Consider the following 120878-nt stretch of genomic DNA (forward strand, 5'->3'; position numbering starts at 1 on the left):
CACATTTCATGATATTACATGTTTATATATTGCTTCTAAAATATAAAAAGAATCACAAATAATATTTTAAATTATTCATTTCAAACAAGGGCATTAGCATGATAAGAACTTTCCAGTCCAAAACGATGTCCTCTCCCGTTCAAAGAATATTCCTCCACAATCACTAAATTAATCGTCCTACAACAATCTCTGTCTCACTTTCCCAATCAATTTATTCTAAAAGTGTGTGTACATCTGTATATGTAGTCTTAGATTTAGCTTTCCCTGACTTAGTCGCCATAATGATTGATATATAAACAGCTGAATCTGTGAATTTACCAAACAATGCAGTGCGTAATGTGTTTCTCCTTCTGGTATGAAACTTCAATAGCGAATTACTCTCTTTACGCTGGAGCTTACTACATGGGTTGGTCTTGCAACACATAAACATGACCTATTGACGTTTACCGCAGCGCATTGGCTATCTACCCAGCTAGATTTCAAGAGGATCAGTGGTCATTGGGTTAAAATACAGTCAATCAACGAAACAGTGGGGAAATCATTGGTGCACAATAATGTCATGACTTGTTATCTTCAAATCGGTTTCTTTCAGTCAATATGTCCCGAGAAATGACCCATCAGGTTTGATTGTGTTACAAACAAACCAGTTGATTGCAGTGAATCCAAACATGACTGGAAAAGCCACGTTCTGTGTGGGTTATTAACCTGGAATGTGTCGTTGAAAATGGATGAGACAGAATTCACGACACAAGCGGTTCACAAAATGTTTTGTGTTAGGCTATAAAAACGGATTTTATCAAACAAAAGATCATTCATTGTGTAACAATGAGCATTGGAAACAGACGAAGATCGTCAAAGGTAAACAATTTATTTAAATGCAGTTTGTGATTATGTTACACCTGTGCTCGTTGAAATAGTTGGTTTTTATGGGGCTCTATGCTCAGATAATTGCATCGTATTCTTTCGCAGTGAATCTTTTTTTAAATCTGACAACACAGTTGGATTAGCAAGATTCTAGACACTTGTATCTTCATGAATGTTTAATATGACTATTTATATAGCGATCACTGTATGTTGTGGAATTTCAGCCCGCTACCGGGTTCCATGCTCAGAGAGGTTAACAACAATCACTGCCTTTTTGCAGTGGAGAGGATTACTCTCAATGGCAAGTTTTCTGGATTTTTTTTGGTCTTTACAAAGATCAAACCATTGTCTGTTATGGAATAAAAACAGCCGTTTTGGGTAGCGGTCAACCGATTATGATTTTTCAACCCCGATACTGATTATTGGAGAACCAAAAAAAGCTATTTTTGGTTCTCCTATATATATATATATATATATATATATATATATATATATATATATATATATATATAGTCATTATTAAAGATGTATATATATATATTTAATAATGACAATTACAACAATACTGAATGAACTTTTAACTTAATATAATACATAAAAATATATATATTTCTGTCTCAAATAAATTATGTTCAATTTGGTTTAAATAATGAAAAAATAACAGTCTCTCTAGCTCTCTCTATACCATTTGTATTTTATATACCTGTGACTATTGGATGTTCTTATAGGCACTTTAGTATTTCCAGCATAATCTTGGGAGTTGATAGGCTTGAAGTCATAAACAGCACTGTGCTTCAAGCATTGCTAAGAGCTGCTGGCAAACGCAGTAAAGTGCTGTTTGAATGAATGTTTACCAGCCTTGCTGTCTACCACCACTCAGTCAGACTGCTCTATCAAATATCAAATCATAGACTTAATTATAATATAATAAACACACAGAAATACGAGCCTTTGATCATTTATATGTTCAAATCCAGAAACTATCATTTCAAAAACAAAACGTTTATTCTTTCAGTGAAATATGGAACCTTTACGTATTTTGTCTAATGGTTGGCAACCCTAAGTCTAAATATTTCTGTTACATTGTACAACCTTCAATGTTATGTCATAATTATGTAAAATTCTGGCAAATGAATGACGGTCTTTGTTAGGAAGAAATGGTCTTCACACAGTTCGGAACGAGCCAGGCAGCCCAAACTTTTGCATATACCCTGACTCTGCTTGCACTGAACGCAGGAGAAGTGACAATTTCTCTAGTTAATATTTCCTGCTAACAAGCATTTCTTTTAACTACATATGCAGGTTTAAGAAATATATACCTCTGTGTATTAAGGCATTGATGTTTATGGTTAGGTACATTTGTGCAACAATTGTGCTTTTACCGCGAATGTGCTTTTGTTAAATCATCACCTGTTTGGCAAAGTTAAAGTAGGCTGTGATTTGATGATAAATTAACAGGCACCGCATTGATTATGGGGCGGCAGGGTAGCCTGGGGCGGCAGGGTAGCCTGGGGCGGCAGGGTAGCCTGGGGTGGCAGGGTAGCCTGGGGCGGCAGGGTAGCCTGGCGCTCCATTTTTATGGAATGGTCTGCCTACCCATGTGAGAGACGTAAACTCGGTCTCAACCTTTAAGTCTTTACTGAAGACTCATCTCTTCAGTGGGTCATATGATTGAGTGTAGTCTGGCCCAGGAGTGTGAAGGTGAACGGAAAGGCTCTGGAGCAACGAACCGTCCTTGGTGTCTCTGCCTGGCCGGTTCCACTCTTTCCACTGGGATTCTCTGCCTCTAACCCTATTACAGGGGCTGAGTCACTGGCTTACTAGGGCTCTTTCATACTGTCGCAAGGAGGGGTGCGTCACTTGAGTGGGTTGAGTCACTGATGTGATCTTCCTGTCTGGGTTGGCGCCCCCCCTTGGGTTGTGCCGTGGCGGAGATCTTTGTGGGCTATACTCGGCCTTGTCTCAGGATGGTAAGTTGGTGGTTGAAGCTATCCCTCTAGTGGTGTGGGGGCTGTGTTATGCAGGTGAATGAGGACCCAAAAGCGACTTAACGAAAACAGAGTCTTTATTCCAGTCTTAGACAAAAGCGATAATCCTGGATATTATCTAGGTGAAAGCAAAAACAGGAAAACTGAAATCTACTCGTCAGTAGAGAGGAATGACTGGAGACGCGACCACAGACTGCAGGTCGCTTCGGGAAGGCACCGGCCGTAGCTGACATTGACACCTGCTCACACGCAGCATCTGAAGAAGGCAAAAACTCGACGGAACAAGAACACAGCACAGCACACATCAAACAATGATCCGACAAGGACAGAAGCGGAAAACAGAGGGAGAAATAGGGACTCTAATCAGAGGGCAAAATAGGGGACAGGTGTGAAAGAGTAAATGAGGTAGTTAGGAGAATGAGGAACAGCTGGGAGCAGGAACGGAACGATAGAGAGAGAGAGAGAGAGAGGGAGAGAGGGAGGGGGAGAGAGAGGGATAGAAAGAGGGAAAGAACCTAATAAGACCAGCAGGGGGAAACGAACAGAAGGGGAAGCACAAGGACAAGACATGACAATATATGACAAAACATGACAGGCTGTGCTTTGGCAAAGTGGGTGGGGTTATATCCTTCCTGTTTGGTCCTGTCCGGGGGTGTCATCGGATGGGGCCACAGTGTCTCCTGACCCCTCCTTTCTCAGCCTCCAGTATTTATGCTGCAGTAGTTTATGTGTCGGGGGGCTAGGGTCAGTTTGTTATATCTGGAGTACCTCTCCTGTCCTATCCGGTGTCCTGTGTGAATTTAAGTATGCTCTCTCTAATTCTCTCTTTCTCTCTTTCTTTCTTTCTCTCTCGGAGGACCTGAGCCCTAGGATCATGCCTCAGGACTACCTGGCATGATGACTCCTTGCTGTCCCCAGTCCACCTGGCCGTGCTGCTGCTCCAGTTTCAACTGTTCTGCCTGTGATTATTATTATTTGACCATGCTGGTCATTTATGAACATTTGAACATTTTGGCCATGTTCTGTTATAATCTCCACCCGGCACAGCCAGAAGAGGACTGGCCACCCCACATAGCCTGGTTCCTCTCTAGGTTTCTTCCTAGGTTTTGGCCTTTCTAGGGAGTTTTTCCTAGCCACCGTGCTTCTACACCTGCATTGCTTGCTGTTTGGGGTTTTAGGCTGGGTTTCTGTACAGCACTTTGAGATATCAGCTGATGTACGAAGGGCTATATAAATATATCTTGATTTAAGATTGATTGTTTTTATAAGATAAGTTTAATGCTAGCTAGCAACTTACCTTGGCTCCTCCTTGCAGCCACATGTCCTTTTGATACTGCACTCACATAATAGGTGGTCAGCCTGCCACGCAGTCTCCTCGTGGATTTCAATGTAATCGGCCATAATCGGCGTCCAAAAAGGCCGATTACCGATTGTTATGAAAACTTGAAATCGGCCCAAATGAATTGGCCATGCCGATGAATCGGTCGACCTCTAGTTTTGGGAACATACTCGAACCAGTGTGCAGCCAAATGTATTCTGTTATTTACTTTAATACAGCACCTGCAGCTGCATGCCATTTATTCAAATGTAGTTGACAACTCTGATGAAAGTATTTGTGGTAATACAGGGCCGTTTGTTAATCCTGGCTGTCTCGTATTTAACTCAATTAAAAAGCTTCTAATCCCATCCCAGTCTGTCCTTGGAACTGTCCCATTATGTAGATTAGGTTTAGAGTGAGTCTGGAATGACACACCGTCCCATCGGCCTGCCCAAAAATCATTGATATTTGATTGTATATCAGTGATGTAAACGATGTATAATGCAGCCTGTGTCATGCACAAATCACTGATTAAATTATAATCATTTGACTACAATGTGGAAATCCCCTTACCAATGTTGTAATTTCTTATGTGCAAATACATTAATGAATATAAACCAATCATATGATGATATGTGGTACCGATAAGGTTGATTTGGAACCAAACGTTGTAGACCTACAGTGTGATATGAGACCCTTTCAATAGTGATTTCAGACAATGCATATGCATCACCATCGAAGACGTCACTGGGCAGTCTTTTTTGGGAGAGCTAAGCAAACAGTCACACTCAGTGTGCAACAGCTGGCCAGTGCAGAGCTCACATCCTACCTACTGTAAGATGTAATCGGAGGAAATGATGACCCACTGGCATGGGGGAGAGGGAATGAGGGTCGCTTTCTGCTCTTGTCAACGTCGCCCTCAAACACTACCTCTGCATCTGTGCAAAAAGAGTTCCGTCTGAACGTGTTTTCAATAGGCCTACAGAAGGCAATATTGTTACCACACTCCACAGTCTATTAAATATGGAAAAGGTGAACATGCTTGTGTTCCTTGCCAGAAACCATTAGGTAATCCCTGTGCCCAAGAAAGCGAAGGTAACCTGCCTAAATGACTACCGCCCTGTAGCACTCACGTCGGTAGCATTACTTTGAAATGCTGGTCATGGCTCACATTAACACCATCTTCCCAGAAACCCTAGATCCACTCCAGTAGAACTGCATAAGTGTTGCTCTTTACTTTCTGGAGGACCAAGTTTTACATCTTCAAACTAAGGGATACCATGGCATCCATGACAGAGAGAGAGAAGCCATCCATGTAACGTAAACTCACGTAAACTCATACATCGCCTTGGTCCGTACAATTGCCCTTATTTTAGCACCCCAAAAACGTAATACTTCCAGATCAACTGTAATGTCAATACCATTGTAAAGCACAATTTCTCCCTTTTCCAACAGAATCAATTACATGACCTAAACACTGCCCGTTTCTGCATATTTCAAGCAGGCAATGAGCCCCGTCGGGTCTTTTTTTAAATGTTGAGTGGGGAAGCGAAACGAATGCGTGATAGTGGGAAGGAGAGATGTCGTGTGGGAAAATGTCCTTTTTACACTCCATCTGTCCAACTTATCACCTTATCGCCTCTAAAATGTAAATAAAACACTATAAAGAGATTATATAATGTGTGACTACATACCTATTTGAAGGTTTGTCAAATTTGAATCGGGTTTTTAGGGCGGTGCTAAAGTGATCTTAGAAGTAAACAGTGGCTTTGAGAATGATGATCACATGCAATGATGACGCTGTCACTGTCCATTTCTTGGGTAGCCTAGTGGTTAGAGAGTTGGACTTGTAACCGGAAGGTTGCAAGTTCAAAACCCCGAGCTGACAAGGTACAAATCTGTCGTTCTGCCCCTGAACAGGCAGTTAACCCACTGTTCCTAGGCTGTCATTGAAAATAAGAATTTGTTCTTAATTGACTTGCCTAGTAAAATAAAGGTTAAATTAAAAAACTAATTTAAAGGATGAGAGAAGTGCTACACCTGGTGGAGAGAGATTGTAAGACAGAAATAGTTGCTTTATGCGTGCTGTAGGTTATGACATGACAAGTCAAGATGTAACGGAGGGTCAGTTTTTTCCACTTTTCTCCAATACTATAGAGCCATTACCATGTCGATCAACGCTTGAATAGAAACCTAGTTCACATCCCCGATTTTGTAGTCAACACAGTCTCTACAGTCCCATTAGTTTTCTTTGTAGCCTCGTTTGAATGTTGCGGTTGCACACATTTGTACGGAATGGGCTGAGGTTACGTTATACGGGTAAGATAATCGAGCTAGCTACATTTTCAGATATTGCACGCTTCTAATTTTGTCAAAGTAGTTTTCATTGCAAGTTAAAGTGTACTGTTAGCGAGCTAGCTAATGTTATGTGTATGATTGGAGTAGTAATATTATTTGTATCTCAGAGCCATTTGCATTGCTAGTTTAGCTAGTTAACATGAACACTGGTTGGTTAGCTACCTGCAGATTCATGCAGAGTAGTAACATTATGAGTTGGGATTATAGGTAATTGTTTAGCTAGCTAGTTAGCTACATGTCTAAACAAAATACTCCACTGTGTATGTAACTATTTCAATATAATGTTTATGATGCCACTGCGACAACTGTCGATAGACAATAGCTGGTAAATTCGCTCTCTGGTAAATTACTCTGATTTCAGAGCACTCTCATCGGAGTGTGCCAGAGCGCAGAATAACTGACAAATTTACTAACGCTCAACAACCGTTGAATATGGCCGGTGTCAGTAGTACAGTTGCAGTCCCCAACACTCTGGATAACATAAAAACAGCCTAACCAGCTCTGCTAGGGCGAGTTAATTGTCAGTGAGCTGTTCTCTCAATTGTGACTAGAAGTAGCTAGCAAGCTAGCCAACATTAGCCAGTTAGCTTGGGTGCTTGACTGCTGTTAGGTCAGAACACTCGGACCAACCCTACACCTCGACCAGAGTGTCCAGTGTGCGCTCTGAGAGCGGAACGCTCTGAGTTTACGAATGCCCAGAGCAAACTCCTACGAACAAACCTGTAGTATAAAACCAGCTTTTAGTCGTGAAATCTTTGGTTGTTTAGTACATAACCTCACATGTGAATCCTTAAAGCAATGGGTTGGGCTAAAGCTTAAGAGGGTGTGAACAATGCTGAATGGGTGTAAACAAAGAAGAGCTCACCAGTAGGTACCAAAACATTCAAGGGACATTTTCTCAAAAGTGATGTTACAAATTTAGCAACTTTTAAAGCAGAATTACTTTCCCATTGTTCCTCAACTGTAGTGTGTATGATATACAATTTTCTAGCTCTGAGTCACTACTTTTATCCAATTTGAAAAACACCATTTAAAATGTTGCTTCATAAGATATAATGAAAAGAAAAATAGTCCAAATGGATCCTCATTGCACTGTTTATGTTTCATTTTCAAAGCCTGTATACACAGCGTATTTTTCTAACGGTAGTGTATCTCATAATAAGCTGTAGACCACAGTATTTACCAAGAGAGTTTTCATCTACATTTTTCGTACCTGTCTATTTACCCCCACAAACCGATGCTGGCACTAAGACCACACTCAATGAGCTGTATAAGGCTGTAAGAAAACAGGAAAACACTCATCCAGAGGCGGCATACCTAGTGGCCGGGGAGTTTAATGCAGGAAAACTTAAATCCTTTTTTACCTAATTTCTACCAGCATGTTAAATGTGCATCCAGAGGGGGAAAAAAAACTCTAGACCACCTTTACTCCACACACAGAGACACGTACAAAGCTCTCCCTCTCCCAAATCTGACCATAATTTTATCCTCCTGATTCCTACTTACAAGCAAAAACTAAAGCAGGAAGCACCAGTGACTCGGTCAATAAAGAAGTGGTCAGATGACGCAGATGCTAAGCTACTTGACTGTTTTGCTAGCACAGACTGGAATATTGTTTTGGAAATTCTCACATAGGACACTTGAAGTCAATATTCAATTAATCACTCTTTATTGTCAGCAACCTGGAAAGGTCAAAGTCAAACTTAGATGCATAAGTACCGGTCTGATGTGAGCTCTAAAAGGACGTTCCTTACATAGAGCCATATATACTGCCATCTAAACCTACGTAAACATGATTAATTGGATCGGTTCACATGTGACTGGCTCTATCTATCTTATCTTAAAGAACATATTCTGGGCATTCTGCCAGATGTTTTTCCAGAGGGGGCCCTCCCACTCCTCTCTTGACCAGACACAGACAGAGAGGAACCAAGGTTTGTTCATGACACTAAAGATAAGATGCACAAAGTACATTTCATCCGTTACATTCCATACTTTAATACAATTTTAAAGTAAGCATTTAGTGTTTAGCTTCTAACAAAATGAGGTTCTGTAACATTATATAATTATAATAAATCATAATAAAGCTAAAAGTTATCATCAAAAAGTGATAACCAACGTGAGTGAGTATAAAAAAAATAATAATGCACACATGCATACACAAGGGATCTGTAGATTCAGAGGTGAATAACTCTGGACAATTACAAATACCCAGGTGTTTGATTAGACTGTAAACTGTCCTTCCAGACTCGCATTAAGCATCTCCAATCCAAAATTAAATCTAGAATTGGCTTCCTATTTCGCAACAAAGCATCCTTCACTCATACTGCCAAACATACTCACTTCATATTCGTCGCCAAACCCACTGGCTTCAGGTCATCTGTAGGTCTTTGCTAGGTAAAGCCCTGCCTTATCTCAGCTCACTGTAGCAGCACCCACCCATAGCACACACTCCAGCAGGTATATTTCACTGGCCACCCCCTAAGCCAATTCCTCATTTGGCCACCTTTCCTGTTCTCTGCTGCCAATGACTGGAACGAATTGCAAAAATCACTGAAGCTGGAGATCATATCTCCCTCACTAACTTTAAGCATCAGCTGTCAGAGCAGCTCACAGATCATTGCACCTGTACGTAGCCCGTCTGTAAATAGCCCATCCAACTACCTCATCCCCAAATTGTTATATTTTTATTTTGCTCCTTTGCACCAGAGTATCTCTACTCGCACATTCATCTTCTGCACATCTATCACTCCAGTGTTTAATTGCTAAATTGTAATTACTTCGCCACTGTGGCCTATTTATTGCCTTACTTCCCTAATCTTACCTCATATGCACACACTGTATATAGATTATTTTCTATTGTGTTATTGACTGTACATTTGTTTCTTCCATGTGTAACTCTGTGTTGTTGTTTGTGTCGCACTGCTTCACTTTATCTTGGTCAGGTCGCAGTTGTAAATGAGAAGATGTTCTCAACTAGCCTATCTGGTTAAACAAAGGTGAAATAAAAAATGTAAAAATTAAATACAGGAGAATGATCACCTTATTCAGACGCAATCGTTAGGCAAGGGTAATTTAAGTGTAGGAAAGGATGAAACAGTGTCTGTGCCACCAATAAGTACAGACAGTCGTATATATAAATCCCCTCGCATAGTCCCCGCAGCCGGGCAATTTTCTCATGGTTTCTGGAAGGAAATGCTGCTCAACGGTGTCGCTCATTCAGCTGACAGATACTTTCAAGCGGTTCTCCCCATTAAGCAACGAGTCAGAGTCTGAGTCTTCTCTGGTCTCTCCTCCACCCGTTACGGGGTCTGAGATGTCGAGGCCTCCCACCATTAGCTCTGAAAAATTTAACACCCTAGTCATTGGCGACTCCATTACCCATAGTATTATACTTAAAAATAATCATCCAGCGATCATACACTTTTTACCAGGGGGGCAGGGCTACCGACGTTAAGGCTAATCTGTAGATGGTGCTGGCTATGGCTAAATCTGGTGTGTGTAGAGAGTATAGAGATACTGTTAACCACGTCAGCACCAACGATGTTAGGTTGAAACAGTCAGAGGTCACCAAGCGCAACATATCTTCAACGTGTAATTCAGCTAGAAAGACGTGTCGGCATCGAGTAATTGTCTCTGACCCCTCCCAGTTAGGGGGAGTGATGAGCTCTCCCAAAATATATAATTTGTAGTTAATTGGCCTTCTTTCTGGGACTCACCCACAAACAGGACCAAGCCTGGCCTGCTGAGGAGGGGTGCGCTCATCTTATATATGAACATAGACAGGGCTCTAACTCTAGCTCCACAATGAGATAGGGTGCAGGCCAGGCAGCAGGCTGTTAGCCACCCTGCCAGCTAAGTGGAGTCTGCCACTAGCATAGTCAGTGTAGTCAGCTTAGCTTTTCCCATTGAGACCGTGTGTGCCTCAATCTAGGTTGAGCAAAACTAAACATGGCGGTGTTCGCTTTAGCAAACTCTCTGGAATAAAGACCTCCTCCATTCCTGCTATTGTTGAAAGAGATTGTGATATCTCACATCTCAAAATAGGGCTACTTAATGTTAGATCCCTCACTTCCATAGCAGTTATCGTCAATGAACTAATCACTGATCATAATCTTGATGTGATTGGCCTGACTGAAACATGACTTAAGCCTGATGAATTTACTGTGTAAATGAGGCCTCTCCTCCTGGTTACACTAGTGACCATATCCCCCCGCATCCCGCAAAGATGGAGGTGTTGCTAACATTTACAATAGCAAATTTCAGTTTACCCAACTGTTGGGGTTCGTTCCTTGTTCCTTGTCAATCATTGGCTCATTGGTGAAATTATCATTCAGACAATATCTTTAATTAAATCAATCAAAAACCTTTATTAATGCAATTGCAGACAGAAGTTGACAACAGGAACATAGCACGCATGTTTCCGAGTAAGTTCTGCAAAATAGAAAAGGGCCTGCAAATCGAATGCAGTTCTGGAACGCCTTGGCTGTGAACAGCATTGCTGAGGAGTGATATGGAAGAGCACTGGAGAAGTTTTACTTAAAAATGAAAATATTACTAAAAAATCAAATGTAACTATTGTTGGGTGTTGTCAACTGTAGCTAAATGTCATTTGGTCCTCCTTTGAAAATGTAAATATGTTTAAAATGAATTCTTAAAGTGTCACGACTTGTTCGGGCGGCGTTCGGCGTTCAACGTCACTGGCCTTCTAGCCCCCGCAGATCCACTTTTAATTTTTCATTTGTTCTGTCTTTGTCTTTCACACATGGCTTCACGCAACCAATGACTTTTTATTATTTAACCCTCTGTTCCCCATGTTTTGATTGTGAGTGATTGTTCTTTGTACATCGGTCTGTTTTTGTGGGCTCACTATGTTGCTTTGTATTTTTGTCATTTTGAGTAAAGTACGTTGATTACTCATATCTGCTGTCCTGCGCCTGACTCTCTACACCAGCTACACACAGGACCATTACATAAAGTTGTTATTTATTCAAAATGGTCTATGTAAGTGTCATTTGAAAAAATAATCATGTAAAAAAATATATATTTACAATCTCATGGTAATTTTTTATAATTAGCATTACCCTACATCATACTTTTATCATGTTCCAATACATCATTATATATTACAAGATAGGTAATAATTTAATGTAATTCAAACAATTGCAGTGCTGCTTTTCACATTTATTCTTATAACAAGACATGGGCTACTTGTATAACACAGTATGTAATGTGACTGACGCAGAACCTACAACTCCATGTAAATGCAACTGGTACGCAGTTTCAACTCTTGTTACACTGTAAGTAATTACTCTGCTCTTTTATTAATAGCATAAATGAGAAGTATAATAAACTAACAAATGAAAATGGCAGATACTGCTCTTTGCTTTGGTATTACCCTGCAATTTGTAACATATCATGACAGTTACTGTCTTCTTCCTTGCCATTTAAGGGTCAAAGGTCAGGTCAGAGGTCAGGGTCAACATGAATAAAACATTAGCTCATAGTAAGACATCAGATCACTACATCTCCAATGATCTCCCAATAATTAATTTGGCTGGACAATTAAAAAACTTTTAAGCTGTTTTCTCAGTTCCATGCTATGAGCAGTTACTGCATTTTTGCTTGGAAGGGCAGTATAGTATCCTTAACTAGCATTGAAAAAGATAATCCATGATTTTCTAATAAACAAATCTCTCCCTAATTTCTGAATCATGCTTGTAACGTCAGTAGGCTCTAGTGGTCTATGCTTCGGAGGGGGAGGGTCAGGTAGACACACTGGCAAAGATTTTCAGCTGGCAGGCAGACACTGGAATAAGGTTCTGAGTGACAGAGCAATGGCTCTGCATAGGCGCTTGGTTGCGTTTTTTGTGGGACTGAAAAAATGGCTGGAATGTAAAATAATGTTAAGAACCGGTTCCCATGATTGTTTTTTTGTTTTTTGACGCTCTTTTTTCGGTTTTCGGTTCTGTTCTCTGAACCAGTTCCAACCCCTGGTTACAATAGCGCGCAAGTTGTGTAGTTTAATCTTATTCAGTTATACAAAGTTTTATAGAGTTTAGGAATTTTCAAAGATTATGAACTGTCATTACTGATTGTAAGTAAGCTAGCTATCGTTAGCTTATTATAATGTCTGTCAATACTGAAGATAATTGGCTAAATAAAATGTGTGAGTTAAAATTAACAAGCAACCTATGATACTCTTCTATCTTAATAAATATAATGAACAAAAATATCAAAGCAACATGCAACAATTTTCTAAAATGTTACTGAGTTACAGATCATAAGAAAATCAGTCAATTTAAATAAATACATGCCCACTCCCCACCCACTGGGGAGCCAGGTCCACCAATCAGAATAGGTTTTTCCTCACAAAATAGCTTTATTACAGACAAAAATACTCCTTGTGGGGAAAACTAATTCTGATTGGCTGGATCTACTTATTTAAATTTTAGATGGAGACGATTTTCTACACATTGTCAAATTTTGACAGAAAGTGTACTGTTAGCTAGCTAGCTAACGTTAGCTGGCTGGCTCCCTTCCCTAGCTGGTGTTATTATTCGTTTCCCAGAGCCGTTTACTGTTCTAGTTAGAGCCTAATGTTAACTAGCTAACATTGAACATGATTGGTTAGCTCCCAACACTGTGGCATTGTTGTCACTGTTTATTGTTTAACTATCTAACGTTGGCTGACTGGCTGGCTCGTTAGCTAACATTACGTGACGTATATACGAAACCAGTTGAATTTAACTGGTGTCAGTAAACATCTGCAAAAAAAGCGTAATGAAATTGTTGGCAGCAGAGCTGGTTAGGCTGTTTTCATGTTATCCAGAGGTAAACAAATCATCGGCCAGAGCGTCAAGTGTGCGCTTCCAGAGCGAAACGAGATGGGTGGGGCTAAAGCTTAGGGTGAGGGTGTGAACAATGCTGAATGGGTGTAGACAAAGAAGAGATCTTCAGTTGACAGCAAAACATTCAAAGGTGATTTTCTGAAAAGTGAGTTTAAAGTTGACCAACTTTCAAAGCAGAATTACTTTCACATTGCTCCTTATTTTTATTATTATTATTATTAAATGCAGTGTTATATATATGATATACCATTTTGTAGCTCTGAGTCTCTACTTTATAAATGTAAAAAACACAATTTCAAATTTTGCTACATAAGACCGAATCCAGGTGGTGAGTAACATTTAATCAGCTTCTTGATATGCCACACCTGTCAGGTGGATAGATTATCTTGGCAAAAGATAAATGGTCACTAACACCAAATTTGTGCACAATATTTGAGAGAAATTATACTTTTGTGCATATAAAACATTTGTGATCTTTTATGTGAGCTCATGAAACATGGGACCAACAGGGTTTTAGCTTAATTTTTATTGTAGAATAATAGTGAAGACATCACAACTATGAAATAACACATTTGGAATCAAGTAGTAATAAAAAAAAGTAGCCACCCTTTGCCTTGATGACAGTTTTGCACTCTTTGCATTCTCTCAACCTGCTTCATGAGGTAGTCACCTGGAATGCATTTCAATTAACAGATGTGCCTTGTTAATTTGTGGAATTTCTTTCCTTCTTAATGAGTTTGAGCCAATCAGTTGTGTTATGACAAGGTAGGGGTGGTATACAGAAGATAGCCCTACAAGTCCATTTTATGGCAAGAACAGCTCAAATAAGCTAAGAGAAACAACAGTCCATCATTACTTTAAGACATGAAGGTTAGTCAATCCAGAAAATGTCAAGGACTTTGAAAGTTCCTTCAAGTGCATTCGCAAAAACCATCAAGCGCTATGATGAAACTGGCTCTCACGAGGACTGCCACAGGAAAGGCCCAGAGTTACCTCTGCTGCAGAGGATAAATTCATTAGAGTTAACTGCACCTCAGATTGCAGCCCAAATAAATGCTTCAAGTAACAGACACATGTCAACATCAACTGTTCAGAGGAGACTGCGTGAATCAGGCCTTCATGGTTGAATTGCTGCAAAGAAACCACTACTAAAGGACACCAATAATAAGAAGAGACTTGCTTGAGCCAAGAAACACCAGCAATGGACATTAGACCGGTGGAAATCTGTCCTTTGGTCTGATGAGTCCAAATTTTAGATTTTTGGTTCCAACCGCTGTGTCTTTCTAAGACGCAGAGTAAGTGAACGGATGATCTATGCATGTGTGGTTCCCACCGTGAAGCATGGAGGAGGAGGTGTGGGGGTTCTTTGCTGGAGACACTGTCAGTGATTTATTAGAATTTAAGGCATACTTAACCAGCATGGCTACCACATCATTCTACAGCAATATGCCATCCCATCTGGTTTGAGCTTAGTGGGACTATCATTTGTTTTTCAACAGAACAATGACCCAAAACACACTTCCAGGCTGTGTAAGGGCTATTTGACCAAGAAGGAGGGTGATGGAGTGCTGCATCAGATGACCTGGCCTCCACAATCACCCGACCTCAAACCAATTGGGATGGTTTGGGATGAGTTGGACCACAGAGTGAAGGAAAAGCAGCCAGCAAGTGCTCAGCATATGTGGGAACTTCTTCAAGACTGTTGGAAAAGCATTCTTCGTGAAGCTGGTTGAGAGAATGCCAAGAGTGTGCAAAGCTGTCAAGGCAAAGGGTGGCTACTTCGAAGAATATAAAATGTAACACTTTTTAGGTTACTGCATGATTCCATTTGTGTTATTTGTGTTATTTCATAGTTTTTATGTCTTCATCATCATGTCTTCATCATTCTACAATGTAGTAAAACCCTGGAATGAGTAGGTGTGTCCAAACTTTTGACTAGTACTGTATGTGATAAACTGAACATCTGACCCTAACACACAAATATAGAAAATACACTGTTCAGTCAGATGTTTTGACAGGCCTTTTTAGATAGGCATGTTAAAATTTCCAACATTTTGGTAGACTATTTGTTAGCCAACTTGTCTATAATTAAATGAATGCAGCTTCTCTTCCGTCATTACTTGTTGCCCTAGAAGATGACATATACCCTTACTCACCAAATTAATATCATAAATCGATAGAAAGAATGCATCAATCTAGTTGACATGGGTAAAGGTAGTCTTCTCTTTTCTTTCATCTCTCAAAGGGAGCTGATCGTGGACTACAGGAAAAGGCGGGCCGAACAGGCCCCCATTAACATGGACGAGGCTGTATTGGAGTGAGTCGAGAGTTTCAAGTTCCTTGGTGTCCACATCACCAATCAACTATGATGGTCCAAACACACCAAGACAGTTGTGAAGAGGGTACGACAACACATTTTCCCCCTCAGCAGACTGAAAATATTTGGCATATCCTCAAAAAGTTCTACATCTGCACCATCGAGAGCATACTGACCGGTTGCATCACCGCCTGGTATTGCTCATCACCGCCTATAACTGCTTGGCATCTGACCGTAGAGCTACAGAGGGTAGTGCTTACAGTCCGAGTACATCACTTGGGCCAAGCTTCCTGCTGTCCAGGACCTACAGTTGAAGTCGGAAGTTTACATACACCTTAGCCAAGTACATTTAAATTCAGTTTTTCATCATTCCTGATATTTAATCCTAGTAAAGATTCCCTGTCTTAGGTCAGTTAGGATCACCACTTTGTTTTAAGAATGTGAAATGTCAGAATAATAGTAGAGATAATGATTTATTTCAGCTTTTATTTCTTTCATCACATTCCCAGTGGGTCAGAAGTTTACATACACTCAATTAGTATTTGGTAACATTGTCTTTAAATAGTTTAACTTGGGTCAAATGTTTTGGGTAGCCTTCCACAAGCTTCCCACAATAAGTTGGGTGAATTTTGGCCCATTCCTCCTGACAGAGCTGGTGTAACTGAGTCAGGTTTGTAGGCCTCCTTGCTCGCACAAGCTTTTTCAGTTCTGCCCACACATTTTCTATAGGATTAAGGTTGGGGCTTTGTGTTGGCCACTCCAATACCTAGACTTTGTTGTCATTAAGACATTTTGCCACAACTTTGGAAGTATGCTTGGGGTCATTGTCCATTTGGAAGACCCATTTGCGACCAAGCTTTAACTCCCGGACTGATTTCTTGAGATGTTGCTTCAATATATTCACATAATTTTCCTCCCTCATGATGCCATCTATTTTGTGAAGTACACCAGTCCCTCCTGCAGCAAAGCACCCCCACAACATGATGCTGCCATCCTCATGCTTCATAGTTGGGATGGTATTCTTCGGCTTGCAAGCCTCCCCCTTTTCCTCCAAAGATAACAATAGTCTTTATGGCCAATTGTGTTTCATCAGACCAGAGAACATTTCTCCAAAAAGTACAATCTTTGTCCCCATGTGCAGTTGCAAAACGTAGTCTGTTTTTTTTATTGCAGTTTTGGAGCAGTGGCTTCTTCCTTGCTGAGCGGCCTTTCTCGGGCTGTAAGCACTCAGGTTTCAGGACATATTCAATCAATCCTTATCCCAGTCTGCTGTTCCCACATGCTTCAAGAGGGCCACCATTGTTCCTGTTCCCAAGAAAGCTAAGGTAACTGAGCTAAACGACTACCGCCCCGTAGCACTCACTTCCGTCATCATGAAGTGCTTTGAGAGACTAGTCAAGGACCATATCACCTCCACCCTACCTGACACCCTAGACCCACTCCAATTTGCTTACCGCCCAAATAGGTCCACAGACGATGCGATCTCAACCACACTGCACACTGCCCTAACCCATCTGGACAAGAGGAATACCTATGTGAGAATGCTGTTCATCGACTACAGCTCAGCATTTAACACCATAGTACCCTCCAAACTCGTCATCAAGCTCGAGACCCTGGGTCTCGACCCTGCCCTGTGCAACTGGGTATTGGACGGGCCGCCCCCGGGTGGTGAGGGTAGGTAACAACATCTCCACCCCGCTGAGCCTCAACACTGGGGCCCCACAAGGGTGCATTCTGAGCCCTCTCCTGTACTCACTGTTCACCCACGACTGCGTGGCCACGCACGCCGCCAACTCAATTATCAAGTTTGCGGACTACACTACAGTGGTAGGCTTTATTACCAACAGCCTACAGGGAGGAGGTGAGGGCCCTCGGAGTGTGGTGTCAGGAAAATAACCTCACACTCAACGTCAGCAAAACTAAGGAGATGATTGTGGACTTCAGGAAACAGCAGAGGGAGCACCCCCCTATCCACATCGATGGGACAGTAGTGGAGAAGGTAGTAAGTTTTAAGTTCCTCGGCGTACACATCACAGACAAACTGAATTGGTCCACCCACGCAGACAGCATCGTGAAGAAGGCGCAGTAGCGCCTCTTCAACCTCAGGAGGCTGAAGAAATTTGGCTTGTCACCAAAAACACTCACAAACTTCTACAGATGCACAATCGAGAGCATCCTGCCGGGCTGTATCACCGCCTGGTACGGCAACTGCTCCGCCCACAGCCGTAAGGCTCTCCAGAGGGTAGTGAGGTCTGCACAACGCATCACCGGGGGTAAACTACCTGCCCTCCAGGACACCTACACCACCTGATGTCACAGGGGGGCCATAAAGAGCATCAAGGACAACAACCACCCGAGCCACTGCCTGTTCACCCCGCTATCATCCAGAAGGCGTGGTCAGTACAGGTGCATCAAAGCTGGGACTGAGAGACTGAAAAACAGTTTCTATCTCAAGGCCATCAGACTGTTAAACAGCCACCACTAACATTGAGTGGCTGCTGCCAACACACTGAATCAATTCCAGCCATTTTAATAATGGGAATTGATGGAAAATATATCACTAGCCACTTTAAACAATGCTACTTAATATAATGTTTACAAACCCTACATGATTCATCTCATATGTATATGTATATACTGTACTCTATCATCTACTGCATCTTTATGTAATACATGTATCACTAGCCACTTTAAACTATGTCACTTTGTTTACATACCCTACATTACTCATCTCATATGTATATACTGTACTCGATAGCATCTACTGCATGTTGCCTATGCCGTTCTGGACCATCACTCATTCATATATATCTTTATGTACATATTCTTATCCCTTTACACTTGTGTGTATAAGGTAGTAGTTCTGGAATTGTTAGGTTAGATTACTCGTTGGTTATTACGGCATTGTCGGAACTAGAAGCACAAGCATTTCTCTACACTCGCATTAGCATCTGCTAACCATGTGTATGTGACAAATCAATTTGATTTGATTTATCAATATAGGACTCGTTTTACTGTAGATATAGATACCTTTTGCACCTGTTTCCTCCAGCATCCTCACAAGGTCCTTTGCTGTTGTTCTGGGATTGATTTGCACTTTTTGCAACAAAGTACGTTAATCTTTAGGAGACAGAACGCGTCTCATTCCTGAGTGGTTTGACGGCTGCATGGTCCCATGGTGTTTATACCTGCATACTATTGTTGTACAGATGAACGTGGTACCTTCAGGCATTTGTAAATTGCTCCCAAGGATGACCCAGACTTGTGGAGGTCTACAATTTTTGTCTGACTTCTTTTCATTTTCCTATGATGTCAAGCAAAGAGGCACTGAGTTTGAAGGTAGGCCTTGAAATACATCCACAGGCATACCTCCAATTGACTCAAATGATGTCAATTTGCCTATCAGAAGCTTCTATAGCCATGACATAATTTTATGGAATTTTCCAAGATTTTTTAAAGGCACAGTCAACTTAGTGTATGTAAACTTCTGACCCTCTGGAATGGTGATACAGTGAAATAATAAGTGAAATAATCTGTCGGTAAACAATTGTTGGAAAAAAACAACATACAGTGAATTTGGGTTCCATGTAAAACCCTTTCCACAGAGGGATCTACCTGGAACCAAAAATACTTCCGCTATGGGGACAGCCGAAGAATCCCTTTGGAACCTTTTCTTCTAAGAGTGTATGGAACAGTGGATTCTTACAATAACAGTCTACTTCTATGCTTACCACTTTCCACAGAATAAAGATATTAATACATTCAACTCTCCCTCCTGACTATTTGATGTTCTTTGATGTGAATATTGAGTTAAAATAAAAAAGGTCCATGATTCTTACCTTGAAGCCACCTATATCCATCCAGTCAACCCTTTCTGCCTATCACGACCTACGCTCCCAATTGAAATGGCTAAATAGCTTTGTTTGCTCAATTAAACAAATATCACCAAGCAATAATACTGTCATTTTTGTATTTTCTATTCATTAAAGGAAATCAAACTACCTGCTTCTGTGCACATATGTGCCCGTGACAACACAACATCATGACTGACTACACACTATTAATAAAAGGGAATAAAGCCATCTCTCCGTCTGTGTGCATACGTTTCCGTGGCAGCACAACATGATGACTACACACAAGCACACAGCAGCTACATTGTAACTGCAATTGTGATACAGTTAGTTATGGGGTCAGCAGTATCTGGTAAATATAACAGTTCATCTCTACCAAGCTAGCCAACTAGCAATGTAAATATGTCACATGTTTAAATACGTTGTTTAGTCTGTTGCCTCGCGTGAGAGTTGGATCGCAAGTTTGTAGTTCGACAAGACGTGAACCAATAACTGACTACCCGTAGAAACCCGTAGAAATAACCCGCCCACCTTTGGGTCTTGGTTCGGGCTACATGTTTAACCCCGCCCTGTTCTGCGGTCCGCAGCCGGGGGTACTTTTTATCTGCCCCGAAAGTAGCTCAGATGGTGATCCAGCAGCCAATAGGAGTCGGGGAGAAAGCAGTAGGACTTTAATCGTACCGGGGTTAAATAGCACTCCGAAATATCATTCCCCTCCAAGCAGTTGTGGTTTAAACTTTTTCATTTAAGATGGACGAGGATAGAGGGAAAGCAAACGATCAAATGAAGCTATGGAAAGAGGGCCACAGCGTTAAGGTTTGTCCATTTTTATTCTTAGTTTGTGTTGTGCAGATCTGTTTAGAAATGAGTGAGAGATCATCCAGGGTCGATTTCAGCCTCCTGGACTACTTAGCTATAATGCTAATGTTAGGTAGTTAGCTACACATTTATTGAACCATTATACTGTTCGATTCCACAACCAAAGAATGCATATTTTGTATTTGAATTGTCTTTTTTTGATCGTGCAAGAATTGTTGGCTGGCTGCTGCCTACAACTAACGTTAGCCTATTACTACTAGCTAGCTTGGACTAGCAGCTGGTCGTTAGTAGCTGCTATACCCACAATCACAAAGTCAAACCCTGCCCATTTCTAACAAACCCCTGCAGTTCGAGCTTTCTTGACATTTGTAGAATACAATTCCAAAATAATCCCAATGTTATCTAGGGTTTACTCCCGTACTCTTGTAATATGTTGAGGTAACATAACTGCAGAGTAGCTATTTGTTTCGATTAGCTAACTAACGTCAACTACCTACCTAAATGAAATGTCAAGAAGAAGTTGACTGCTTGTGTTTTAATTTGCTGGTTTAACGTGAAAACATTTGCAAGATGAGAATAGAATAATCAGCGACACTTTGCAATAACTGGATGATTATGGACCTTGATGTGTTGGGATAAGAAATGTAGCTAGACCATTGTCTTGCCTATAGTTTAGCTTGGACTTTAGCCATGTCAAATCATGGTTATCTAATCATTAGTGCGCAGGAAGGGCATATTTAATGGATCAACATTATGCAAGATTAACAGTAAACAAGGCCTATTTCACACATACCTAATGGGACCATTGCGTCCTTTGCCCAGGCTATTAAGTGTCAGGTGCACAAAGTATAGTAAGTACATTACTAGTCTTATAGTGTGTGTGTGTGTGTGTAGTTACGTCTCCTGAAAACAAGTACATTAAGAGTGTAAGTGTAGCTGATGTGGAATCAGGGAAAGGACCTACTCTGTTGCCAAAGGAAAATAGAGAAAGTAGGCCTAATGACTGTGTAAATAAAGTGTGTAGTGCAATGTCTTATGTATGATGTCTATGTCATTGCTTCCCCTTCAGAGGCCAGACAACCTGACCACTGGGGCTGGTCACCCGATAGGGGACAAGCTGAATATAATAACAGCGGGTCCCCGGGGGCCCCTCCTAGTGCAGGACACCCCGTTCATAGACGAGATGGCCCACTTCGACCGTGAGCGCATCCCAGAGAGGGTGGTACATGCCAAGGGAGGCGGTGGGTGTCCACCAATACATTTTAACAGACACTGATTAGCAGTGAGCTCCAAAAGCATTACATCCAACAAGTTTGTAAAGTCACAAGCTTGACGTAATCATTGTATGTGGGGGGGACCCACCATGTGCTGTCATTTCTAAACCCGATATGGATGAAAATACTCTCAAATTAAAGCTGATAGTTATTGTATCATTTCAAATCTAAAGTGCTATAGTGCAGAGCCAAAGCAACAACAAAAAATGGTCACTGTCTGAATTATTTTGGAGCTCACTGTATTTGTCAAACATTTTGAAGACAGGCTGGAGAGAGTCAGACGCTACTAGGTTTATTCTTAAAAGTGGACCCTCACAAAGTAATGGTATAGGGAAATACTTCCCTAGACATGCCGATCACATTTTAAATAAACATATTAAAGCGTTGGCCTACTTCTGGCTCTAGGCCAAAATACCAACTCTAACTCGTTAGTCTACTCAGGGCAGAATATTATAGGACCATACTTGATCATGTGATGTTCTGTGTTGGTGCACTTTACCCTTCTGTATAGTGGACCATGTGTATGGCATTATAAGTTGGTGTTTACTAACTAGCTAGATGTACAGTACCAGTCAAGAGTTTGGACACACCTACTTATTCAAGGGTTTTTCTTTAGTTGTACTATTTTACACATTGTAGAATAACAGTGAAGACATCACAACTATGAAATAACCAAGTGTTAAACAAATCAAAATGTATTCCTCAAAGTAACTACCCTTTGCCTTGACAGATTTGCACACTCTTGGTATTCTCTCAACCAGCTTCACCTGGAATGCTTTCCAACATTCTTTTGAGTTCCCACATATGCTGAGCACTTGTTGGCTGCTTTTCCTTCACTCCACTCCTTCAACTCATCCCAAACCATCTCAATTAGGTTGAGGTTGGGTGACTGTGGAGGCCAGGTCATCTGATGCAGCACTCAAGCACTCTCCTTTTTGGTCAAATAGCCCATACACAGCCTAGAGGTGTGATGGGTCATTGTTCTGTTCAAAAACAAATGGTAGTCCCACTAAGCTCAAACCAGATGGGATGGCGTATTGCTACAGAAAGTTGTGATAGCCATGCTGGTTAAGTGTGCCTTGAATTCTAAATAAATCACTGACAGTGTCACCAGCAAAGCACCATCTCACCACCTCCTCCGTGCTTCACGGTGGGAACCACACATGCAGACATCATTCGTTCATCTACTCTGCGTCTCACAAAGACACAGCGGGTCGAACCAAAAGTCTCATATTTGGACTCATCAGACCAAAGGACAGATTTCTACCGGTTTAATGTCCATTGCTTGTGTTTCTTGGCCCAAGCAAGCCTCCTCTTATTATTGGTGTCCTTTTAGTAGTGGTTTCTTTGCAGAAATTTGACCATGAAGGCCTGATTCACGCAGTCTCCTCTGAACAGTTGATGTTGACGGGTCTGTTACTTGAACTCTGAAGCATTTATTTGGGCTTCAGTTTCTGAGGCTGGTAACTCTAATGAACTTATCCTCTGCAGCAGAGGTAACTCTGGGTCTTCCTTTCCTGTGGCGGTCCTCATGAGAGCCAGTTTCATCATAGCGCTTGATGGCTTTTGCTGTTTTATTTGTTTTATTTATTTAAACTTTTTTTTTTTGCAACATGTTTATTTATTTAAATAGACAAGACCGTTGAAACTTTCAAAGTTTTTTTAATTTTCCGGATTGACTGAACTTTGTCTTCAAGTAATATTGGACTGTCGTTTTTCTTTGCTTATGATGGATTCTGGGTTCTGACTCAAACTTAGAATAGTGTTAATTATCAGGTAACCTATTGAGTGCTATAGTCTAAGGTCTACACCAGAAGTTAATGGTTATCTGTAGGATGAATGTATATGGTGGAGGCAATTAAACTTGGAATATACTGAGTGAAGGAAAGCTGATCACATGTTGGCAGGCACTGGATAAGGGTGGCGAGATGTGGATTAGTGAGGAAGGGGTGCTGAGGTTAGGTCACGTTAAGGGAGAAGGAACAGTTTATTGCCCGTGTCACTTAATTTCCGGCCTAGCAACAAATATGTAATGTTTAGAGGAGGAGAATCCACCTCAAATTGGGTTATATACATACTACCACTGGCGGAACCATGCCTTTTTCTTATGCAGTTGTATGACCCAATGGGTGAATAGACTTGGTTTAAGCTTTACTAATCGTACATGAGTTTTACTAGGCCCATTTAGAACTTAACACTTATTTGAGCTGTTCTTGTCATAATATGGACTTGGTATTTTACCAAATAGGGATATCTTCTGTGTACCACCCGTACCATGTCACCACACAAATGATTGTCTCAAACACATTAAGAAGGAAATAAATTCCACAAATTAACTTTTAAGGCACACCTGTTTAATTAAAATGCATTCCAGGTGAAGCTGGAAAAAAATGCATACCTCATGAAGCTGGTTGAGAGAGTGTCAAGAGTTTGCAAAGATGTCATCAAGGCAAAGGGTGGCTACTTTGAAGAATCTCAAATATAAAACTTGGGTTACTACATGAATCCATATGTGTTATTTAACAGTTTTGATGTCTTAACTGTTCTTCTACAATGTAAAAATAAAGAAAAACCCTTGAATGAGTAGGTGTGTCCAAACTTTTTACTGGTACTGTATACTCATTAACTGACCCTTTTTTTTGCCTCTTCCTACACAGGAGCTTTTGGGTACTTTGAGGTGACACATGACATCTCTCGCTACTGCAAGGCCAAGGTGTTTGAGCATGTGGGCAAGACCACACCTGTGGCCATTCGCTTCTCCACCGTGGGTAAGACATTAGCCTATATTACATTTTCTTTTAACATTTTTTTTCCCCTGGTATTTTGAGGCCGCTCTCTCCGGATTTTCTATAAAACTGCTACAAACGTACTTTTGTTTCCTTAAGGACATGCAAAAAGAAACACTTGGATTTGCTAGCTACCAATTTGACTACCGCCACTGTACAGGAAATGACTACGAGCACGCTTGTCTGCAAGAGCAGTGTTTGCCAATATCTGAAGAATTCTGGACAGTCAGGTAGCCTAGTGGTTAAGCGCGTTGGACCAATAACCAAAAGGTCGCCGTTTCAAATTCCGAGCCGTTTAGGTGAAAAAGCTGTTGACGTACCCTTATTGCTCCTGTAAGTATAAAATGCAATATATACACTAGATGGCGGACAGAGGGGTGCTTTCTGAAGCCAACGCGCCTCCATCTTGGCACTTCCCCACCATTGTAAAAAAATGTATAGAAATTAATAAATGGATGTCTAAATTTGTTTATGCCATATTGATCTTTGATGTTATGGGGCTATTTTGCTTCCACTGGTCCTGGGGCTCTTGTTAAGGTCAACGTTATCATGAATTTTACCCAGTACAAGAATGTATAATGTAAGTAGGTGACGTAATGACGCCACGAAAAATATAGCGCTACACAGAACAAAAGCAGAAAGCCCACACTTCCAACAAGCTCAAGTCGAGCAGTCATTTGAAAGAGTAAGAACATTGCAGTGATAACTCAAAGGCAAAACCCATTAATGCCAAGATAATGGAATTCATTGCCCTTGAAAATCAACCATGCTCTGTCGTGGATGTTGGCTTTTGCCGACTGGTCGAGCCCTGGTAATCAAATCAAATTTGATTTGTCACATACACATGGTTAGCAGATGTTAATGCGAGTTTAACGAAATGCTTGTGCTTCTAGTTCCGACAATGCAGTAATAACCAACAAGTAGTCTAACTAACAATTTAAAAAACACTGTGTATAAGACAGTAGAAGGGGTTAAAGAATATGTACATAAAGATATATGAATGAGTGATGGTACAGAGCAGCATAGGCAAGATACAGTAGATGGTATCGAGTACAGTATATACATATGAGATGAGTATGTAAACAAAGTGGCATAGTTAAAGTGGGTAGTGATACATGTATTACATAAGGATGCAGTAGATGATATAGAGTACAGTATATACGTATGCATATGAGATGAATAATGTAGGGTATGTAACATTATATTAGGTAGCATTGTTTAAAGTGGCTAGTGATATATTTTACATAATTTCCCATCAATTCCCATTATTAAAGTGGCTGGAGTTGAGTCAGTGTGTTGGCAGCAGCCACTCAATGTTAGTGGTGGCTGTTTAACAGTCTGATGGCCTTGAGATAGAAGCTGTTTTTCAGTCTCTCGGTCCCAGCGTTGATGCACCTGTATTGACCTCGCCTTCTGGATGATAGCGGGATGAAGAGGCAGTGGCTCGGGTGGTTGTTGTCCTTGATGATCTTTATGGCCTTCCTGTAACGCACTATTTTTCAGATGTTGCCCTACCGGAGTTACAATGTTGTTGAAACTTTCCTCCGTGAGAGTCACTGCTATTAGCTTCACAACTAACATTTGTGCAAGCAATGTCAGCCCCATGAACATCATGAGTCTGACAGCACAGTGGGTCAACGAGGATTTCATACTGAGGAAAGCCATATTGCGTGCTCAAGAATGTGCTGGTTCTCATACCGCTGCTGCCATTTCATTGGCATTTGAGAACATGTTTGAAACTTAGAAACATGAACACGCCTAGCTCCATTCGAAAAACTGACGTGAGAAAAAAGCTCAACTGCGTCTGCAGCAGACGCGATAACCTGTCACGGCATTGAAACTACTGCTCAACAAAACTGCCGACAGACCGCGGGGTTAACACGTACGAAAGTACTCGGCTGTGAACAAGCGATTTGGTGGCATTCTCTGAGCCTCTACTGTGTCGCCACCATGCTCAATGCTATGTACAAGGACCGCTACTTCGACGCAGGCAAGAAACAGGGTTTACGTGAAGTGTTACATACACAGATGGAAACGGACACCGTGACAGTACACACCGAGGAAGAGGCCACAGACTAGTTAGTGGTCGACGTTTAATCGAAATGGCTGATTTTAATTAGGGCCTATTTCAAGTTTTCATACCAATCGGAAATCAGTGTTTTTGGACACTTTATTTAAGTAGGCAAGTCCGTTAAGAACACCATTCTTATTTTCAATGACTGCCTCGGAACGGTGGGTTGACTGCCTTGGTCGAACGACAGATTTTTACTTTGTCAGCTCGGATTCAATCTTGCAAACTTATGGTTAACTAGTCCAACGCTCTAACCACCTGCCTTACATTGCACTCCACGAGGAGCCTGTCTGTTACGCGAATGCAGTAAGAAGCCAAGGTAGGTTGCTAGCTAGCATTATACTTTATAAAAAAACAATCATCACTAGTTAACTACACATGGTTGCTATTACTAGTTTATCTAGCGTGTCCTGCGTTGCATATAATCGATGCGGTGCGCATTCACGAAAAAGGACTGTCGTTGCTCCAACGTGTACCTAACCATAAACATCGATACCTTTCTGAAAATCAATACACAAGTATATATTTTTAAACCTGCATATTTAGTTAATTTTGCCTGCTAACATGAATTTCTTAACTAGGGAAATTGTCACTTCTCTTGCAACAGAGTCAGGGTATATGCAGCAGTTTGGGCCTCCTGGCTCGTTGCGAACTAATTTGCCAGAATTTTACATAATTATGACATAACATTGAAAGTTGTGCAATGTAACAGGAATATTTAGATTTATGGATGCCACCCATTAGATAAAATACAGAACGGTTCCGTATTTCACTGAAAGAATAAATGTTTTGTTTTCGAGATGATAGTTTCCAGATTCAACCATATTAATGACCTACGGCTCGTATTTCTGTGTTATGTTATAATTAAGTCTATGATTTGATAGAGCAGTCTGACTGAGCGATGGTAGGCACCAGCAGGCTCATAAGCATTCATTCAAACATAACTTTTTGTGCATTTTGCCAGCAGCTCTTCGCAATGCTTCAAGCATTGCCCTGTTTATGACTTCAAGCCTATCAACTCCCGAGATTAGGCTGGCGTAACCGATGTGAAATGGCTAGCTAGTTAGTGGGCTGAGAGAAATGGTCCTATAATTCCTATAGTAACTTTAACCTAAAACTTTTTACCTGGGAATATTGAAGACTCATGTTAAAAGGAACCACCAGCTTTCATATGTTCTCATGTTCTGAGCAAGGAACTTAAACGTTAGCTTTCTTACATGGCACATATTGCACTTTTACTTCTCCATCACTTTGTTTTTGCATTATTTAAACCAAATTGAACATGTTTAATTTTATTTGAGGCTAAAGTGATTTTATTGATGTATTATATTAAGTTAAAATAAGTGTTCATTCAGTATTGTTGTAATTGTCATTATTACAAATTTTAAAAATCGTCCGATTAATCAGTATTGGCTTTTTTTGGTCCCCCAATAATCATATCGCCGTTCAAAAATCATAATCGGTCGACCTCTACCACAGAAAGACTAAGCTGAAAAGCTTCATTGCTTGACACGCGTGATGAAATCCTGGTTGAGAATGAAATGACTGAACAAATGAACAATGAAACAGCACAGCAAGTAAGTGAAATAAGTTTTGATTTATGTTTTACTGGTAATGTGGACATATGTAAATGCCAACAAAATAACAATTGTTTTGTGTGTGTAACCTTTATTTAACAAGACAAGTTAATTAAGAACAAATTCCTATTTACAATGGCGGCCTACCCCGCCCTATGGGACTCCCAATCACGGCCGTATGTGATACAGCCTGGATTCGAACCAGAGACTGTAGTGATGCCTCTTGCACTAAGATGGGGTGTGTGTACTATTTAACTGTACTAGAATGCTTAAAAGGCCGTTAAAAAGGTCAATATCAGAGATCGGTATCGGGGGTTTTTTTTTGCAAGGAAAATATCGCGTATCGGCCAAAGATGTCATATCGGTGCATCCCTAGTATACAGTCATTTTTGCTTGTGTTTATCAAGGGAGTCGATCATTTCAGACCCCACATCATTGAATAAATACCAGAAAATACAATGTCATATTTTTAGTCTGCAAATAGTGTATTGTGTTTAAACTGGTTGTCCATGTGTGTTTCTTATCAACCTATTTTTGTCTCGAACTCATGTAGCTGGGGAATCGGGCTCAGCGGACACAGTGAGAGACCCACGTGGCTTTGCAGTCAAGTTCTACACTGACGAGGGCAACTGGGACCTTACTGGCAACAACACCCCCATATTCTTTATCAGGGATGCAATGCTGGTGAGTTCAGACGTGTGAGTCAAGATTGCGTCTGGGTGTGCCTTGCTTAGATTCAGTCTTTGACACCACATGACATGGAGTACAAGGAGTGGAATGTTAGCTGAACAGACTGGCAACCAGGCTAGTACATTAGTCCATCTCCCCGTATGATATTAAATACCATTACCACATCTCTCTGTAATTTCCCTTTGTTTGTGCAGTTCCCATCCTTCATCCACTCTCAGAAGCGCAACCCCCAGACTCACCTGAAGGACCCAGACATGGTGTGGGACTTCTGGAGCCTGCGGCCTGAGTGTATGCATCAGGTACTGCATCTGCTCCTCTCTACTCGCCACCAAACCTGTACACGCACGATGGTTAGAATCAGAAAATGCATTGTATTTTCTGATCTCACCCCACGCTCAGCCAAATTCTAGTAAGAACATGTCATTAACAACTTAAAAGCCGTGCCAGTATATCTAGAAATGGTGGTTGCTGCATTAATTTAAATAGATTATTATATAATTATTCTAGTCTTATTTACTTATCACAATGGCTAAATTGCTTATGACTGAATATGTGCCGTTGTTCATAATTTTGTCTTAATCTCTGTGAAGGTGTCCTTCCTGTTCAGTGACCGTGGTCTGCCCGACGGCTTCCGCCACATGAACGGCTACGGATCCCACACCTTCAAGCTGGTGAACGCCGACAGTCAGCCTGTCTACTGCAAGTTCCACTACAAGGTTAGAGCATAACAAAAAAATATAATCACATTTTATTGGTCAAATACACATGGTTAGCAGATGTTAATGCGAGGGTAGCGAAATTCTTGTGCTTCTGCTTCCGACAGTGCCGTAATATCTAACAAGTAATCTAACAATTTCACAACAACTACACACAAGTGTAAAGGAATGAATAAGAGTATGTACATATATGGATGAGACATGGCCGAGTGGCATGGGCATGGTGCAATAGATGGTATACGGTACAGTGTGTATATACATATGAATAATGTAAGATATCTTAACATTTATTAAAGTGCCATTGTTTAAAGTGACTAGTGATCCATTTATTAAAATGGGCAGTGATATGAGTCTCTATGTAGGCAGCAGCCTCTGAGTTAGTGATTTTGGTTTAGCAATCGGATGGCCTTGAGATGGAAGCTGTTTTTCAGTCTCTCAGTCCCAGCTTTGATGCACCTGTACTGACCTCGCCTTCTGGATGGTAGCCGGGTGAACAGTCAGTGGCTCGGGTGGTTGTTGTCCTTGATGATCTTTTTGGCCTTCCTGTGACATCGGTGTCTTGGAGGGCAGGTAGTTTTCCTCCGGTGAGGAGTTGTGCAGACCACACCACCCTCTGGAAAGCCTTGCGGTTGAGGGCGGTGCAGTTGCCGTACTAGGCGGTGATACAGCCCGACAGGATGCTCTCGATTGTGCACCTGTAAAAGTTTGTCAGGATTTTAGGTGACAAGCCAAATTTCTTCAGCCTCCTGAGGTTGAAGAGGCAATGTTGAGACTTCTCTATGCTGCCTGTGGGTGGACCATTTCAGTTTGTCTGTGATGTGTACGCCGAGGGACTTAACTTTCCACCTTCTCCACTACTGTCCCTTCCATGTGGATACGGGGTGCTCCCTCTGCTGTTTCCTGAAGTCCACAATCATCTCCTTTGTTTTGTTGCCGTTGAGTGAGAGGTTGTTTTTCTGCCCTCGCCTCCTCCCTGTAGGCTGTCTCGTCGTTGTTAGTAATCAAGCCCGCTACTGTTGTGTTGTCTGCAAATTTGATGATTGAGTTGGAGGTGTGCATGGCCACGCAGTAATGGGTGAACAGTGAGTACAGGAGGGGGCTGAGCACGCACACTTGTTGGGGGGCCCCAGTGTTGAGTGTCAGCGAAGTAGAAATGTTTCCTACCTTCAGCACCTGGGGGCGGCCCGTCAAAGTCCCTGACCCAGTTGCACAGGGCGGGGTTGAGACCCAGGGACTCTAGCTTAATGATGAGCTTTGAGGGTACTATGGTGTTGAGGGTACAATTAACAGTCAATGGACAGCATTGTTACATAGGTATTCCTCTTGTCCAGATGTGATAGGGCAGTATGATAGCGATTGCATCATCTGTGGACCATTTGGGGAGGTATGCAAACTGAAGTGAGTCTTGGGTGGAAGGTAAGGTGGAGGTGATATGATCCTTGACTAGTCTCTCAAAGCACTTTGTTGACAGAAGTGAGTGCTACAGGGTGGTAGCCATTTAGTTTGCTTTGCCTTGTGTACAGTAGCAATGGTGGCCAAATTGAAGCATGTGGGGACAGCAGACTGGGATATGGAGCGATTTAATAATGTCTGTAAACCCTCCAGCCAGCTGGTCTGCGCATGCGCTGAGGACGCGGCTAGGGAGGGTTAAGCCTAGCAAGGGTTAACACGTTTAAGTTTTACTCACCTCGGCCGCGGGAGAGGGGGGGCAGTCCTCAAAAAAAGATGCTACAGGACTAGTGAAATGTACTAAACTTATATAGATATAGGAGTCGACTATACTTAATTAACTGAAGGATGAAGGAGAGTAATAGTGAGAAGAAGTAAACCTAGTTTGAAAAATTGGGACGTGTCCATAGTAACCCATAGCATACTTCCTCTGCTCTCCTCTCAGACCAACCAGGGTATCAAGAACATGAAACCTGAGGACGCCGAGCGCCTGGCCTCCACCGACCCGGACTATGCCATTCGAGACCTTTACACCTCCATCGCCAACGGCAAATTCCCTTCCTGGTCATTCTACATCCAGATCATGACCTTTGACCAGGCCGAGAAGTTCCAGTGGAACCCCTTTGACCTGACCAAGGTAGCATAGAGATACCATTGTAATTTATTAAATTATGTGGGGACCCTAACCCTTATAGTAGGTGTATTCCTTAACATTTGATCAATATTTTGTTGTTTTTTAAAGAATGTGACAGAAATACCTGAAATGTCTTAGTATTGTACTTTGTTAGCAATTTAAACAAGGTGTCCCCAAAAATATTCTGTCCATACATATGCAGTACTCTGACTTTTCCACCAGAGGGGGGACTTACTCCACATAACCTCTGAAAGTGGTCTGAGCTCTGTTATGGTGTCACAGCATTTGTGAATGGTAGAACAATGGGAAACTGACTGAATAGCTGCAATCTTTTCGGGATAATTATTAGGTGAAAATATAGGGTAGGGGTCATGCATGAATGCAAAAAAAAATCTTTGTCCTCTAAGAATGGCTAGAAATCTCTTGCACTTCTATGCACCTTGGTTGGCCTGAGCAGTAGCAACACTTCTCTTTTTCCTTAGGTGTGGTCTCACAAGGAGTACCCCCTCATTCCGGTGGGGAGGTTGGTGCTCAACAGAAACCCTGCCAACTACTTTGCTGAGATCGAGCAACTGGCCTTTGACCCCAGCAATATGCCCCCTGGCATCGAGCCCAGCCCCGACAAGATGCTGCAGGGGCGTCTGTTCTCCTACCCAGACACACACCGCCACCGGCTGGGAACCAACTACCTGCAGCTTCCCGTCAACTGCCCCTACAGAACCCGTGTGGCCAACTACCAGCGAGACGGGCCCATGTGCATGTTCGACAACCAGGCTGGCGCTCCCAACTACTTCCCCAACAGCTTCAGTGCTCCAGAGACCCAGCAACAGCACGTGGAGACCAGGTTTAAGGTGTCCCCAGATGTGGGCCGCTACAACAGCGCTGACGACGATGATGTCACACAGGTAATGTATCTATGTAGCGCACAATGGATTAGTTCACCTAGATTGGCACGAATCAAACAGGTGTCTCGTGTGCATTTTTTTTTTGTTTTTTTTTTTTGTGTGCATCTATTTTTGCTTCTGCTTGACAAAATAAAATCTTGGTCGACCAACAGCCTGTCGACTAAATGGGGTCAGCCCTAGTTGCATTAAAGTAAACCAACGTTTTGGAAATACACTGAACAACATAATAAATACAACACGTAAAGTGTTGGTCCCCTGTTTGATGAGCTGAAATAAAAGATCCCCGAAATGTTCTTCTTTCATCCTTGTTACTGATCATTTCTCATTTGCCTAGATAATCCATCCAGTCGACAAGTGTGGCATATCAAGAAGCTGATTTTAAATAGCATGATCATTATACAGATGTACCTTGTGGAAGGGACAATAAAAGGCCACTCTAAAATGTGTTGTGTGACAAAACTGCACAATGCCACAGATGTCTCAAGTTTTGATTTAAGTGTGCAATTGGCTTGTTGACTGCAGGAATGTCCACTAGAGCTCTTGCCAGAGAATTGAATGTTACTTTTTCTACCGTAAGTCTCCTCTCTCTGTTCATCTTTGCCTCGACCCTGACTAGTCTCCCAGTACATTCAGGCCAAAGAGTTCAATATTGGTTTCATCAGAGAAGAGAATCTTGTTTCTCATGACCTGAGGGTCTTTAGGTGCCTTTTTGGCAAACTCCAAGTGGGCTGTCATGTGGCTTCTGTCTGGCCACTACCATAAAGGCTTGGTGGAGTGTTGCAGAGATGGTTGTCCTTCTGGAAGGTCCTCCCATCTCCACAGAGGAACTCTGGAGCTCTGTCAGAGTGACCATCGGGTTCTTGGTCACCTCCCTGACCTAGTCTCTTCTCCCCCGATTGCTCAGTTTGGCCAGGTGGCCAGCTTTAGGAAGAGTCTTGATGGTTCCAAACTTTTTCCATTTAAGAATGATGGAGGCCACTGTGTTCTTGGATCTTCAATGCTGCAGAAATATTTTGGTACCCTTCCCCAGCTCTGTGCCTTGACACAATCCTGTCTCGGAGCTCTACAGACAATTCCTTCGACCTCATGGCCTTTTTTTTCTGTGCCGTGCACTGTCAACTGTGGGACCTTTTTTATTTATATAGACCGGCCCAAGATCTGTATTTTTTATAAATGTAATGAACTTTGTCATTATGGGGTATTGTGTGTAGATTGATGGGGGGGGGGGGGGGGAGTACTGTATTTTAAAGGCTGTAATGTAAGAACATTTGGGAAAAGGAAAGTGGTCTGAATACTTTCCGAATATGGAAAAATACAGCATTCGATTGGTTGAAAGAACAGGCAATTGTTTTTTTTGTCTGGGACAACCCTAGATCAGTCAGATGCAAGCCAGTGATCCGCAATGTTATCTCGGCTTCAAGGAAGAAAGACCATTTCTAAGAGGAACAAAAAACATACTTTTCATTAACCCCAACATAAGGCAATGTGTTTTAGAAAAAGGCTTGCCACTTAATGTAGTCCAAAAAAGGTTTGTGGATCTGGACTTTACCCGTCATACTGGAGCAAAGAGCATTCTAGCTCTGGCTCTTCCAGGATGTGTAGATTGGGGCCATATCCTGGCCCTGCTGGTCAATCCTGGCACTTCAAAAGGGGCTCGTCCTGGCCACCGGGGTCAACCAGGGTTCCTGGTCGCGAGAGGTTGATAGGCTTCTCTCCAGTAGAGAGGGTTGCACTGATGTGACCTGAGGGTTAATTCATACACATAGAGATCTGTGTGCACTGCCAAGCACAACGATGATACGCTCTATATAGAACTCTAAATCTCTCTTTTTTTTTAAATTCTTTTTTTTTAAGCAATACTACTTTGTTTCTGTGTTCAAATGTTTGGCTTTGTAATTTATACATTTAAAAAAATCCTTAACTGTAATGCTTATAAATGATTACAAATGATAAACTATCAATAAATATTTCACTAGTTTATTAATGCACGTGTGTGACCAGTTGCTTGACCTTGCGTGCGTGTGTATTGCAGGTGCGTACCTTCTTCACTGAGGTGCTGAATGAGGAGGAGCGCCAGAGGCTCTGTCAGAACATGGCTGGGGCCCTGAAGGGGGCCCAAGTCTTCATCCAGAAACGCTGGGTGAGTTCTCATTATGATTAAGTCACCATTTTCATCTGGCTCTCTTCTACCACACTGTCATCAAAGTATTCACACCCCTTGACTTTTTACACATTTTGTTACAGTGGGATTACAATTTGATTTAATTGTCTTTTTTGTCAACGGTCTACACAAGTTCTGTGGAAGAAAAAAAAGTATATTTGTAAAAACAAATTTTATATATATATATATATATATGAAAAATAAACCCCATTATATCTTGATTACTTCGGTATTCAACCCCCCCCCCTGAGTCAATACATGTTAGAATCACCTTTGGCAGCAATTACAGCTGAGTCTTTCTGGGTAAAATATCTAAGAGCTTTCCACACTTGGACTGTGCAATATATGCCAATTATTATTTTCAAAATTCTTTAAGCTCTGTCAAATCGGTTGTTGGTCATGGCTAGACAACCATTTTCAGGTCTTGCCATAGATTTTCAAGCAGATTTATGTCAACTGTAATCCAGCCACCCGGAAACATTCACTGTCTTCTTGGTACTGTGTGTAACTCCCAGTGTAGATTTGGCCTTGTTTTAGGTTATTGTTCTGCTGAAAGGTGAATTCATCTCCCAGTGTCTACTGGAAAGCAGACTGAACCAGGTTTTCCTCTAGGATTTGTATTCTTTCGACCTCTGTTTCACTCTGTCAGTAAGATTAGTATTGTGGAGTAGAGGTTGACCGATTTATGATTTTTCAATACCGATTATTGGAGGACCAAAAAAGGCAACGCAGATTTTAAATAAATGAAAAATGGTTTATTTTATTTATTTGTAATAATGACAATTACAACAATACTGAATGAACACTTATTTTAACTTAATATAATACATCAATAAAATCAATTTAGCCTCAAATAAAATGAAACATGTTCAATTTGGTTTAAATAATGCAAAAACAAAGTGTTTGGAGAAGAAAGTAAAAGTGCACTATGAGTTAACGTTTCAGTTCCTTGCTCAGAACATGAGAACATATGAAAGCTGGTGGTTCCTTTTAACATGAGTCTTCAATATTCCCAGGTAAGAAGTTTTAGGTTGTGGTTATTATAGGACTATTTGCCTCTCTACCATTTGTATTTCATTAACCTTTGACTATTGGATGTTCTTATAGGCACTTTAGTATTGCCAGTGTAACAGTATAGCTTCCGTCCCTCTCCTCGCTCCTTTCTGGGCTCGAACCAGCAACACAACGACAATTAGAGCGCGCTAACTTGCTAGCCATTTCACTCTGGTTACACGAGCCTAATCTCGGGAGTTGATAAACTTTAAATCATAAACAGCGCAATGCTTGACGCACAACCAAGAGCTGCTGGCAAAATGCACGAAAGTGCTGTTTGAATGAATGTTTACGAGCCTGCTTCTGCCTACCATCGCTCAGTCAGAGATTTAGATACTTGTATGCTCAGTCCGATTATATGCAACGCAGGACACGCTAGATAATATCTAGTAATATCAACCATGTGTAGTTAACTAGTGATTATGATTGTTTTTATAAAATAAGCTTAATGCTAGCTAGCAATTTACCTTGGATTACTGCATTTGCGTAACAGGCAGTCGTGGAGTGCAACGAGAGTGGTAGGTCGTTATTGCATTGGACTAGTTAACTGTAAAGTTGTCAGCTCGGGGGACCATAATCTTGCAAGGTCAAAATCTGTCGTTCTGCCCCTGAACAAGGCAGTTAACCCACCGTTCCTAGGCCGTCATGGAAAATAAGAATGTGTTCTTAACTGACTTGCCTAGTTTGATTTGATTTTACCTTTATTTTACTAGGCAAGTCAGTTAAGAACAAATTCTTATTTTCAATGATGGCCTAGGAACAGTGGGTTAACTGCCTGTTCAGGGGCAGAACGACAGATTTGTACCTTATCAGCTCGGGGATTTGAACTTGCAACCTTCCGGTTACTAGTCCAACGCTCTAACCACTAGGCTACCCTGCCGCCCCATAAATAAAGGTATATAAAAATCGGCGCCCAGAAATACCAATTTGTTATGAAAACCTGAAATCGGCCCTAATTAATCGTCAGGCCTCTATTGTGGAGTAACTACAATGTTGTTGAGCCATACTTTGAGTTTAATGGCTGTGATAGCAGAAAATGAACTGTTATAAAGTCACCATTGGCCTCATGGTGAAATCCCTGTGCGGTTTCCTCCTTTTCTGTCAACTGAATTAGGAAGGATGCCTGTACATTTGTAGTGACTGGGTGTATTGATACACCATCCAAAGTGTCATTAATAACTTCACCATGCTCAAAGGGATATTCAATGTCTGTTTTTATTTTATTTTTAATCTACCAATTAGGTGCCCTTTGCAAGGCATTGAACAACCTCCCTGGTCTTTGGTTGAATCTGTGTTTGAAATTCACTGCTCGACTGAGGGACCTTACAGATACTTTTATGTGTGGGGTACAGAGACGAGGTAGTCGTTAAACAATATTGCACAGTGAGCCCATGTGACTTGTTAAACACTTTTACTCCTGAACTTGTTTAGGCTGGCCATAGCAAACAGGTTGAATACTTACTGACTCAAAACATTTCAGATTTTCATTTTGTATTAATGTATAAATATCTAGAAAAACAATCCATTTTGACATTATGGGGTATGGTGTGTAAACCAGTGGGATTATTATAAAAAAAATATTTAAAAAAAATCAGGCTGTAACACAACTAAATGTGGAAACAGTCTAGGGGTGTGATACTTTCTGAAGGCACTGTATTTCCCAGCCATCTTCCTCACTACCACTAAGGTCATCTTTGCAATGCAATATTGTATAATGTATCTATTTTACTGCCATCGCTATCAACACTTCTGACCATCTCTCCCTGGTCTTGCACCCTATTTTTCCAGATTCAGAACCTGATGGCTGTGCATGCAGACTATGGAAATGGGGTTCAGGCCCTACTCAACAACACTGAGCCCACGCAGGTAAGTCCATTCATTCTTGTCAGCGGACACTAAAGCTTATGTAATTTTTAAAAGGGTATTTTCCTATTTCAATCAAAGTATAGTTAAAATAGGAAAAGCGTGTTTTTTATTTTTTATTTTATACATGTAGAACATGTTTACTTTTTCTTATTCCTTTACAACACAAATATATACTAAATGTAACGGTTTCTCTCAGGACGCCTCATAAACAAGATTGTGTTTTACTTGTTTATATCCATAATTCTCGTCAAACGAAATTAATAGAAGTTTAGCATTGAGCTCTAACTTATTTTTGTCTTCCTCTCCCTTTGTCTCCTTCCCTCCTCCTCTCTACCAGGACACTGTGAGAGTGTACACTCGTGGCGGTGCCTCTGCCGTTGCTGCCTCCTCCAAGATGTGATGCCTTAACTTCCACCTGGGGGCAGTTCTACCTGTTGCACTTACCATCCGCTATAGAAGATCTTACTACAGGCCGTCAGTAAATACTATAGCTAATTAAATGGCAAACTATCATGATTGTTTTTGTAATTCCTCAGGCTACTTGCTGCACAGATGACGAGAGACGGGCATTGCAGTCCGTTCTTACATGTAATTTCCTGTCCATTTCTCCTAAGTTCACACAGAAATGAATATGGTCAGACTGCAGCCCTATGGGAGAAGATCTGTCCACAAATCAGTCAAATACACTGGCGCTATCTGAAAAGCCATGCCTTTATTAAGTTGGAATGAAAACTATACCATAAACATTGTCCGTACAGTGTTTCATCTCTTTCCCAATGACTTATTGTTTGTGTATCCAGGCCTAATGTATGCCCTGATAGTTAGCTTAATAAACAGGTATGCGTAAGCTAGCCTATATGCAAAATATGCACGAAATATGGCATTTAAACAAAATTAAACAAACCACCAACGTTTTCAAATAAGATTCATAATTATTTTATAGTATATTCAGCTGCTTAAACTTCTGAGTTCTCTTAACATTTTTCAGTGCTTATGCCTACATCATATTTCTTGGTTATATGGTTTCAGGCCATCGATTAGTGCAACTCACTAAATGTTTTCTGTAGATGCTCTGTACCAGAATGAATCACTGAAGATATGTCGTTTGAGTTGGGGCTGGGGAATTAACAACCACCACTATTTCCTGGGAAGAAAACTTAGTCGTTATCTCTTCTCGCAAGCCTCCAGACTCTATTGCTATTTTGCGCCTTATCGCTGTTAACGTTTCTATGTTAGGTAGCATTTCTACTCATATCGCCTGTCTGAAGAAAAGTGATATGTTATATGAATGTAAAATTGTGAACTTTTTTTAACCACAAAATGAGATTGTAATAAATCAAAAGGTAATGCTGTGTGGTTTTGGTGTGTCTGGTTTAAAGCAGGCTGATCTTAACCCCAGGGTATGCAGGCTTTTGTTACAGCCCAGGACTACACCTGATTCTACTTATCGAACCCTTCATTGGTTGAGGTGTGTTACTGGGCTGGAGTAAAAGCCTGCACACCCTGTTGGTCTCTCGGACCAGGATTGAATACATTGAGCATGTTTATGGGGTTGTCATCTATGATGCAGTTCAAACTGTGAATGGTGGTTTGGCCTTTGGAGGGCCCAGCATTTCAACAAGTCATTCAGCTCCATTAGAAGATTTACATATGCAAACAGACACGGGAGAGTGGCTAAGACTAAAGTAAGCATACCAGACACTCAGAGTTAAGGGTAAACACTTTGACAATGACTGATTTCAACTGTACAAAACATTCAAGCCAGGTTCACACTTAATTCCCATCAATACATTGAACTGTAATGCCTAAATTGTCTGACTAGTAAGTAGGTAGCAGCATTTTCTTCACAGTGTAACCAGTTAATATTTTATAGGTAATGTGGGGGAAATTAGTTTGCTTTGTTTCATATTTCCCCCCCACCTTGCTTTATAATGTACTTGGTTACACTGTATCAATGAATCATAGCATCTCAATTCACATGGTACCAAACTTTATTTTTCAAATATGAAAAAAAAAGTTCCTGTTTGAGCTTGCCTAACATAGCAGGAGTAAAAGAAGCACTTGCCTGCCATCTGTCTTAATACACCAATAGAAATGTCCCAACCCTGTAACCCAGGCCTGTCTAGCACTCCATGCAGACTCAAGGTATTCAGACCCCTTGACTTTTTCCACCTTGTGTTAGGTTAAAGCCATATTCTAAAATTGATTAAAGGTTTCCCATGAATCTGCACACAATAACCCATAATGACAAAGCCAAGAGGATTTAGACATGTTTCCTAATTATTATTTGTTTTAGCTGATCACATTTACAATATTCAGACCCTACTTTAACCGATCAGACTTATTAGTACAATTTAATTATGCCAATGTGCTTTCATCAATTGAAAGCCCTTCATCTATTTTATGAGAATTTGTAAGATTTCTTGTTGCATAAAATAGATGCAGACCAGTCTTTAAATAATAGGTAATAGAATTTATTATCGGAGCACGCTACCACTCAAAACAAAAGCATCAGTTTAAATACAGATCATGACGTCATTTCACTGTCTTAAACGAGCCCCGCCCCCCCCCTCCCTCTCGACAGGACAAAGTAAGGTGAAGAGTTAATTTTAACTTACTAACACACTCCCAGATAACTTTTGACCCCTCAACATTATCGATCACCACTGAACTGACAGGTTTAATTAACAGAAACCCTAGGAATGCACTCACTGCCTAATCTAAAAACCCCAGAGCTAAGTTTCATAGGCTAACGACCTTGTGTTTACACAGTCCACAACCCATTTGTTCCTGCCCAGTAGAAATGGTGTTCATTAACATTCTATTCCTCCTTGTCCTGTCACACAATTTCTTCTTATGAACTCATATTGTTAATCAGATATAATATAACTGTATAAGTTTACTTACAGTTCCATTTAAAATGATTTGTTCAGTCATATTAATCATAATTTCCTAACAACTCTTTACTCAGTACTTTGTTGAAGCACCTTGGGCAGCGATAACGGCCTCAAGTCTTGGGTATGGCGCTACAAGCTTGGCACACCTGTATTTTGGGAGTTTCTCCCATTCTTCCCTGCAGATCCTTTCAAGCTCTGTCAGGTTGGTTGGGGAGCGTTATTTTAGCTCAGACTTTCTGCTAGTGAGGTTGATGGTTCCAAACTTCTTCCATTTAAGAATGGTTGAGGCCACTGTGTTCTTGGACCTTAAATGCTGCATAAGTTTGAAAAAATTGTACCATTCCCCAGATCTGTGCCTCGACACAATCCTGCCTCGGAGCTCTACGGACAGTTCATTCAATCTCGTGGCTTGGTTTTTGCTCCGACACATACTGTCAACTGTGGGACCTTACATAGGAAGGGTGTGCGCCTTTCCAAATCATGTCCAATCAATTGAATTTACGACAGGTGGAGTCCATGTTGAAACATCTTAAGGATGATCAATGGAAACCGGATGCACCTGAGCTCAATTTCGAGTCTCAATGTTACGGGTCTGAATACCTCATTTTTTTCTTTCTTCTAAAAACCTGTTTTCTCTTTGCCATTATGGGGTATTGTGTGTAGACCGCAACACAGAGTGCCTAGGCACAGCCCTTAGCTGTGGTATATTAGCCATATACCACACCACCTCGGGCCTTATTGCTTAATTATATCACGGCGATTGTCACATGTCAGATCTCCCAAATTCAAAGATATTCTACATGTATTCATGTGATATCACTTAGCAAATGTTTTGCTTGAGTTAATAAATCATAATTCAGAACCATAACCTTGCCTTCATAGGAATGAAGCTTTGCAGCTTTGAAAGATTTTACGTCTGCTATTTTACAGGTGTAAAAAGCCCGTGCTATGTATTTCACTGAAAATTCCTCGTATTTGTATTTATTATTTTAAGATGTATTACATTACTTTCAAGAGTGAATTATATTGTTTTTATTTTCTAAATTGTGTTAATGCTGTGATGTCATCAACGGGAGCCATGCTCTGTGTTGCCAACTTACAGACTTTGTCGCTATATTTAGCGAGTATTCAGACCCCTCTAGCGACTCATTTTCAAAAAATTGACTAACGACAAATCTAACAACTTTTTCTGGTGTTATTGGAGACTTTTGGAGACTGACGTGAAAGCATGTATCGTTCTTACTCTTAGGCCCCGTCCCACAGCACTCAGAGGTGGCCCAGTCCTCGCACAGCAGTCCCTCCCAGCTGGAGTCAGAGAGATGTTCACCCCTCTCCGGCCAGACTGCAAATGAATCGCGCATGCGGGAAGCCGCTGCTGGCTGATCCAGCCCTGGCTTACATTTAAGGCGGGATGTAAATGTAAAATGTTCTTTGTCTAAAATAAATCAGTGCATTTGACTCACACAGCCTAAGTCACCTTGTCCACTGTGTGTGTGCCTCTGTGACATAAGCTAAACATCTAGCTGGCTAGCTCATCATGTCTCAGTCTAAGCTGTACACTCAAAAACACAGAAAGGAGTGGGAATCAAACCCTGAATTCAAAGGCTGGTTGAAGCCGTTTATTGGAGATGATACACGGGCATACTGCCTGTATTGTAAGGCTAATTTCTACGCTAAACTTAGTGAGGTAAAAAACATGACAACTCAAAAACATACTCAAAAGGCAAAACAGTTCCACCCAAATCAAGCTGACATTTATGGTTAAAAAAATTGACTGCCAAAAAGGCTGTGGCACCATGGCATTAGCTATCGCTGAACACTGTTCCATGCTGGCATGTGATCACATTGGAGGAGCATGTAGAGCTGCTTTCTCAGACTCCACTGCTGCTACCCACTTCAACATGCACAGGACAAAGTGCACAGAGATGATTACTGGTGTTCTAGCACCATACTTTCTGGAAAAGTTGGTCGCAGATGTGGGTGACCATCGTTTCAGCCTCCTCGGTGAGTCCACGGATGTAAGTGTTTCTAAGTACCTGGGTGTTGTGATAAGGTACTTTAGTGACACCAAGCAGACAATTGTATCAACATTTCTGGGGCTTGTTGAGTTGGAGGGAGGAGATGCCAAATCTATAGCCCGTGCTGTTGTGGCTTTTCTGATGATTCTGTGTTATGCAATATAGACCGTTACCATATATGTGATTGAATATTATCTGCTGTTGGCTTGTGTGGATGTATGTATGTGTTATGCAACATAGCTGACTTGAGACATTGTTAACAGTTTCAGGGCCATGGGCCTTTCTCACGATGGAAAATACAGAATAACATGAAGACAGGAACTGTGCAATGAGTTGGGGGGCACATTCAGAACGTAGTGTTGCGAGAACAAACAGTCTCTTGTTAGATAACAGGAGCCAGGTGCCTGATAGCGGTATATTCTACACAGCTACAACGACTGACCGCTGAAGCGCTTAGGGGGCTGGGACCAGCCTCTGCGCCAACAATCAACGATAGGCTGGGTGAGTCTAAACCACGCCCAGTCTCTACTCTGACAGGCCGGCTCGGAAGCAGGAACTACTTCTGTCATCAGAGTATATTATAATATCTTTGTCAGGAACAAGTCAGTTCTCTGTTTGCCCTGTGAGGTGGGACAGAGAGCCCGTATATACGAAAATTGCATGTACCACTTATTGCTTAGCTAATAAAAAATACATAGCATACAATCGGTGACTCAGTGTCATACTTATCCCGATACCAGATTCGATTGACGCAACCCTTAACAAATGTGATGATTTTGTATTTCATGTTCAATATGCCTAGTTAGCTATCGTTCATTTTGTTACTTGCCCGGGCATGTCAAAAAAGGCGTTGTTGCTCAATTGGTATGCTTCAGGTATAAATAGTACACTCTCTAAGAAATATTTTGCACTTATTAGCAAATTATTGGTGTACAACATTTAGAAAATGTAATGAGTCTTGAAAATATGAACATGTACATTTTGTACAATGTATTTTCTGTTTATACTCTTATTACGGAGTTTGCTCCGAGCGTGATGAGGAGAGGCAAATATACTTGTATGGATTCCAGACTGCAGCATTATTTTTGTATTTGTATCCATTCCATGCAGTCATTAAAAGAGAGACAACTGGCTGAATTGTGTCCAGTGCCTTATCTTCCACCTACACCTTACCAGAACACAATGCAGAAATGTAGCGGTGAAGAACCGTTTACACTAGCATAGCTAGCTAGCCCCCATTTAGCTAGCTAGCAACCTCACTAGCAGAAAGTCTGAGATGAAATAAATGCTTGCCAGCTAGTTAGCATAAAATGATGTCTGCTAGCATAGCTAGTTAGCAGGATTAGGGTTAGACATGGACCAGGATTAGGATTAGAATAGGGGTTAGGTTAGGGTCAGAATAGGGTTTAGGTTTAGATTAGGGGTCAGTCCTCCACTGTTTCTAAAATACAGAAAAATATATATATTTTCAGATTCAGAGTTTACAAGAAAAGATGTGATCATGGTGGCTTCGTTGTGCCTGAATGCTATTGAAAATGGGCAGGGCATTAAGATAGATGCCCATGCTTTTAATGTACCACCCAAAGCCCTGAGGCGCCACCGAGACAAGCAAGCCAAAACCCCAGGCCACAGCCATTTGGGTGGGTTTACCAGTCTTCACTATCTCTTTCAAATGTGACCTGGTGAGTCATATCCCAAAAATGTAAAGAGCCCTTTTTGGACTGACATCATGTGATGTGAAAACTTGCCTTTGACCGAGTGGAGTGGATGGGAATACAAAACACATAAAATAAAGAAAGGCAGTTGGCAAGCATAGACTGGTTTTACAGTTTTATGAAGCGGCACCTAGGGTAGCTGGGGAAAATGCCCCTTTCCTAAAAATTATTTTAAGATTATTATAATTATAATAAATTATTATTATTAAATAACTATTATTAAATAACTATTATTAAATATCTAAAAGTCTGTTAAATATAGCCATTTATTTCCTTTATAGTTTGTTACCCTAAGCATCACCATCATCCACCTTTGCAATTTTGTGTCAGCAATTAGACTTTGATCTTAGGGGGGGGCGGCGTCTTACCCCATGTTACCCTGTGATTGCTAGTTAGACTATTGCAAAACTGGACAAATAATCCACTTACCACTATTGTCACTATGAATGGTAGATAGAGGGCAGGATAGACAGACTGGTATAAGTGCTGAGTGATTAGTGCATTCTAAGTTCGTTTTGGTGTGTGTTAAATTATTCAAAAATAGTCATTTTTTTATTACAAATTATATATATTTTTACATTAAATGCACTATGCATTATGTACGTTAGATGCTGTAACACAGAATAAAACAATAGAAGTCCCATGATGGTAGTGACTGCCCTTTACTTCTTATCACTTACAATTGAAGTCACAAGTTTACATACACTTAGGTTGGAGTCATTAAAACTCGTTTTTCAACCACTCCACAAATTTCTTGTTAACAAACTATAGTTTTGGCAAGTCGGTTAGGACATCTACTTGGTGCATGACACAAGTAATTTTTACAACAATTGTTTACAAATAGATTATTTCACTTATAATTCACTGTATCACAATTCCAGTGGGTCAGAAATTTACATTACTGTGCCTTTAAACAGCTTGGAAAATTCCAGAAAATTATGTCAAGGCTTTAGAAGCTTTTGATAGGCTAATTGACATAATCTGAGTCAATTGGAGGTGTACCTGTGGATGTATTTCGAGACCTACCTTCAAACTCAGTGCGTCTTTGCTTGACATCATGGGAAAATCAAAATAATTCAGCCAAGACTTCAGAAATGTTTTTGTAGACCTCCACAAGTCTGGTTCATCCTTGGGAGCAATTTCCAAATGCCAGAAGGTACCACGTTCATCTTTACAAACAATAGTACACAAGTAGAAACACCATGGGACCACGCAGGCATCATTCCGCTCATGACGCGTTCTGTCTCCTAGAGATGAACGTACTTTGGTGCAAAAATTGCAAATCAATCCCAGAACAACAGCAAAGGACCTTGTGAAGATGCTGGAGGAAACGGGTACAAAAGTATCTATATCCACAGTAAAAAGGAGTCCTATATCGACATAACCTGAAAGGCCGCTCAGCAAGGAAGAAGCCACTGCTCCAAAACCGCCATAAAAAAAAGCCAGACTACAGTTTGCAACTGCACATGGGGACAAAGATAGTACTTTTTGGAGAAATGTCCTCTGGTCTGATGAAACAAATATAGAACTGTTTGGCCACATTGACCACTGGTATGTTTGGAGAAAAAAGGGGGAGGCTTGCAAGCCGAAGAACACCATCCCAACCGTGAAGCACGGGTGTGGCAGCATCATGCTATGGGGGTGCTTTGCTGCAGGAGGAACTGGTGCACTTCACAAAATAGATGGCATCATGAGGTAGGAAAATTATTTGGATATAATGAAGCAACATCTCAAAACATCAGTCAGGAAGTTAAAGCTTGGTTGCAAATGGGTCTTCCATATGGACAATGACCCTTAGCATACTTCCAAAGTTGTGGCAAAATGGCTTAAGAACTACAAAGTCAAGGTATTGGAGTGGCCATCAATCCTATAGAAAATGTGTGGGCAGAACTGAAAAAGCGTGGGCGAGCAAGGAGGCCTACAAACCTGACTCGGTTACACCAGCTCTGTCAGGAGGAATGGGCCAAAATTCACCCAATTTATTGTGGGAAGCTTGTGGAAGGCTCCCTGAAATGTTTGACCCAAGATAAACAATTTAAAGACAATGCTACCAAATACTAATTGAGTGTATGTAAACTTCTGACCCACTGGGAATGTGATGAAAGAAATAAAAGCTGAAATAAATCATTCTCTCTACTATTATTCTGACATTTCACATTCTTAAAATAAAGTGGTGATCTTAACTGACCTAAGATAGGGAATTATTACTAGGATTAAATGTCAGGAATTGTGAAAAACTGAGTTTAAATGTATTTGGCTAAGGTGTGAGAGGAAGTCTAGTGTGAGAAGATGGAACTAGGTGAAACTTGGCAGACATTCTAACCAGTTAGAAGGCAAGATAGACAGACTGGTATACCACAGACAGAAGTGGTAATCCAGACACGACACAGGGGCTATAAAGCTGAAGCATCCGTTCATAATGTTTTCTCATGACCAAATATGGTAGTGACAGGAAGTCCAGTCAAATATATTTAGGTTTACACTCCCAAAAGCAGCACAAAAAGTTTGATAAACCTGCTATTGTGCAAGAGGGGGGGAGGGCCTCCAGAAATCAAAACATACACATTTACTGGAAACAGTGCTAATGACGCCATCGTTCACCACCCACTCCTCTTATAAACCCTCCACCTCACCTCACAAAAGAAACGTCTCGTTTGGTCTCACTTTCTCATTTGCACTAGAAGCTTTGAATATTTTTTAACACAAGGCTATATTCGCTTGCCATGGATCAACCACCATCGTACCAGCCAGAGTTTGTCCCAATGAAAGGAAATAAGTACATACGTCTTGAAGACACTCACGGAGCGCCCAAGTTCCAACATACCGTCGTCTTGGGACAGCCACAGCCCGTTGTACCTCAGCCCAGGGATCACATTATCTGGTCGCTTTGCAGCCTCGTGTACGGCAACCCATTCTGTCTCGGAATGTTAGCGGTGTATTTCTCCATAAAGGTGAGTTGGAATTCTCCTTATATAGCTTTTTATAGCAATGTCTGGTGTTGGTGCTTGTATTGTCTGGATTTTGAAATTGAGCAAGTTATTATATAGGCGACCAAGTTTGAACTATGGAAGGAGGACAAAATAACAATTATCTACATTTGCGTTTCGTTTTCTTGTTATCACACTGTTATAAAAATGTGTAGCCTATACTTCATTAATAGGCTCTATAGATCTTTACTACAAAATAACTATTTTATGGAGTATTAAACCACTAAGAGGGTAATTCATTACTGAGGTCATCTCATTAGTGTGAAATGTCATGTGTGCATGCTCTTAACTAATATGCATAGCTACATAAACACAATCAGTAACACATGAAGGATTCTATAATATAAATGATTCTACATTTTGTCTTCCAGTCCAGGGACAGGAAGATGGTTGGAGACTTGGAGGGAGCAAGAAAACATGGGAAGACTGCATGCTGCTTTAATACTGTGACTCTGACTTTGGCAATCCTCGGGCTGCTCTTCTTCTTCATCACCTACGGTATCATCGTCTACCAAGTTACACACTGAGGAGATCCAGTCTTTGCTTTTGTAAAAAGTGTTCATTTGAAATCTTGGCAGGTGTTATACATCTCTAGGATTGTGTCCTGATATACATTCCAGCTCATCTCTTTAAAACACACACGCCACAGATGTTCCTTCAGCACTGTGTACCAGATCTTATTTGCTCTTCTTTAGTTTTGTGTTTTAAGGACGCAAGATGATTCTTTTGAAGTTCCATTCAAATGTAATTTTTTATGAATAAATTCAACCTTTTTGTAAATGCATTACATTTCAGTTTTTATAGCTGTAAATTGATGTTAACGACTCTGTGAGACTCGTCCCATATAGACATACACTCACTTAACAAGAAAACAATTCCCATGGCTTTGTATTTACTTGGCAGAGACAGCGTAACAGAACTTGGCTCGGGTCAGCAATTAAACTGTTTACTGAATCTGAGAGGTCCATGAACATACATATCCTGACATGGCTTGTCTTTGTTGTCGCTCTCCAACCAAGTTTAAGCCACAATCTGTACTATTTATGGTTGCTAAGATTACTTGTCCTTGTGTGGTATAAAGATGTAGAAATTAGAGTATGTTGAACAACTTTATCAACCCAACTTCCGGGTTGGAGCGAGTGGTCGCATCGGCACTTCGCTCCCGCAGGTAGTATAACTTTTTCATTACATTTCATTACATTACATTATAGCACAACGGTTTGATTTGTCTAATCTTAGCAATTTCTTCTCAGCTAGCTACATAGCCGTCTTTGTATCAAAGATAATTGCGTAATTATCGTATTTCGCCGTCCTAACGTAGTCTTCACTAGCCAGCTAGCTAACGTCCACTGATTAGCTGCACTGGAGAAACTATTACACTCAACTGAACGACTTGATTAGTGTAGTGTTAGCTAGCTACATAGCTGTCTTTGCTGTCTTCGTATCTTCGTATCCAAGATAATTGTGTAGTTTAGGTTTAGAGTGTGTAGTCTTAGAGTGATTATCTTAATTTACCGAGGTTAGCTAGCCAGCTACTTGTCGTCCTTAACGTAGGAGACTCTGCTAGCTAGCCGACAGCTAGCCAACGTCTTCTGAATAGAACTCAACAACCCGGTCGCATTCACAGGTAGTATCACATTTTCATTTCATTTCATTACAGTACAACGGTTTGATTTGTTTGATCGTAGCTAGCTACATAGCTAGCTACATAGCCGTCTTTGTATCAAAGATAATTGTGTAGTCTAGAGCGATTTTCTAGGTTAGCTAGCCAGCTATTGTCGTTCTTTTAACGCAACGTAACGTAAACAACACTACTAGCTAGCCAGCTAGCCCCCGAATAGCAGCACTGCAGAAACTACTACACTCAACGGAACGACTTGATTAGTGTAGTGTCAACAACGCACCCACTGCCAGCTAGCCTACTTCAGCAGTACTGTATCATTTTAATCATTTTAGTCAATAAGATTCTTGCTACGTAAGCTTAACTTTCTGAACTTTCGAGACGTGTAGTCCACTTGTCATTCCAATCTCCTTTGCATTAGCGTAGCCTCTTCTGTAGCCTGTCAACTATGTGTCTGTCTATCCCTGTTCTCTCCTCTCTGCACAGACCATACAAACGCTCCACACCGCTTGGCAGCGGTGCTGAGGCGCTCCGCACTGCTAAAGCTAACTCTCTCTCCTCTACTCTCATCCTTCTAGATCTATCGGCTGCCTTCGATACTGTGAACCATCAGATCCTCCTCTCCACCCTCTCCGAGTTGGGCATCTCCGGCGCGGCCCACGCTTGGATTGCGTCCTACCTGACAGGTCGCTCCTACCAGGTGGCGTGGCGAGAATCTGTCTCCTCACCACGCGCTCTCACCACTGGTGTCTCCCAGGGCTCTGTTCTAGGCCCTCTCCTATTCTCGCTATACACCAAGTCACTTGGCTCTGTCATAACCTCACATGGTCTCTCCTATCATTGCTATGCAGACGACACACAATTAATCTTCTCCTTTCCCCCTTCTGATGACCAGGTGGCGAATCGCATCTCTGCATGTCTGGCAGACATATCAGTGTGGATGACGGATCACCACCTCAAGCTGAACCTCGGCAAGACGGAGCTGCTCTTCCTCCCGGGGAAGGACTGCCCGTTCCATGATCTCGCCATCACGGTTGACAACTCCATTGTGTCCTCCTCCCAGAGCGCTAAGAACCTTGGCGTGATCCTGGACAACACCCTGTCGTTCTCAACCAACATCAAGACGGTGGCCCGTTCCTGTAGGTTCATGCTCTACAACATCCGCAGAGTACGACCCTGCCTCACACAGGAAGCGGCGCAGGTCCTAATCCAGGCACTTGTCATCTCCCGTCTGGATTACTGCAACTCGCTGTTGGCTGGGCTCCCTGCCTGTGCCATTAAACCTCTTCAACTCATCCAGAACGCCGCAGCCAGTCTGGTGTTCAACCTTCCCAAGTTCTCTCACGTCACCCCGCTCCTCCGTTCTCTCCACTGGCTTCCAGTTGAAGCTCGCATCCGCTACAAGAGCATGGTGCTTGCCTACGGAGCTGTGAGGGGAACGGCACCTCAGTACCTCCAGGCTCTGATCAGGCCCTACACCCAAACAAGGGCACTGCGTTCATCCACCTCTGGCCTGCTCGCCTCCCTACCACTGAGGAAGTACAGCTCCCGCTCAGCCCAGTCAAAACTGTTCGCTGCTCTGGCCCCCCAATGGTGGAACAAACTCCCTCACGACGCCAGGACAGCGGAGTCAATCACCACCTTCCGGAGACACCTGAAACCCCACCTCTTTAAGGAATACCTAGGATAGGATAAGTAATCCCTCTCACCCCCCCCCTTTAGGATTTAGATGCACTATTGTAAAGTGACTGTTCCACTGGATGTCATAAGGTGAATGCACCAATTTGTAAGTCGCTCTGGATAAGAGCGTCTGCTAAATGACGTAAATGTAAATGTAACCCCAAGAATGATCAGTATTAGGTATTTTTGACTTATTACTCTGATACAACATCAACATCTGTTAATAATTTGTAAAAGTGGAATTTCCAGCGGTGTAGAAAGTCCAGGCCTGGTTTCCGGAGACAAGCCATGTTACCAGGAATCCCTGGCTGGCTGTGTCACAGTACTCTTGAATATCTATTTTCCCTCTGGAGAAATATACTGTGCAGGTTTGATGGGTAAAAAAAACACTATTCAATTCATGGCCCTGTTAAAATACTTACATTTATCATTCCTTCTATCCTTCCCCTTCTTTCTGCCTTATCTGACAAAGGTGGATTGGTGAAAGCAATAGCTGCAGACTTTATCCATTTATACACAGCAATTGCTTACTTTAAGATGGGGAGGAAGGAGACAGTAGGGCTTGTAACAAGGATGCATTTTTATAGGGATTCACACAGGTTTCCTCTTGTCAGTGTAGTTCTTGAAGGGAAGCAGATCAGTAGAGTGAGTTGATCTAGATCAGATGATTGGGACAAAGCTATATATATATATATAAACATCTCCAGGGAATGATGGCATTATCAGTGAATTCTATAAATATTTTCAGGAGGATATTAATTGAGTTTATATTCAATGTTGTAAGGAGGCAATTGATTTAGGGGTCCTGCCTGTTTCTATGACACAAGGCCTAATTTCTGTAATAACCAAACCAAACAAAGATTCTATGATGTTAGAGAATTGGAGACCAATCACATGAATGAACAATGATGGAGGGCTACTTGCATCCATCTTTGCAGAAAGACTTAAAAAAGGTCTTGACCAAATCATTGATGAAACCCAGTCTGGTTTTTATTAAGGGCAGACATATATGTAATAGTATTCTACTAGTATTGGACTTGATAGACGACAATGAGCACACTATGGAAGATAGCTTAATTTTATTTGTAGACTTTTACAAGGCATTTGATACCGTTAAACATTATTTTATTTTTGAGACTGTTCGATTGTTTGGTTTTGGTCAATATTTTCAAAGTGTAATTAAGACACTTTACAATAGTAAAGTCTCTGTTAAATTACCCCATGGAACTTCAAAGATTGGACATTAGACGTGGAATTAAACAGGAATGCCCAATTTCTCCTTTCTTATTTTTATTGGTCACACAAGTTATGGCACCGCATATAAATAAGGATAGTTTTAGGGGTATTCAGATACAAGACAAAGAGATAAAATGTTCACAATTGGCTGACGACACCACCATTTTTTTGAAAGATCATAATGAAGTCAAGAAAGCTATTGAGTGTATTAATGCCTTCACACATGTATCAGGTTTATCTCTGAATATTAGGAAATGTGAATTATTTGCTTTGAAAAGATGTGACTTAAACCTAGTATGTAATATCCCTGTAAAAGATGTGATCACATATCTTGGTATTACAGTTAGCAAAGATCAGAAAGAAAGGGCCAACTTACATTTCTCTCCTGTTGTAGAGAACATCGGAAAGATATTTAACTCCTGGTTATTAAGAGATCTTTCTTTATCTGGACATGTGCTTTTATCAAAATCTGAAGGTCTGTCCAGATGAGTTTATACCTCCCTTGTCTTGGATGTTCCTCTGTCAGTAACTAAAATGGTTGACACTAAATTATTTAACTTCATATGGAGGAATAAACCTCATTATTTAAGAAAAGCGATAATATGTAGCACCCAAGGTGAGGGAGGGTTGAATACTCTGGATTTTAAAACCTCTAATATAATATTTAAGATTAAATGGATACAAAACTATTTAAGAGATTGTCACGACTCCTACCGAAGGTGGCTCCTCTTCCTGTTCGGGTGGTGCTCGGCAGTCGTCGTCACCGGTCTACTAGCTGCCACCATTCCCTTTTCTAATTTTCTGTTTTGTGTCTTTCTGCACCTGACAGAACTGTTTCGGTTTTCGTTCATTCTCTTTGTTATTTTTGTTATTTCAGTGTTCAGTTCTAATAAAAGCATGAACACATACCACGCTGCAACTTGGTCCTCTCCTTCCAACATCTGTTACAGAACTACCCACCACCAAAGGACCAAGCTGCGTGGCCAGGAGGAGCAGGAATCCTGGGCCCGGGAGAAGAGAGAATGGAGGACATCGTGGATATGGGAGGAGGTGATGGCAGGGGACAAGACCCTGCCATGGAAACAGGCTGAAGTAACGAGGGAGGAACAACTTTGCTACCAGGAGTCACAGCAATGAAGCAGACACGAGAGGCAGCCCCCCAAAAATTGGGGGCACATGGGGAGTGTGGCGGAGTCAGGATTCAGACCTGAGCCAACTCCCCGTGCTCACCGTAAGGAGCTGAGGATGGAACCAGAGCCAGTCGGGGTGAAATTGGAGGTGAGCGAAGGGAGCGAGGCAGAGACAGTGAAGGAGTTGATGGGGAGATTGGAGGAGAGAGTAATGAAAGAGTTGCTGTGTTGGTGCATGAGGGACGACATCCGCCCAACAGAGCGTGTCCTCGATTTGATGTCACCTGAGTCAGCTCTCCATACTCGTCCTGAGGTGCGTGCTAGCCGTCTGGTGAAGACTGCCAGTCCCACGCATCAGGCCTCCTGTGCGCCTCCCCAGCCCTGCACGTCTTGTGCCAGCCCTGCTCTCCAGACTTCCAGTACGTCTCCTCGGGCCAGGATATCCTACGCCGGCTCTGCGCACTGTGTCTCCAGTGCGTCTGCACAGCCCATTGCGTCCTGGCCTGCGCCCCGCATGTGCCGGGCCAAAGTCACCATCCAGCCAGGACTGGTTGTGCAGGCTCTTAGCTCGAGACTTCCAGTGTGCCTCCATGGTCCGGTCTATCCTGTTCCTCCTCCACGGACCAGGCCTCCAGTAGGTCTCCACAGCCTGGTGAGTCCTTTGCCTGCTCCCAGAGCCAGGTCTCCTGTGTGTCTCCCCATCCTGGTGAGTCCTGTGCCTGCAGCCTGTCCGGAGCTGCCAGAGTCGCCCTCCTGTCCGGAGCTGCCAGATTCCTTAAAGAGACCTTAGAAAGGTGTTATGATATGAGTTTCCAAGGAATTATATGGCAAAGATGCACTTCACTGTGCCCTGAATGCTATTGAAAATGGACAGGGCATTAAGGTAGATACCCGTGATTTTAATGTATCAAGCACAAGGTAAGTCTTAGATGCACAGGACACAGATGATTGGAGTCTTACAATATTTATTCATCCAAAAAGGTGTAGGCAACACAATGGTCGTGTACAGGCGAAAGGTCAAAACCAGTTCTGAGTACAATATGGCAGATTCAAGATCAGGGCAGGCAGGATGACCAGGCAGGTTGGGAAGTATTCCGGAGTCAGGCAGAGGTCAAAACTGGAAAGACTGGTTGACTTGACTAAACATACAAGACGAACTGGCACAGAGAGACAGGAAACACAGGGATAAATACACTGGGGAAAATAAGCGACACCTGGAGGGGGTGGAGACAATCACAGGGACAGGTGAAACAGATCAGGGCATGACATAATGTGCCACACAAAACCCTGAGGCGCCACCAAGACAAGCAGGTCAAAACCCCAGGCCACGGTCATTTGGGTGGGTTACCAGTCTTCATTAGCTCTTTCAAATGTGACCTAGTGAGTCATATCCCAAAAATGTAAAGAGCCCTTTTTGGACTTACATCATGTGATGTGAAAATGTACCTTTGACCTAGCGGAGAGGAAGGCTTTTGGCAGGCATAGACAGGCTTTTATAGTTTTATGAAGCGGCACCTAGGGTAGCTGGGCAAAATGCCCCTTTGCTAAAAGAAATCTATTGTATTATATATAACTACAAGTCTGTTAAAGTCTGTTTGTGGCAGCAATTAGACATTGATCTTATGGGGGGGGGGGGTCTTACCCCATGTTACCCTGTGGTTGCTAGTTAGACTATTGCAAAACTGGACAAATGATCCACTTACTACTATTGTCACTAGGAATGGTAGATAGAGGGCAGGGATAGACTGGTATTTGTGCTGAGTCAAAAATAGTCATATTTATTTATTACAAATTATTTAAAAAATGACATTAAATGCACTATGTATTATGTGCGTTAAATGCTGTAACACAGAATAAAACAATAGAAGTCCAATGATGGTAGTGACTGCCCATTACTGCTTATCACTTACAGCTGAAGTCGCAAGTTTACATACACTTAGGTTGGAGTCATTAAAACTCGTTTTTCAACCACTCCACAAATGTCTTGATAACAAAACTATAGTTTTGGCAAGTCGGTTAGGACATCTACTTGGTGCATGATTCCCTGATTGAGAATCATACTTAGGTAGCCTGGTTTCACTTTTGAGTTGTGGGTGTTTGTCTTCCGTGTCAGTGCTTGTTGCCACACGGGACTGTTTTGTTTATTCACGTTTATTGTTTTGTTCCAGTGTTCTGTTGTGTTTTGATTAAACATTATGGACACTTACCACGCTGCGCATTGGTCCTCCAATCCTTCTCGCTACTCCTCCTCAGAAGAGGAGGATGAGATCCGTTACAGAAACACCCACCACCAAAGGACCAAGCAGCGTGGTAACGGGCAGCAGCAGCGGTCGCAGGACTCCTGGACATGGGAGGAGATTCTGGACGGCAAGGGAACATGGGCACAGCCGGGAGAATATCGCCACCCCAAGGCAGGGCTAGAGGCAGCGAAAGTCGAGAGGCGGCGTTATGAGGAGGCAGCACGGCTGGAAGCCAGAGAGGCGGCCCCAAAACATTCTTGGGGGCGAAGTCAGGTAGGAGACCTGCGCCAACTTCCCGTGCTTACCGGAGAGCAAGAGAGACCGGGCAGGCACCGTGTTATACGGTGGACCGCCGTTGTGTCCCCAGTACGCGTGCTTAGCCCGGTGCTGTACATTGCAGCGCCTCGTATCGGCCGGGCTAGAGTGGGCATCGAGCCAGGTGCCATGAAGCCGGCTCAGCGCATCTGGTCTCCAGTGCATCTCCTCGGGCCAGGGTGTACATGGCACCAGCCTTACGCATGGTGTCCCCGTTTCGCCAGCACAGCCCAGTGCGGGCTATTCCACTTCGCCGCACTGGCCTGGGTATGGTGAGCATTCAACCAGGTAAGGTTGGGCAGGCTCGGTGCTCAAGAGCTCCAGTGCGCCTTCACGGTCCGGTCTATCTGGTGCCAACTCCACGCACCAGCCCTCCGGTGGCAGCCCCCCCGCACCAGGCTGTCTCTACGTCTTCTACCTACAGGTGCTCCTGCCTGTCCAGCTCTACCAGAGCCTTCCTCCTCCCCAGCGCTGGCAGAGTCTCCCGTCTGTCCTGAGCTGCCAGAGTCTCCCGTCTGTCCTGAGCTGCCAGAGTCTCCCGTCTGTCCTGAGCTGCCAGAGTCTCCCGTCTGTCCTGAGCTGCCAGAGTCTCCCGTCTGTCCTGAGCTGCCAGTCTCCCGTCTGTCCTGAGCTGCCAGAGTCGCCATTCTGTCCTGAGCTGCCGGAGCCGTCAGTCAGCCAGGGGCTGCCAGAGCCGTCAGTCAGCCAGGAGCTGCCAGAGCCGTCAGTCAGCCAGGAGCTGCCAGAGCCGTCCGTCAGCCAGGAGCTGCCATGCCAGAGCCGTCCGTCAGCCAGCAGCTGCCAGAGCCGTCCGTCAGCCTGCAGCTACCAGAATCACCCTTCACTCCGGAGCTGCCGGAATCTCCCTTCCGTCCGGTGCTGCCGGAATCTCCCGTCCATTTGGGACCCGTGGCTAGGGTCCCCAGTCCAAGGTCGGCGGCGAGGATCGCCGCTCTAAAGAGGCCACGGAGGCGGGCTAAGAGGCGGACAAGGACTATGATGAAGGGGGGGTCAACATCCCGCGCCAGAGCCGCCACCGCGGACAGACACCCACCCAGACCCTCCCCTATAGGTTCAGGCAGGGAATTGTTACTAGGATTAAATGTCAGGACTTGTGAAAAACTGAGTATAAATGTACTTGGCTAAGGTGTATGTAAACTTTCAACTTCAACTCTAATAATTAACATGACTTTAAATATTTGTTTTATTTTATTACTTTATTATTTCATTACAAGTCATCTCATCTCTGTAGAGCTGCTGCCTATGTTGTCTGACAAAATCACAATTTGAGTAGTGATTTCAAAGTAAATAAGGCATACTTTTATGACTGCTGAACACCAACTATCAGTCACTTAGTTCATGCATTTTCAGGCTCGCGAAGCAACTGATTTTTATCACTCGAAATTGTGTCTAATCTATTGATTTTACCACAGGTGTTCTCAAGTCAACTTGTAGAAGCATCTCAAGAATGGTCAATGGAAAAAGGTTGCACCTGATCTCAATTTCGAGTCTCTTAGCAAAGGGTCTGAATACTTATGTAAATGAGGTTTTTCAGTTTTTGTATACATTTCTAAAACACTGTTTTCACTTTGTCATTATGTGGTATTGTGTGTAGATTGATGAAGCCATTTTTTATGTAATCAATTTTAGAATAAGGCTGTAACATAACAACAACAAAAAAGTCAAGGGGTCTGAATACTTTCCGAATGCACTGTACCACAGACAGAAGTGGTAACCCAGACACGTCAAGAACATATTTTGGTGAGAGGAAGTCTAGTCCCGGGTAGTGTGAGAAGATGGAACTAGGTGAAACTTGGCAGACATTCTAACCAGTTAGAGGGCAAGATAGACAGACTGGTATACCACAGACAGAAGTGGTAACCCAGACACGTCACAGGGGCTATAAAGCTGAAGCATCCGTTCATAACGTTTTCTCATGACCAAATATGGTAGTGACAGGAAGTCCAGTCAAAATATCTTTGGGTATACACTCCCAAAAGCAGCACAAAAAGTTTGACAAACCTGCTATTGTGCAAGAGAGGGGGAGGGCCTCCAGAAATCAAAACATACACATTTACTGGAAACAGTGCTAATGACGCCATCGTTCACCACACACTCCTCTTATAAACCCTCCACCTCACCTCACAAAAGAAACGTCTCGTTGGGTCTCACTTTCTCGTTTGCACTAGAAGCTTTGATTATTTTTTTAACACGAGGCTAAATAAGTAGCTATATTCGCTTGCCATGGATCAACCACCATCGTACCAGCCAGAGTTTGTCCCAATGAAAGGAAATAAGTACATGCGTCTTGAAGACACTCACGGAGCGCCCAAGTTCCAACATACCGTCGTCTTGGGACAGCCGAAGCCCGTTGTACCTCAGCCCAGGGATCACATTATCTGGTCGCTTTGCAGCCTCGTGTACGGCAACCCATTCTGTCTCGGAATGTTAGCGGTGTATTTCTCCATAAAGGTGAGTTGGAATTCTCCTTATATAGCTTTTTATAGCAATGTCTGGTGTTGGTGCTTGTATTGTCTGGATTTTGAAGTCGAGCAAGTTATTATATAGGCGACCAACTTTGAACTATGGAAGGAGGACAGCATAACAATTATCTACATTTGCGTTTCGTTTTCTTGTTATCACACTGTTATAAAAATGTGTAGCCTATACTTCATCTATAGGCTCTATAGATCTTTACTACAAAATAACTATTTTATGGAGTATTAAATCCCTAAGAGGGTAATTCATTACTGAGGTCATCTCATTAGTGTGAAATGTCATGTGTGCATGTTGTTAACTAATATGCATAGCTACATAAACACAATCAGCAACACATGAAGGATTCTATAATATAAATGATTCTACATTTTGTCTTCCAGTCCAGGGACAGGAAGATGGTTGGAGACTTGGAGGGAGCAAGAAAACACGGGAAGACTGCATGCTGCTTTAATACTGTGACTCTGACTTTGGCAATCCTCGGGCTGCTCTTCTTCTTCATCATCGTCTACCAAGTTACACACTGAGGAGATCCAGTCTTTGCTTTTGTAAAAAGTGTTCATTTGAAATCTTGGCAGGTGCTATACACCTCTAGGATTGTGTCCTGATACATTTCAGCTCATCTCTTAAAACACACACACACACACACCACAGATGTTCCTTCAGCACTGTGTACCAGATCTTATTTGCTCTTCTTTAGTTTTGTGTTTTAAGGACGCAAGATGATTCTTTTGAAGTTCCATTCAAATGTAATTTTTTATGAATAAATTAAACCTTTTTGTAAATGCATTACATTTCAGTTTTTATAGCTGTGAATGGATGTTAACGACTCTGTGAGACTCATCCCATATAGACATACACTCACTTAACAAGAAAACAATTCCCATGGCTTTGTATTTACTTGGCAGAGACAGCGTAACAGAACTTGGCTCGGGTCAGCAATTAAAATGTTTACTGAATCTGAGAGGTCCATGAACATACATATCCTGACATGGCTTGTCTTTGTTATCGCTCTCCAACCAAGTTTAAGCCATAATCTGTACTATTTATGGTTGCTAAGATTACTTGTCCTTGTGTGATATAAAGATGTAGGAATTAGAGTATGTTGAACAACTTTATCAACCCCAAGAATGAACAGTATTAGGTATTTTTGACCTATTACTCTGATTCAACATCTGTTAATAATTTGTAAAAGTGGAATTTCCAGCAGTGTAGAAAGTCCAGGCCTGGTTTCCAGAGACAAGGTAAGTTACCAGGAATCCCTGGCTGGCTGTGTCACAGTACTCTTGAATATCTATTTTCCCTCTGGAGAAATATGCTGTGTAGGTTTGTTGGGTAAAAAAAACACTATTCAATTCATGGCCCTGTTAAAATACTTACATTTATCATTCAGCAGGGCTTGTAACAAGGATGCAAATTTATAGGGATTCACACAGGTTTCCTCTTGTCAGTATAGTTCTCGAAGGAAAGCAGATCAGTAGAGTGAATTGAACTAGATCAGATGATTGGGACAAAGCTAAAAATAAATAGTGTGAGCTGGGGGCCATTTTCAGGCTTCTTGCAAAGCTCGATAGCCTGCAGAGTTCTGGGCCCTTTCGGGGCTAAAAGGAGGAGAGACTATGGCTTAATGTTTTTATGCCAAGAGTGTGCCAAGCTGTCATCAAGGCAAAGGGTGGCTACTTTGAAGAATCTCAAATATAAAATATATTTAGAGTTGTTTCAAAGGATCGGATCCTTAATTTTAAAAAATATATATCTTATGTAATATGATATATCCAAATCTAACTGCCTGTAGCTCAGGACCTGAGGCAAGGATATGCATATTCTTATACTTTTATTTCATACCATTTTAAAGAAAATAATTTCTAGCTGCCATCCATATGTTTCCACCGTGCTGTGATGTTTAAAAAACCTTTCTATTCTCAGAGTATTATTATATGATTGATCGACTGATTGACTTTTCCAATCACACAGCAGTGCTATTTGCAGAGTTAGCTGCAAGTAAATGTTGCAATTTTTCAGCCTTTCCTCTGCCTGCGACCAAAAACAAGCTGCATATGGGCATTACCACAACAAGTGATCTGATGATTCTATCTCTTCGCAGCACAATGTGCAGAGCTGGGATGGTTGTATCCCCCATCTATAACATTCTATTAGTTGCAAGAATTTTGTATAATAATTTAAATAGAAAAACTCTACATTTGGAATCTGTCATCATTTTGTGTATAAGTTCATAAACCACGTGCCATGGAATCGGTACATCGAAAATCTCCCAACTATTTTGCAACCTTTATGGTGCAGCTGTGAATTTTTTGGTCCTTAAATTAAACAGGTATACTTTTATTTATTTTTAAAAATGTATTTAGCCGATTTTGCTCTTTAATACTGGGCCGACAAACAAATTCCTCACCTTCTCCACGTTCCACTTGCCTCCTCCGTGTTTGCGGTAATGCTGCAAACAGTTCGTTGTCATTTTGGATAGAGCAGACATTTCCACATTTCCCTACAAACTATGGGTATTGATCATATTCCGGCTCTAGAAAAGGGGACCATCTTAATCAGTTAAACCATAGGGAAAGTTTTTGGATTTACAAACTACAGGCCACTAAATACCCTGGTTTAAATGAAGATATGGATTTACAAACTACAGGCCACTAAATACCCTGGTTTAAATTAAGATATGGATTTACAAACTACAGGCCACTAAATACCCTGGTTTAAATTAAGATATGGATTTACAAACTACAGGCCACTAAATACCCTGGTTTAAATGAAGATATGGATTTCTCACCCTTCCTGTAGGGTCGTGATGGGTCCATTTGCTGTCATCTAGTGGACATTTTGCTCAATTGGCCTCATCTATGGTTAGACTGTTGTTGTTCATGTTTTGCTGTGTTCTAGTGTACTATGGAATATCTAGCTCTTATTCTTGACACTTCTCCCAGTCATATTTAAGGTTAGAACTACCTTTTAGTGTTCTGATACTTCTAGTTTGGAGTTGTATTTTTATGGTAACATAGCTACAGTATTTCACCTTTTAATGTGTATAGTATTGCTTACTAGGTGTGTCCAATCAATTGTGTAACCACTCCCGCTATCCAATTAGGGCTAATTGAAAAGCTGTTAAAAAAGAGGACCTTGTATTCCTTTTTTTGTACTCCCTGGCGAAGGCCATGCAGCCGAAACACGTCGGTTTAAAAAAAAAAAAAAAAACGTTGTTTCTATTGAACATGCCATAGTAAAAGGCATTTTAATCAATTATATGAAGAGTGCCTTGGTCCTCCTTTCTTTTTGATGCACTGTATATGTAACTTGAAATCACCGGAGATCACAATTTTGTTATAATTTGGATGAATGATTAACAGAAATTCTGAGAAATCAGCTAAGCAAAGTGGGACATGGCTTTCGAGGTCTATAGAGGGTTTCGACAAGCACAGATAATTGTCATTTTAACAATACAGCATGATGTTTAAAGTAACTGAGGTGACCGACAGGTGTCCCTGCCATTTAGAGCATTTGAGAAATAGTGACTGTCCCTCCACCTTTTTTCTTTCTCCCTTGTCTCAAAGAATTAAAAGATCTATAGTTTGGTGAAGCTTCAATAAGACAAGTTTCAGTTAGAAACATACAGTTCTAGATTGTGCTCTGAAATAAGTTTTATTAGAGTGATCTAACATTAAATAGTCCCATCCTTATGTTGACAGGGATGCCCGGTCTTTAAGGAAGCTGCCTTGAAATAGTTAATGCAACAGGCACAATATTTCTCACATTTTATCCAGGCTGTTTTTGTGGTCTAGATAACACCCGTGTGAAGCTAGCCACAATAAGGATGAACCACGATAGAGGAATTTTCAGTTCACCATTAAAAAACGAAGGGGGGGGGTAGTGTTAATGGTGGACATACTGAAAAGACAGGGCAAACAACAAAACACAAACTGTCACATGCGCCGAATACAACATGTGTAGACTTTACTGTGAAATGCTAACTTACAAGCCCTTAACTCTTCTTGAACTGCACTGTTGGTTAAGAAAATATTTACAGAATAAGCGAAAGTAAAAAATTATAAAAAAGTAACACACTAACGAGGCTATATACAGGGGTTACCGGTATCGAGTCAGTGTGCAGGGGTACAGGTTAGTTGAGGTAATTTGTACATGTAGGCAGGGGTGAAGTGACTATGCATAGATAATAAATAGCGAATAGCAGCAGTGTATAAAACAAATGGGGTGGTCAATGTAAAGAGTCCGGAGGCCATTTTATTAATTGTTCAGCAGTGTTATGGCTTGGGAGTAGAAGCTGTTAAGGAGCCTTTTGGTCCTAGACTTGGCGCTCCGGTACTGCTTGCCGTGTGGTAGCAGAGAAAACAGTCTATGACTAAGGTGACTGGAGTCTCTGACAAGTTTATGGGCTTTCCACTGACACCGCCTATTATGTAGGTCCTGGATGGCAGGAAGCTTGGCCCCAGTGATGTACTGGGCCGTACGCACTACCCTCTGTAGCGCCTTACGGTCAGTTACCATACCAGGCAGTGATGCAACCGGTCAGGATGCTCTCAATGGTGCAGCTGAAGACATTTGAGGATCTGGAGACCCATGCCAAATCTTTTCAGTCTCCTGAGGGGAGACTCTCTTGGTGTGTTTGGATCATGATAGTTCGTTTGTGATGTAGACACCGCTCCACTACAGCCCCATCGATTAATGGGGGACTTTTCGGCCCGCATTTTCAAGTAGTCCACGATCAACTCCTTTGTCTTTCTCACATTGAGGCTGTCTCATCGTTGTCGGTGATCAGGCCTACCACTGTTGTGCCATCAGCAAACTCAATGATGGTGTTGGAGTTGTGTTTGGCCACGCAGTCATGGGTGAATAGGGAGTACAGGAGGGGACTATGTACACACTCCTGATGGGTCCCAGTGTTGAGAATCAGCGTGGCAGACATGTAAAGCATTGCTGTGAATGAAGCATTTCTGAATATGAGTCCTGTATATGACATGTATAGTATGAGGTCCTTATTTTATTTTTTAAGACTTTGAGAGTATGGAAACCCAAGTCACAATGGCCCTGTAAACACTCAGGTTGTACAACACATTTGACAATGTTAATTATAATAAAAAATGTTTTATGAGTTTGTCTGCACACCCTTTTTTTTACACAATCATGTCAAATTTGTTGTAAGCTACATCAGTTGTACAATCTGAGAATGTACAGGGCAGATGTCTGCAAAACGTTACCTTTAATAAATAAGCAATAGTCTATTGTACACCGTCTAACTTTTGCGGTCCCCTTTTGGTTTGGAGTGGGACAACAGCATTACGTTTAATGCGTAGGGCAGGGGTAATTCAACTCTTACCCTTCAAGGTCCAGACCCTGCTGCTTTTCTGTTCTACTTGATAATTAATTGTACACACCTGGTGTCCCAGGTCTAAATCACTCCCTGATTAGAGGGGGACAATGAAAAAAAAAAAGCAGTGGAACTGGCTTCGAGGTCCAGAGTTGAGTGAGGGGAATAGGCGATTTACTTCAAACCATGAAATCCAAAATGTAACAATCAAATATTTGTGCAAACAAGCAACAAATAATGCAGTGGTGTGCTGCATCATAACTATCAAGCTGAACAACAATTGTAAAAATAAATAAAAAGTTAGCCTAGCAACTGGTTGCAACATGACACAATAAGTAATTTTAATTTTATTTTACTGAGAAGCTAGTACCCTTTCATATTTTACACAAATGCATTACAAAAGCTCTGATTTATGTTTGACATCGTCAACGTATCCAATTGGGCACAAACGTCAATTCAATGTCTATTACACGCTGTTTCAATGTCATTTCATATAAATGACGTGGAAACAATTCTGATTCAACCAGTGTGGTCCAGTGGGATAATATTCAAAATAGGTTAAGCTGGTTTACCCAAAGGAAACACAAGACTCCTTTTAATCAGTTGCAGATGAAGTTAAACTGCATTGGGGATTAATTCAGAATGCTTATGCTATATTGGAAGTGTGGATCAAGTTTAAAAACAACACCACAATGAGCTGTTTTCACAGACATTGTTCTATATTCATGCCAAACCACACCTATAACAGTGTTAACATTCTGAGAGAAGCCACATTGTGGTGTCCCCATCTGTCATTGATTGAATTGGAGTCTTGATGTCAAGCATATTGGCACAGTATTCCAATGCATCTCAGTCAAAAGGCAGTGTCCATTTTAAAAACCCTCCCTTAAGAAAACAAAAATTGTTGTTAGAGTGCAGTAGAACTGCAGTATGCTGCAAATACTGCATCCAAAATAACACTGTTTATTTTTGCTGCAGGCATTTTGCAGTGTAACTACAGTTAGAGTGCAGAATAACAGCAGTACACTGCAGTTAATTCAGCAATTATTTTGTCCAAAATACCCGTCGACTGCAGTTACTGCACTTTAACTGCAGTTTCAAAACGTATCTTTTTTATTTTTTATAAGTACTGCTGTCACTAGAGAAAAGGGAAGAAGCACCATTTTGTTGTGAAAAACAAAAAACAAAGGCACAGATCCATGCTACCATGCACACGACTAAGGCCTCTCTTGTTGGAGGGATGTTACACACAAACATGATGTACAATGGGATACTTCTGGGGTGGCAGGGTAGCCTAGTGGTTAGAGCGTTGGACTAGTAACCGAAAGGTTGCAAGTTCGAATCCCAGAGCTGACAAGGTACAGAATCTGTCGTTCTGCCCCTGAACAGGCAGTTAACCCACTGTTCCTAGGCCGTCATTGAAAATAAGAATTTGTTCTTAACTGACTTGCCTAGTTAAATAAAGGTAAAAAAATAAAATGTACAGTGCATTCAAAGGTATTCAGACCCCTTGACTTTTCCCACATTTTGTTCAATTACAGCCTCATTCTAAAATTGATAAAATATTATTTTTTCTTCAATCTACACACAATACCCTATGACAAAGCGAAAACAGATTAAAAATAAATAAATACAGAAATACCTTACTCAGACCCTTTGAGATTCAACATTGAGCTCAGGTGCGTCCCGTTTCCATTGATCACCCTTAAGACATTTCTACAACTTGATTGGAGTCCACCTGTGGTAAATTCAATTCATTGGAAATCATGATTTGGGAAAGAACACACCTGGTCACATATAAGGTCACACAGTTAACATTGCATGTCAGAGCAAAAACCAAGCCATGAGGTCAAAGGAATTGTTTGTAGAGCGTCAAGACAGGATTGTGTCGAGGCACAGATCTGGGGAAGGGTACCAAATAAATGTCTGCAGCATTGAAGGACCAAGAACACAGTGGCCTCCATCATTCTTAAATGGAAGAAGTTTGGAACCACCAAGACTCTTCCTAGAGCTGGCTGGCAGGTCAAACTGAGCAAATCATAGAAGGGCCTTGGTCAGGGAGGTGACCAAGAACCTGATGGTCACTCTGAAAAAGCTCCAGAGTTCCTCTGTGGAGACTGGAGAACCTTCCAGAAGGAAAACCCTCTCTGCAGCACTCCACCAATCAGGTCTTTACAGTAGTGGCCAGACTGCAGCCACTCCTCAGTAAAAAGGCACTTGACTGCCCACTTGGAGTTTGCCAAAAGGCACCTAAAGGACTCTCATAAGAAACAAGATGCTCTGGTCTGATGAAACCAAGATCGAACTGTTTGGCATGAATGCCAAGCGTCACGTCTAGAGGAAACCTGGCATCAGACTGGGGCGACCTTCCAACAAGACAACGACTCAGGTGTGCTAAGCTTGTAGCGTCATAACAAAAGACACAAGGCTGTAATCGCTGCCAAAGGTGCTTCAAAAAAGTACTGAGTAAAGGGTCTGAATACTTATATAAATGTTATATTTTTACTTTATTTTTTATAAATTTGCAAACATTTCTAAACACCTGTTTACACTTTGTCATAATGGGGTATTGTGTTTAGACTAAGGGATTTTTATTTAAAAATAAGGCAGTAACATAAAATGTGGAAAAAGGGGTCTGAATACTTTCTAAATGCACTGTACATGTGCCTTGTCTCAATGTACCGTTTAATTAATAATTTCAAATGTAAGGATATTTATACGTATTTATTTATAAAATCACTGTGACTATAATAGTTTGGAAGACAACAGCTGTATCATAACACACAATAAATAGTTTATTTGAACAGTCCTTAGAGTTAAAAGTAAAACAATAACAAAAACACCTCTGTTCAAAACACTTTTCAATCCACTGCCTCAATGGCGGTTCAGGGTTAGGAGAGAGACTGTGTCCCCTCTCGTCTCATACACCAGTGGTGTCCCCATAGTCCTTGTTCCAGCGCACATACAGGTCCAGCGTTTGTGGTCCGACACTCCTCTTGATCTTCTTCAGTGACTCCACGAAATCAGAGAACCTGATATTCCTCACCTGCACAGAGGCACAGAACACTACAGCGATGAAGGGTGCAACAACAGCAGGGTGGTTCATTCATTCACATCAAACGTAAAACCGAATGAAACTGTGAGGGAACACCTTAACCTGTCCAATGAGAAGCGCTCGTTTTCATTTTCTGTAGGAAAAAAAGTTTTGCAACCACATTAAGAGTTATTTAAAAAATGTAACCTTTATTTTACCCGGCCGTCAATTAGGAACAAATTCTTATTTACAACGATGGCCCGGCAATAGGCAAAAGGCCTCCCGTGGGGGAGGGTGCAGGGATAAAACATTTTTTTTTTTTAAAGTAAGACAAGATGGACACAACACAGGGTTTTTCATTGAAAGTATATATTTAACTTTGTGAATGATGCACATTGTGAATGCTGCAAATACTTGAGCTTGCCTGTTGCAATGGAACCAATAGAGATCCTGCAGGGGCCACACCACTGCCGCAGCCCCAGCAAGTTGTAGGAGGAAGGGGCCAACTTGAAGGACGAAGAAATGAGTCTGAAGAAGGATGGGACTAGGATCCATTATGTCAGAGGAACTATGTTAGACTCACTGTGCTGAGGCATCTAGATGCTCAGAAAGAGTCATAGTCACTGGAAGATTTTAGGGGGAAGATGTCTGTTACAGACAGCTATATTGGTCCACCAATACAGGACTAGTGAAGGCCCAGTGCACTACTTTTATGATAAATATATATATATATATATTTTTAATGATGATTTTTCAAGGAGTGCTGCAACACCCTCAGACTCCCTACTCCTTGTGGCTATGGAAAGAATCAGAGAATCCTGGAATAATTATTTGACCTTTTACAGGTGACAGACTTGGATTTTTTGCCTAAATTCTGTTAATTTCCCCAAAATTCAATTTTCTCTGTTTTAATTTTGACAAGTTTCGGATTTTCCCTTCAGGTTTTCGATCTCACATTTTTAATATAAAAATAACTAACTTTGATGTACTAAAGTCCACAACAATGCTTAAATATTTTTTTTCTTCATTTTTGGGTGTAAATACCAGGGTTTGGTCATTTACATAAATTAAATTCAAAATAAAATCTCTCTCCCAGTAAATTCCATTTAATTCAATTATAATTCCAGTCCTCTGAATTCCAATGTTAGGTCAATTCCAATAATCCAAATCCACAAATTCCAAATTGAATTCAATTCCTGGAATGATTATACTGGAATTCTAATAATATAGGTTGAAATTATTAAAAGCAAATCCTACAGTCCATGTCATATACTATGTGCATTAACTTCATTAACTGGCAAATGTAAAAATATAGAATTCCAATTAAATTCATTTTCAAAGATTAAACAACAGAGCCGCCACCATGGGCCCCCGCCTCTCACGAAACCAATGGTCACTCTGACAGCTCCAGAGTTCCTCTGTGGCGATGGGAGAACATTCCAGAAGGACAAGCATCTCTGCACTCCACCAATCAGGCTTTTATGGTGGCCAGACGGAAGCCACTCCTCAGTAAAAGGCACATGACAGCCAGCTTGGAGTTTGCCAAAAGGCTCTTAAAGGACTCTCTGACAGTAGTGAGAAACAAGATTCTCTGGTCTGAATGCCAAGCGTCACATCTGGAGATAACCTGGCACCATTGCTACGGTGAAGCATGGTGGTGGCAGCATCATGGTGTGGGGATGTTTTTCAGCAGCAGGGACTGGCAGACTAGTCAGGATCAAGGAAAAGATGAACAGAGGAAAATACAGAGAAATCAAGACCTCAGACTGGGGTGAAGTTTCACCTTCTATCAGGACAACGCCCCTAAGCACACAGCCAATAGCTGTGCAGCAAAGCTCCCAGTCCAACCTGACAGAGCTTGAGAGGATTTGCAGAGAAGAATGGGATAAACTCCCCAACTATAGGTGTGGCAAGCTTGTAGCTTCATACCCAAGAAGACTCAAGGCTGTATTCATAATATAGCTAGCTAACATACATTTGGAGGAAACAAGTTATAATTAACTGGCTAGCTAACTAGCGTTAGCAGTGTTTTCAATGGTGGCTTGTGCAGCTAGCTAACCAGTTAGAAGAAAACAAAACAAAAGTATAATTTTGGATTTGAAAACTAGTCCAACAGGCTCTCCATTTCAGGAATCACAATCGTAAGTACCCCTGGTGCACTGATAAATTATTTAGCCATTTAAACCATTTATTTAAACAATTTATTTGTTGATGAAAACTCTGTTTTTGCAACTGCAGTCATCGGCTTCCTTGCATTTCAAATGTGACCTGGTCGGATTGGATTCTGGTTAGTGACGGTTGTTATCCAACGGAGCGCTGTGATTGGTTGCACAAATATTCTGTGGCGGGCTTAGCAAAGGGGCAATTCCCACCCCATCCTCTGCATCTAATGACTTGAGGGAAATCTATCAAATGCTCATACCCTGACTACACCTCTCACGTCGCGTGCATTGCAAAATAAATGTAGAAATATATTATTAAATTATTGCACCCACACTGTTCGCATGCGCCAACGAGCGTCTGCGTTGCCATGGGCTAAAATAGAAGTCAGTTCTATTTGTGACACAGATCGCGCTGCAAGTCCTGCCTCTCCCATCTCGTCATTGGTTTATAGAAGCAGGTACCCACGTGCCATCTCATTGGTTATGAAAGACGGAAAGACGAACAAGGTCAGTGGCGGTAATGCACCTAATTTATGAAAGTTGCCAATCGCAATATAAAGTACAGAGAAGAAAAAGCCTGGAAGGAGGAGAGATGACTAGAAACGATTTGGTTCACCTTTTTATGTGTGGATTAACGGGGTAGAGGACCTTCTGCATTTCAGGAAAAATAACAACCGTTTTATGTGTGGATTGTCGGAGTAGAGGACCTTCTGCATTTCAGGAAAAATAACAACTCAATATTTATATCCCAGGACAAATTTGCTAGCAACAGCAAGCTAGCTAAATACGACAAATTAGCTAGCAAGTGCAAGCTGGCTAGCTAAATCGACATACATTTTTGTTTTGATATTTTAACCTGCGTGTCGTGATCGCGTTTGGTGTGGGGGGATTAAATTAATTTATGCACGATGGCGCACGCGCGAAGCCGGTTTGGGTTACGTGTCAGTCTGCTCTGGTCGCGTCTGGTTTTCTAGGGACCTAAAAGGTTAAGGTGATGTCTCTAGATGTTACATTAAGGTTGTTTAGTGTTTTTACAATGGATTCACTTTTTCTTTGCATCACTTTTCAATAAAAAAGTTAATAAAAAACTCATGGCTTTTTAAAAATGAGAATGTGACTATAATAAATAAGCACAAAAATAGCACAGTATGGAATTATAGGTGAGCTAATATCAGATATTTGGAGTAGCATAACGTGGAATAGATTTTCCGAAATATCGCCCACCCCAAACATGTCCTAATAAATAACACGCCAAGATTCATAGGTAGAACTTGCTGCCAAGGGCACCAAGTTGGCACAGGATGACCACTCTGTAGACAAGCTGCCCGAAGGGTTGTCAACAACTAGAGCGTTGGACTTGTAACCGGAAGGTTGCTAGATCGAATCCCCTAGCTGACAAGGTAAAAATCTGTTGTTCTGCCCTTGAACAAGGCAGTTAACCCACTGTTCCTAGGCAGTCATTGTAAATAAGAATTTGTTCTTAACTGACTTGCCTTTTTAAATACGGTAACATTTTTAAAAAACGTGAAAAACAAAACTAGCCATTGATTCTCAAACCGAACACTATCACTCAATATGCACGTTCACGTGTCAATCTCAATTGATAGTTGTCGAGTCTTCGAGGGCTCCACTAAACCTTTGGCAGCCTCTTTACTAAGTGGGCATAACGTGCCGATTCAGTGTCCTTGGCAGCAACTTTTATCCATTAATTTTAAACCGTTACCTAGCAACAACATGGCCACTACTACTTTGCCCTCAAAATTGTCAGAATTAATCTAAGATAATCATTTGTTTAAGTTTTTGCCGAGGTCTTAGTCTTGCAATTTTACATCTAGCTAAGGGGTTTTGTGCTTGAAGGAGTAGTATTTTTTAAGTTTTAAAAAGTGCATGAAAACAAGTTAGTGCAGTAGAGAGTCTGCTGTGCTCAGCTGACCCGACACTATTTAGAGAAACATGCGGTTCTACAGACTGATTTATGAGAACACGTCTACAACTTTATCAGCATGCTGGAATTGAAGGACAAGCTACACGCTGTTCATCAGTGCCCAAAATCACTAGCTTGTTATGTTCCATCCTTGTGTTTGTCAGTGAAGCTAGCCATTAGAACTAGCTAGTAGGCACTATGAGCAGGCGGGCTAAGTCAACTGGCGAGTTGCTTTGGTGCTGTTTGTGCTGCAGTAAAGAGATGCCGTTTTGCTTCATAGCGTATCATGCTACAAAACAGGTCGCAGAAGGAGACAATGCTTGCAAATGGGTTTTGAATTTTGGAACATTGACAAGTGGCAGTTGGGATACAAGTGGTTGATTGGTCGAAGTGTTTGGTTTATTATTCAGCCTTAGTGTGATGTATACAGTGAATAGTGTAAACATACCTCGTTTGCGGCCATGTTCCTGACTTGTTCTGGACGCAACTCTGAGAATTGAAATAGATTGCATTAGGAAACAAATAGAAACATTTGTAAAGAGACCAATTGCTGTATATGCCGCTTACCTCTGATGGGACCGAGGGACGCATCTTTGGCCAGCGAGGTCAGGTCACTGGCAGAATAGCCTTCTGTCATTCTGCAAGGATTACACATATACCAAGTATTTCCATTATACCACAATATTAAATTAAGTTTGGGCGCAGATAGCCTAGTAGTTAGAGCATTGGGCCAATAACCAAAAGGTTGCAGGATCAAATCCCCGAGCGTACAAGGTAAAATTCTGTCTTTCTGCCACCTGAACTAGGCAATTAAACTACTATACCCCGGTAAATAAGAATTTGTTCTTACTTAAATAAATATTTTTTACCTTTTATTTATCTACATCTCTTAGATCTCTATACAGTCAGGTCCAAAATTGTCACCCTTGATAAAGATGAGCAAAAAACGACTAAAATAAATAATACAAATACTGAGCTATATTATATTATAAGTACCATAATCCAAGGGGAGGGTGCCGGAGTATTGAAAACTATATATTTTTTAAATGACTTGTTAAAGAAAATCTTTCACTGAGCAATTGTATTAGCATACAATAATACAGTTTTGCTCATCTTTATCTAGGTTGCCAATAATTTTAGACGTGACTGTATATCTCTGTATGTCATTCTGAAAGCATAGAGAGATAGCAAACATTTCAAATATAACATTGTCTCTATTCTTCTCTATATATTAATATATCTATTGAAATCTCTTTATTTATCCATCATTTTGAAAGGATTACAGTGAACAAAACATGTTATATTATAAAGATATATGGATATCATGATCTATCGCTATATCTAATGCTCTATCAACTACCTATTGTACAACGTTCATTCATACCATGGTAAAGGATGTCTAAAAGTACATAACATATTAGGTCTGTTTCCAAGTCAGTTTACCTGGCTAGCTGTGACAGTTCTTTCTGTGCGAGAGGATTTCCGTGCTTCTCCAAAAGGTTCTTGACCAGTTTTAGCCGTGTCTATACACAACACACAATTATATACATTTTTTTGCAGGGAAATTGTATGGGGGGAATGTGATTTGTTTACTGTATGGCTACAATTGTAAATTTAATTAATAGGTTTCTTAACATACCTCTTCTGTTGGTAAAGCCACATACACCCGTTTTGCAAATCGCCTGTGAATAAAAACAGTTTGAGAACATGTACCATTGGGTATGCCTTGAAGACTTAAATGACAATTCCACCACTTTATAACCAGTTATTATGCTGTTAGGATACACTGAGTGAACAAAACCTTAGGAACACCTGCTCTTTCAATAACAGACTGACCAGGCGAATCCAGATGAAAGCTTTGATCAGTTGTTAAATCCACTTCAATCAGTGTAGATTAAGGGAAGGATACAGGTTAAAGGATTTTTAGGCCTTGAGACAATTGAAACATGGATTGTGTATGTGTGCCATTCAGAGGGTGAATGGGCAATACAAAATATTTAAGTGCCTTTGAATGGGGTATGGTAGTAAGTGCCAGGCGCACAGGTTTGGCTGTGTCAAGAACTGCAACGCTGCTGGGTTTTTCACACAACAGTTTCCTGTGTTCACACAACAGTTTCCAGTTTCCCCAAAGGATATCAAGCCAACTTGACACACAACATGGGCCAGCATCCGTGGAACACTTGACACCTTGTAGTCCATGCCCGGACAAATTCAGGCTGTTCTGAGTGCAAAAGGGTGTTCAACTTAGACCAAAGGATGTTTGTACAAAACATCCTTTGGTCTAAGTTGCACACAGTGTATATGAACTACTGTAGGATTTGATACACAGTGATGTTTTATCATTTTTTGTTAGTCATACTGCATGATTCCTCATTTTTGAAATCTGTGCATTGCCCTCATCTACAGTATAGTCAAATCACATTTTATTTGTCGTCACGTGCCGAATACAACAGGTAGACCTTACTGTGAAATGCTTACTACAAGCCCTAAACCAACAATGCAAAAAAAACAAATTTAAGTAAGAAAATATTAGCAAAAATATATAAAAAATAAAACTTTAAGTACAAATAAAAAGTAAAAAATGAACTATAATTTCCGGGGTGCATTTCACCTCCCACGATGCAATACTCTGCCTAGTCTGCAGTTAGCATTTCACATTCCTTTTGGGTTATAATAATATTATTATAATGCTTGCATGAATAGAATTCTGAATATATGTTAATGTCATTGTAACCAATCAACTGCATTACGCACAAAAAAAAGGAGTTTGATGCTAACAAATGCTAACCATAAGTTACCGTATCTGATGGTTATTAGGCTGATGGTTATAGGCTATTTGGAAAAGGGCGCAATGGCCGCAACTCCATCGGTGATGGCCGGAGTGGTTTTGTCAAATGGAATCATTGTAGTTTGAGCCTTGAACAACAGAAAAATATTGGAGTAAGCCAACTAAATATCATTCTATAGGTTTTTGAGCGTCACCTTGCAAGCAAAACATTTTAACCACCTCCCTCATGACAGCGAAGAGAAAAAAATGTATGTTTTGAAGTTCATTTTTTGGAGGCGGAGAGAAGATTTTGCAATTTGTAACTCACTTCATACAATTCTACACATTTTTCCATAGGGTGGAGGAAAATGTTGACAGTTTTTAATATGATAACTGATGATCAAAGGGCCCACCCCGGTTGGTAATTTGACCATACTTACAAGTTTAGATAGCTGGCCACTAGACTAATTTATCCATCTAAAACATTTAATCTGACGTACTAATTTAGTTACTGGCGATGCACAACCACATACAACAATTATATTATTCTAACTCTCAACAGTAAGTTGAGACACAGACTGAGTTTCAAAATATATATTATTTATAGAAAATAAATATTTGTCCAATGACCTACATTGCTGTATTAGACATACGAAGACAACCACAGCAACACATAGCAGGGAGTTCGAATAAGATCATGTTCTATAAAGAGTTTTTTATTTAACTAGGCAAGTCAGTTAAGAACGCCCGGGTTTGGCCTAACCCAGGCGACACGCCGCCCTTTGACTCCCAATCACAGCCGGATGTGTTTCAGCGTGGATACAAACTAGGGACAGTAGTGACGCCTCTTGCACTCTTGCAGTGCCTTAGACTGCTGTGCCACTTGGGAGCCCCATAGATAGCTGAAAATGACTGTATTTTTATTAGTCATCTAAGGGATCCTACTTGAAAAAAAACAGAGAAGCAATTTCCAGTTTTGTTCATCACTAAACAGTCATTAGCCATGAAATCACAAAATTACACTAAAAAACTGTTTATGACATCACTAAATACTTCATAATAACAAACCAAATGTTACATGTGGAGGAGTTGCCCATTGACAGTGCTACCTTGTGGCAGAGAGACCTAACTGAAAAGTAAACCTGGGTTGTGTTCAGTAGGCACACAAAAACGGGTAGGGCGGTACTACATGAACAATTTGCATGTTTTCCATTGCAATACCCTGTGTCCTATTGAAGACAACCGTGGCATACAAAAAAAAAAAAACTGGGCATCCCTGCCCCAGCCACACTGGCCAACAGTACCTAAGGACAGCTTCGTCCAGCTCCTGAGGTCTGTTGGTGGCTCCCATCACCAACACCCGCTCATCCCCACCAGACTGCACCTGAACACACATGCAAATAAATACTATTGGCAGAAACAGTTAGACAATGTATCTCTTTGACAGATTTAATGTGGAAGATGCAAAATCTTTCTGCAGGATATGGACAAAAAAATCCAATCAAAGTGTATTGGTTGCGTACACAGTTTAGCAGATGTTATAGCAGGTGTAGCGAAATTCTTGTGTGACTCGCTCCTAAACAGACATGGCTGGTTGCAGAATGTGGCCAACACACAGAATCCCTGCAGGGACAAACATTGCATACACGTGTGCATACGCTCATGAACTCATAAAACAAAACAAATAAACAGGTCACAAAATTAACACTGGAACACGCATGCATGCATACGCAGAAACACACACAGGGAGAGACCTTACCCCATCGAATTCAATCAAGAACTCAGTCTTGAGTCGTCTGCTGGCATCATGCTCTCCCTCTCTCCTCTCACAGAGTAGACTGTCAATCTCATCTGTGTGGGGTAAGTAACTGTAGTCATAATCTAAATGGAAGGGTGCCATTATCCTAGTATTCTATGCATAGTCGTACACTCCATTTCCATCAGTTATTAAATAGAAAAGTCTTGCCAACATGCTACAATGCAACTTTCTTGCATACGAGATCTGTGCTTTTTATTAGATTGCAGGTAATGAAACATCATTATCGTTATGCGCTTTCTTGACCAGTTCATTGCAGTTACGCATTCATCTTGGCTTATCTAACAAAGTCAAAGTTACCTATGAAGATGATCGAGGGTTGCAGTTCTCTGGCGACGGCAAACAGAGCTCGCACCAGCTTCTCTCCCTCCCCCACCTACAGGGAAAGACCAAAAGAATAGTGAGTTTACTCTTTTTCTACAAGGGTCTACTTGAAATGACTGATAGATGGTTGTTTTTCTGCTAAACTCAGCCGAATGCACCGACTAAGTTGCACTGGATATGAGCATCTGCTAAATAACTAACATGCAAAGAAATGTAAAATGTAACAAATGAAAGTGTAAAGAGATCTCTACGCTAATAATGTACTCACATATTTCGAGGTCAAGCTGGCTGCACTTATGTTGAAGAATGTGGCGTTGGACTCCGTGGCCACTGCTTTAGCCTATCCGTAAAAGAAAGAGCAAAAATTGTCAAATGAAGAACATTATACTTATTTTGAGATATTTTCAACGATATGCTCTATAATCCTTAAATCCAATATTTTTCTGTTCGCTTTGTTTTAAATTTGATAACATATCCACATTCCTGCTCTATAGAATCACCATTTGTTTTAATGCAGGTCAGACACATTTTGTGAGATTGAGTACATGAATGATAGCTAAACTACATTCATAATGGATAATGCAATGTTGTATGACAAAAATAAACACAAAATATACATTTCCACAGATTTAGCCTATCCTTACATCATTCTGTGCCACTGTCAAAGTACTACCATACAAAATGTACTTACAAACTTAGACCTAAACCAACTCTACTCTTGGACAAAGCATCTTGTAGTTAGAGGATGTCTCAACCAGCTACTCCAGTGAAAGGACTATATCCACTGTCTATATTAATTATATTAGTCTTGTATTATAACGATTTTACAAATGCATCGTTTTGTGCATTTTCTATGACCGTTGTTATGTTATATCATGATCACTTATGATCTTTGTGAGCCTAACCAAGACCCACTCTCCTAATCATTTCTCATTCGGTCTCTTGCCAATACCACATGGCACTGCACCACACTCACCAGCATCGTCTTTCCGTTGCCAGGAGGACCGAAGAGCAGAAGGCCTCGTGCTGGAGCCCTCAAGCCTGTAAACAACTGGGAAAAAACATCTACTCAGCACTTTTTCATAGTCCTGAAGTTCAAAATTACAGAGCAATACATAGTAATTTATTGATGTGTTGGGCTCATCGCACTGCCATGGATGGCACAATTGCCGTACCAGGCTGTGATACAGCCTGACAGGATGCTCTCAATGGTCCATCTGTCAAAGTTTATGAGGATCCTAGGGGCCAAGGGAAATTTCTTCAGCCTCCTGAGGTTGAAGAGGCGCTGTCGTGCTTTCCGCACCACACTGTCTGTGTGAAGGGACCATTTCAGGTTGTCAGTGATGTGCATGCCGAGGAACTTGAAGCTTTTGACCTTCTCCACTGCGACCCCATACAAATAATCCTGGCACCACTCTACCAGGGCTCATCATTGTTGGTAATCAGGCCTACCACTGTTGTCGTAACATGACTGAACAAGGCGTTAATGGCCCACAAATAGTTTTAGAATGACTTGCGACATGGTTTAAGAATGTAAAATGCAGCCCACCAATGGAGATGCATCCAGCTGCAGCGCCAATGTGCAATAGAAGGGAGAAAAACATAGCGCCGGTAATATGGTCACAACTTTCGAACGGTTTGGGCTAGAGACAAGCGCTTTCTTTGTAGTAAATGGTGCAACCGAAGCGTTGGCTTTGGCACACAGAAACAAAGTGGTACAACAAAGCCTAATCATTACAACAATTGTTAGCGGGCATATTATTTTTCTAGGTGCACTGGTGCTACAAAATAAAAATTCCCTCCTATAAAGCTTGAACACATTTGTGCGTATCCACAGTTCCCCCTTATTCATTATGATTGAAAAGTCAAAACCGATCCTAGATTAGCACTCATACTCTGAGACACCTTTGTAGGCCATCATTGTAAATAAGAATTTGATCTTAACTGACTTGCCTAGTTAAATCAACAGAACAGAAAAATACAGACCATTATGTTAGGACTGCCCACACTAACAGTTGCTGCTCAACATTTTTACTGACGATGTTACTGGGAGGTGATACTTTGTAAGAGGCTGCCCATAACAGCCTGTGAAAAGACTACCATATACACTCCATTGTCCAGTGAATTGCTGTTCCTCTTCAATCTCACCTCTGGCCTCAGTGCAGGCAGGATGACTATTTCCTGTAGGGCCTGCTTAGCCAGCTCCTGGCCAGCAATGTCCTCAAACCTCACTGATGACCCACTGGAACACACACACACACACGAGACTGGTCTGAGTGCTCATTCCCATACAGAAATAAAGACATACTCAACTCTACCTGAGTTGTATAAATTAGGCAGCAAAGACAGACTGAAACAGGCAGGCAGAACCTTTCAGTGTCAAAACGTTATAAAAAGTGTGCCCTATTTAACATGACCCAGGTCAAGCAGTCAACATCTATTGTGCACCAAACTGAGACACCTTGCAAAGCACATGCTTTAAGTCCAGTGAATAATACATAACACTCCAAATTAATTGTCTTTCACCTGTCTATGATCTCGCTGAGGATGAGGTTGGCAAGCTTGCTGTCCACATTCTTCAAGTTCTTCATGTCCCTGTTCTTCAGTGGGGACATAGATGTGGGAGTGGTGGTGGTGGGTTTACAGCCCGCTTTACCCTATAACAAAATAACCATGAATTCAGATTTGTTGTTACGATTTTAAACAAGCTAATCGCTTGTGATGATGATTGGAAATTCTCCTATTTTATTAAGTTTGTTAATTTTGTCTTCCTTTCATTACAAATTGATATAGACTGGACATGTTCTTTTAGTATTTGTTTCTTTATTCCAGCTATTTTATAGTCCATGGCTGTAGTGCTAGTCTAGGATCAGTTATTCCGTTCTGAGCATAATTAATCAAATTTACATTGACAGGGAGGAACTGATCCCAGATCAGCATTCCTACTCTGAGACACTATCAATATGGGAGTGAGTTGAGGAAAGACAATGTGTGTCTCACCTTGTTGCTGTTGGACTGGGGGGGCCGGTCCGTGCTGTGTGAGACTGCTGGAGGGCCCACTGAAGCTGAGGGAGTGCTGGTGGCCCCCGTGGCCTGCCGCCAAGGTTTTTTTTGCCGTATGCTTTGGTCGTGGGAGGGAGTGACTGGAGTGAGTAGTCAGGTAGTCCCTCTTTTTGGGTACAGCTCCACTTACTGCCAAGCGCAAGGAGACTGTTAGAACGATCAAGATTAATGATCAATGATTTATCAGTATGGTCGTTTTAGGACATTTAAATTAAGCTGTGTGTGAGCTAATGTCCCTTCAGTAGAGGCATAATGATTCTCCAGGCCTGATTTAGTCTTAGACTCTGTGAATCTGAACAGGTCCAACAGACTTCAAGTCCATGTAGTCACTGGACAAAGCTGGATAAACACCCACCAATGTTTCTATGAAAGAGAAATATGACTGTAGTTTGAGGTAGCCATCAGTGTCAGTGTGAAGAACATATTGATAAATACACAGACAAAGCAGCAGAAAGAGTAAAATAAATATAAAATCGGTAACACTTAACTTGGAGGAAGCTTACAGTACATTGGCATTCAAAGATGAAATTGGAACACACAGGAAAAGTAGGTTTGGAGGTAGATCAATTTCAATTATGTATGAAGAGAATAAAGCCAGAAAAACTGGAATTCCTGAATAATGAGGAACAATGACACCCCTGAAAACAACACTTGTAAGAAACCAGTCATGACAACTGAAAGCAGATTCCCAGTAAGCACCCACCTGAACGTAGATGCCCGTTATGGTACGACTGGTTTGAGCTCTCTGTATAGATGTCTCTCTGAGCTGGCCCTGAACACAGCTTTGCTATACAACAGGAATGACAACAAAAACAAAACGAAATTGGGAAACGGAATAGGAGAAGGGAGGGAAAAGGAGAAGAAAATGAAATTATATTAAAATAAACAAATAAGATAAGGGCCATGATTCTTTAAATGGGGGACAAACAGCAATGTTTTGGGAGGGTGCCTAAGTCAAGTTGTCATGCCACATCCAAAAAAAAGAGGCATATGGGGTAGGGCTGAGAGGATTGTCAGTGTCTTGGGCTGAGAGGATTGTCAGTGTCTTGGGCAGCAAAGCCAAACATAGCAGCCATATGGTCTCCTGAGTGGCGCAGCAGTCTAAGTCACTGCATCTCAGTGCAAGAGGCGTCACTAGTGTCACTGGTTCAAATCCAAGCTGTATCACATCTGGCCGTGATTGAGAGTCCCATAGGGCGGCGCACAATTGGCCCAGTGTCGTCCGGGTTTGGCCAGGGTAGGCCGTCATTGTAAATAAGAATTTGTTCTTAACTGACTTGCCTAGTTAAATAAAAAGGTTAAATAAAAATAAATTAATAAAAATTCCAAACAGGACGAATCAAAACACCAAGAGTAGGGTCCTGTTCATTTTTTTAAAACGTTCTGCAAAGCAAAAGGAAAATGATCATTTCTTATTGGACAAGTCTAGGTTTGTTATCTTAGGTTTGGTGCCTGATGAACATGACTCAGGATAATGTTACAGCCAGCTGTGGAATGACGAGAAGCTTCTGAAAGAGCTTTGGGGGACCACTGAGTGGATTTTTACCCTAATTTACTAATTCTGTCATTTAAAGGAGTAAATCCTGTTTTGGGGTGTCCATTACTGGTTTAATAAAAAGGTACTGGAGTATTTAGGGCCTACTCCCTTTTGGTGCATAAAGCACATTGTAGTTTGGAAGTGATGTCAATACAAACAAGTATGTATGCGAATATACACTGAATTGCACCCCCTTTTGCCCTCAGAACAGCCTCTAACACAAAATAATCTGAAACAACCAAAACAAACAACAAATGCATTCAACAGGTTTGTACAGTCACAAGCTTGCTGTAGTCATTGTGTGCTATGAATATGGGAGCAAATACTTTTGGTCCCCTTAAATGGGGTGACTATGTACAAAAAGCCATATCATTTCTAAACGGTTCACCCGATATGGATGAAAATTAGAGGTCGACCGATTAAGCTCGGGGGATCCAATCTTGCAACCTTACAGTCAACTCCTGAGAGTTGATTACAGTCAACTCCTGAAAGGCCAGAGCCTTTAATTGCAAATAAATAGAGGGATGTGATATACAGTGGGGCAAAAAAGTATTTAGTCAGCCACCAATTGTGCAAGTTCTCCCACTTAAAAAGATGAGAGAGGCCTGTAAAGTTTGACCCAAGTTAAACTATTTAAAGGCAATGCTACCAAATACAAATTGAGTGTATGTAAACTTCTGACCCACTGGGAATGTGATGTAAGAAATAAAAGCTGAAAGAAATCACTCTACTATTATTCTGGCATTTCACATTCTTAAAATAAAGTGGTTATCCTAACTGACCTAAGACAGGGGATTTTTACAAGGATTAAATGTCAGGAATTGTGAAAAACTGAGTTAATATGTATTTGGCTAAGGTGCATGTAAACTTCCGACTTCAACTGTATGTGAGAATACTATTCATTGACTACAGCTCAGCGTTCAACACCATAGTGCCCTCAAAGCTCATCACTAAGCTAATGACCCTGGGACTAAACACCTCCTTCTGCAACTGAAACCTGGACTTCCTGACGGGCCGCCCCCGAGGTGATAAGGGTAGGTAACAACACATCCGCCATGCTGATCCTCAACACAGGGGCCCCTCGGCGGTGCATGCTCAGTCCCCTCCTGTACTCCCTGTTCACTCATGACTGCATGGCCAGGCACGACTCCAACACCATCATCAAGTTTGCCGACGACACAGTGGTAGGCCTGATCACCGACAACGATGAGACAGGCCTACAGACAGCCTCATGGTCCAAACACACTAAGACAGTCGTGAAGAGGGCACAACAAAACCTATTCCCCCTCAGGAGACTGAAAAGATTTGGCCTCAAAAGTTTCTACAGCTGCACCATCGAGAGCATCCTGTCTGGTTGCCTGGTACGGCAACTGCTCGGCCTCCGACCGCAAGGCACTACAGAGGGTAGTGCGTACGGCCCAGTACATTACTGGGCCCAAGCTTCCTGCCATCGAGGACCTCTATACCAGGCGGTGTCAGAGGAAGGCCCTAAAAATTGTCAGACTCCAGCCACCTGGAGTCAGACTGTTCTCTCTGTTACCGCATGGCAAGCAGTACCGGAAGTCCAAAAGACTTCTGCCCCCCCAAGCCATAAGACTCCTGAACAGCTTATCAAAGGGCTACCCAGAACGCACTTTTACACTGCTGCTGCTCTCTGGTTGTTATCTATGGATAGTCACTAACTCTACCTTCATGTACATATTACCTCAATTACTTCGACTAACCGGTGCCTCCGCACATTGACTCTGTACCGGTACCCCTTGTATATAGCCTTGCTGTTGTTATTTTACTGCTGCTTTTCAAAAAAAATTACTTATCACCTTTTCTTAACTTCTGAAAGTATTTTTGGTTAAGGGCTTGTAAGTAAGCATTTCACTGTAAGGTGAACACATGTTGTATTCGGCGCATGTGACAAATAACCCCTGAATGTCTGAAATTGTTAGGGACTGGTGTGACTGTGTGCACTAGGATAAACCTGAGCAAGTACAGTATAGTGGTAGAGTACAGTAAGCCCCTTGGCACGTCGCTCCTGCCAGTGCAGTAGGTCAATCGAACATTGGCAGAGAAGACGAGGATGCAGATGTGTGGGTTTCCAGGGCTGGAAGATTAGGCTGGATTCCAGTATCTCTGCTTTACTCCAACTACTATGATAAAGCAGATGATCAGATGTCTTAAAATTCTGCCTCAGCAAAGTAAGAGTCTGGCTTATCTATAACCTGACTCTCAAGACTAGAGGTCGACCGATTAATCGGAATGGCCGATTAATTGGGGCCGATTTCAAGTTTTCATACCAATCGTAAATTGGTATTTTTGTACACCTATTTGGCCATTTTTTTTGTTACACCTTTATTTAACTAGGCAAGTCAGTTAAGAACACATTCTTATTTTCAATGACGGCCTAGGAACGGTGGGTTAACTGCCTTGTTCAGGGGTGGAACGACAGATTTATACCTTGTCAGCTCGGGGATTCAATTTTGCAACCTTAAGGTTTACTAGTCCAACGCTCTAACCAACTGATTACATTGCACTCCACGAGAAGCCTGCCTGTTACGCGCATGCAGTAAGAAGCCAAGGTAAGTTGCTAGCTAGCATTAAACTTATCTTATAAAAACAATCAATCATAATTACTAGTTAACTACACATGGTTGATGATATTACTAGTTTATCTAGCGTGTCCTGTGTTGCATATAATCGATGCGGTGGCATTTGCGAAGAAGGACTGTCGTTGCTCCAACGTGTACCTAACCATAAAATCAATGCCTTTCTTAAAATCAATACACAGAAGTATATATTTTTAAACCTGCATATTTAGCTAAAAGTAATTTTACATAATTATGACATAACATTGAAGGTTGTGCAATGTGAAAGGAATATTTAGACTTATGGATGCCACCCATTAAGATAAACGGTTACGTATTTCACTGAAAGAATAAACGTTTTGTTTTCGAGATGATAGTTTCCGGATTCGACCATATTAATGACCTACGGCTCGTATTTCTGTGAGTTAATTTGTTATAATTAAGTCTATAATTTGATAGAGCAGTCTGACTGAGCGATGGTAGGCACCAGCAGGCTCATAAGCATTCTTTCAAACAGCACTTTTGTGCGTTTTGCCAGCAGCTCGTCGCTGTGCTTCAAACATTGCACTGTTTATGATTTCAAGCCTATAAACTCCCGAGATTAGGCTGGTGTAACCGATGTGAAATAGCTAGCTAGTTAACGGGGTGTACACTAATAGCATTTCAAACATCACTCGCTCTGAGACTTGGAGTAGTTGTTCCCCTTGCTCTGCATGGGTAACGCTGCTTTAAGGGTAGCTGTTGTCGATGTGTTCCTGGTTCGAGCCCAGGTAGGAGCGAGGAGAGGGACGGAAGCTATACTGTTACACTGGCAATACTAAAGTGCCTATAAGAACATCCAATAGTCAAAGGTATATGAAATACAAATCGTATAGAGAGAAATAATCCTATAATAAACTACAACCTAAAACTTCTTACCTGGGAATATTGAAGACTCATGTTAGCTTTCCTACATGGCACATATTGCACTTTTACTTTCTTCTCCAACACTTTGTTTTTGCATTATTTAAACCAAATTGAACATGTTTCATTATTTATTTGAGGCTAAATTGATTTTATTGATATATTATATTAAGTTAATAAGTGTTCATTCAGTATTGCTGTAATTGCCATTATTATAAATAAATGTTTTTTTTATTTTTATTTTTTTAAATAAAATCGTCCGATTAATCGCTATCGGCTTTTTTTTGGTCCTCCAATAATCGGTATCGGAAAATCATAATTAGTCGACCTCTACTCAAGACACCACTGTGCAAAATAGCTTGGGGACAAGGTTAGCTTATGACAGACCTAAGAGTCTGGGAGAAACATAATCAATACATTTTGTGTGTTTGCATTGAAAACACAGGTCTAACTAAAACTCACCAACATGATGAAAGTATAGCCTTTCAAAACATAGCACTGACTGTAGACTATGTGCTCCGGCCCCTGTGTATTTTGGGGGGGGGGGGGTTCTTAAACACAAGCAAGAGGAATGAAATGGGGAGAGACCTACCTGAATTTGTCCAATAGAAACTTTTACTTTTTAGTTGCAAAACCTTCCCAACTGTTTGGACTAATGATAACACCTCAGTTACAGTACATTGGAACATTGTAAATAGTCAGGGAGGAACTCTATTAATTCAGTTCGCTCATGCATGATGACACGGCCAACTCGGAGAGGAGAATCTGAGGCATTTTCCTCCCTGCTGACGATACCAATTAATGTCAGCTCACATCATCCAAGCACATGTCTATTGATCCCCTGGGATCACACAGATTGGAGAAAGGCACATGCAGATAGGCAGTAGCTCTGCTGTTATACTGTATAGGCTTGTGTGTGTGGACAGTATATTGGGAATATAAACTGTCCTGGTTTCAAAAACACGGTGGCACAAAGGAGGACAAAGCATATATATATTTGCTGTTTTTTTTGCATATCTATACAGTATTGCCCATCATCGTTACTTTCATTTTGTTAACAAACTATAAAACATTCATTGGCACCTTAATTTATGCAGGCTAGTTATACTAGTTTGTGTCCCCCGCACTCAGCCACTAACATATTGCCCCTGTGCATACCATATGGCTGACTGCATTCAGCCAGTCTAAGACCTAGGTTGAGTAGGCAGGCACATTCTCCTAGTCATATTGAACAGTCTGCATAACACTGTCAACTGGCTCAACATTAAGCCCTTGTAGTAATAATGTGGTGGTATAATGGACAGGCATGTATCTGCAGTCCAATAAGCTAATATCTCTATGTGATTGCATACTGAAGGTCATTGACAGAACAACTGTTCTCTTTGTCTGCATGATGACATTATAAAAACGGAATAAATAAACTAAATATGATGGGATCAACACTTCAGCACCACACCTTGGGTAAAGAGCCTGCGTTTGAATCAATAGACCTAGTTAAATTGAACCAGTTTTGTTTCAATCTGTATTGACAGTAGTATCTTTGTTTGAATTATCTAAACATCGGTGTATGACAGTTGATAACTTGACAACTGCTGTTTAAGCCCAGCTAGCCAACAGTCAGTGCTGCTGCTGCAAATAGCAGTCACACTACACTGAAAAATACCTTTGTCATCCTCGTCAATTCTCAGAGCCACTGAGATGTACTCGAATGCTTGTTTGTGGCTGTTTCGAATCTGATCGCTGCTGTCCTGCTTGCACACCTTGTTCGCATGTTCGTCTGCTGCCGGTTGTTTGGGTCTCGCAACCATAGCGCGAGACATCCGCTCGCACGGCCAGGCGAAGAGTACGCCAAAATTCAAGACTAGGACACGGAGCACTGCAAACAACGCCAGCAGTGGGTAGAAGAAGTAGTACACATTTCGTTTATGTAGTGACACCTGGACGCAGATGTCCCCTCCGTCGGACGGGGACCCTGCAGGGCCTCGCTTCTTTCGGCTGCCTCTTCCTTCCGGAGAACTCATTCACCCGACGACTTGCTATCTTATCCATTACATTACATAGCCTCTTGCTTGGGTTCAACTTTTGAAGCGTCTATAGTTGCCATATATTCTCCGACATGGTGGTTCAAATGTTGATCAAATTGGACGGGGCGGTTACCAAACGAACAAAAGGGTAAGAGAGGAGGGGCACGCGCCCTCTTGTCCTATCATAGAAAGTACGTAACTGCAAACAAGAGTTTACGTAGAGACCACCCACATTGCGTAAATACTAACAACAAACATGGCGGACGGTAAGTGAAATGTTCGTTTATCGGCACTTTTGTGAGTTAAATTATAATTTGTTGTAAATTTTAGGGATACATTTAGCTTGAAATATTTCTTATACCCCAACAATTGGTTTAATCCAATCTGATCTCTCCGTAACAGTCCTTGGTTCACGGTGGAATGTCGTTGCCAACATGATAACGTTAGCTAGCCAACGAGCTAAAGTAACGTTACTTTACTCGCCTCTAGAATTCATTTAACGTTACTGTAGCTAGCCCGCCTGTAGAGTACCTTCTTTGGCTTTTAAGAATAGATGGTAATGATATGTTACTAGTCATCTACCTGAGTAAGTGTGTGTATCTTACGTTATATAGGTAAACGATGACAGAACGACCGTCCTTGCGGTTGTTGACATTTTGATATTGTTTCTGATCTGTCTCCGAATGATTCTGAAGACATTTACGTTAACTGACTGACTGCCCTCTTCGGGTACGTTCGTAAATTCACTCTGGAGTGCCAGTATGCGCTCTCAGTGTTCGTAAATTCGAAGCGTTTCGCAGGGCGTTTAGAGCGCACACTGGACGCTCTGGCCAAGGAGTTTTTAATTTCTCCATTATTTAATCAGGCAGGCCAGTTGACTGAAACTGAAACCTGGCCAAGATAAAGCAATTTACAACTGAGACCTGGCCAAGATAAAGCAAAGCAGTGCGACAAAAACAACAGTTACACATGGGATAAACAAACGTACAGTCACTAACGCAATAGAAAAATATATGTACAGTGTGTGCAAATGTAGTAAGATTGGGGAGGTAAGGCAATAAATAGGCCATATAGGTGAAATAATTACAATTTAGTATTAACACTGGAGTGATAGATGTGCAGGTGGTGTGCAAGTAGAGATACTGGGGTACAAATTGGCAACAACAAATACATAACATGGGGATGAGGTAGTTGGATGTGCTATTTACAGAAGGGCTGTGTATGAGTAAGGTTGATCTGACCTCACAATGGCAGTCAATCACCCAAGCTAACTGGCTAAAGGTAGCTAGCTTGCTAGCTACTTCCAGACATAAATGAGAGAACACCTCACTCTGGCCATTTGATTTGCCCTGGCAGAGCTGGTTAGGCTGTTCTCATGTTATCCAGAGTGTTGGTGACTGCAACTGTGCTACTGGCAACAATTTAATTAAGCTTTTTTGTCTATTTTTACTGACACTGGCCATATTCAACAGGTGTTGAGCATTCGTAAATTCATCAGTTATTCTGCGCTCTGAAATCGGAGTAGATAGCCAGAGTGAATTGCCTAGAATGTACATTTACATTACATTTACATTTAAGTCATTTAGCAGACGCTCTTATCCAGAGCGACTTACAAATTGGTGCATTCACCTTATAGTAATGTTAGCTGACATTAATGTATGTTTCTCTCAGATCACACAGACGCAGACCAATCTATGGAGGGGAACACTCCAGTAAGTCTAATACATTTACATTTACATTTAAGTCATTTAGCAGACGCTCTTATAGATGTAGTTAGGGATTTGAAGTGGTTCTCTTCATTTAAAGTCGTGTTTTATAGTTAGACTAATTTCTGCTCCTTTTTAGATTGCTGAAAACCCCCATTCTGAATATGGACTGACAGAAAACATCCAGGTATGACCATCAATATGATTATTGTGCCTTTCAGAAAATTATGTCCATGAAAAGGGGTCAATTTCAAAGACTCAAACTATCACACTGCATTGTGGTAACCTTGCTTGTCTACTGAACAAGCACTGTATGCACAGCTCTCTAACATAGCAGGCACTAATGTGTGAAGCCTATGCTTTTTGGTACAAATTGGTTAGGCTACATTGCATGAGATTGCAATTCTGAGTCCACTTTTGAGACGCTTACATACATGGGTAGTGGCGTGAGTAGCAGTAACTTGTGACATTTCTGTATCTCTGCTTCCTCTTTCACCACCTCATTGTGTAGAGAATAGTGGAAAACGAGAAAGCCAACACAGAGAAGGTCTCCAAACAGAAGGTGGATCTGCAGTCGCTCCCCACCAGGGCATATTTGGATCAGACAGTGGTGCCCATTCTTCTTCAAGGCTTATCTGTGTTGGCCAAGGAAAGGTATGTTGAAAATGTCTGTGCAGGGGCTCAGATTTTTCCCCATTCACATTTCTGTGTGACATGCTTGGAAATGCATTTGTAAAAAAAAAAAATGCATTGAACAGGCAGTACTATGAAAAGGGAAGAGCATTTGAGTAACAATTGTCAAGCTAATATACTTTAAAGATGTGCCTTTCTCCATTTTGTCTTCTATTTCAGACCTACAAATCCTATTGAATTCTTAGCAGCCTTCCTTCTCAAGAACAAATCACAGTTTGAAAATCGAAATTAAGCCCCAGACGGATGGAAATGTGCACTTTGAGGCCATATGTTTAAAATGAAGAAAATTGTTGTTTCTGTCAATGGTTATGTTTGCTAATGATAGTGTTATGTTGTTTTTTAAACCAGAATAAAGATTGTGCTGCAAATATGGTACTCTTCTTTTAGGACAAATGTCAGCAGTAAACTAATATCTACGAAACAGATACACACTAGTGTGCACCTTAAGTTCCCTTGCATCATGGTCCCCTTCAGGGCAAACTATTCTAAATTCAAATTCAGTCTATTTACCAAAATGCCTACAAAAGGAAACATTGCTTTTTAACTAACAATATCCTCTGTGATGTAACATTGAGAACTAGTCCAGTCCATGTTTACATATTGCCAAATTACACATGTAATATTCCAGTGCCTTGTTTTACCACTAGTTGAGCTATAGAGCTGGTGAAGAACCCCTTTGATAAAAGGGTCAATCTCAGATGCCCCAACCTCCATTCTATTAATCATTAATTTTAGAATCAAATTTATTTATATAGCCCTTCGTACATCAGCTGATATCTCAAAGTACTGTACAGAAACCAAGCCAAAAACCCCAAACAGCAAGCAATGCAGGTTTAGAAGCACGGTGGCTTGGAAAAACTCCCTAGAAAGGCCAAAACCTAGGAAGAAACTTAGAGAGGAACCAGGCTATGTGGGGTGGCCAGTCCTCTTCTGGCTGTGCCGGGTGGAGATTATAACAACATGGCCAAGATGTTCAAATGTTCATGAATGACCAGCATGGTCAAATAATAATAATCACAGGCAGAACAGTTGAAACTGGAGCAGCAGCATGGCCAGGTGGACTGGGGACAGCAAGGAGTCGTCATGCCAGGTAGTCCTGAGGCATGGTCCTAGGGCTCAGGTCCTCCAAGAGAGAATTAGAGGGAGCATACTTAAATTCACACAGGACACCGGATAGGACAGGAGAAGTACTCCAGATATAACAAACTGACCCTAGCCCCCCGACGCATAAATACTGGAGGCTGAGACAGGAGGGGTCAGGAGACACTGTGGCCCCATCCGATGACACCCCCGGACAGGGCCAAACAGGAAGGATATAACCCCACCCACTTTGCCAAAGCACAGCCCCCACACCACTAGAGGGATATCTTCAACCACCAACTTACCATCCTGAGACAAGGCCGAGTGTAGCCCACAAAGATCTCCGCCACGGCACAACCAAAGGGGGGGGGGGCGCCAAACCAGACAGGAAGTCCACATCAGTGACTCAACCCACTCAAGTGACGCACCCTCCTAGGGACGGTATGAAAGATTCCTAGTAAGCCAGTGACTCAGCCCCTGTAATAGGGTTAGAGGCAGAGAATCCCAGTGGAAAGAGGGGAACCGGCCAGGCAGAGGCAGCAAGGGTGGTTCGTTGCTCCAGAGCCTTTCCGTTCACCTTCACACTCCTGGGCCAGACTACACTCAATCATATGACCCACTGAAGAGATGAGTCTTCAGTAAAGACTTAAATGTTGAGACCGAGTTTGCGTCTCTCACATGGGTAGGTAGACCATTCCATAAAAATTTAGCTCTATAGGAGAAAGCCCTGCCTCCAGCTGTTTGCTTAGAAATTCTAGGGACAATTAGGAGGCCTGCATCTTGTGACCGTAGCGTACGTGTAGGTATGTACGGCAGGACCAAATCAGAGATATAGGTAGGAGCAAGCCCATGTAATGCTTTGTAGGTTAGCAATAAAATCTTGAAATCAGCCCTTGCCTTGACAGGAAGCCAGTGTAGGGAGGCTAGCACTGGAGTAATATGATCACATTTTTTGGTTCTAGTCAGAATTCTAGCAGCTGTATTTAGCACTAACTGAAGTTTATTTAGTGCTTTATCCGGGTAGCCGGAATGTAGAGCATTGCAGTAGTCTAACCTAGAAGTGACAAAAGCATGAATGAATTTTTCTGCATCGTTTTTGGACAGAAAGTTTCTGATTTTTGCAATGTTACGTAGATGGAAAAAAAGGTGTCCTTGAAACAGTCTTGATATGTTCTTCAAAAGAGAGATCAGGGTCCAGAGTAACGCCAAGGTCCTTCACAGTTTTATTTGAGACGACTGTACAACCATTAAGATTAATCGTCAGAAGCACCCTTTCATCCATTGTTAGATTTGTGCTCTTGGAATTCATTTAGCAGAAGTACCACTTTATTGCACAACAGAAAATCCATCAAACTTCATTTAAGTGTATTAATATAAAATGTTACAGCATTACATTCTATAAAATATATCTTCAATATAAAGACTACACACTCTCGTTGCGTTCAAACAGCATGCCAGTATTTTAGCTTTAAGCTACCGGCAAGTTTTGGTCTTCAGTGAGCATTTAGAACCTAGACTGCAATACAAACTGATGAACAGAGAATATCCGTTTGGATTTCAGGCTAGTTTGGACCATCATGCTTCATGTTTAGTTTCTGTTTTCGGGCTCTCCGGGATGTTTCCCCTAGGTACAGATCTAGCATCAGCCTCTCCCCCAATCCTACACCTTCACCATACATAGCAGCAATTATCGAAATAGAGAGTGCATGATTTGACTTCCATTTGGTTTCAAACCAACTATTAGAAAATGTAAAGTTTAATAATTTTCTACAAGTCATACAAGATTAAATCAATTGTTGACGAATAGTGCCTCAAACAGAACTTTCATTTGAATCTGCTTGATTGTCTTGCTTATTTACATAAAGGGAATGGGGGTTAGAAGTGAAGACAGACTTTCTGCTTTCAAGACATTAAAATCAGTGTAAAAAAACAACAACTTTATTTCATGAAAATAACACCAAATACACTGACCTCGATGCCTGCTTTATATAGCAAGCCCCAGACAGACAGAGTCACTGTCTGTAGGAGCTAACCATTTTTGTGAACAGGTTATTGGTCAGAATAATCCGATCGGATTGTGATGTCATGCTGTGGGGGCCAAAAACTACATCCCACCTGAACAGGCAAATTCCAGGAGTAAAAAGATTAACCTCACACTAAAAGGGAATTATAATTTTCCCAATTTCAGAGTTATTTTTGACCTTGGTGGGCAAATATAATTAAATCAAGTTTTGGACTGCACTGCCCCTTTAAAAACCAGTAGCCTTGAGCAGAGATTTGACTTGAATGGATCACTGCAGCATGTCTTGACTGTTCAAGTTACCACTTCACTTGAACTATTGAAGTGCCAAGTTATCCTCAAAAGAACCCAAAGTTGGTTGAGTGGGACATAAATGCCTAATTCAAAATGATCTATAGTGCGTAATACAAATGTGATTTCTCCTGATCATTCACAATATCCTGTTTTTCTGACCTGCATCTTATCAAAATTGACCTATCTAATGAGAAGAAACAAATTGACGCCATCCTATATCTGGAAAATAACAGCCAGATACACCTGCCACCTTGAAGACCCCATGAAACAATCCTTGATGCATTTGACCCTCATTTGTGGTGACCTGTTAGCAAAATATACAAAATTTGATTAAAAGGCATTATAGCCCCCCCAATCAAATCCTTGCTTATACTACCATTGGTGTAAAACATTACAGGCGTGGAGGGGGGGGTTTTGTGCATTCTATTGACCCCCAGAGGGGAAGTCAGATGTAGAACTGATGGGCAGCGAGGTTGTCCATAAAGGGGCGGACCAGGTTATCTGTAGAGAAGTAGAAGACCAGGCCGAAGGTGATGGCCCCCCCAATCTCCTTCTTGTATATGGCCAGCAGCAGAAGAGTGAGGCAGAGTCCCTGTGAGACACAGAAGGGGTCATTAAAAGAACATTTCAAATCCACAAAATGGGCCACATTTGGTGCTTAAACACAGTTCTTAGGGCAATTTCAGCTTAGCCACCACACTAAATAGGCTAGCAATCAACACCCATTCCAAAGTTTCTGCAGAAACTGCCTTTCTAATTTACCATGGCTCTGCTTACCACAAACATGTTTTTAATAACCTGCCCAGAGACTGCGGTTGAAAATGAGCCGGCTGGCTAAAACCGGCACTTTTACTGAAACGTTGATTCATGTGCACTTGTCCCTGTAAAAATAAAATAAACTCAAACATTAGTTCAGACTTGTAACTGAACAGTTAATCATACATAAATACAATAGGGAAAAAACAAAGTTAGCCTACAATTATGGTGAATAACTGTAAGCCACCTTGCACAAATCAATGAACCAACATCACCTAGGCTGATACGTTCACTTCCAGACTCATGGATAGAACGTTTGGAGCGTAGAATAAGGTAACCAGTCCATCCAGTATGCATGATAATACAGTACACATTCAAAGGCGATTACTAGAATTTCAGATTACAGGTTGGCAATTATGTACCAAAGAAATCCTAATTAAAAGTTGTTCTGTCGTGTATAATATGCGGTAGGCTATGTATTGTATAACAGCACAATCATTTTTCGGGGCTCATATATAGGCCTATGCATAAACTAATATGCTTATGGGTGTTTTGAATTAATCGTGCCCTTAGAAAGCGCTGTCCACTTTGAAACAACATCCACAATGACCATGTTTTCCACTCAGTTTAAACCACTCAGTTTGAAGTTTGTTGAACTTCACAGTGAGGCGAGTTTTAAAAGCACAATATTGTTGATGATAAGTGTGATTTTGCATTGATGTCAGAGTGGTTAGAGGGACAATAGAGCCCAGAGTGCCAGGCCATTAGCAACCTGATGGTCATTAACGAGTTGAATACCACCAATGCATGTCAAGAGTGATAAAAGGAGATTACTCAATGGTCACGTGGAATTTTACTGTGGTCATGACTCATGACTGCCGGTATGGCAGTAATACAGCCACCCCTATGCATATTTGGAGATCTGAAAGGATAGGCTAGACATGCCAAATGGCTACATTTTGATAGGCTTGGTGTAATGTTCACCAACATTTCTTACACTTGTCGTGTCTTTGGCTATGCCGGATTAAGTGATATGACATGCTATTCTATAAAATAATTTATCCGTAATTAATATTACCTGATTGAGCTAATCATGTAAATGTAATTAATTAGAGAGTCGGGCACCACAAAATAATATTTATAGAGCGGTTATCTCACAAATAAACTCTTAAAGAGCAAGTAATATTTGACATCAATGGCAGTCAATATTAATCGTCATCTTAATTCAGTCTCATTTGAAAATTGTAACTAAGAATTTATCTGCACGAACCCTGGCTAACAAGTTGAATCAGCAATACAAAATACCTAACTAATCCAACAGAATTACACATACACATAATTAAATCATAACTTGATTACAAATTACTTCATAAAGGATTACGTCCCTAGCGGCGGAACAGATATGACAGCTTGTTACACAAAAGAAAAGGGGGTGGGTTTGAGTGGAGCGGGAAGACTGAGGAACAAAGGCCGAAGCTGTGCTATCGTAAATACACTATCTTATGCAGTCTAAATTACCGCCCATTTGGAAAAGGAAAATGCAATAAATATTTACTCTGAGCTGCACTTCGGTAGGTTGGTGGTAGATGGAAGGCCGTGTTGCCCAACCGAGTCCTGTGTCCTTTGAAGAATGTCTCTGCTGGTAAATTGAATATGTTGTAGTAACGTCGTTGTGTGGTAGACGGGATACTCTGTCTGTTCCTTCCTAACCTGTGTTTGCAGCTGCGGTTGCTAACTCAACGGCAAGGAGGTATCACTTCTGTAGTGAATAAGAGTTCAAAGTTCATACCATTCGCAACCAAAGCGCATGCTGATGTTGGCTTCATTCTGTAGTTATTATCTGAACCATTCTGACATCGGACCGTCGTCCTACATCCTCGGAACAGGAGGTTATATTGTCGTCAAGGGCTTATATAGGAAGGGAGAGGAGGGCGTGCTTGAAAAGTTTTATAGCCCATGTCCCTTCACAGTGGCGGGCCACTGATTGAGCAGAGCCCTATCTTATGAAAATCCAAATCTCACATTTTAGAAGCTAAAAATCACATTTCACCCCATCACAAATAATTTCATATTCAAACATTTAAATTGAACAACAATTCCATGTGAATCCGATAACTCGGATGTGTAGACTTTCCACTGTAGAGTTTGTCATCTTATCATTGATGAGAATATCTCAGATGACAACTGAACTGACATCATATTCATTAAGAAAAATAACAAATAATTTGAGCGCAGCAGTAAAATAACAGGAGTGAGGCTTTATACTGGGGATACTGGTACAGAGTCAATGTGCGGGGACACAGGGTAGTCGAGGTAATACAGTGGGGCAAAAAAGTATTTAGTCAGCCACCAATTGTGCAAGTTCTCCCACTTAAAAAGATGAGAGGCCTGTAATTTTCATCATAGGTACACTTCAACTATGACAGACAAAATTAGGAAAAGAAATCCAGAAAATCACATTGTAGAATTTTTAATGAATTTATTTGCAAATTATGGTGGAAAATAAGTATTTGATCACCTACAAACAAGCTACATTTCTGGCTCTCACAGACCTGTAACTTCTTCTTTAAGAGGCTCCTCTGTCCTCCACTCATTACCTGTATTAATGGCACCTGTTTGAACTGTTTATCAGTATAAAATACACCTGTCCACAACCTCAAACAGTCACACTCCACTATGGCCAAGACCAAAGAGCTGTCAAAGGACACCAAAAACAAAATTGTAGACCTGCACCAGGCTGGGAAGACTGAATCTGCAATAGGTAAGCAGCTTGGTTTGAAGAAATCAACTGTGGGAGCAATTATTAGGAAATGGAAGACATACAAGACCACTGATAATCTCCCTCGATCTGGGGCTCCACGCAAGATCTCACCCCGTGGGGTCAAAATGATCACAAGAATGGTGAGCAAAAATCCCAGAACCACACGGGGGGACCTAGTGAATGACCTGCAGAGAGTTGGAACCAAAGTAACAAAGCCTACCATCAGTAACACACTACGCCGCCAGGGACTCAAATCCTGCAGTGCCAGACGTGTCCCCCTGATTAAGCCAGTACATGTCCAGGCCCATCTGAAGTTTGCTACAGAGCATTTGGATGATTCAGAAGAAGATTGGGAGAATGTCATATGGTCAGATGAAACCAAAATCTAACTTTTTGGTAAAAACTCAACTCGTCGTGTTTGGAGGACAAAGAATGCCGAGTTGCACCCAAAGAACACCATATCTACTGAAGCATGGGGGTGGAAACATCATGTTTTGGGGCTGTTTTTCTGCAAAGGGACCAGGACAACTGATCCGTGTAAAGGAAAGAATGAATGCGGCCATGTATCGTGAGATTCTGAGTGAAAACCTCCTTCCATCAGCAAGGGCATTGAAGATGAACGTGGCTGGGTCTTTCAGCATGACAATGATCCCAAACACACCGTCCGGGAATCGAAGGAGTGGCTTCGTAAGAAGCATTTCAAGGTCCTGGAGTGGCCTAGCCAGTCTCCAGATCTCAACCCCATAGAAAATCTTTGGAGGGAGTTGAAAATCCGTGTTTCCCAGCAACAGCCCCAAAACGTCACTGCTCTAGAGGAGATCTGCATGGAGGAATGGGCCAAAATATCAGCAACAGTGTGTGCAAACCTTGAAGACTTACAGAAAACGTTTGACCTCTGTCATTGCCATCAAAGGGTATATGACAAAGTATTGAGATAAACTTTTGTTATTGACCAAATACTTATTTTCCACCATAATTTGCAAATAAATTCATTAAAAATCCTAGAATGTGATTTTCTGGATTTTTTCCCCCTCATTTTGTCTGTCATAGTTGAAGTGTATCTATGATGAAAATTACAGGCCTCTCATCTTTTTAAGTGGGAGAACTTGCGCAATTGGTGGCTGACTAAATACTATTTTGCCCCACTGTAGGTAGAGTTAAAGTGACTATGCATAAATAATAAAATACGGGTGGGGAGGGTAAAATGCAAATAGTCTGTGTACCCATTTGATTAACTATTCAGGAGTCTTATGGTTTGGAGGTAGAAGCTGTTTAGACCTAGAATTGGCACTCCGGTACCATCTGCCGTGCGGGAGCAGAGTGAACAGTCTATGACCAGGGTGGCTGGAGTCTTTGACAATTTTTAGGGCCGTCCTCTGACACCGCCTGGTAATGAGGTCCTTGATGGCAGGAAGCTTGGCTCCAGTGATGTGCTGGGCCATACGCACTTCCTTCTGTAGTGTCTTGCGGTCAGAGGCTGAGCACTTGCCATACCAGGCAGTCGATGGTGCAGCTGTAGAACTGTATTAAAGATCGGAGGACCCATGCCGAAGCTTTTCAGGCTCCTGAGGGGAAATAGGCTTTGTCGTGCCCTCTTCACTACTGTCTTGGTGTGTTCGGACCATGATAGTTTGTTGGTGATGTGGAAAACCAAAGAACTTAAGGCTCTCAACCTGCTCCACTACAGCCCCGTCGATGAGAATGGGGGCGTGCTCGGTCCTCCTTTTCCTGTAGTCCACAATCATCTCCTTTGTCTTGATCATGTTGAGGGAGAGGTTGTTGTCCTGGCCCCAGACGGCCAGGTCTCTGACCTCTTCCCTATAGGCTGTCTCATCGTGGTCACTGTTGTGACCACTGTTGTCATCGGCAAACTTGATGTTGTTGGAGTCGTGTCTGGCCATGCAGTTATGGGTGAAAAGGGAATACAGGAGGGGACTCAACACGCAAACCTGAGGGGCCCCTGTGTTATGGATCAGCATGGCGGATGTGTTGTTACCTACCCTTATTCAGACAGGGAGAGGTTGAAAATGCCAGTGAAGATACTTGTCAATTGGTCAGCGCATGCTCGGAGTACACGTCCTTGTAATCCACCTGGCTCTGCGGTGAATGTTGACCTGTTTAAAGGTCTTACTCACATCGGCTACGGAGAGCGCGATCACACAGTCGTATGGAACAGCTGATGCTGTCATGCATGTTTCAGTGTTGCTAACCTCGAAGCGAGCATAGAAGTAGTTTAGCTCTTCTAGTAGGCTCATGGCTGTGTGTAGTCTAATAGTTTGCAAGCCCTGCCACATCTGACAGGCGTCGGAGCCGGTGTAGTACGATTCAATCTTAGTCCTGTATTAACGCTTTACCTGTTTGATGGTTCGTCAGAGGACATCACAGAATTTCTTATAAACATCCTGGTTAGAGTCCCACTCCTTGAAAGCGGCAGTTCTACCCTTTAGCTCAGTGTGGATGTGATCTGTAATTCTTGGCTAGTGGTATGTACATACGGTCACTATGGAGACGATGTCATCAATGCACTTATTGATGAAGCCAGTGGCTCATGTGGTGTACCGCTCAATGCCATCGGAAGAAACCCGGAACATATTCCAGTCTGTGCTGGCAAAACAGTCCTGTGGCTTAGCATCTGTGTCATCTGACCACTTCTTTATTGACCGAGTCACTGGTGCTTCCTGCTTTAGTTTTAGCTTGTAAGCAGGAATCAGGAAGACAGAATTGTGGTCAGATTTGCCAAATGGAGGGCGAGGGAGAGCTTTGTACGCATCTCTGTTTGTGGAGTAAAGGTGGTCTAGATTTTCCCCCTCTGGTTGCACATTTAACATGCTGATAGAAATGAGGTAAAACGGATTTAAGTTTCCCTGCAATAAAGTCCCCGGCCACTAGGAGTGCCGCCTCGATGAGGGTTTTCCGGTTTGCTTAGGGCCGTATACAACTCATTGAGTGCAGTCTTAGTGCCAGCATCGGTTTGTGGTGGTAAATAAATAGCTACAAAGAATATAGATGAAAACTCTTGGTAAATATTGTGGTCTACAGCTTATCATAAGATACTCTACCTCAGGCGAGCAGAACCTCGAGACTTCCCTTATATTTCGCGCACCAGCTGTTGTTTACAAATATACATAGACCAGAGGCTGCTGTTCTATCCTGCCAAAAATCTTTAAAAAGCTTAAAACCCACCAGCTGTATGTTATTCATACAGCTGGCGGGCAGACACAGCAGAGGTTCAAACTTTAGAACCCAGTTCCTGCAATTGAATATAAAATGGATTTTATCAAACAAAACTATGCTACATGTTATCTCTGGGACCCTCAGGATAATAAATCAGAGCAAGATTACTGAATGTAAGTACATTATTTACCTTCAGAGGTGAATGTATCAAACCAGTTGCTGTGATAAGTTTTGTTGTTGTGCACTCCCCTCAAACAATAGCATGGTATTATTTCACTGTAATAGCTACTATAAATACACACCCGTGAACTTTGTTGCAAAACATTTTACTACGGTGTGCCCCAATGAACAAGACCTTGTACTTACATGAATATATGAGTGCAGGGAAGGTGGGCTCGTTACACTCCTGTGTTGTCTCCACAAGCATCCTTAGAGGACCTTTGGGGCACAAATCTGCAACCAAATCTGCAAACAAAAGGAAAACAGCATGACACAGGAATTTCTGAGTGAGCCAAAAAAATACTGAACTACTGGAAGAATGATTGCAACATCTATGCATGACGAAATTGCACACTTTTTGATAGGTGGTGCTCAGCTAATAGTCAAGGTCTGTACAGCAGCATGATAACTGGTATACCATTAACACCTATGCCATTAAATCAAAGGGCACGTCCAGAAACAATCTGTAGCCTCTACCCATCTTGGCTAAGATCAAAAAGGATTAGATAGGTATACGTAATAAGAAGGTAGATTCATCTTGCACTGGGATAGGCAAGGTGGATTTTTATTTTTACCCCTTTTTCATGGTATTCCGGACAATGCTAGACAGTAGAAACCAACAACAATATGTACTCTGAACCCTCTCACTCACCGTAGACAGAGATGGCTCCCAGGATGACCCAGGCGGACCACTCGGGCAGGTACTTGATGAACACCAGGGCCAAGAGGGCTGAGATGGCGATGAGGTACGCCTGCTGCAGCTGCAGGGGCCCCTTCCAATGTATGCAGATCATTCCCACCGCCCCAAAGTTCTAGATGATGGCTACTGTGGAGTAATCCATGGCCATGTTGCAGGTTTTCAATACCTCCCTGGATAGGAATAGAGAAATGTCAAATCAAACTTAATGTAAAGTGCATTTAAACCTCAAACCGCTTTACAGACAAGGGATGTATCTCAATGGTCCTAGTTGCTTCCTTCCCGATCCTTCATCCATAGTGATTAGAGGACCGATGAATATCCTTCCTTTCATCGGCATTGTCTGTTAGGATGAGGAATTCACATTAAAAACTGTTGAGATACTCCCATTCAGTTTGAACTGAGGAATTAGAATGCTGCCTTTGATGTACAGTACTAGTCAAAAGTTTGGACAAACCTAATCATTCAAGGGTAATTCTTAATTTGTACTATTTTCTACATTGTAGAATAATAGTGAAGACATCAAAAACTATGAAATAACACATGGAATCATGTAGTGACCAAAACAACAAAAAGTGTATTTTGATTTGTTTAAGTAGCCACCCTTCACACACTCTTGGCATTCTCTCAACCAGCTTCATGAGGAATGCTTTTCCAACAGTCTTGAAGGAGTTCCCACATATGCGGAGCACTTGTTGGCTGCTTTTCCTTCACTCTGCGGTCCAACTCATCCCAAACCATCTCAATTGGGTTGAGGCCAGGTGATTGTGGAGGCGAGGTTATCTGATGCAGCACTCCATCACGCTTTTTCTTGGTCAAATAACCCTTCACAGCCTGGAGGTGTGTTGGGTCATTGTCCTATTGAAAAGCAAATGATAGTCCCACTAAGCACAAACCAGATGGAATGGCATATCACTTCAGAATGCTGTGGTAGCCATGCTGGTTAAGTGACTCTTGAATTTGAAATAAATCACTAACAGTGTCACCAGAAAAGCACACCTTCCTCCTCCATGCTTCACAGTGTGAACCACACATGCAGAAATCATCCGTTCACCTACTCTGCATCTCACAAAGACACAGCAGTAGGAACAAAAAATATCATATTTGGACTCATCAATCCAAAGTACAGATTTCCACCGGTCTAATGTCCATTGCTGGTGTTTCTTGGCCCAAGCAAATCTCTTCTTATTGGTGTCCTTTAGTAATGGTTTCTTTGCAGAAATTTGACCATGAAGGCCTGATCCACACAGTCTCCTCTGAACAGTTGATGTTGAGATGTGTTTGTTACTTGAACTCTGAAGTATTTATTTGGACTGACATTTCTGAGGATGGTAACTCGAGTGAACTTATCCTCTGCAGCAGAGGTAACTCTGGGTCTTCCTTTCTTGTGGCGGTCGTCATGAGAGCCAGTTCCATCATAGCGCTTGATGGTTTTTGAAACTACACCTGAAGAAACGTTCAAAGTCCTTGAAATGTTCCGGATTGATGAACTTTCATGTCTAAACCTCTCTGGGATCGTTCGGGACGCTAGCGTCCCACCACGCCAACAGCCAGTGAAATTGCAGGGCGCCAAATTCAAAAACAACAGAAATCTCATAATTAAAACTCCTTAACCATACAAGTAATTTACACACTTAAAAGATACACTTCTCGTTAATCCAACCACAGTGTCCGATTTCAAAAAGGCTTTTCGGCGAAAGCAGAACATATCATTATGTTAGGTCAGCAACTAGTCACAGAAAGCATTCAGCCATTTTCCAGCCAAAGACAGGTGTCACAAAAAGCAGAAATATAGATCAAATTAATCACTAACCTTTGACAATCTTCATCAGATGACACTCCCAGGACTCAATGTTACACAATACATGTATGTTTTGTTCGATCAAGTTCATATTTATATCCAAAAACCTTGTTCAGAAATGCCTCCAAAACACCCAGAGAAATTGCAGAGAGCCACATCATATAACAGAAATACTCATCATAAACTTCGATGAAAGATACATGTTTTACATAGAATTAAAGATAAACTTGTTCTTAATGCAACCGCTGTGTCAGATTTCAAAAAAGCTTTACGGCAAATGCACAATATTCAATAAGCTGAGAACAGTGTTCAGCCACAAAATCAAGCCATACAGTTACCCGCCAAGTTGTGGAGTCAACAAAAGTCATAAATAGCATCATAAATCTCCACTTACCTTTGCTGATCTTCGTCGGAATGCACTCCCAGGACTCCCACAACAAATGTTTGTTTTGTTCAATTACGTCCATATTTATGTCCAAATACCTCCGTTTTGTTCACGCGTTTAGTTTACAATGCGCGAGCGCAAAATCCAGACGAACAGTCAAAAGAGTTCCATTACAGTTTGTAGAAACATGTCAAACAATGTTTACAATCAATCCTTAGGGTCTTTTTATAATAAATCTTCAATAATATTCCAACAGGAGAATGGCGTATTCATTACAGAGGAAAAAGAAGGCACGGCGCGCCCGCACAGTAAACAACTGATTAGCCACAGCCTAGTCCACTTGTTGAAACAGCTCTTATTCGACCCCCTTCCACAATAGAAGCCTCAAAACGTTCTAAAGACTGTTGACATCTGCTGGAAGCCTTGGGAATTGCAATCTGGTCCCATAGATATAGTATATTGGCTAGGCAATCACTTAAATGAAACTACAAACCTCAGATTTCCCACTTCCTGGTTGGATTTGTCTCAGATTTTCACCTGCCATATGAGTTCTGTTATACTCACAGACATCATTCAAAAACAGTTTTAGAAACTTTGGAGTGTTTTCTATCCAATACTACTAATAATATGCATATATTAGCATCTGGGACAGAGTAGCAGGTAGTTTACTCTGGTCACCTTATTCATCCAAGCTACTCAATACTGCCCCCTTGTCACCAAGACGTTAAAGTAATGGACTTTTGTTTCTCTTTGCTTATTCAAGCTGTTCCTGCCATAATATAGACATGGTCTTTTACCAAATAGGGCTATCTTCTGTATACCACCCCTACCTTGTCACAACACAACTGATTGGCTCATATGCATTAAGGAGGAAAGAAATTCCACAACTTTTAACAAGGCACACCTGTTAATTGAAATACAATCCAGGTGACTACCCCATGAAGCTAGTTGAGAGAATGCCAAGAGTGTGCAAAGCTGTCAAGGCAAAGGGTGGCTACTTTGAAGAATCTTAAATATATTTTGATTTGTTTAACACTTTTTGGGTTACTTCATGATTCCATATGTGTTCTTTCATAGTTTGATGTCTTCACTATTATTCTACAACGTAGAAAAAGAAAAAACATGGAACGAGTAGGTGTCCAAACTTTGGACTGGTACTATAAGTGAGGACAGTGGGGATCTGTTTAAGTTAAAATCCCTGGCCCAGGGACTAAGGTGATCTTTCAGATCTGTTGGACAGTTCTTTAAATAAGAAAAGCTGAGGGGGGAGAAGTTTGAGCCAACAAAGTTAGTTAATACACTAGTGTGGTGGAAATTTCTTTAAGGTGTAAAACAAGTGACATCCTATTCCCTATATATAGTGCATTACCTTTGACCAGAGCCATGAACTAAGCCCATATAAAGAGCCTATATATTATATGAGACAGCCTTCCTGTCCCGCTCTCTTCTTGAAACAACCACAACAGCCAGGCAACATGATACCATACGACCGACTACAAACAATTGCAGGTAGGGACACTCACCCCAGGTACACGAAGCTGAACCAGAAGAGCAGCATCAGCTTGGACAGGATGAGCCATCCGTGAATGAACTAGGACAAAATTAACCATGACACAGAGCATTAGAATATAGCACTCCAAATTTGGGGCCTGTTCAGGATGTAACGTTACAGAACGTTTAGATAGAAATATGCAGTGTAAAACATATGATTACATGTCAGATAGAATACCTGGGAATTGTGTCCACTCTATTCATTCTATTTCTATCTGCAACATTCAGAATGTTTAACATCACTGAATACACACCCTAAGTCTGTCTCACCTTGTAGCAGCGGTACTTGTAGAGTATGACCACTAACTATTAGTGGGGGAAATGCAGAACTGACCTTGGATCAGCATCAGGGGCAACTTCACTCTAAATCTAATATCATCTACACCTAATCTTTATCTCAGGAGGAGTGGCCAACCATCCTTCTCAGATTACTAGCTAGCTACCCTCCTGCAGGATTTTGCTAGCTAGCTACCCTTCTGCAGGATCCAGCCCTACTCGAACACACATTCTACAAAATCAGGTTCCAGGTTTCAGGCTGTTATAGTAAGGCTGGAGCAAAAGCCTGCACACCCCGTAGCTCCCCATGTCCAGAGGGAGGGTTGGCCACCCCTAATTTAGCCTTAGTTCCAGCAAGATAGATATGAACTTAGCTTGTACTAAAGTTTTGGAAAACCAGTCAAATATTCAAGTAATAGAGACATTAGTGTCTACTAAATTCTAAGCATGTCAGTGTCAAATCACAGGAAAATATCCCTTAAGGATCTGTCATAAAGATATGCAAGAACCACTTCTTCTCATAATGTCCTACATAGAAGCAGCTCATCTCATATTGTCACGCAAAGAAGCATCTCTCATATTACGCTGGGTCGTGTTCATTAGGGCACAACAGAAAATATTTGAAACGGAACACAAAAATGAGCATTTCTTATTGGAAAGATCCAGATAGCAGCCCGTCCCCACTTCTGTCCATTTGATGCCTCATAAACATAACCCAAGGTGGGCTGCTAAACGGAAGGAAAAAAAAAACACTGACAGCTACTGTCAGTTATTCTCAGTGTGGAAGCTGACCGACTTTATGGTGGCTACGACCACCATGCAAAGGGTGACGGGGACGAACAGCATGATGACATGCTTGGTGCCGTACTTGAGTGTGAGCTCCTCGTCTTCTTCCAGGTCTATGTGCTCCTGCTCCTTGGCACTCCTGTTCAGGCTGGGGGGTTCAGCTGCAGGCTCAGGGGCCACCAGGCGCCGCTGCAAGGTAATGGAGCATTTTCTAGCACTGCTTATCACATGGAAATAGTACATGGTGTGAATAATAGTGTTATTATTGCACTATGAAGAAGTCAATAGAAAATAGCAAGTAGTGGCTGTGATACCCACAGTTATATCTTCATCACAATCACCACTATCTCAGTGCTGCAGACACTTGATTCAAAGGCTCTTTCTCAAGTCATGCTAAATTCCTTGCATCCTCTCCCCGACTTCTCAAAATGCGTTGAGGAGGGTCCAGGGAGCGACCTTGGACCATCTCCTCCAATACATTTGCAAAGGAGGTGAGGAGATTGCGATTCCTTGTATCCTAAGACCAATTGGGATAGAGCCATTGAAATGATCCAAGGTGTCCCCGCTGTGGGAAAGGGCACTTGCCCAACAGTGCAGAGGACACCTACCCTGGGCTCCATGTCCGCAGGCTGGGTTTGGTCGGGGTCTTGTTGGTAAAACGGCACAGACGGTATTGTTTGAATGGTAAACCAGAGCAGGTTTTCCGGTTCCGGTTGGAGCGAGTGGTCGCATCTGCACTTCGCTACCGCGGGTAGTATAACTTTTTCATTATATTTCATTATAGCACAACGGTTTGATTTGTCTAATCTTAGCAATTTCTTCTCAGCTAGCTACATAGCCGTCTTTGTATCAAAGATAATTGCGTAATTATCGTATTTCGCCGTCCTAACGTAGTCTTCACTACCCAGCTAGCTAACGTCCACTGATTAGCTGCACTGGAGAAACTATTACACTCAACTGAACGAATTGATTAGTGTAGTGTTAGCTAGCTACATAGCTGTCTTTGCTGTCTTCGTATCATCGTATCCAAGATAATTGTGTTGTTTAGGTTTAGAGTGTGTAGTCTTAGAGTGATTATCTTAATTTACCGAGGTTAGCTAGCCAGCTATTTGTCGTCCTTAACGTAGGAGACTCTGCTAGCTAGCCAACAGCTAGCCAACGTCTACCGAATTGACTCACAACCCGGTCGCATTCACAGGTAGTATCACATTTTCACTTCATTTCATTACAGTACAACGGTTTGATTTGTTTGATCGTAGCTAGCTACATAGCTAGCTACATAGCCGTCTTTGTATCAAAGATAATTGTGTAGTCTAGAGCGATTTTCTAGGTTCGCTAGCCAGCTATTGTCGTTCTTTTAACGCAACGCAACGTAACGTAAACAACACTGCTAGCTAGCCAGCTAGCCCCCGATTAGCAACACTGCAGAAACTATTACACTCAACGGAATGACTTGATTAGTGTAGTGTCAACAACGCACCCACTGCCAGCTGGCCTACTTCAGCAGTACTGTATCATTTTAATCATTTTAGTCAATAAGATTCTTGCTACGTAGCTTAACTTTCTGAACATTCGAGACGTGTAGTCCACTTGTCATTCCAATCTCCTTTGCATTAGCGTAGCCTCTTCTGTAGCCTGTCAACTATGTGTCTGTTTATCCCTGTTCTCTCCTCTCTGCACAGACCATACAAACGCTCCACACCGCGTGGCCGCGGCCACCCTACTCTGGTGGTCCCAGCGCGCACGACCCACGTGGAGTTCCAGGTCTCCGGTAGCCTCTGGAACTGCCAATCTGCGGTCAACAAGGCAGAGTTCATCTCAGCCTATGCCTCCCTCCAGTCCCTCGACTTCTTGGCACTGACGGAAACATGGATCACCACAGACAACACTGCTACTCCTACTGCTCTCTCTTCGTCCGCCCACGTGTTCTCGCACACACCGAGAGCGTCTGGTCAGCGGGGTGGTGGCACCGGGATCCTCATCTCTCCCAAGTGGTCATTCTCTCTTTCTCCCCTTACCCATCTGTCTATCGCCTCCTTTGAATTCCATGCTGTCACAGTTACTAGCCCTTTCAAGCTTAACATCCTTATCATTTATCGCCCTCCAGGTTCCCTCGGAGAGTTCATCAATGAGCTTGATGCCTTGATAAGCTCCTTTCCTGAGGACGGCTCACCTCTCACAGTTCTGGGCGACTTTAACCTCCCCACGTCTACCTTTGACTCATTCCTCTCTGCCTCCTTCTTTCCACTCCTCTCCTCTTTTGACCTCACCCTCTCACCTTCCCCCCCTACTCACAAGGCAGGCAATACGCTCGACCTCATCTTTACTAGATGCTGTTCTTCCACTAACCTTATTGCAACTCCCCTCCAAGTCTCCGACCACTACCTTGTATCCTTTTCCCTCTCGCTCTCATCCAACACCTCCCACACTGCCCCTACTCAGATGGTATCGTGCCGTCCCAACCTTCGCTCTCTCTCCCCCGCTACTCTCTCCTCTTCCATCCTATCATCTCTTCCCTCCGCTCAAACCTTCTCCCACCTATCTCCTGATTCTGCCTCCTCAACCCTCCTCTCCTCCCTCTCTGCATCCTTTGACTCTCTATGTCCCCTATCCTCCAGGCCGGCTCGGTCCTCACCTCCCGCTCCGTGGCTCGATGACTCATTGCGAGCTCACAGAACAGGGCTCCGGGCAGCCGAGCGGAAATGGAGGAAAACTCGCCTCCCTGCGGACCTGGCATCCTTTCACTCCCTCCTCTCTACATTTTCCTCCTCTGTCTCTGCTGCTAAAGCCACTTTCTACCACGCTAAATTCCAAGCATCTGCCTCTAACCCTAGGAAGCTCTTTGCCACCTTCTCCTCCCTCCTGAATCCTCCTCCCCTCCCCCCTCTCTGCAGATGACTTCGTCAACCATTTTGAAAAGAAGGTCGACGACATCCGATCCTCGTTTGCTAAGTCAAACGACACCGCTGGTTCTGCTCACACTGCCCTACCCTGTGCTCTGACCTCTTTCTCCCCTCTCTCTCCAGATGAAATCTCGCGTCTTGTGACGGCCGGCCGCCCAACAACCTGCCCGCTTGACCCTATCCCCTCCTCTCTTCTCCAGACCATTTCCGGAGACCTTCTCCCTTACCTCACCTCGCTCATCAACTCATCCCTGACCGCTGGCTACGTCCCTTCCGTCTTCAAGAGAGCGAGAGTTGCACCCCTTCTGAAAAAACCTACACTCGATCCCTCCGATGTCAACAATTACAGACCAGTATCCCTTCTTTCTTTTCTCTCCAAAACTCTTGAACGTGCCGTCCTTGGCCAGCTCTCCCGCTATCTCTCTCTGAATGACCTTCTTGATCCAAATCAGTCAGGTTTCAAGACTAGTCATTCAACTGAGACTGCTCTCCTCTGTATCACGGAGGCGCTCCGCACTGCTAAAGCTAACTCTCTCTCCTCTGCTCTCATCCTTCTAGATCTATCGGCTGCCTTCGATACTGTGAACCATCAGATCCTCCTCTCCACCCTCTCCGAGTTGGGCATCTCCGGCGCAGCCCACGCTTGGATTGCGTCCTACCTGACAGGTCGCTCCTACCAGGTGGCGTGGCGAGAATCTGTCTCCTCACCACGCGCTCTCACCACTGGTGTCCCCCAGGGCTCTGTTCTTGGCCCTCTCCTATTCTCGCTATACACCAAGTCACTTGGCTCTGTCATAACCTCACATGGTCTCTCTTATCATTGCTATGCAGACGACACACAATTAATCTTCTCCTTTCCCCCTTCTGATGACCAGGTGGCGAATCGCATCTCTGCATGTCTGGCAGACATATCAGTGTGGATGACGGATCACCACCTCAAGCTGAACCTCGGCAAGACGGAGCTGCTCTTCCTCCCGGGGAAGGACTGCCCGTTCCATGATCTCGCCATCACGGTTGACAACTCCATTGTGTCCTCCTCCCAGAGCGCCAAGAACCTTGGCGTGATCCTGGACAACACCCTGTCGTTCTCAACCAACATCAAGGCAGTGGCCCGTTCCTGTAGGTTCATGCTCTACAACATCCACAGAGTACGACCCTGCCTCACACAGGAAGCGGCGCAGGTCCTAATCCAGGCACTTGTCATCTCCCGTCTGGATTACTGCAACTCGCTGTTGGCTGGGCTCCCTGCCTGTGCCATTAAACCCCTTCAACTCATCCAGAACGCGGCAGCCCGTCTGGTGTTCAACCTTCCCAAGTTCTCTCACGTCACCCCGCTCCTCCGTTCTCTCCACTGGCTTCCAGTTGAAGCTCGCATCCGCTACAAGACCATGGTGCTTGCCTACGGAGCTGTGAGGGGAACGGCACCTCAGTACCTCCAGGCTCTGATCAGGCCCTACACCCAAACAAGGGCACTGCGTTCATCCACCTCTGGCCTGCTCGCCTCCCTACCACTGAGGAAGTACAGCTCCCGCTCAGCCCAGTCAAAACTGTTCGCTGCCCTGGCCCCCAATGGTGGAACAAACTCCCTCACGACGCCAGGACAGCGGAGTCAATCACCACCTTCCGGAGACACCTGAAACCCCACCTCTTTAAGGAATACCTAGGATAGGATAAGTAATCCCTCTCACCCCCCTTAAGTTTTAGATGCACTATTGTAAAGTGACTGTTCCACTGGATGTCATAGGGTGAATGCACCAATTTGTAAGTCGCTCTGGATAAGAGCGTCTGCTAAATGACTTAAATGTAAATGTAAATGTCTAATTTGCAGAAAGCATGGTTAGTTATCCCACTTCTGACACCAAGTTTGAATGTTAAATGACGAGACAGAGGCATTGATGCGAGTAACCAGTCTTGTTCAGTACGTCACAACACATCCGGGTATCTCAAGCACCCCGGTAAACCACAAGAGTTGCACTAATGAACATTTACCAACAGAGGGCATCACTGTGTCATCTTACACCCATAACAGGTATCTCGGATGCAACCTGGGCTGTCCTCTCTTTGTAGGTGTCCCCTTCACTGTCCGAGGTACTCATGGATAGAATGTTAGCGACGGCAGAGGAGGGCACAGCTGCAACATTCTACAAATGAGTCAAGACAAAATTCATTGCGACGTTACTGACAAAAAACCCCGGAGAAACTGCAACTTTACTGACGCTCAATCATTATGCAGGCTTCTTTTTTTTTTTTTTACATACTTGATAATCGAGTATGTTGATGTCGAAAAACGTAGCCCAAAACTGCATACATAGTAGTTTCAGGATACTCAAACGTTAACTGTTGCTTGCTAAAAGGAGGAATACGCCCAATGGATTGATTTAGCCACTACAGTCCGGTATTTAGAACAGATTGTGAGAAGTGCAAGTTAGCTTGCCGGTTAGCTAGCTAGCTAAGAAAAAAGCTGTACGTACTATATTAATCTGAGTTTTTAAACGTATCAAAGTACCTCCTTAATCCACAATTTGACATCAACAAGCCCAAGGAAACCGCGCCCGTTCTTTGATGAAAGAAAGCGCTTCTGCAATTGCTCTTATCTCCGAGGACAAGCTGAATGGCAACAAGGAAGTCCTCAGCTGATAAAAATATACATACAAAATATGTTTATGAAACGTGCAAACACAACCCCTCATCTTACAGTGCCAACAGAAATTCTACATACCCTTTCAAATGTTTTATTGCCTTATAGCCTGGAATTAAAATGCATTAAGATACCACCCCCCTACAAATCAATCCCTAAACTTTAGACCTCAGCTGAATCTGAATTAATTACGTGGTGTTACCTTCGATTGAAAACTGTCATGGTCAAAACGGATAGATTCAATGGTTGTAAAGATGGGGAGAGGTCTGTCCATAGTAAAGAAATGCTCTGCTTTCTTTGACACCACACTAAAAAAAAGCAACTCCTGCAGGATCTAGTTTAGTTGATTATCTTGATTATTGTCCAGTCATGTGGTCAAGTGCTGCAAAGAAAGACCTAGTTAAGCTGCAGCTGGCCCAGAACATAGCGGCACATCTTGCCTTTCATTGTAATCAGGGCTAATATAAATACTATGCATCACTTATTTTTATAAGAAACATTAATGTGCTGAAAATTCCAAATTGTTTACATAGTCACAAGACATGCCACCAAGGGTCTTTTCACAGTCCCCAAATCCAGAACAAGTTCAAGAAAGCGTACAGTATTATATAGAGACATTATTGCATGGAACTCCCATCTCATATTGCCCAAATGAACAGCAAACCTGGTTTAAAAAAAAAGATAAAGCAACACCTTACAGCACAAGGCCTCTACCCTATTTGACCTAGATATTTTGTTTGTATGTAATGATATGTAGGCCGTTATTTTATTTACAGTTGAAGTCGGAAGTTTACATACACCTTAGCCAAATACATTTAAACTCAGATTTTCACAATTCCTGACATTTAATCCTTGTAAAAATTCCATGTTTTAGGTCAGTTAGGATCACCACTTTATTTTAAGAATGTGAAATGTCAGAATAATAGTAGAGACAACGATTTTTTTCAGCTTTTATTTCTTTCATCACATTCCCAGTGTGTCAGAAGTTTACATACACTCAATTAGTACTTGTTAGCACTGCCTATACATTTTTTTTAAAACTTGGGTCAAACATTTCGGGTAGCCTTCCACAAGCTTCCCGCAATAAGTTGGGTGAATTTCGGCCCATTCTTCCTGACAGAGCTGGTGTAACTGAGTCAGGTTTGTAGGCCTCCTTGCTCACACACTTTTTCAGTTCTGCCCACAAATGTTCTATGGGATTGAGGTCAGGGCTTTGTGATTTTTACTTAAGTACTTTACACCACTGGTATTATGTCATGTTTCGTGTTTTGAATTGACCCCAGGAAGAGTAGCAGCTGCTTTCGCAATAGCTAATGGGGATCCTAATAAACAGTGGCATAAAGTACTTAAGTAAAAATACTTTAAAATACTACTTAAGTAGTTTTTGGAGTATCTGTACTTTACATCTTCGAAAATTTTTACTTTTACTTCACTACATTCCTACAGAAAAGAATGTACCTTTTACTCCAATTCACACACTTATCAAGAAAACATCCCTGGTCATCTCTACGGTCTCTGATTTGGCAGAATCACTAAACACAAATGCTTCATTTGGAGTGTGCCCCTGGCTATCCATAAATAAAAAAAGAAAATGGTGCAGTTTGGATTGCTTAATATATGGAATTTGAAATAATTTATACTTTTACTTTTGATATTGAAGTATATTTAAAACAAAATACTTTAAGGCTTTTACTCAAGTAGTATTTTACTGGTAACTGACTTTTACTTGAGTAATTTTCTTTTAATGTATCTTACATTTTACTCAAGTATGACAACTGCATACTTCTCCCACCACAGCTAATAAAATACCAAACACTAAAATTTTCCCTATACCCATCACAAGGTTGCTACAACCAAGCCTACAAATTAAATTTAGTAATCAAGGTGACAGACAGTGACACAATCAATATCGCTTTGCACACTCTTGCCTATTGAGATATCTTTACTTGTTTAATCACGTATGACAATTGGGTACGTTTTCCACCACTGCATAATACAGAATAATAATAGATAATAACAGCTCAAGGACCGAACTACATACAGTTGAAGTCTGAAGTTTAGCTGATCTAGGGAATAATCATCAACTCAAATCAAATGTAATGTAATGTCACAACAGGTGTAGACAAACCCTTACCCAACAATGCAGTTCAAGAAAGAGTTAAGAAAGTAGTTACTAAATAAACTAAAGTAAAAATACTTAAATAGAAAAGTAATTCAGTAATTCATTTGCATTTTATTACATTACATAATTATTTGATACATCAGAAAGGCAGAACTTAATATTTGGTACAGAAACCTGTTTGCAATTACAGAGATCATACGTTTCCTGTAGTTCTTGACCAGGTTTGCACACACTGCAGCAGGGATTTTGGCCCACTCCTCCATACAGACCTTCTCCAGATCCTTCAGGTTTCGGGGCCGTCGCTGGGCAATACGGACTTTCAGCTCCCTCCAAAGATGTTCTATTGGGTTCAGGTCTGGAGACTGGCTAGGCCACCCCAGAACCTTGAGATGCTTCTTACGGAGCCACTCCTTAGTTACCCTGGCTGTGTGTTTCAGGTCATTGTCATGCTGGAAGATCCAGCCACGACCCATCTTCAATGCTCTTACCGAGGGAAGGAGGTTGCTGGCCAAGATCTTGCGATACATGGCCCCATCCATCCTCCCCTCAATACGGTGCAGTCGTTCAGTCCCCTTTGCAGAAAAGCATCCCCAAAGAATGATGTTTCCACCTCCATGCTTCACGGTTGGGATGGTGTTCTTGGGGTTGTACTCATCCTTCTTCTTCCTCCAAACACGGCGAGTGGAGTTTAGACCAAAAAGCTCTATTTTTGTCTCATCAGACCACATAACCTTCTCCCATTCCACCTCTGGATCATCCAGATGGTCACTTGCAAACTTCAAACGGGCCTGGACATGCGCTGGCTTGGGCAAGGGGACCTTGCGTGCGCTGCAGGATTTTAATCCATGACGGCGTAGTGTGTTAGTAATGGTTTTCTTTGAGACTGTGGTCCCAGCTCTCTTCAGGTCATTGACCAGGTCCTGCCGTGCAGTTCTGGGCTGATCCCTCACCTTCCTCATGATCATTGATGCCCCACGAGGTGAGATCTTGCATGGAGCCCCAGACCGAGGGTGATTGACCGTCATCTTGAACTTCTTCCATTTTCTAATAATTGCGCCAACAGTCGTTGCCTTCTCACCAAGCTGCTTGCCTATTGTCCTGTAGCCCATCCCAGCCTTGTGCAGGTCTACCATTTTATCCCTGATGTCCTTACACAGCTCTCTGGTCTTGGCCATTGTGGAGAGGTTGTAGTCTGTTTGATTGAGTGTGTGGACAGGTGTATTTTATACAGGTAACGAGTTCAAACAGGTGCTTCATCAGGAGGGCTTCTTAAAAAAAAACTAACAGGTCTGTGAGAGCTGTAATTCTTACTGGTTGGTAGGTGATCAAATAATGATGTCATGCAATAAAATGCAAATGAATTACTTAAAAATCATACAATGTGATTTTCTGGATTTTTGTTTTAGATTCCGTCTCACAGTTGAAGTGTACCTATGATAACATTTACAGACCTCAACATGCTTTGTAAGTAGGAAAACCTGCAAAATAGGCAGTGTATCAAATACTTGTTCTCCCCACTGTAGGTCCTGGATGGTAAGATGATTGGCCCTAGTGATGTACTGGGTCGTACGCACTATCCACTGTAGCGCCTTATGGTCAGATTCCGAGCAGTTGCCATACCAGGCGGTGATGCAACCAGTGATGCAAGGCGGTGATGCAAGGTTGTGCCCTCTTCACGACTGTCTTGGTTTGTTTGGACCATTGATAGTATGTTGGTAATCTGGACACCATGGAACTTGAAACTCTCAACCTGCTCCACTACAGCCGCGTCGATGTTAATGTGGGCCTGTTCGGCCTGCCTTTTCCTGTAGTGATCAGCTTCTTTGTCTTGCTCACATTTAGGGATAGGATGTTGTCCTGGCCCCACACTGCCAGGTCTCTGACCTCTTCCCTATAGGCTTTCTCATCGTTGTCGGTGATCAGGCCTACCACTGCTGTGTTGTCAGCAAACTTAATGATGGTGTTGGAGTTGTGTTGTTGCCACGTAGTCGTGGGTGAACAGGGAGTACAGGAGAGGACTAAGCACTACCCTGAGGGGCCCCAGTTGCACAGGGCAGGGTCGAGACCCAGGGTCTCGAGCTTAATGACAAGTTTGGAGGGTACTATGGTGTTAAATGCTGAGCTGTATTCGATGAACAGCATTCTTACATAGGTATTCCTCTTGTCCAGATGGGTTAGGGCAGTGTGCAGTGTGATTGCGATTGTGTCGTTTGTGGACGTATTTGGGTGGTAAGCAAATTGAAGTGGGTCTTGGGTGTCAGGTAGGTTGGAAGTGATATGGTCCTTGACTTGTCTCTCAAAGCACTTCATGATGACGGAAGTGAGTGCTGCAGGGCGATAGTTGTTTAGCTCAGTTACCTTCACTTTCTTGGGAACAGGAACAATGGTGGCCCTCTTGAAGCATGTGGGAACAGTAGACTGGGATAAGGATTCATTAAATATGTCCGTAAACACACCAGCCAGCTGGTCTGCGCATGCTCTGAGGACGCGGCTGGGGATGCCGTCTGGGCCGGCAGCCTTGCGAGGGTTAACACGTTTAAATGTTTAAATGTTGGCTGCAGTGAAGGAGAGCCCGTAGGTTTTGGTAGCGGGCCGTGTCAGTGGCACCGGGTTGTCCTCAAAGCGAGCAAAGAAGTTGTTTAGTTTGACTGGGAGCAAGACATCGTGGTCCGCGACGGGGCTGGTTTTCCTTTTGTAGTCCATGATTGACTGTAAATCCTGAAGCCAATTGAAGCCAATCCTGAAGCCAATCCTGAATCCTTGAAGCGTGGAATCCGATTTTTCGGACCAGCGTTGAACAGAACTGAGGACGGGTGCTTCCTGTTTTAGTTTCTGTCTATATATAGGCTGGCAGCAACAAAATGGAGTCGTGGTCAGATTCTCCGAAAGGAGGGCGGGGGAGGGCTTTATATGCATCACCGAAATTAGAATAACAATGTTCCAGAGTTTTGCCAGTCTGGATCGCGAATTCAATATGCCATTTTTTTTAGGAAGCCTTGTTTTCAGATTAGCCTTGTTAAATCCCCAGCTACAATAAATGCAGCCTCAGGATATGTGGTTTCCAGTTTAGATAGAGTCAAATGAAATTCTTTCAGGGCCGTCGATGTGTCTGATTGGGGCAGGATATACACGACTGTGATTATGATTGAAGGGAATTCTCTTGGTAGATAATGCAGTCGGCATTTGATTGTAAGGAATTCTAGGTCAGGTGAACAAAAGGACTTGAGTTCCTGTATGTTGTTATGATCACACCATGTCTCGTTAATCATAAGGCATACACCCCCGCCCATCTTCTTACCAGATAGATGTTTGTTTCTGTTGGCGCGATGCGTGAAGAAGCCGGGTGGCTGTACCGACTCTGATGATGTATCCCGAGTGAGCCATGTTTCCGTGAAACAAAGAATGTTACAATCTCTGATGTCTCTCTGGAAGGCAACCCTTGCTCGGATTTCGTATACCTTGTCAAGAGTCTGGACATTGGCGAGTAGTATACTCGGGAGCGGAGCACGATGTGCCCGTCTATGGAGCCTGGCCAGAAGACCGCTCCGTCTGCCCCTTCTGCGGCGCCGTTGTTTTGGGTCGCCGGTTGGGATCCCATCCATTTTCCCTAGGGTGGTGGACCAAATAGAGGATCCTCTTCGGGAAAGTCTTTGTGGAGCAGAGGAGGCTGGTAGGAGGAGCTATAGAATGACAGGCTCATTGTAATAGCTGCAAAGGAATACATGTAATGGTATCAAACATGTGGTACCATCACACAGATGGAAACCACGTTTGACTCAATTTCCATTTGTGCCATTCCAGCCATTACAATGAGCATGTCCTCCTATAAGCTTCTCCTACCAGCCTCCTCTGCTCCACAAATTTGGCATGTATGATAGGATGGCATGAAGGAAGCCATTACTCAAGATATTCCATCCCACCTTCAATCCCGTTTGAAGTATACAAAAAATAAAACAGAGATTGTGTAGCCATATAGCCAAAGTTTTGTGGTCTGACAAAACTTAAAACATAACTTTTTGGCGCAAATCCAACATGGTACATCACCCAAACAATACTGTCCCTACTGTGAAGCATGGTAGTGGCAGTGTCATGTTATGGGGATGTTTCTCATTGAGTCACTGATGTGATCTTCCTGTCTGGGTTGGCGCCCTCCCTTGAGTTGTGCCGTGGTGGAGATCTTTGTGGGCTATACTTGGCCTTGTCTCAGGATGGTAAGTTGGTGGTTGAAGAAATCCCTCTAGTGGTGTGGGGGCTGTGTTTTGGCAAAGTGGGTGGGGTTATATCCTGCCTGTTTGGCCCTGTCTGGGGGTATCATCGGATGGGGCCACAGTGTCTCCTGACCCCTCCTGTCTCAGCCTCCAGTATTTATGCTGCAATAGTTTATGTGTCGGGGGGCTAGGGTCAGTCTGTTATATCTGGAGTACTGTGCGAAGTTAAGTATTCTCTCTCTAATTCTCTCTCTCGGAGGACCTGAGCTCTTGGACCATGCCTCAGGACTACCTGGCATGATGACTCCTTGCTGTCCCCAGTCCACCTGGCCGTGCTGCTGCTCCAGTTTCAACTGTTCTGCCTGCGGCTATGGAACCCTGACCTGTTCACCGGACGTGCTACCTGTCCCAGACTTGCTGTTTTCAACTCTCTAGAGACAGCAGGAGCGGCAGATATACTCTTAATGATCGGCTATGAAAAGCCAACTGACATTTACTCCTGAGGTGCTGACTTGCTGCAACCTCGACAACTACTGTGATAAGGTTTATTATTTGACCATGCTGGTCATTGTTAAGTAATCTTGTAATCAATGTTCATAAATTCCAATTATCTTTATCTGTCTGATACCCAGAGGTTGTAAAGTTCTTGTCTTAAATAAATAAAACAGAATTCCCAGCTCACAATTGATCAGATCCCGATTTACTTGCGAGAGCTCTGCAGTTTACACAAATACATTCCTTTTATACCATCCTAACCTACGCACATACATACACACCAACATAGGGATTTTCTCATGACTCTCACCACAGTTTATAACCACTCAGCTGACAGTTCCAGGCTCCCCCAGATACTAGAGCTCTAGAGGGGCTCTCCCTGTCCTATCTTCCCAGATTTACATCCAGGTCGTTTCAAACATAAGTTAATGCGCCTCTCTGTTCTCTTTCTACCGCCACATACACTCCTTTCTTCCTAGGTACATGCAATATAACCCCTTCCTAATGAACAAACATTATTTAACAATTCAAGAAAGTCAGGGTAGAATTGTTGCCAGTTATAGTGCCGTATACCTCATTTAGTCATTATTCATAAAAAATCCCATAACAGGAATTTATGAAAATTTAACATTTTAGCCATGTTCTGTTATAATCTCCACCCGGCACAGCCAGAAGAGGACTGGCCACCCCTCATAGCCTAGTTCCTCTCTAGGTTTCTTCCTAGGTTTTGACCTTTCTAGGGAGTTTTTCCTAGCCACTGTGCTTCTACACCTGCATTGCTTGCTGTTTTGGGGTTTTAGGCAGGGTTTCTGTTCAGCACTTTGACATATCAGATGATGTAAGAAGGGCTATATAAATTAATTTGAGTTGATTCTCATAGTCAGGGACTGTGGCACTCATCAGGGGCCTCATTTATAAATGTTGTGTCAGCACAAAACATGCCTGCGCCAGTTTTCACGCAAAAGTTGGCATTTATAAAAACTGAACTTGACGTGAGAAAGTTATTATCCTCCCTCAAACTTTAGACCATGCGTAGGCTACGCACAGTTTCTAGTGTAATATTGCCTTGCAGGAAGGCAAAAGTAGCCTTAACATATAGTAGAATTTAACATGTGAACAGGCAGTTGATATTTTGCATGGAAGTGCGCAGGCTATCACTGTAAGTAGGCCAACTGTATAGAATAAACAAAATCAGGGATGATAATGTTTCAGAATTCGCGGAAGTGCAGCATATTTAGGTTCGATAAAAAGTTAATGCAAAACATTATTGAATTCAAACGATCGGTTTACAGGTCCACAACAATTTGCTATTGTTTTTGTCTTTCAGATACAGCAAATGTCACTGCAATAGAAATTTGATCAAGTTCGCAATTGCTATTTACTTTAGATACTGTGTTGGCCTAATTCCAATACTACCAAGTATAAAGCAAATAAGGGCGTTATTGTCACCATAAAAGGTGAATGGGAGCCATAATGCTCGTTCATGCGCGCAGTTTTATGACATGTCTGAGTTATAGTGGCAACATGCATATGTATAGCGTGTGCCATGTTTATAAATCTCAATGTTTTTGTGAGTGCACAGTCTTTTCAGAAATTGATATTTAATTACTTTAAAATGGACACAACCTTTATAAATAAGGGGGGTGTATGGAACTCTGGGGCACTGTCACAATTTTTTTTTAAGAAGTTCAAGAAACTTTGAAACATTGAAATCAATTAAAACTTGTAAGAAATGTGGAACGACTTAAAATACTAAAGTAAAAACAATCATGTTTAAATATTAGGATAAATAAGTTGTATATGCACATTGGTAAGTTTGAATGTGACTTTTCCAGGGTTGGGCAGATTACTTGAAAAATGCAATCAGTTACTAACTACAGATAACATGACAATAAAAGTAATTAGTAAGAAAAATCGATTGGATTACTCAAAAATAGTGGATTACTTAATTGGTTAGACAGCACCTGCCTCCTCAGTTTATGCTGCAGACAATCGGTTTCCTCTCTAACTCTGCTCCCCCAACTCCCCCAGCATCTTTGGGCAAGTACTGGCTTAACTGTCGGCTGCATCTTCTTGATGAAATAGCATCATGGCTGAAAGGTCAACTTCACTGTCAAGTTCCTGGAAAAGCATTCCCAAACCTCATTATTTGATTGTGCAATGATAGGCCTTTTACACCAAGCTGCCAAGTAAATTGCGGCCAGTAAAAGAGGATATGGTCATTTGAATGTCTGACCAACCCTATAACATAACAGTCTGTGGAATGATAAAGACTTCAATAACGAAGACGCAACGGATCCAAGAGACATCTGATTATTTCATGATTTGGATGGCCCCTTTTTCCACTGGGATTCTCTGCCTCTAACCCTGTTACGGGGGCTGAGTCACTGGCTTGCTGGGGCTCTCTCGTGCCGTCCCTGGGGGGGGTGCGTCACCTGGGTGGGTTGATTCACTGTTGTGGTCGGCCTGTCTGGGTTTCCCCCCCCCCCCCCCTTTGGGTTGTACCGTGTCGGAGATCTTTGTGGGCTATACTCGGCCTTGTCTCAGGATGGTAAGTTGGTGGTTGTAGATTTCCCTCTAGTGGTGTGGGGGCTGTGCTTTGGCAAAGTGGGTGGGGTTATATCCTTCCTGTTTGGCCCTGTCCGGGGGTGTCCTCGGATGGGGCCACAGTGTCTCCTGACCCCTCCTGTCTCAGCCTCCAGTATTTATGCTGCAGTAGTTTATGTGTCGGGGGGCTAGGGTCAGTTTGTTTATCTGGAGTACTTCTCCTGTCCTATTCGGTGTCCTCTGTAAATCTAAGTGTGCGTTCTCTAATTCTCTCCTTCTCTCCTTCTTTCTCTCTCTCGGAGGACCTGAGCCCTAGAACCATGCCCCAGGACTACCTGACATGATGACTCCTTGCTGTCCCCAGTCCACCTGGCCATGCTGCTGCTCCAGTTTCAACTGGCCTGGGCCCTAGGACCATGTCCCAGGACTACCTGACATGAGGACTCCTTGCTGTCCCCAGTCCACCTGGCCATGCTCCTGCTCCAGTTTCAACTGTTCTGCCTTACTATTATTCAACCATGCTGGTCATTTATGAACATTTGAACATCTTGGCCACGTTCTGTTATAATCTCCACCCGGCACAGCCAGAAGAGGACTGGCCACCCCACATATGCTCTCTCTAATTCTCTCTTTCTTTCTCTCTCTCGGAGGACCTGAGCCCTAGGACCGTGCCCCAGGACTACCTGACATGATGGCTCCTTGCTGTCCCCAGTCCACCTGACTGTGCTGCTGCTCCAGTTTCAACTGTTCTGCCTTATTATTATTTGACCATGCTGGTCATTTATGAACATTTGAACATCTTGGTCATTTTCTGTTATAATCTCTACCCGGCACAGCCAGAAGAGGACTGGCCACCCCACATAGCCCGGTTCCTCTCTAGGTTTCTTCCTAGGTTTTGGCCTTTCTAGGGAGTTTTTCCTAGCCACCGTGCTTTTACACCTGCATTGTTTGCTGTTTGGGGTTTTAGGCTGGGTTTCTGTACAGCACTTTGAGATATCAGCTGATGTACGAAGGGCTATATAAATAAATTTGATTTGATTTGATTTGAATTGTGCAAATACAATTGCAAAAACATGTGTATATTGGACTGCAAAGACCGGTGGGTTTTAGTGTACACATTCTCATGAAAACTAGAGATTTAGCTGAGAAAGCTAAGTCGAGAGTTTCAAGTTCCTTGGTGTCCACGTCACCAACGAACTACCATGGTCCAAACACACCAAGAGAATCGTGAAGAGGGCACGACAACAGCTTTTCCCCCTCAGGAGAATGAAAAGATATCGCATGGGTCCCCAGATCCTCAAAAAGTTATACAGCTGCACCAGAGAGCATCCTGACCAGTTTCGTCACTGCATGGTATGGCAACTGCTCAGCATCTGACCATAGGGTAGTGCATACAGCCCTATACATCGCTGGTGCCAAGCTTCCTCACATCCAGAACCTATATACTAGCCTGTGTCAGAGGAAGGCCCAAAAAACTGCCAAAACTCCAGTCACCCAAGTCATAGACTGTTCTCTCTGCTACCGCACGGCAAGCGGTACCGGAGCACCAAGTCTCGGACCAAAAGGCTCTTTAACAACATCTACACCTAAGCCTAAGACTGCTGAACAATTCATCAAATGGCCACCCGGACTAGTTACATTGACACCCCCCACTCACCCCCCTCCATTTATTTTTACACTGCTGCTACGCGCTGTCTATTATCTATGCATAGTCACTTTACCCATACCTAAATGTACAAATTACCTCGACTAAACTGTACCCTCACACATTGACTCGGTAACGGTGCCCCCAGTATATAGCCTCGTTATTGTTATTGTATTGTATTGTTTTTACTTTAGTTTATTTTGTAACTATTTTCCTAACTCTTTCTTGAACTGCATTGTTGCTTAAGGGCTTGTAAGTAAGCATTTCACTGTAAGGTAACCTGTTGTATTCGGCACATGTGACAAATACAATTTGATTGGATTTGTCACGTGTGTCATCCCAGTGCATGAGAAGTGGACTGGATGGAGCTGTGTGGACTTACTGTCCTTTTTTTCCACAAAGATCATGATGAAAGTGGGATGATTCAGTTCTCCATAAATGGGGATCTGACGTTTTTGGCTTAAAAATAGTTTCTGTGGAAAGCAACCAATGAGAGCAAATTTGACGTTTTTTTAAGATTTCAAATAGATTACAACAGCAGAAACAATGTCAAATTCCCGGGCTGTGTGGATTAGCACAGCTTTCAGAAAACCTGCCATTTTAGTGTATTTGAGACAAACACTTACATATTGATATTAAATTAGGTAATCTAAAATGTAATAAGCTGTTTTTAAGAATGTAACTGTAATCCGATTAAACGATTTCTTTAAATGAATTTTGTCCAATTAATAGCTTTATTTTTTTTTTTATCTGATTATGTAATC

General features: G+C 42.1%; 5 protein-coding genes and 1 pseudogene across 11 annotated transcripts; 4 read left to right on the forward strand and 2 right to left on the reverse strand.

Moving 5' to 3' along the window:
* The first annotated feature begins 20139 nt into the window (after positions 1 to 20139).
* On the forward strand, positions 20140 to 38900 carry LOC124015556 (catalase-like). The gene is made up of 11 exons (XM_046330843.1): positions 20140 to 20363; positions 21436 to 21607; positions 24298 to 24408; positions 28628 to 28758; positions 28959 to 29063; positions 29355 to 29480; positions 31375 to 31566; positions 32046 to 32468; positions 34501 to 34608; positions 37471 to 37548; positions 37886 to 38900. The coding sequence occupies exons 1-11, from the start codon at positions 20298 to 20300 to the stop codon at positions 37946 to 37948; spliced, it is 1575 nt and encodes a 524-aa protein (XP_046186799.1). The 5' UTR covers positions 20140 to 20297; the 3' UTR covers positions 37949 to 38900.
* Positions 38901 to 46786: 7886 nt separating this feature from the next.
* On the forward strand, positions 46787 to 58672 carry LOC124016396 (dispanin subfamily A member 2b-like). 2 transcript variants are annotated; one of them, XM_046331956.1, is made up of 3 exons: positions 46801 to 47129; positions 47537 to 47696; positions 58415 to 58672. In XM_046331956.1, the coding sequence occupies exons 1-2, from the start codon at positions 46902 to 46904 to the stop codon at positions 47690 to 47692; spliced, it is 384 nt and encodes a 127-aa protein (XP_046187912.1). In that variant the 5' UTR covers positions 46801 to 46901; the 3' UTR covers positions 47693 to 47696; positions 58415 to 58672. The 2 variants fall into 2 exon arrangements, with proteins under 2 accessions (XP_046187911.1, XP_046187912.1); XM_046331955.1 differs by lacking the exon at positions 58415 to 58672 and having other exon boundaries at positions 46787 to 47129; positions 47537 to 47949.
* LOC124016397 (dispanin subfamily A member 2b-like) lies at positions 57433 to 58672 on the forward strand. Its single transcript, XM_046331957.1, has 2 exons — positions 57433 to 57859; positions 58267 to 58672. The coding sequence occupies exons 1-2, from the start codon at positions 57632 to 57634 to the stop codon at positions 58408 to 58410; spliced, it is 372 nt and encodes a 123-aa protein (XP_046187913.1). The 5' UTR covers positions 57433 to 57631; the 3' UTR covers positions 58411 to 58672.
* Positions 58673 to 65823: 7151 nt separating this feature from the next.
* On the reverse strand, positions 65824 to 85614 carry LOC124015899 (annotated as a pseudogene).
* Positions 85070 to 88124, forward strand: LOC124015898 (protein dpy-30 homolog). 2 transcript variants are annotated; one of them, XM_046331383.1, is made up of 5 exons: positions 85070 to 85623; positions 87029 to 87069; positions 87203 to 87250; positions 87575 to 87717; positions 87916 to 88124. In XM_046331383.1, the coding sequence occupies exons 1-5, from the start codon at positions 85614 to 85616 to the stop codon at positions 87986 to 87988; spliced, it is 315 nt and encodes a 104-aa protein (XP_046187339.1). In that variant the 5' UTR covers positions 85070 to 85613; the 3' UTR covers positions 87989 to 88124. The 2 variants fall into 2 exon arrangements, with proteins under 2 accessions (XP_046187339.1, XP_046187340.1); XM_046331384.1 differs by having other exon boundaries at positions 85247 to 85505.
* Positions 88125 to 90050: 1926 nt separating this feature from the next.
* LOC124015993 (presenilin-2-like) lies at positions 90051 to 109436 on the reverse strand. Of its 5 annotated transcripts, none has more exons than XR_006835275.1 (6): positions 108966 to 109042; positions 103639 to 103745; positions 102467 to 102534; positions 98713 to 98930; positions 98208 to 98306; positions 90051 to 91742 (listed from the first exon to the last, which is right to left on the reverse strand). XR_006835275.1 is itself a non-coding variant. In XM_046331510.1 (6 exons), exons 4-6 carry the CDS (start codon positions 98852 to 98854, stop codon positions 91648 to 91650), a joined length of 336 nt encoding a protein of 111 aa, XP_046187466.1. In that variant the 5' UTR covers positions 98855 to 98930; positions 102467 to 102534; positions 103639 to 103745; positions 109300 to 109417; the 3' UTR covers positions 90051 to 91647. The 5 variants fall into 5 exon arrangements, 3 of the variants coding, with proteins under 3 accessions (XP_046187466.1, XP_046187467.1, XP_046187468.1); XM_046331510.1 differs by lacking the exon at positions 108966 to 109042 and adding an exon at positions 109300 to 109417; XR_006835276.1 differs by lacking the exon at positions 103639 to 103745 and having other exon boundaries at positions 108966 to 109068.
* Positions 109437 to 120878: the final 11442 nt, after the last annotated feature.

Source organism: Oncorhynchus gorbuscha, linkage group LG26 (genome assembly GCF_021184085.1).
Source record: "Oncorhynchus gorbuscha isolate QuinsamMale2020 ecotype Even-year linkage group LG26, OgorEven_v1.0, whole genome shotgun sequence".
NCBI lineage: Eukaryota > Metazoa > Chordata > Actinopteri > Salmoniformes > Salmonidae > Oncorhynchus > Oncorhynchus gorbuscha.

What these genes read in the sequence shown, in the direction of transcription:
- LOC124015898 (XM_046331383.1), top strand. An exon ending in CTATGGAGGGGAACACTCCA is followed by an intron (nt 87,070 to 87,202) that starts GTAAGTCTAATA and finishes GCTCCTTTTTAG; the next exon opens with ATTGCTGAAAACCCCCATTC. An exon ending in GACTGACAGAAAACATCCAG is followed by an intron (nt 87,251 to 87,574) that starts GTATGACCATCA and finishes CTCATTGTGTAG; the next exon opens with AGAATAGTGGAAAACGAGAA.
- LOC124016397 (XM_046331957.1), top strand. Translation starts at nt 57,632, where the DNA reads ATGGATCAACCACCATCGTACCAGCCAGAGTTTGTCCCAATGAAAGGA. An exon ending in CGGTGTATTTCTCCATAAAG is followed by an intron (nt 57,860 to 58,266) that starts GTGAGTTGGAAT and finishes TTTGTCTTCCAG; the next exon opens with TCCAGGGACAGGAAGATGGT.
- LOC124016396 (XM_046331955.1), top strand. Translation starts at nt 46,902, where the DNA reads ATGGATCAACCACCATCGTACCAGCCAGAGTTTGTCCCAATGAAAGGA. An exon ending in CGGTGTATTTCTCCATAAAG is followed by an intron (nt 47,130 to 47,536) that starts GTGAGTTGGAAT and finishes TTTGTCTTCCAG; the next exon opens with TCCAGGGACAGGAAGATGGT.
- LOC124015993 (XM_046331511.1), bottom strand. Translation starts at nt 98,854, where the DNA reads ATGATCTGCATACATTGGAAGGGGCCCCTGCAGCTGCAGCAGGCGTAC. An exon ending in GGGAGCCATCTCTGTCTACG is followed by an intron (nt 98,307 to 98,712) that starts GTGAGTGAGAGG and finishes TTTTGTTTGCAG; the next exon opens with ATTTGGTTGCAGATTTGTGC. An exon ending in CCCTGCACTCATATATTCAT is followed by an intron (nt 91,743 to 98,207) that starts GTAAGTACAAGG and finishes TGTGTCTCACAG; the next exon opens with GGACTCTGCCTCACTCTTCT.
- LOC124015556 (XM_046330843.1), top strand. Translation starts at nt 20,298, where the DNA reads ATGGACGAGGATAGAGGGAAAGCAAACGATCAAATGAAGCTATGGAAA. An exon ending in AAGAGGGCCACAGCGTTAAG is followed by an intron (nt 20,364 to 21,435) that starts GTTTGTCCATTT and finishes CTTCCCCTTCAG; the next exon opens with AGGCCAGACAACCTGACCAC. An exon ending in ACTGCAAGTTCCACTACAAG is followed by an intron (nt 29,481 to 31,374) that starts GTTAGAGCATAA and finishes CTCTCCTCTCAG; the next exon opens with ACCAACCAGGGTATCAAGAA.